We start from the raw sequence: 144,179 nt of genomic DNA, 5'->3' as shown, positions 1-144,179 counted from the left end.
CCAACGAAAAATCCTAAGCCACAACACTATAATTTGAGAACTCGGAGCAGCAACAAGAATCCCTGAATCTTGGGAATTAAAACTACACCCTAATACCCAGAACTGCACCTGTGATGTCGTCCCTGTAGATTTGATGGAGGAACAAGTGGTCGGAGTCCATTGAACTCCATGCTTAGTCGCAGGGTAACCTGCTAGGGCGGCCAGAGCATGCAAACTTAAATAGTTGGCAACCAAAATCAACAGAAAAATAAATAAATTGTAATTGCACAAGAATTTACCCACCGTGATGGATCCCTGTTGCACCGAGTCTGTAAGGAAGGTAATGAGGTTGGCCGATGGTCCACCACCTGCAAACAACCACAACAAAGGTAAATTCAGATACTCAGCCATAGAAACTGGAAAATAGAGTAGCAAGGGGAGAAAGGAATTCATGAGTGTTGGAAGAGTTACAGGGCCACCATCGCCGGAAAAATTTGCAGAGCAAAACCCTCTCCGAAGGAACAACGCAAATGAACGGGCCCCATTTGACCAACTTGGTTCATGCAGTTGATAACGTGTCTGTGGTAAGAAACACGTGTCAAACTTTTTCATCCATTCCCGGATTATTTATTGAAGTGCTAAGTTCGCTGGTATTGACGGCGACGGCGCATGGTTATTTTTGAAGGTGGAGAGCATGGCGTGGGATTCCGAAGCCATTGTTACACTCCCGATAAAACATTAAGTTGCCCGCGCCATGAGGTAATATGAACAAGCGACATCTGGTTACATCTGGTAAACCCCGGCAGGGACTACCGCCGCTTATTGAATCTTTAGTTAATTATTAACTCAAATTTTGTGAGCATGTAAAGCTGAGTTAGAGTCAGTTACAAGTAATAAATTAGTAGTTGGCTGATGTGGTTTTAGTATCAACCTAATTATTACTTCAAATGCTATGAGCACTTCGGTATATTTAATTTTAGGATCCATCTAATTATTAGTTCCAAAGGTATGAGCGCCTTTGTAGTACTTAATTCTCCTGACTCATTAATTGGTGGGACAAAAATCAGTGGAATCTGAGTCCAATGAGAGACACAGTTCGTTTGATTAATAAATTACAGGGAAGTCATGTCTGAGTCGACGATGTGAGGGATGGTTGTTCACTGGATTAGTAAATTATAGATAAGTTGAGTCTGAGTCTTAGATTCCACAAAAAGCTCCACTGACAAAGTTTTCAAACTTTTATTTACAATCATATTAAAAAATTATATCACTTGAATTAAAAAACAAAACAAAAACATAAAGCTATATAGTGCACCTTTAGCCATTACCTGAATACGTTTATTTAAAAAAAAATCGACCTAAAGATGACATAATAATAATAAGAAATTCTGCCTCGATTTCCTATAAACTTTCTTTCTGAAATTATTCTACACACCATCATTTTTCTCTCAGAATGATAATTTCTGAAAATCATTCCAATGTTACCCTCGCCTTCATTTTGTGACTCTAATCATTTTTGTTTTGCCAAGAACGAACCCTATCTCTGCCTGTCATTATGGAATTATATGTTCCTCGCTTTCTTCCTTCGCCGCCTCCACACGTCTTATTTCTTATCCTCGCTGCCTGCTGTGCCTCTTTAATTCGCTGCTCGTTATGCTTCGACGCGCAATATGAGTATTGCCTAAATGCTAGTAAATGTGGGACCATGAATCTAACGTATCCTTTTGGTGTAGGGAATCGTGGGTGCGGTCACCCTCGATTTCAGATCAACTGTGCGCAGAAGTCAATTCCAGTTATCCAAATTCATGGCCAGAATTACACAATACTAAGGATGGACTCTCCAAGCATCTTAAATATTGTCAGGGGCGAGAACTGCGATTTTTTCGATAATCTCCACATACCCTTATCACAACATGGAGACGCTTCCGTCTACATTGCGGGTAAAGAGAACCGGACTCTAGACGTGTACAAGTGCATGGATGGATTGGACTGCACAAAATAGCAGATTCTGAAATGTAATGCTACAATCTTTTACGATTTCTTTAGCTCAGGGCATTCCATTAGGGGATCCCTGTTGCACCGAGTCTGTAAGGAAGGTAATGAGGTTGGCCGACGGTCCACCACCTGCAAACAACCACAACAAAGGTAAATTCAGATACTCAGCCATAGAAACTGGAAAATAGAGTAGCAAGGGGAGAAAGGAATTCATGAGTGTTGGAAGAGTTACAGGGCCACCATCGCCGGAAAAATTTGCAGAGCAAAACCCTCTCTGAAGGAACAAAGCAAATGAATGGGCCCCATTTGACCAACTTGATTCATGCAGTTGATAACGTGTCTGTGGTAAGAAACACGTGTCAAACTTTTTCATCCATTCCCAAATTATTTATTGAAGTGCTAAGTTTGCTGGTATTGACGGCGATCGTACATGGTTATTTTTGAAGGTAGAGAGCATGGCGTGGGATTTCGAAGCCATTATTACACTCCCAATAAAACATTAAGTTGCCCGCGCCATGAGATAATATGAACAAACGACATCTAAACCCCGGCAGGGACTACCGCCGCTTGCAGATCTTGTTTTGTGTTGCGGTTATAACAAACCTTAAATGGAAACGAACTATAGTGTTTCGAATGGTATATAGTTGTTAACCCAAATATATATTACCCACCACCCATGTTAATTCGTTTCAACCATATTTCCTTTATGGTTTTTCTTTAATATTTTAATAGCTACGCACCATCGATTTGCGTGAATGCTTTTGGGTTTGACTTCACGTTGGTTGTATTGTTTGGATTTTTTTTAATATAACCATATAAATACAACCATATTTTATATATGGTTTAATTTTTTTAATATAACCAAATTTATATTAAAATATTTTTTTGACTTTTATTTAATATAAAAATGATTTTGTTATGATTTGTTTTGTATAATTTTGTATATAGTTATTTTAATAATAATATTAAAATAATTCTTGTCTCTTATGCAGGTGCAAGAGGTTAATGACGGGCTTTCATGTGGGTCCCACTCGCTTATTGGGATGCTATGTGGCATACTGTGGGCCCCACTTTTTCCCTTGTCATGTCAAACTTTGAAGAGCTTTATCTTTTGCATACAAGCTCGGTTTGACGAACCATTCGCACCTCCGCGATTAGGATGACAAGATCTATGATCTGGTCTTGGGTTGAAGTCATTCTGATGACTTTGATTTTTGAGCATTCATAAGCCCTCTTTGTCTTGTGTGTGTTCCCGAAGATCCACCTGGATCAAGGTGACTTCATCCTCTTGTTGCGAGAGGAATTGGAGCACATATGGGAATTTGTATAGTGTGAAGAAGAGCAGGCTTGAGCAATCCAGGGCAGAGATAATGGTGTATGTGCACACCAACATTCGTCTTATTTACAAGCAGAAGGAAGAGTGGTTGAGGGGAAAGACAAAGATGTGGGATGTCTTTCCTGATGATATGGGTCTGGACAACAGTGTTGAGTTGGCTTTGGCCAACATGGATCTCAATGATGTAGTGCTAGAGCCTGTTAGATTTGATGATGGTGATATTTTAGAGGGGTCATCCTCCACACCAGCAAATGCAGAGGCGACTATGGATACAAGGGAGGAGGAGGATGCAGAGGAGAGCAGTGGTAACCATGATGATGAAGACATTGATGCTGATTCTGATGATGACTCTGAGGATTGATGACTACCTATTGTCTTGAGGCTTGTATACCTGTAGTTGTTTTATATTTTCTATTTCTATTTGCCATTGGCATTGCACCAACACTACCTATGTAACACATTTTGATTTGATGACTTAATGAGAAAACTACAATTGTCATTGTCTTTATCTTACTATCTTGTAGTTGTAAGTTGTCTTTTGTTTATGAATTATGAATCATGATTTATGTGACCACTGACATGTATTTGAATTTTGTATGTACTATGCATGCTATAGATGAAGATCTATGTTTGAAATCAATGAATTTGTATCATTAATTAGAGTTTGTGTAAGAAATATCTAATTTTTAATATATATATATATATATAACGAATCCTACGTGTCCTGTTCCGGGGGGTCAACGTGTCTGAATCCAACACTCGAAGCCCCGAATCCTACGAATCCTGAATCCCCGTGTCAGGTGACTTAGCAAGTTGTACACCAGCATGTGACCTAGGGCTGCCCTTTCTCATTCTCTACTCCATTCATCTATCTGTCACATGCCACCATCTCTTAAAGGATGTCCTTTGACTATATTATCCCCTTTAGAAGTAGAAACCACCTAATAGGATTATTGGTTAACCCCATTTGGAGTTTAGGAGATATTGGCACATCCCAAAGCCCATTATGGAAAAGCAGGCCATTATGAAGTCCCACCTATGGTCCATGATTAGGTAAGCTCATTTACTCGATTTCTCTAATGACTTGTTGTACAAGAAGGCTATGGGACGCGTTGGATCTTATGCAAGATTGCAGATGGTTTCCATCTTGGGTTTGGTCTCCCTATACGGGGTCCTAATCCTCCAGAGGGCTACATTGACACATGTAGGGTGAGCGTTGAGATCCATCAACCTCCACAACAGTAGATTTCAATCCATGGATCCCCACAGCCATTCAGAGATTTCTCGTGGTTCACTTATTGGATGAGGAGAATACACCTAATCCATCATGCCCAGTTGGCCCTAAATCTACACCATTCACTTGGAAGATGATCCAGGACTTGCACGACGATGTGGCATCACCTACACCATCATCCTAGCCCTTGCGGCTGATGTACAAGATCTTCAATTTGTTTGGAGACCCATGAGGAAACTTGTGTGCCCCCACATGTCATTTGGAGCACCACAGGTTATTACAAGAGGCCACCCCCTTTCCCAATGCTTTTGAGGTCTTTCTCTTCATTGTGGCACCCATAGACCTCATTAGGCCTCTTAGAGGGCCCTATGACATACATTGATTATTATTTGACCTCTTGAGAGGCTTACCTTTTATTTATGAGCTAGTTTGCCAGCTTGTCACCAAAAGTTAGTTAATTTGCACATCAACTTATTTTAGGGGCTAATGTAGGTACAATTAGAAAATTCGAACTCCTAATGAGTGTATAAATAGGAGTTAGGCGAATTCACTTTGTATCATCACTTTGGTTTGGATCACTTATCTCTCTTGATATTTTTTCACTTTTTCTAAGGATGAATTGGAGATTTATGGATGAGTTTTGATGTATGGATATTAGTCTATCATCTCTTGGAGCTTCTTTATTTTTAATTGTGAATGGCTAGATATACTCTATTACATGTCAGTACGTGATTTTGATGTTACTCTTGTTTACTTTTGTCATATATGTTGGACAGGGATTTTCGTTGTTCTAGAGCATAATTGTTGCATGCATTTATTGCTTAATATTGTAGAATTTCTCTATTAGAGCATTTCCTTCAATGTATGGGCCATGTAATAGGAGAGAAATCTCCTAGGGGTAAAATTTTACCTTGACAAGCCATCTCTCTTGTACATCAAAGTATAAAAGCTTCAAGGTTGCTTCTTCTTGACCTAGAAGGCAAACAAAGTGATCTTGAGGCCTCCTTGAATGGAAACCAAGAAATCCTACTCTCACTCAACATGGACCACATTCTCCCAAAGATTAGGGCACTGATATACCAAGGGTGGTCACTAAAATCCACATTTTCTCACATCCTTCTTGGACTAACCACATTGGGGTACATATGGCATCAATTTCCTAACAAGCTAGGCATCAAAAGAATTTGATCTCATAGGGTCTCCTGCACTAGCCTTTCCTCTAAATATCCTCCAATTTCGAAGCCATTCCGACGGTGGAGTTGGGAGAAAAGTCAAGCCCTAGCTTCAGGATCAAAACTTGCACTGCCATCCCCAAGGCTAATGCGCCATAGGGTTAACACAACATCTTCAAGTGAAATTATTCTCTTGATCCTTTCCCCCACCTTGTCTAGGGTAAGAATATCATTGGTTGCTTCATACCTTCCTCATATCCTAGACCGGGTCCACTTGGCCCCTTGTAGTCCCGCTCCTTCAAAAGACGATTCTTCAAGAACCATCCAGGATACCAATTTTAACAAGGATTTTAGGGATTGGGGAACTCCTTTAAAATCTTATTCCCATAAACCTAACCCTCAAAATCCTCTTCCTTTCCTTAGAAATACATAGTACCTTGCCTAAAATGAAAGCAAGCTCCATCCTTCAAACTTTTCTAGGAAAGGGTTTGGGTCGCTCATATCCATTGACTTACCTTTCATTAGTGACTCCATATATATCGGGTCTCCTCCCATCAGTGAAATTCTGTAAATAGAAGGGAGCCTTAGCTGAGGTGATAGTGGGCTAAGTCTCCATTTGTTGCCCTTGACCTAACATGTGCCCTTTAGGCATCCCCCTTAGGTCCCCTGCTAGTTTAAGCAGTAACATTTTGGCGCCATTTATAGGGACACGAAAAATGTGTTTTTTTTCCCTATATGACATATTAACATATCATTATTGGCAACTCCATTGGAAGAACAAAGCCCTAGTTCTTCATTGAACTTCAAAGTCAATGCTTGTAGGGTGAAGCAAGCATTTTTTAATGCAATTTCATTCACCCTGGTGACTCCCATGTCATTAGGGATCTAGCAACATGTTGACCACATATTTCCCCGCCATAGATATGACAAGGACCCCAAGATTCCCTTCATTGAAATCCACGAAGAATATGCCAATATTCGATGGGGATCCACATTCCGCAGCCAACCACATGGTAAGGTTCATAAGATACCTTTCAAAGAAAAATATAACTCAACCTTGTGACCAAATGGAATTGTTTGTCCTATCCATTGCCCCAAGTACTGATTGACATGAATCATGTAAACCTAAAATAATTCCTTCTCTTCCGATGCTAACTACGCAGTTCTTGCTGCATGAAGGGATGAGTTTCCAATCTCATGAAGACATATCCAAAATGTTAGATATGGCCCTTCAAGAGGAAGATGTTATTGAATATGGCTTTATGTTTGAAGTAGAGCCTCTTATTAATGTGTACTTTAATAATAATGCAAAGGGAGAGACTCATGAATTTGAAAGCATATCCCCTAAGGACAATGAGGAAGATCTCAACCCTCAGAACCCTCAAATATTGCAAGAATGGGTGATGGAATGTGAAAAGTTTTCTAGGAAACTGACGGCCACATATGGTTCCCAAGAGATTTTCTCCCACTATTGTGAGCAATCGGAAAGGCTCCACAACACGAAAAGTATATATAAAGAGTGTCCTATCGATGACCTTCCTCTTGAAGCATTTTATCGAAATCATGTAGTAAATACCTTGGAGATCATTCTTTGGGAACGAACGAAGGAGGAAAAATCCTCCCTATCTAAAGAAGGAAATGAATGGAATTCTAACCAACACCAAATATATAATGAAGAATTTGAGGATTTTGAGGAAGATCATGATAGTCAAATATACGGAGAATCTATGAGTGATTTTGGGGCTGTTGATTGGGGAATTAGGTATGATTATAGAAATGAAGACCCCATGGTTCCTCAAGTCCATAAGAATGAGCTTGAGGAAGAAGAAAATGCTCTACCCCTTCCGAATAACAATGTTGGTCCTTATGAAGCCCTTTCTAGTGATTGGAAAGGTCTTTTCTTTATGTTCCAAGATGATTCAATAAAAGAAGAGCCTTCCAAGATTGTGGGAAATTATGATGACTCTAATATAGAAGAAATTGAGGAGGATGCTTGTCTGGGCCATGCCACCGATAAAGGGTAATGAATGGAATTCTAACAAACACCAAATATATAGTGAAGAATTTGAGGATTTTGAGGAAGATCGTGATAGTCAAATATATGGAGAATCTATGAGTGACTTTGGGGCTGTTGATTGTGGAATTAGGTATGATTATAGAAATGAAGACCCCATGGTTCCTCAAGTCCATAAGAATGAGCTTGAAGAAGAAGAAAATGCGTTTCCCCTTTCGAATAAAAATGCCGGTCCTTATGAAGCCCTTCCTAGTGATTGGAAAGGTATTTTCTTTATGTTCCAAGATGATTCAATAAAAGAAGAGCCTTCCAAGATTGTGGGAAATTATGATGACTCTAATATAGAAGAAATTGAGGAGGATGCTTGCCTGGGCCATGCCACTGATAAAGGGTTTTTCTCCATGTTTGAGCGTTCTTCCCCTACCTTGGAGATAGATGTTTGTGATGATGTTCATCCCCCTAGTTTTGATGAAGAACTGGTTTCCCCTATAAAGAAACATGGATCACTACTTTTCCCCAAATATGATGATTAGCCCACTTCTTGTTTTCCCGATGATCAAAACAGTATCATCCTAAATATGTCTGAGTCTTTCAACCCTTCTTATCCCAAGGATGATAACCCCGAGATAGTTCTCCATCAAAGATTCATACAATAGGTTACTAACATTTCCATCTCTTGGTTGAAGGGTCTAACCCAATCCTCTTTGCTGGTGTCTTTTCCTTCTTCCATGATCCCTTTCTATGGCATATGAGTCTCTTGTGTGAAAATTCCTAAATCTAACACATCAGAAACCCATACTGCATTTTCTGGTTTACTATCTCCTACCTATTCTTTGCATTAACAAGTTATTTAAATGCTTATATCGAAGTAAACACAAATGCAGCGTTCACAAATATACAGATCAACAACTGAAATAAATTGGGACAACACAAGGGACACCATTATTTTTGGACAATCGTCCCCAGAAAAACCCAATGTGGGAAAACCAGTGTAGCATATATGAGGGTTTTATTATTAAGTAGATTTCTGAATACAACTAGGGTGCCAGAAATGGCTCACCCTTCAGAGAATATCCTCGGCAGTAGTACCTCTATCCGAAGACAGATATTTTGAAAAATCAGCAACCGGATCAACCCCATAGTGACTCTGACTATTCCTTGTGCTGGACAGAAAAAACTGCTCCAAGTACTCCTCTGGAACTGTGTCACTCTCTCCTAGCTGATCTGCTCCTAGTATGCCCCATAGAACCTCCTCACCGTAGCCTCTTTAGCCCAATGTTAGCTTCTACAGCCCTCTGCGCTGTATGCGTCAACCTCTGCAGCTTTCTGCGTCAGCCTCTGTGTCCTTTGTGTCTACCTCTATGGCTTCTATGTCCTCTGCGTCTACCTTTGTAGCTTCTGCGTCCTCTGTGCTGGCCTCCTTAGCCTCTGCGTCAACCCTTCTAGGCTCTGCATTGCCTCTACGGGCACTTTGCTGCCTCTATGATATGTATTCTTCAGCCTTGGATCGAAATCCCTTATTGAACTACCTCTCACTGCAATTGATCTCTAACTTGATTTCTTCAACAAACCCAGCCCCAGAAAATCAAATTCTTGATCTCTCTTGGTGTGTCTCCAACTGACCCTCAGGCCTCCTCTTATACTCTTCCTGTTGACGATTCAACGACCGAGATTAAGTCCCTAATAAACGACTAAGACTAGATCTGGCTTGATCCTTGTTATTCATAATTTTCTCACCCATTTTATATTAATACACATTAATATTTTAATTTTCCTAAGTTTAGACTTATGAACCCCATTAAAAATATTAATTATTTTAATATCTCTTCATCCGGGTGGAATTTCCCCAAATGATTTTTGGGTCTTGGACATCTCATGTGTCTTAGCATCTCCACCAATTTTCATGGCTAGATCACATTCGATGCTACCAAAAATCAACACTCCCTCTTAGCGAGGAATGTGCTCTAGTAATGCTTCACCATAGAAACATCACATTGATCCTCCCCATTAGTACCTGTGTTGATGCTTGGCCTGCTGCCTCACATACCCTACACTGTTGCTTCCTGTACTGCTGCCCATGACACTGCCATTGCCACTGCTACATCTGTACTGCAGCTCCCTCTCAAAATGTTGCCTCATGTTGCCCATAGCACTGCCACTGCTAACTGTTGCACTGCAACTCAATTAGCGAGAAGTAAGTAACTGGCTTCTCCCAAATACTGACATCTCGGTCAGTTTGGAAGTCTCATAATGTTGAAGTTATCTCAACTGCTATCCTGTGCTCCCTCTGTTGCCACTGCGTTGCTGAAAACACCTATGTGCCTCTCGCACTGCTGCAACCTCCACTGTGCTGCTACAGACTTCTGCACTCTAGTCCTACCTTACCACTCAACCACACTTTCCGCCACCCGACACCTATCATCATGCTACTGTTGTTAAGGGATCCCATGGCCAGATGTGATCCAAGAGTTTGGGTACCTCAAGGATCCTTCCCCATCATGTAGTCCTCTTGACTACAACTTTGTGTCTCCCCAAATCTTCTCTAGAGGCACATGAGCGCTCATGGCACAATCGTCATCAATCTCGACATCCTTCTCTGCCTTTGCTGGAGCTGCCTTTGAGTCGGAAGCTTCTCCCTTACCTTTCTTCCTGGGGCACTGAGGTGCATAATGTCCCAACTCCCCAAAATTGAAGCACTTGGCCTTGGAGATGTCCTTCTTCTTCCTCTTTTGAACCCCTTGTTGTCCATCAGATGCTAGATCCGCATCCTCCTCCTCTTTCTTGACTCGAACTCCCTTGTCGCTACTCCTTGCCTTGGTCAACCTCTTGATCTTCTCCTCTCGTAGAGATGCCCACATCTCCTCCCAACTGGGGAGAGTTTCTCTGCCCAAAATGCTTTGGACAAATGTCTCCCAGTCCTCAGAGACTGCATTCAGAGTAGTCCTGACCATAAACACTGGATCCGATATAGACCACATGGAAGTAAGCTGGTCGCGAATTCCTTGCAACCTGAGGAGGAAGTGATCTATCTCCTCTCCTTTCTGCATCTAATATGACCTCAATTGATTCTCCAATAACATCTTCCGCTGCTCGGAAGAGCCCTCGTATAAGGTGGTCAGGGTCTCCCACATCTCCCTTGCTGTTGAATTCTCAGCAATATGTGGTATTACATGATCCTTGACCCCGTCTAGGATCATGCATTTCACCTTCTTTGTGGCCTCCTCATACTTCTCATTTGCATCAGGGTCAACTCGGACAACTACTATTTTCAAGGCATAGTCCTTGATGCGATGCTTATCCAGGATTGCCAGGATCCTGGCCTTCTAGATGAAAAAATTGGAAGCCTCGTCCAATCTATCCTGATCCCTCAATCTGTTTACTTCCATCTTTGCTCTTCTTCTAGACTCCCTCTGAGTCTCGACTTCCCTCCTAGAAATCCTCTGGCCAACTGTCGAATCACTCCTCTCCAATCCTCCTTTGCTGCTGCAACTTAGATCTAGATTTCTTGGCTAGAAATCTATCGAGGTAGTGCTTCCCTCTACCTTTGTTCAGTCCCCTTAGACACTGTTCAGCAGCAACAAGAATAAAGTCCCACCAGCTCCTCAAATCACAATCTGCACAGCTCCCTTAGCCCCGGCAATTGAAGAATCTGATACCTTTTGACTTTGCACAATCACAGTGAGAGTTGGATCAGCTCCTCCTGGCCACTGCGTCAATCCTTCTTGGCTGAGAAAGATGATCAGGCACTGCGTAGGCATGATTTCCCCCCCTCTTCCTCTACGTTGGCCTGGATAGCTGATGCAGCTACTACGTGGGCTCCTCCCAGCTACTACGTCTTCCTTTCCTGGCTCAGAATGTTGATGTAGGCACGACATGAGCCTCTGTGTCACCTTCTCTGCACTACGTCACCCTTCCTTCTACGTCTCTGGCTATGGAAAAACGCCCTCTCGGGGCAGTTGCTTCTCTGCTGCAAACTCTCAAATTTCCTAGCTGGCACCTTCAGTATCCTATGATCTGCAATCGCTCTGATACCATGTGAAAATTCTTGAATCTAACACATCAAAAACCCCTACTGCATTTTCTGGTTTACTATCTCCTACTTGTTCTTTGCATTAACAAGTTATTTAAATGCATAAATATCGAAGTATACACAAATGAAACCTTCACAAATATACAAATCAACAACTAAAATAAACTGAGACAACACAAGGGACACTGTTATTTTTGGACAATCGTCCTCGGAAAAACCCAATGTGGGAAAACCAGTGCAACATATATGAGGGTTTTATTATTAAACAGATTTATAAATACAACTAGGGTGCCAGAAATGGCTCACCCTTCAGAGAATATCCTCAACAGTAGTACCTCTATCCAGAGATAGATATTCTGGCAAATCAACAACCAGATGATCAACCTCATAGTGAATTTGATTATTCCTTGTGCTGGACAACGAAAGCTGCTCCAAGTACTCCTCTGGAACTACGTCACCCTCTCCTGGCTGATCTGCTCTCAGTCTTCCCCACAGAACCTCCTCAGCGCAACCTCTTCAGCCCAGTGTCAACCTCTACAACCCTTTGCGCTGTCTGCATCAGTCTCTGCGGCTTTCTATGTCAGCTTCTGCATCTACCTCTGCAACTTCTGCATCCTCTGCGCTGGCCTCCTTAGCCTCTGCATTAGCCCTCCTAGGCTCTGCGCTACCTCTTCCAGCACTTTGCTGCCTCTTTGATATGTATTATTCAGCCTTGGATTGAAACCCCTTGTTGAACTACCCCTCACTGCAACTGATCTCTAACTCGATTTCCTCAACAAACCTAGCCCCAGAAAATCAAATTCTTGATCTCTCTTGGTGTGTCTCCAACTGACCCTCAAGCCTCCTCTTATACCGAGATTAAGTACCTAATCAACGGCTAAGATTAGATCTGGCTTGATCCTCATTATTTAGAAATTTCTCACCCATTTTATATTAATACATATTAATATTTTAATTTTCCTAAGTTTAGACATATAAACCCCATTAAAAATATTAATTATTTTAATATCTCTTCATCCGGGTGGAATTTCCCCAAACGATTTCTAGGTCTTGGAGATCTCATGTGCCTTAGCCTCTCCACCAATTTTCATGGCTAGAGCACATACGATGCTACCAAAAATCAAATCTTGTTTTCCCACCTACCAATTAGAAAATTCGAACTCCTAATGAGTGTATAAATAGGAGTTAGGTGAATTCACTTTCTATCATCACTTTGGCTTGGATCACTTATCTCTCTTGAGATTTTCGCACTTTTTCTAAGGATGAATTAGAGATTTATGGATGAGTTTTCATGTATAGATATTGGTTTATCTTCTCTTGGAGCTTCTTTATTATCAATTGTGAATAGATGGATATACTCTATTACATGTAAGTACGTTCTTTTGATGTTTTTCTTGTTTAATTTTGTCATGTATGTTGAACTGGGATTTTCGTTGTTCTAGGGCATAATTATTGCATTCATTTACTACTTAAAATTGTAGAATTTGTCTCTATTATAGCATTTCCTTCAATGTATGGGCCATGTAATAGGAGAAAAATCTCTTAGGGGTGAAATTTTACCTTGACAAGTCATTTCTCTTTCACGTCGAAGTATAAAAGCTCCAAGGTTGCTTCTTCTTGACCTAGAAGGAAACAAAAGTAATCGTGAGGCCTCCTTGACTGGAAACCAAGAAATGCTACTCTCACTTAAGATAGATTCCATTCTCCCAAAGATTAAGGAACTGATCTACCAAGGGTGGTCAGTAAAATCCACATTTTCTCACATCCTTCTAGGACTAGCCACATTGGGGTACCTAGGGCATCAATTTCCTGACAAGCTAGCCATCAAAAGAATTCAATTTCCTAGGATCTCCTGCGTTGGCCTTTCCTCTAGCTCTTCTCTAAATTTTAAGCCATTTCAACAATGGAGTTGGGAGAAAATTCAAGCCCTAGCTTCGGGATCAAAACTTGCCCTGCCATCCCCAAGGCTAGTACCCCATAGGGTCAAGACAACATCTTCAAGTGAAATTATTCTCTTGATCCTTTCCCCCACCTTGTCTAGGGTAAGAATATCATTTCTTGCTTCATACCTTCCTAATATCCTAGACCGGGTCCACTTGGCCCCATGTGGTCCTACTCCTTTAAAAGACCATTCTTCAAGAACCATTCGTGATACCAATTTTAACAAGGATTTTAGGGATTGGGGAAATCCTTTACAAGATTATTCCCATACCCTCAAAATCAGCTTCCTTTCCTATAAATACATAGTACCTTTCTTAGAAAGCAAGCAAGCTCCATCCTTCAAAATTTTCTAGGAAGGGGTTTGGGTCACTCATATCCATTGACCTATCTTTCATTAGTGACTCCATATATATATCAGGTCTCCTACCATCGGTGAAAGTCCGTAAATAGAAGGGAGCCTTAGCTAAGGTGACAGTGGGCTAATTCTCCATTTGTTTCTCTTGACCCAACATTTTCCCTTTAGGGATCCCCCTTAGGTCTCCTGCTAGTTTGAGCCATAACAAAACCCTAGTTTATATGAGGGCTTTGTAAATGTTTCTTATGCCATTGTCTTGCTAATATTCATTATTTGGAAACCTTTTCTTGGCGTAGTGGCATTAGGATATTCCATTTCACTAGATATTTCCCAAACCCTAAGTCTAGTGTGCCCTAATTTGGCCTTTCTATAGGATGTGAGTTGTCTTTCTTTCCTTGATTGAGCCTTGTACTTAGGAAGAGCCATCCTCTATAATCCTCTTGTGTCACCTTGAACCTTGAACCTAGAATATCTCTCATAGGTAACCTATCTAACGGGAAGCCTCCCATTAGTGAAAGTCCATAAAGAGCAGGGGGTAGTGGCTATGGTGATAGTGGGCCACACCTCATTGTTGTCACTTGGTCTAGTACTTGTCTTGTAGGTGCCCCTCTACAAGACCTGCTATATTTTGGGGCAACATTTTTGGCATGCTTGCTGGGCAGGAATTCAATCAACCTCCCTATAATCTAAAGATTTAGTCTGCATGTCTTTGAAGAGAATACCTCTAATGAGAATATAGATCCTCTTCTGGCGACTCCTCAATTGAACCTTATTTAATCCCTTAGGATTTATTTCAATAGAACCATATCTCCAATAAAGAGAAGGACTACAAAAAAGGCTCTTGAGTCTAACAATCCTTCCATTAACCCTGATTATCCTATGGTTAGGAATATTTTTGGTGATAATACTACCCCTAGCATAACTATGGATAGACCATGGATTATTGTTGCCTTCAAGCCTTTGGGTTTGAGTAGCCACCCTAATGCTTCTCATCCTTTACCTGATAAATATCATGAGTGGATACCTAGATTCAATGGCATTGATGCTATCACTATTGAAAAACGTATACGTGATTTCCATTGGGCAATGAGTGTTAAGCTTAGAATGGAAGAAGATATTGTGATGATGCTATTTTACCTCACATTTGATGGAAATGCTCGAGATCGCTATCTTAGTTTGCCTCAAGGTGGCATTCCTAATTGGGATACATTTCATGATGCATTCAAGAAGAGATAGGCTTCGGCATTAGATGTAGGTCTTATCCTTGAGGAATTCCTTACAACCACACAAACTGAGAAAGAAACTCTAAAGGAATTCACTCAAAGATTTGATAACATCCTTAGAGAGATCCCTAATAATTGATACCTTTTAATGATGGTATTCTTGATAGATATGTTAGATCTCTCCATGGACATTTTACCTATTCCCTTAGGGAAAAGAAATCCAAGGAATTAGTAGAGGCTAAGAAGATCATTATTGAAGTTGAGTAGAATTTGAATGCTTCAAAAATTGACCATTTAACTATCCTAGGGTTAGGATTGATCCTAAGACCAAATCGAGCTCTTAAGTTGATCCAATCATGAAATAATTTTCTCAAAAGTTTGAAAATCTCACTAGTGAGTTTATCCAAGGTCAAAAGACACTAATGAACAAAATCTTCATGATAGAGGGAAAATGGATCTTGGCCTACTTTTCCTCCTAAAGCTCAATTCATTAATGACAAGTCCATTAATAGAAAGACTACTGAGGGAGGCCATATCACTCAACAAAGTGTTCCAAACACCCTTGCCCCAATCAACTTGGTTGGAAAAGAAGAGTCCCATTGATGCCAACCTTCTCAAGAGCCTCAAGGATATAGTCCTTATAATCAAGAAAATGAGGATGAAAATCCTAAGCACTTGAATATAGTAAATTCTAGTGCTCCTTTCAATATCTTGCTTGGGGACACCTATTTTCTCCTAGAGCCCAACCAATTCCATACTTCTACCAATAGTGATCAAGCTAAACCTGTGCTAGTAACTAAAAATAGTGGAAGATTTAAGGGTCTCCAATATTCTAGAACAAACAACGATCAATCCCAAGCAAGTGCTAGCTCAAGTAATCCATCTCAAGGGAAGGAAAATTCCCAAGTGCAACCTCCAAATAAACTTAAGTAAAAACATAAAAATAATGATATTGTAGTAGATGTTGACATGACTAATATTTTGGACAAGGTGAATATGCAAGTCCCCCTTATAGATATGACTAAGCTTCCTCCCCAAAGGAAGCAAATAAGGAAGCCTTTGGGTTTTGAATATAAGCCCGATGACACTCCCGTCATTTTGCAGAATATGGCCTTTGATAAGAAAAATGAAGGCCATGAGCCCTTTTTATTGTCCCTAGTGATTAATAATATAATATGTCATAATTGCATGATTGTTTCATGTGCCTTTGCTAATGTCATGCCATTAAAGGTCATGCATAAATTAGAAATGAACATCACAAGGCTTTATGAGAATGTTTGTGGTTTTGACTCTAATTCTATTCTTGTGCATGGTCTCATTAAGTATTTGAAGACATCTTTGGAAATGAACAAGGACATTACTGTATTAATGGATATTGTGGTCATTGATGTGCCAGATGCCTAGGGAATTTTATTATAAAGAAAATGGTGTGCTTCAATAGGTGGACAATTGAAAATGGATCTTTCTTATGCCCATCATCTTCTTCCGCTCCACCATCCACTGTTGAGCATGCTTCTTCTTCTATTTTTGACAAGGATTATGATGATAAGGATGAAGATTGATGACTATTAGTTGTTATTGTTTACTTTGTACTAGATTGAGCTCATGTTTTATTTCTATATGTGTTCATTGTCCACAGTTTGATACTTGTTGATGTAACATTGTACTTGCAGCCTCATATATAAAGGTTGATTTTGGATATATATATTTATAATAAACCTCGTTTATCAAGGTTGTTTTTGGATATTACTACTTTAATTATGTGATCATTCATGAGTAAATGTGATGTTAGTATGTTTCATCATCATGTATAATTGATAGACTTATAGTTTATGCAATGACATTTGACAATATAATCACAATGTAATAATGTATCATGTATGATTTATGATTGCAGATAACATTTCTTAAATGTCCTAACACACACACACACACACACACACACACATATATATATATCGCATTTCTCCATTTCCAAAATTTGGGGGGTCACGTTTCACACCTGTACCCATTTCGGAAACTCGTACCTGTTTCCCCATATCGTGCAACTTAGTCCAAATGAAACAAGTTGTTTACAAATGTCAACAATGTGTATGGGAAGTGACTCAAGGTTGTTATTGAGGAACAAATCTTTCAAAGTTTCAATATTTGTTGCTTTGCAAAAATTAAACTAAATTAAGTTTAATTAACTATCTAACTATACCACATGGTAAATGAAAACAACATGTTGGAGTTATAAATGTGATTAAGATTGGGCATGGGGAAATGTTTAGGAACATTTAAACTAACAATTAGGATCAAAGAGGAGGGAGAGCTCTGCAGCTAGGGTTCTGACCATACTCTCAGATGGCGCAGACTGTTCAGACGAGGCAACCATCACGGGCCTGACCTCCAGTTTTCTTTCGACAGAGCAGTACGGGGTATAATCGCAGGGCACATGGATCCCCCCCAGGGGGGGCGTCAATGCCCTCCCCCAAAGCAAATACTACGCCGCCAGGGCCTGAGAGGACGATCGTGTTCGGTTCTGTTGATGAGGAGGCGATCAACAAGGAGATCCCGCAGCGCAACAGGCATAATGCGACAAGCAATCAGGCAGACAAGACAGGCGATACTCCAGGAAGAAAGGACAAGCCAGAGGAAGGACCTAAGATCACTTCGAAAACCTGCAAACCAATAGCAGCCGAACGGCCCAGAATAGAGCTGCCCGGCCAGAAGATTGACGAACGAATCCAATACATGAGGGATCATGCCCTCATTGGGAAATTTATAGGGTTCTGGCCGACAGAAAAAGCCCTATATGGATGGATCACAGCTAAATGGAAACCCAAAGGCGACGTAACACTGCAGCTAGGACCGAAAGGGTTCTTTACTGCGATTTTCTTTTGCCTAGAAGATAAATACAGAATCCTGGACGAAGGGCCATATTTTTTCAACTCAGCTGGACTGTATCTAAGGGAATGGGTAGCAAGATTTAACCCGGACAAGGAAGACCTCACCTGGGCTCCAGTTTGGATCAGAATGTATTCACTTCCAGATGAATATTGGGATGAAGGCATACTCAAAGACATAGGCAATGGATTAGGGGAATACATTAAAGCAGCGGAAGAAACGAAGCTGCGCAGATACACATCCTATGCCCGCATCTGCGTTTTCATGCGCCTGGACAAAGCCCTGCCAGACTCGGTAAGTCTTTCTCATCGTGATAATGAATGGATCCAACCCTTGGATTACGAACATGTTCCTTTTCGCTGCCGAAAATGCCATGCTCACGGGCATTTATTTAGGGATTGTCCGCTAAATTCCAAAGCCAATGCTCCTGACCCCTCCGACTCTTTGACCCATGATGGCTTCACCAAAGCACCCAGCCGCAAACGAGCGCACAAAAAGCCTTCTACCGGAAAAAAGCCCCAGCAAGATACCGCCTCTGGCCCTGCTACAAGTAACAGCTTTGAAATTCTAGCTCAAACCTCTGAAGAGCAAATCCTGTTCTCCAAGCCCAGCTCCGCGCCCACCTCCTCCTCATCCCAGCCTCCTCTTTCGGGCTCCCCTTCTGAATCACAAACCCCCAAAGGTGTTAAGGCTAACCCCAAGGATAGACAAAAGGAGCCTGCTGAGAAAGATAATGATATGGACGTAGATGGAACTCCAGATCCCCCCCAAAGCTTAGATATATCCACAGAAGGAAAAAGTCAGGTGCAACAGATGGATGAAGAACCAGAAAGTATAGATCTGGAAGGACTAGACATTTTAGAGCTAGAGCTAGCATGCAAAAAGAAGGATTACGACAATATCCCAGAGCTTCAACTCAACAAACTGGAAGTGGTCATCTCAAGGGCTTATCAGCAGAAACAGCTAGGCATCCAGCCGGGAAGCCATTGGGATGGCGGCCTTCCCCCAAAAGACTCCAAAAAGAGGGGAAGAAGAACGGATCTCCAGCGAACAATAGCAGTAGGGAAAATCCTGGTGGACTCAGGCAGGTATGCAAAATTGACAAAGTACTACAAACCCTCTATCAATAGTGAATCATGAAGCTCATTTCATGGAACTTAAGGGGGCTCAATAGCCCAGGGAAACTTAGAATGTTAAAAAATATGATAAAGATGGAAAAGCCGCAACTATGCTTTCTTCAGGAAACCAAGTGTAACAACACTACACTAGGAAGCATCCTTTCTAAAGCATGGCCAGGTTGTCAATCGGTGGCAGTGGATGCCTCAGGAGCATCAGGGGGGCTTGCCATTGCATGGAACACGCAAGCGCTAACCCTCTCCGACTTCCATGCTTCTCACCACCTCATTCAGGCCACCTTCCACATTTTAGGCACCAATATACATGGAAACCTCTCCAATGTTTATTTCCCGCAGGAAGCAGGAAACAAAATAGCTCTTCTCAATACTATAGAAGCTCTGAATAACAACAGATTGCATCCTCTTTGGATCATTGGAGGGGATTTTAACATGATCACCAAGTTGGAGGAAAAGCTTGGGGGAAGAAACAGGTTGGAACAGGAAAATACCCACTTTAAAGACTTCATCCAAAATACCTCTCTAATAGACCTGCAATATTGTAATGGCACGTACACTTGGAGTAATCGAAGAGCAGGGAAGCACCAAATCGCTTCCAAACTGGACAGATTTCTCATATCAGATAACTCGGTTCACTTAGGAGGAGACATAACTGCTGCAATTCTCCCCCACTCAGGCTCAGATCATTGGCCAATCTCCCTCCAGTGGCAAAGACCGGGCAACACCACCAGGAGGCCCTTCCGCTTCGAAGAGTTCTGGCTCACCCACCCTGCATTCAAAGACTTCGTCAAAACCACTTGGACAACCTTCATTCCGCCAGAAGGCTCCAAAATGTTTCAGTTCCAACATAAACTTAAATATTTAAAATCCCATTTAAAGCGCTGGAACAATGAGACCTTTGGAAACATCTTTAAGGCGCAACATGACTTAAACAAGGAAATGGCAGATCTCCAGCAACAAGTAATCACAGGGGGTCACATGGAGGGGACCCTGGAGCAGGAGCAGCGCATCCACAATCAGCTGGAGGAGAGGAGAAAGCAGGAGGAGATTTTATGGAAGCAGAAGTCCAGGATCAGATGGCTGAAAGAGGGCGAATGGAACACCAAATTCTTTCACCGAACCACTGTTCAACGAAGAATGCACAACAACATCCCCTTCATTCAGAAGCAAGGTGGGGCAAGGGTAGAACAGCATGAAGAAATCGAGGAGGAATTCCTAAATCACTTCAAGCAAGTTCATCTAGAGCCCAATGCAGACAGGCGACCTGCGATAGAAAGAATAACACATAATGTGCCAAAACTAATCACTGAGGAACACAACGAACTTCTCCTTCGTCCTATACTGACTCAGGAGGTGGATACAGCCATGTCCCAGCTCAAGGAGGGCAAAGCCCCTGGCCCGGATGGCTTCACCACAACTTTCTTTCACACCTTCTGGGAGCTGATAAAAACTGAGGTCTGGCAAGTGGTGGAGGAATCGAGAGCTCTTCATTGGCTGCTTCCTTCTCTCAACTCAAATTTCATTGCACTTATACCAAAAGAGGAGGAATCCATCACCCCGGACAAATTCCGTCCGATTGCTCTCTGCAACGTCATATACAAAGTAATCTCTAAAGTTATCGCCAACAGGTTAAAGCCCCTCTTGCCACTGCTCATCTCTCCGGAACAATCTGGTTATGTGGAAGGGAGACAGATCATGGATGGCATTATCCTCTCGCATGAGATTATACACTCCCTCAAGCATTCCAATCAGGCAGGTATGATTCTAAAGCTTGATCTTTCTAAGGCCTTTGATAAGCTCAGTTGGACTTACATTCAGAAAATGTTAATTGCCTTTGGATTCTCTCCCATGTGGATCCGTTGGATCATGAGTCTTATCTCCTCTTCCTTCTTTTCCATTCTTGTGAACGGGATCCCATCTCGACCCTTCAGTCCCTCTCGAGGAATCAGGCAGGGTGACCCTCTCTCCCCCTTCCTCTTTGTTTTAATGGCTGAAGGCCTGGGTCGTCACATCAAACAAGCCCTCCTCTCCCAACAGCTTAAAGGTCTCTCCATTCACCACTCCCCAGCTATAACTCATCAACAGTTTGTCGATGACAACATGCTCTTTGGCTACCCATCTGTCCAGGAAGCCTCCCGCTTCAAAGCCCTGCTCAATGACTTCTCTGAGGCCTCAGGAACCAGCATCAATAACACCAAGTCGCAGATCTTTTTCTTTCACACCCCACCTGTTGTTAAGAATGTTGTTGCCCGAATATTGGGGTTCCCCATTGCCACTCTCCCTTCCAAATACCTTGGAGCCCCCCTTATTGCTTCAGCCATCAAGCACTCCTCCTGGCGCATTCTCATTGAGAAGCTCGAATCCCGCCTCAACCTTTGGACGCACAGAACACTGAACATGGCCAGTCGTGTAGTGCTCATAAAATCAGTTCTACAGGCAATGCCGCTCTACTTATTCTCAATCCTAGCGGTGCCTAAATGGGTTCTAAAAAGAATTCGGGATCTACAGTGAGGCTTCCTCTGGGGAAATTCAGCTACAAACCGCAAATGGGCCCTGGTAAAATGGACCACTGTCTGCACGCCCAAGGAAAAAGGGGGCATTGGCCTGAGAGATCCCACTCACAGTAATGCTATCATGAGCGCAAAAATTTGGTGGCAATGGCTCTCTAGCCCAGAAAAACCTTGGGCAGCCATTTGGACTGCCAAATACGCCAATCACAGACCCCAGGAGGAGCTCATCAGGTTCACTCCCAATGTCAAAGGTTCGCTAATTTGGAATGCGGCCAAACAACACTTCCAGTTGATACAGCAGCATAGTTTTTGGGAAGTAAGAAATGGAAGAACAACACGATTCTGGACGGATGCCTGGAACCAAATGCCACAGCTTAGCCGCATTCTTAATCCGCTTCCAAACTACATTGGAGAGGAACAACAACAAGAAAATATTTGGCAGTATTGGACTCAGGAGACAGAGCAAGGCTTCAGGAAATGGAAACAAGGTGACCAGCTCATCAGAAATGAGGATTACCTATTCATTGAGGATCTGGAAAGGGAGCTACGCAAAAGGAGCATTAGACATGCCGAAGGCAGAGACATTCTACGATGGGGATACCAGCCTAAAGGCGCTTTTACTACTTCTGAGGCTTACAAAATTATGTGCACTGACCCTACGCCCCCTGACCCAATTTGGAGCAAAATCTGGGGGTTAGGTTCTTGGCCTAAAGTCTCCTTCTTCCTTTGGCTGGTCGGACATCAGAGAATCCTCACCTGGGATAAACTTAGACGAAGAAACTATCACGGCCCCTCTATTTGTGTTAATTGCAAATCCCAAGAGGAAACACTCCAACACCTCTTGGACTCTTGCCCCTTAGCCAATCAGTTGTGGGAGAAGGCAAGCTTCAGATGTCAAAGAAGATGCAGACTTGAGGAAGACATCACCAACTCATTGCGTCATTGGCAACAGAATCCATATAAAAGTGAAATTCTCAACCATTTATGGAAAATAATCCCCGGGCTCCTCTTATGGAGCGTATGGAAGGAAAGGAACAAACGCATATTCAAAGATCAATGCTCTCCGCTAGATAGTATCTGGAGCACGCTCTGTGTGAATCTCAAAGAGACGTTGATGCTCCGCTCATGGACAAAGGAGGACCTTCCGACTCTAGACAATGAGAAAGCCATTTGGGAGAACTGGCAAATGCAACTCCCTCAGGAATCTCACAACAAAGTCCCTCCTAAAAGCAACAACATAAAAAAGGTCTCCTGGACTGCCCCTCCAAAGCATACCTTCAAGCTTAACTTTGATGGAGCCTCAAAGGGCAATCCTGGAAATGCAGGCTTTGGCGGAATTTTTAGAAATCATGAAGGCACGCCCCTGCTGATCTACTATGGAAACATTGGGTGGGACACCAATAACTCGGCTGAGTTAGAGGGTCTATGGCAAGGTCTCCTTCTTTCATGGAAACACAACTTCCACCCCCTGGAGGTGGAAGGAGACTCCCAAATCCTAATTAATATGGCCAAGCATCTCCTAAATGGATCTCATGCAAGGAAAATAGCCACCAGTTGGAGGCTCGAAGCAAGACTGGAAGCCATCGAACAAGCGCTCCACAGTAACAGGGCCATCACCTTCAATCACATAAAGAGGGAAGGCAACAAGGTCGCAGACCTTATGGCCAATTTAGGGGTGGAAAATGAGAATACTCTACTCACAGGAACTCTAGACATTATATCGAATCATGATCAGGCACAGGAATGCACTCGTCTGGTCCAAAACGATGTTGCCCCCCCGGATGCGGGTGATTGAAGAGATGGGACGGGCGATCACCCGTGGCCACCTGCCAGCCATGCGCAGAGGAGCTGTTCACACATGGGGGAAGGGACACTCTCAGCTGCACGGGATCAGAATTAAAGGCATTCAGCAGAGGAGCATAAATGCTCCGTTCACCTCCGCACGCAAAGCAGGGTCCGGCTCCTCGGCTCCCATGAATGCCACAGTAATGGCGGGAGGGCCTCGAGGCATAGGCAGATGTGTTATATATGGCTGCGGTATGGGATTCACAATGCAAATTCAGGGTCTGTTCCGTTTGTTTTTGCAGCCTCTGGCGCTGCTGGTCGCTCCAAGCGTTTGCCTTTCTGTTTGGGCTACTCCCCCGCCTGCATATGGTCTTCCCTTGGCTGTTCTGGGATTCAATTTAGCTTTGAGCTCTATCCCGGCCTCAGGCATAGAGACTCTGTTTGGCCCTGCAGTCATGGTTCGGCCTCGACAGCGAATGCTCAGCCGTCGAGGCACCTCCCGAGGTGGGTCCTCGCGCCCCCCAGTCGACGAAGACTCTCCCCATTACTGCCATTTCCATTGCCATCACACTCATGGTGCAAGCCTCCTTCGGTCCAGTCAATTCCTGGATGCCAGCGCTCCTGAGTCCTCTTCCTCGCCCGCCTTTGGCTCTGCAATTTTCAATTTCAACAGTTCTTTGAACCGTCCCCGGATCAACGCCCATGTTTCGGTGCTCTTCATTGAGGAGACCCATGATGAGAGCGATTCCAGAGCCAATCGGGGGACGATGCCAACTGATGGCTCCGCGAGAGCCACAAAGACTCCCTCTGCAGATCCTGTGAATGTTTCGGAAAGCCCGCTTGCTGGTCCCATGGGAGCAAAGGAGGCAATGATCAGCCAAAATGAGGATGTCAAGATGGAGCCTGTTCCGACAGCTAAGGAGGAGGCTCATGACATGGCAGAATTCGGGTGGTGCAGGGTAGTGGAGGAGGATCCTGAAGACTAGACGTGACTTCTTATCAGGTCTCTGCGGCCCGTTAGTGAGGGCATTCGGTCACTCTTGTTGTTTTCGGATATGCTCTTGTGTAAAAGTTGTGGTGTTACTGTTTGCGTCAATGCTAATGAGAAATTGTCTATGTTTGAGTTCTGGAATTTTTTCTCTGTGGCTGGGAAAGTTTTCGGCTCCCCTGCGCGGGATTAGTTTGCTGTTTCACTGGCGCCCCTGCGTGGGTTGGTTTTTTGGTCTGGTTGGTCCTCTGAGACTGCGGTCTCTGCTGTTTCATGCTGCCATCACCCCTCGGCAGCTGGTTCTTTTTGTTATGTTAATTGTTATCTGATAATGTAAATAATAGAATAGTTTTAACGAGAAAAAAAAAACTATTAGGATCAAAGATAATACAAGGGAAATTTTTAGCAAGGAAGATTCATCAAAAGAACTTACTTAGTTTTCAATCTAAGAATATGTTGGGTGTGGAGCGTGATTATCTTCTGTATTCAAATGTTTCAGCCAGATGTATACCCCAGGAACACTGTACACCCCTCCATGCGGGGCGGTGCGAGGGGGGTCTTTTCCCCCTCGCAGGAGTCCGGGGGCCAACGGTCCCCCGGCGGGGGTTCAGGGGCAGTGCCCTCGAAGCTAAAAATAGATGTAAAATTGCCTTGTAAATGTATAGTAATTTCTATTCAATCTGGTCCGTTCATTAGGCGGATGATCTGACGGTAGAAGTTATGTTTAATTTAGGGTTTTTTGCCCTAGAAGGCAACCCCTCACTATATATGAGGGAATTGTATTGCATCTATATATATCTGGATTCTGAGTGAGGAAGAGAGAGGAGATTGAGAGCGAAGAGGGCGTTACAATGGATCTGCTGTAGATTGTATCTCTTCAGTTTGCTGGATAATATAAAAGGAAGGACTGATTATTTCTCCGTTGACGTAGCCCAAACTGAGTGAACCACGTATATCTGTGTCTCTCTTGTTTTATGCGTTTTCTGTGTTTATATTTTTGCAATATTTTATGTGTTCCATTGCTCTGTAATATATAATTTTCTAACAGAATATTCGCTAATTCTTCTTTTCTTCAATATCTATGTGTGAAGCAAACTCCTCCCTTACAAGATATCTCTTTGACATGTAATCGTTTACCTCTAGGTATGTTGACATGGAAAACTCCTAGGCTATAACATTCTTTGGGACTGATCTTGTAAACAACCTGGAAAAAATAATAACAAGAAAGTTTGAAACTATAACTTTTCCTTTCTTTCCCTGAATTCTTGTGTGCTAATAAATTAGACACATTTCTAAAAAATGAGTACTCCCTTGTCAAGTTTTTGTGTTCCAAATAAATCTAAATTTGGACCATTATAGGAATTTGAGTTATAAAACGAGTTTATTAAGAAAAATAATAAAATAATAGTTAAAATAATGGAATACGAGTTATGAATTTTTAAAGGAAATTTTTTTTTTTTATTGTATTTTTACTTATCTTTTTATAGGTTTAGTCATATGTCAAGTGTAAGAACTATTGGATGTGGAATTTCGTTAGATGCGAAATTAAATTTCGGATTCAAGAAGTATCTACTCTTCATAATTTAGTAGGACATGTTGTTGGCCTTCTATGATGCATACCAACTACAGTATCACTTACAATATTTAATCTGGAACCAGTATCCATAAGAACTTTCCAAAACTCATACTGGTTTCCAATCTTTACCTTCATTGGAAAGTCCGGTAAATGCAATGACAATCGATCTCTGTAAAGAAAACATCTTTATGTAAAATCTGCATCCATATAATAAAATTCCACCAGTTCATATTTCCGCAAGCTTGCTGTGTCATTTATCTCTGTGAGAGGTCCTGTACCAATAGAGGTCCTGTAGAAATGGTATCAGAGCCAAGTATTGTTTGAGTGGATTTTGCTGTGAGATATTGTTTGAGTGGATCGCGAATTCGCTTGAGTCCTGAATAGCGTTTGAGCCCATTGTTGCCGGTGTTGGCGTTGGAGGGTGTTGAAGACGTTGGACGAGAATTCGTACTTCGGTACGCGAAGAAGCCGCAATTTCTCCTTCAGAAGAAAGCCACAATTCTGCTTTCATCATTTTCTGCAAGTCTTTGAACGGGTATTTATCTTTCTTAAATCTACAATGGATGCATCTAGAAATTCATTGGCTGAATCTTCTGAGTCTATGGAAATATTTGGAACAAAACATTATAAATCTATAAAGACTGAAGAGGAACTAAGATCTGGTTTAGAAGGTTTATGTCGATCTGAATCTACTTCTGGTAATTCTGCAATAATTGAACAAGAAGAAACAGACCCTACTGTAAACTGGAAACTTCCACCAGTCTCTCCTCAGGATTTTTATTGAGGACTTTCCTCTTTTAATTTCCGTGCCCTCAGCCAGATAAAAAAAAAAAAAAAAAATCCATTAAAGATGATTTAACATTGAATGCTATGTTGACCATCTCTCTTTTAGAGGTCAAACATATCAAAGCAGCCCTCAAAGCTGGTTATCAGTATGCCCATCTGGGGATGGTGAGGATAGGACTAAATGCGTTGCATAGAAAAGGCCAAAAAGCCTATGTATTCTCAGCCCTATCTGATAATCGATGGACTACATTTACACAAGCCATGATAGGTGGCATTGATACAAGCCTTGCTAAAGGCCCTGTACAGTATGATTTTTTTCCAGAATTTTCTATTGCATTAGATGACCCAAATGTCCTGCAATGCCTAACATTAGGTATTCAGACTGCAGGATATTTGGGTCATATAATGCAACATAAAAGTCTGGAAAAACATCATACTGTACAGGGCCTTTAGCAAGGCTTGTCTCAATGCCACCTATCATGGCTTGTGTAAGTGTAGTCCATCGATTATCAAATAGGGCTGAGAATACATAGGCTTTTTGGCCTTTTCTATGCAACGAATTCAGTCCTATCATGGCTCTGATACCATTTCTACAAGACCTCTATTGGTACAGGACCTCTCACAGAGATAAATGACACAGCAAGCTTGCGGAAATATGAACTGGTGGAATTTTATTATATGGATGCAGATTTTACATAAAGATGTTTTCTTTACAGAGATCGACTGTCATTGCATTTACCGGACTTTCTACCGTCCGCAAGGAACAAGTATTACCGGAGGCTACCTGGCAATAAACAGACTCTGCCTCAGAAATTTCACAGACTCACAAATTTACAGACTTTTCCTATTGGTTCAGCCACTTTAGGTTCTCACCAGTGCCGAGCACACTGATGCGCAGGCTTCCAAACCAAACCTATAAGACCTGAGTGAATATTTCGTGATGCAAGCAGATCAGACACTATGGTCCGCAGATGCAGAGCAGGAAAAATCACTCGACACAAAACTCAAGACTCAAGACTCTTTCCAAACACGAATGAATCTTACTTCGCAGCTATCTCTTATTTATAAGGCTGGAAGGGAACAAGCATCCGTGAATGGACTGTGTCCAGACTGATGACTCAGAAATAAAGTACCGGACAGACCTGGGCAGATCGCCGAAAGCAAGATTCGGGCATAGGACAATATTGTCCTATGTTATCTCGTCCCTACTCTTTTTCAGAGAGCCTGAGGCATGTGGGGACCGAATCTTGGTACATACAGTAATTTACACAGAGGATATTCATAAAAGAGAACCCTCGAAAGACTGAAATGACTAAAAGACGAGATATGCAAATCTCAAGACGTACAAAGTGGAGATTCTAGGACGAGGGAATCCACGAAAGCTCGTCCAGCACCATAGTCGACTGGAAAGACATCAACCAAAGGTGTAATAATCAATTTGTGGGTAAGTGCAGTACTGGTAATTCCATCTTTCAATCAAGTAATTGGAATAATAATGTACCCACACTTCTTTTTCAGTTTCCCAAGTTGAATTATCATGAGGATTTGGTAAATCTAATTCATTAAGGTTCATGAATGGGTTTAATTCTGGATCAGCTTGTTGATGGTGATGAGCCCCAAATTTGGTAACATTTTGGGCTCATTTGGCCTAACTACCTTTTCTCAATCCTTCATTTTTCATAGCTTATGCATCATTTTTTAGTATGTTTATGTCATTTGTACGAATAAGGGCAGTCACTATTCCTAGGTGGCTAACACATGCTCATTTCAGTTTTTTTGACACATGATTGGAACAAAACCGAGTAGATAAGGACCAGGAGACAGCCAAGATGGGGTTGAGGATTCGTAGGAGGGTTGTCCAGCATTAAAAGGCCTTCCTCGGGATCTTCACCCCCAACTCCGAGCTCTAACAGCCACCACAACCGGATTAGAAGGCAGCCAAACGGATTTTGAGGAAGGAGCAGTTCACTCCTAGTTTGGTCAGCCAAGTCCCACTAATTTAGGAGGCCAGCTTGGGGCCTCGTGATGTATAAATGCTAAGGCTTTAGCCTTCGAAAAGGATTTTTGAAACATTGTTGCACATTCTGCACTACGAGCTGCTAGTTTGGTTTTGCTCTTTTGTAGCCAATTATTGGCATGCTATTTGACTTATGATTATTATTTTTTAATGGAAAGCAGTCCTATTTGATCTCAGTCCTGAGGTTTTAAAAGGATCCATAGCTCTCGGGGTTGGGCCCAACCTGAGAGCCTAAGGCCTCCTTCCTCTGTATTGTTATCTTTTCCTTCAGCACTATGGTTTTCTTTACATGCATTTGAAACGCAGTTTGCTGAGTTAGATTTCTTGGTGTGGTTAAGTAGGTCATTATCATAAGATAGAATTGCTCCAGCTGTTTAGAATAGAGTGAAGAGATTGGAGTTGATAAAAGTTCTAAAAAAGGGTTGCCTGCACAGTCATTTTCACCTCTTTCCAGGGGCTGGAATGGCAGACAGTGCTACCCACCAAAAACATTGGTTTACAAATTCATGCAATCTGTGGTGAAATATTTCTGTTTGTAGAAGTTGTCCATGCATTCAGACCTTTTGGAATGTTTCTTTGCTTCAGTACCATACATGGTTTTCCTTAAGAATAACGTTGTTGTTCATTGGTTCCATTAAACAGTTAGGACAGATTAGGAATGTTTCGATTATATGCAGGACGTGGATGATTCGATTCGGTTTGCACTGTGCAGTGCTACTCCCTCACCTTCTCATCCTTCTAAGCCTTGCCCAGGCCAACTACTCATCTCCCAATTAGACCCCTTGTCTCTCAGCTACACTACTGCCCCCGCTATCCTACCTTTTTGGCCTTCCATTCCCTCTACTCTCCCCCAGACAAACTAGCTTAGCACACCCCCTCATCATCTCATCTCTCGGTCACTAAGGCATTACAAACCCCTCTCCTACCTCCCTATCCACCCATGCAGCCTCTTCCACTCACCCATCACCCAAAGTCCGATTGTAGAACATCCTGTAGGAATTACTGAACATCCTGTAGAAATTCTGAAACATCCTGTAGAACCCCTGCAGACTTCCTGTAGAAGCTCATAAACACGGTCTCTTGGTAGCCAAACTTTGTGAAACTCTCTAGAAGGGTGTTAGGGACCCCTTCGACCCTCTCTGAACTTTCCCAACCTTTTTCAAGCCTTTCTCCTCCTTGATCCACCTCTGCACAGTAAAACAAATAGTTAAAAGCACATGCATGATAATTCTAATCATTGAAACAAAAATACAAAAAGTGTTTTCTTCAGATAAAGGTAGTATAAACAAATGCATTTCACCTTCATAGAAGTAATGGCATCGCTTTCAGTAGTTTGCATTCCCATCTCTGCATCAGTAAGACTAGCTGGTAGAATTAGGGTTTGCTAGGGTTTGAGTTTCTTGTTGGCTTTCAGTTCCTTTTTGGAAATAGATTAGCTTCTTTTGAGATTAGCTTTCGTCCATCAGTTAAAAAGCTTCTTCTAAGAGCTCATAGAAGTTGGCTTGAGCCCCTAGCGGACTTGTGCCAGTTGACCAAGTGACGACTGCGACAAGAGCTAGTACTTGTGCATACAACACCGTCGCTTCCAAGTTTGTTACGAACTACCGGGTTGATAAAACTAAAGAAGGAAGCTCCAGGAGTTGTAGCATTATTGCTACAATACTGGAGCCCACCAGATGGAATTCTTCGTAGCTGGTACTCGGAATTATTTTCCTGCACTTGTAGTGATTCATTACGAACCATCTCACATGGCCACATCTTCTGACACCATTCAGAAAATCTGTACTGTTAATATTTACCAAATCTCCTATTGTTTTATCCAAAACCAAAGTCATCATCGTGCTGTTAGGACTGAAATTTGGTATTCTCAACATGCCCATGGAGTATGGTTTCATGATAAGTGGGGATAAGCCATATTTCTCCCACCAATCCATGAACCATCCTGGAACAGGGTCATCTTCTTCCATGTCTTCTACTGGAGTATCTTCAAACAAAAAAGAAAACTGCAAGGAATAAAACATATTAGTGGAAAAATTCTGCAGATTCATTGCTGTGTAGAAAGCCTCTTGCTGCCGATCCAAATCATAATTTTCCCTGTGAAGATGATTATCAAACCTTCTGAATGTTATGTGACAACTGGTGATCCTGTTATCATCTTCATGATCTCTCTCAATTACATAGGCAATGCTCCCAATTTTCCTTAGATAATCCAGGGCTTCAAGAGCTTCATTATTTGCTTCATCTTGATGAGGATCTGTCCAAAGGAAATCAATGCCTGTCCTATACCTGACTTCTTTTATTGGTCGCCAATCTTCATCATGGTCTAGAAGACTTGTTTCCAAATCATATGAAATCCATCCAGATGAAGTCTCAATTTCTACAGTATCTTCATGTCTTCTGATGAAATTGCATTGCAGACTCATTATTGAATGTTCAGATAAAAACTCTCTGCTCAACATATCTGCAAAACTGTTCTTATCTCCTTTGACAAATTCAATATCAAAGTTATATTGACTGAGTTGCATAATCCATCTTACCATAGCAGCGTCTTCAAAATCACATTTGTGAATGGCATATTTTAATGCTTGGCAGTCTGTTTTGATGGTGAATTTGGTGTAGATGACAAAATCTCTGAATTTTTCTATTCCCAAACAAACTGCTCTAAGCTCTTTCTTCAGACTTGACCAATTCAATTGATTTTTGGCCCATAATCCAGATGCATATTGACATATCTCAATCTCATTTTTGCTGCTGGGGTTCTTTTGGCACAAGACTGCTCCCCAACCTTCATAACTAGCATCTGTCATAATGATTTTCTCCCATTCTTCTCTGATAGGGGAGAGAGGCTGAATATTTCTGACTTTCTCTTTTATTGCTCTGACTGCCTGTGTGCAGTCACCATTCCATGGAATTGGATCCTTCTGAAGCCTTTTATTCAACAATTTTCTTTCTTGTGCACAATGCTTCAGAAACTTAGAAATGTAATTCAGACTTCCCAAAAATCTTTGCAACTGTGTTTTATCCTTAATTTCATCAAGGAAGTGATCAACAAAATTCAAACTCCTTTGGATTACAGTATAGGATCCATACTGTATATTGTAACCCAAGAAGTCTATCATTGGTCGAAATAACTTCATCTTGGATTTTGATAATACTATACCCATTTCTTTGACCCTGCGGAGAAAGATTTTCAAATGTTTAACATGGTCAGCAATATTATCAGAATGAATCAGTAAATCATCAATATACTTTTTCAGGAATTCCTCCATTCCTTCAAAAGTTTCATCCATTATTCTCTGGAAGGCTGAAGGAGCGTTAATTAGGCTGAATGGCATGATATTCCATTCATAATGCCCTTCAGGTACAGAGAATGTTGTCTTCCATTTGTCTTCCTCTTTGATTCCTACTTGCCAAAAACCAGATTTGAGATCAAATTTGGAGAATATTTTTGACTTTGATATCTGGGCAAGTATGGAGGATGGCTTTGGCAAAGGGTATGCATCATAATCCAAAATACTATTCAGAGGTTTGTAATTCACAACTAACCTTGGCTTTCCTCTGGCAATTTCAGCATGCTTATTAACATAAAATGCAAAACATGTTATGGGGCTCTTACTTTTCCTGATAAGCCCTTTCTTTAAGAGATCCTTTATTTCTTCTCTGCAAAGCTTCATCTGTTCTTCATTCATTGCCACTGCTTTGGATCTCCTTAATTTTCCGCTGAAGTCTTTTTTGAGAGGAAGCTCTACTTCCTGTTTCTTAATATGCCAGAAAGCATTTGGATCATCTGAACAACACTCTTTGAATTTAGCAGTGAGATTTGCTATTTCAGAGGCATATTTTCCATTATCCAAATGTTCTTCTGTTTTTAATACTTCTCTTTTTACTTCCATTTTTGCCAGAAGATTTTCCATTCTCTCCAGTCTTTTAATCCTAATTGGAGAATTAGAATTAATAAATGGAAAAAAGACTTCCTTATTCTCAAGGCTGATAAAATATCCATACCTCTGGGTTTTTGTATCAAATTTTGCTCCATGCATGCTAAAATTCTGAAAAAATGGGGTCCCAAGGTACATTGCACAATCTAGTCCTGGGACAATGGGACAAACCAAATGAACTCCGATCTTTTCTGTAAGCAGAACATCTATTTCTGCTTCATACTTAGTGGGGATATCACCACTTGCAGTAATCACTCTCGGACATGTTGTTGGCCTTCGATGATGCATACCAACTACAGTATCACTTACAATATTTAATCTGGAACCAGTATCCATAAGAACTTTCCAGAACTCATACTGGTTTCCAATCTTTACCTTCATTTTGACACAATACATGACATCTCTATTCATGCTATTGCATCCAAAATCTGTTCTTGCCTTTTCCTCTTCTTCTCCTTCTTCCCGGCTGTACTGCTGCTGAACTTGTCCTGGATGATAAGTCCAGTTTTCTATTTTTCCTGAAACAGGGCCTTGTGATGAAGAGGCAGGAGATGCCTGTGCATTCAATATCCTTAGACTTAGTTCATTGTGTTTTTCAACACACAGTCTCCTGTTCTCCTTGATTGTTTTTCTCAATTCCTTAATTGCCTGATGAACTGCAGGCAAAGTCTGTGGCAGATCTTCTCCAAAATCTTCATTTCTAAACTGTTTGGTTAAGGCCTCTACTGAGAAAAGAGTAGCAGGAGGTACATACCCTTTATTTGGAGAATTCTTCATATTAGAAGGTGTTTTCTTCAAATGTTCTGTTAGCAAAGATCTGTACATATCTTTCATCTGTGGATCAGTAGTAGCCATCATCTATGAAAAAATATTTTTGCTGGTCTCATCATAATCAGTCTTCATCATTCTGACTGCATTACATGTACAAACATCAGGATCATCACAGTCACAATATTTACATTCTGTACAGTGTGGGTCATTACAAAATTCTTCATCAGATGACTCTTCTGAGTCAACAAAGTTAAAATCATTTTCAGACCCAGAATCAGAAGATACAAGCTCATCACAGCTGCTAGGAAGATCGAAAGAATTTATCTTTCCTTTCTTATTTCTATACTGAACTTTCTTCTTAGATGAATCGTTCTTTTTGTTTGGACAGTTTGGAGCTGTGTGGCCTTTTTTGTTACAATTGTAACAAATTATTTCTCTGTCTTTGGAAAACATTTTTTTATGCTTATAAGGTTTTGCTTTGTGATGTTTTCCTTTTGGTTTTTCTTGGGAAATCTGGTAATTCTTTTTGAAATGTCTTTTCTTTCTTCTCTTATGCCCCTCATAATTGCCAGCTTTACTAAGGTGCCATTGCTTACAGAGCTTCTGGTAACCATGAGGCTTTTTAGGATTAGTAGCTGCTCTAGCAATCTTCATTTGTGAACATAATTCAATAATGATAGCCTTTACAGCCTGTTTGATTATACCAAATTTATAATCACCAACCTTCCCTGGTAATTTATTGACAATAGCAGAAGAAACCCATTGGGGAAGGGATGCAACAAAAATTTCCTTCCATTTTGGCTCAAGAATGAGATCTGGAGTCAATGTGTGCAATCTGTGAAGGAATTCATTAAAGTATTCATCAAAGTGCTGCATATTATGCAATTTCATGGCCAACAGAGTAATGGTCGTAATATCATTGGTTATCTGGGGGAAACCAATGAAATTGACAGTAATGGCATAGAGGAGTTTTCCTATCATATTGCTGACAGGCATATGAGTAACAGGGTCTATGTGAGTAGTGCCATTCTCATTTAAGACAACAGCTTGTTCCCAATCTGCAAGGAGGCTTGGCTCTTTCAATGTCTCAGCTTTTAGCCAAGAATCTAATGTTCCCTCAAATCCTCCAATTATTCTTCTTGTAGCATTAGTAGGACCTATGTCATCTGCAAGATAAGTCCTATAACAAACAAGCATGAAATGTAAAACAGACATGATTTCAACCTCAATGCAATTGTCAATATTCCACGAGTAAGTAGAATTTGCAGACCAATCCTTATGATATTCAGATTTCATAAGGTCTCTGCGATCAGGAGTAGGGTTCCAAGTAGTCTCCCATATCGATCTGGAAGATGTAGCATTGACCTGATCTTTATCATCATCAGATTGTTCTTGGTCTGTCACAGAGAAGTTATTGATACAGATTTCAAGATCTTCAATTTGTGGTTCTGCTTCTATCTTGTGAAGACTCATGTCAAATAATGATGCTTCTATCTTATGAATACTTGTATCAAAACTTTCTTCTTCATCTTTAGTGGATGAATCTTCAAACATGAAATTAGAGGATTCAGGCTTGCTTGATTCTTCAGTTTCTTTGGATTGTTTTATGGCAGGATGTGGGCTAAAGAAACTGGGATTTGCAAACAAAGAATATGGATGAGAGGAAGTAGGAGGTGGAAAGGTTATAGAACTGGGTGTCCTGATGAGGCTTTCCACAGAAGGAGTAATAGAATATGGAACAGAAGTCTTGGGTTCTGAAAATATAGTTGCAGATTTATAAGCTTCGACCCTAGGCTTCTTTTTCAGGGATTCTATCCCTTGAGATACTTCCCAAACTTGTTTTTTGACAATATCTAGGGAATTACTGATCTTCACTATTTCTTTTCCATGAGCAGAGGTAGCTTCATGGGTCTTTTTTTCTATCTGTCCTGTCTGTAAAGATAATCTGTCAAGACTCTTAGCAAGAGCCTTATCATTTTCTGCTAGAGTAGTTACACTGCTATTCAGACAAACTGTGTTATAATCCTGTTTTCTCATAATACTTTCAAGCATGGTCTTCATTTCAGAATTAGCAGTTTCAATACTCTCAAATTTAGAACTGACAAATTTCTCAAGACTAGACAGAGCTAAATTAGTCCAATTAGTAGCAGCAACAACATCTCTTGCTACTAGGTTAGGATCATCAGCATGAGATGGAAGCAATTTGTACAATTTTCCATCTTGACTTCTTATCACAAAATTTTTCCAAGGGGGAAACTCTGTGTCTGTTTCCAAAAGGCTTCCGTCAAGGAGTTCCCACTTGTGTTTATTTGGAGTTCCAGTCCGTATCATGTTTACTTGGAGCTGGGAACAAATCTTTCTTAGTAATTTTTCTCCTTCAATTTGAACAGTAATCAGAGATCTAGGAATATTTGGCTTGTTTAACATGCTCTGAATCTTTGGCTGAAAAACATGGGCTTTCAAAGGAGGAGGAATTACTACAGGATTTTCTTTCAGCTTTTCTTCTACAAATTTCTCTGGATCCTTGATTCTCTTTTGCTTTGCTTGGTTTCTGAATTGTTTCATCAAGGATTGTTCTATTATATTTGCAGAAGGGTAATACCATTCATAGAATGATATCCACTGATTTTCTGCCTTCATCCATTCTTTCCATTTCTCAACATTTTGTCTGTTGAAGGCAGGGCGATCATCTCTTAGAAGAAGCATTACTTCTTCGAAGTACAAATGTTATTTTTCATGTGTAAACATATCCCAATTGAACATTTTCTTTTTCCATTGATCTTCTAGATCATATGGACTGATACCTTTAAAAATCTTTAAAAAGGCAACTATCTCTGAATCAGAAGGGATTTCTACATGCTTTGGAATCCTATCAATAGGATTTCTTCTGTATTCAGGAATAGGTGAAGAATCAACATAACCCAAACCATAAGTGGAAGAACTAGAAACTGTATGTACAAGTAGTTCTTCTTGTGGGTTAAAGAATACCACTTTTTTGTAGCTTTCCTCGGAGGAATCAGACGGAGGAGTGAATCTGATCATATTGATCCTGTGACGGTCTGATGACTCACCATGTGGTGTAGGCGGCTCTGAGGAGAATTGGAAAAATGTTTTTGAGCAGTGTGGATGATCACAGACTGAGCTGAATGGCTGAGATGGGTTTGGCTGTGAAAATAATCTTCTGATGGAATCATATACTGCTTGGTCAATTACAAATTGCGGAGGTGCAGAGGTTTGAGCAGGATGTAATTGGCTAATTGTGGTTGGAACTGCAGAGACAGAAACAGAGGGTCCACCATGCTGAACTGTGTTAACTCTGGGAAATCTTGTGGTAACTTTACCGTCAATCTCAGTAATGATTGACTGTGCTGCAGCAACAGGTTTTTTATGGGTTTTCCCTAATTGGTTACCCAGTCGTCAGGAGGACACAAATCGTTGCGGGAAACATAGACTGGTGCTACAGGATTACAGGATGAGTCATACTGGATGAGAGTGACTCGGCCTTCATCTTTGTCAGGGGTGTGTAACACAGCAGGAATTGTGGTATTATAAAATCGGACACAAGTAATATAAAAGATGGCCAAATTTTTTGATTTTGTTTTGAAGTTTTCATATCCTGCAGTCTGAATACCTAATGTTAGGCATTGCAGGACATTTGGGTCATCTAATGCAACAGAAAAGTCTAGAAAAACATCATACTGTACAGGGCCTTCAACAAGGCTTTTCTTAATGCCACCTATCATGGCTTGTGTAAATGTAGTCCATCGATTATCAAATAGGGCTGAGAATACATAGGCTTTTTGGCCTTTTCTATGCAACGCATTCAGTCCTATCCTCACCATCCCCAGATGGGCGTACTGATAACCAGCTTTGAGGGCTGCTTTGATATGTTTGGCCTCTAAGAGAGAGATGGTCAACATAGCATTCAATGTTAAATCAGCTTTAATGGATTTTTCTTTGATTTTTATCTGGCTGAGGGCACGGAAATTAAAAGAGGAAAGTCCTCGATAAACATCCTGAGGAGAGACTGGTGGAAGTTTCCAGTTTACAGTAGGGTCTGTTTCTTCTTGTTCAATTATTGTAGAATTACCAGAAGTAGATTCAGATCGACATAAACCTTCTAAACCAGATCTTAGTTCCTCTTCCGTCTTTATAGATTTAAAATGCTTTGTTCCAAATATTCCCATAGACTCAGAAGATTCAGCAGATGAATTTCTAGATGCATCCATTGTAACTCTAAGAAAGATAAATACCTGTTCAAAGACTTGCAGAAAATGATGAAAGCAGAATTGCAACTTTCTTCTGAAGGAGAAATTGCGGCTTCTTCGCGTACCGAAGTACGAATTCTCGTCCAACGTCTTCAACACCCTCTAACGCCAACACCGGAAACAATGGGCTCAAACGCTATTCAGGACTCAAGCGAATTCGTGATCCACTCAAACAATATCTCACAGCAAAATCCACTCAAACAATACTTGGCTCCGATACCATTTCTACAGGACCTCTATTGGTACAGGACCTCTCACAGAGATAAATGACACAGCAAGCTTGCGGAAATATGAATTGGTGGAATTTTATTATATGGATGCAGATTTTACATAAAGATGTTTTCTTTACAGAGATCGACTGTCATTGCATTTACCAGACTTTCTACCGTATTCACATTAAAAAATTGAAATTTTTTGAAAAACCATGTTTTTTAATTTTGCATTCAAAGGATGCCTACAGTTGACATTTGAGCAAACCTATAAGGAGATAAATAAAAAATACAATTGAAAAAAGTAGTATTAGGAGAATTTTGAGGTCTAAAATAGGCCTCGTTTTTAAAGAAAAAGAGAAAAAACTATTTTTTCTTATTGTGTTTTCGGTTTATCCTTATACGTTTATTCAAATGTCGAGTGTAGGGACCCGTTGGATACGGAATTGAATTTCACATCCAACGAGTACCCAATTTGCATACTTTTGAGTAGATCCACACCTAAGAAAATGAAAATACATAGATAAATGTGTTTTTTCATTGTATTTTCAATTTTTTTGGTGTGCGTTTACTCAAAAGTATTCTTAATGGGTAATCGTTGGATATGGAACTCAATTCTGTATCCGACGAGCCCTACATTCAACATTTGAGTAAACCTATAAAGAGATAATCCAAAAATACAATAAAGAAAAAAAGTTTTCAACTTTTCCTTCCTAAATATTTACCCCTAAGGATGACATCATCATCCTTAATATTATTTGTTCTCTTAAATTTAATTTTGTTAATATATTTTTTGTTCTGAGACCCATTTTTTAAATCAAAATTCTCTTAATATTTTTTTCCTTCCAAAATATTTATACATGGAGATGCCATCATCTTCTTGAATCTTATTGGTTATTTTAAATCTGATTTTGTTAATACAAGTTTTGTTTTGAGACTCATTTTTTACCTCAAAATTCCTAAAATAAATGATCCTTGAAACATCCAATCAGGTAGTGTTAGTATGCCCAATTCTCTCCTGTTTCTCCAAAAATTTCTATTATCCTAACAATAACAACAAATCTGTCAACTGTTTTCTATACGAAAATTTATTAATACCCAAAGCATCCTAGAATAGGAATTATCTCCTGCAAACCTCTTTCCTATGTCTGCTTATGTTGCAGCAATTTACAAGGCTAACTACATTTCTAGTAATATGAGCATTAAGTTGAATGAAACCCAGAAACAATTAAATTTGTATCGAGCATATGTATATCCATATACATTATGAATTTTCAAATACCATAGATCAACTCAATTACACAGTGAAAACACATACAGATCAATAAGGTTCTTCCAACTTCCAATGAAGTCTGGTATTCCTCCAGTGAATTGATTATCAGAAGCCCATCTGGATCACAAAACCAAAAAAGTGTTATCCAAATACAATCGTCTTAATATATATTTCATAGCAATTTTCCAATGCATGAAACTCATTTGTGGTCTGTACCAAAAAAAGAAAAACAGACTACTACTATCGAGAATAGTAGCAATGAAAACTCACAAAATTTTCAAGCTTTTAAGATTTCGAAAGGAGGATGGTATCTCTCCACTTACTCCTGCACTATCAATGTACCTGTTTGGTAAAAATAGAGAACACAATTTCAACTTAGGAATATTTGGAATGATTTCTAGCCATCTGTCTAATGACAAGTGTGTGACAAGCACAAGGCATAATTTGGATAAATTTTGATTCCCTCCACCCCTGAGCATCTAACAGTAATCACAATAGAAAAATAGGAATCTGTTGGCAAGTCACTAATCATTGATGCACCAAATATAGGCATTCAAGTAACTTATATTGACAATAACCCAATCAAGTGACTCACTTTCCAAGTAATAGGAAATATATCTTCAGAATGACAATGACCTGATCCAGTGATCTTCATTAAAACATTTCTTATTCTTGTGAAATATATCTTAAATGGATGCCTCATTACATGTAATAGAGTTGCATTGCTTATGCCTTTGAGAGTGGACAAGGAACATTTCATTTTCCATTCATTGGATTAAGTCGATTATATCACATATAAATACAGAAATTTATAGTAAATATACCAGCAACAAATATAGAGCTTTACATAATAAACATCCTTATATAGAATGTTGGACTACTTCCATAAAATCTAAATTTGCTACCGCCCAAAGCTTGTACATGGTAATTTACGATTGGATTCTATGGATTGGTGTTTTATTACATCCATAAAGCTCTAAATTTCTTCGTATTATGCTTATCGTCATGGTTATCATCTAAGGTACCTACCATAAGAAAAATCCAAAACAATGTAAAGAAGGTGGACTAGAGGAAAGTCAAATGTATATGATCATACCAGATCGGAAAGACATATAATAGAAAGGTGATAACATATGATCAAGAAAACAAGTCCATCCATTCATGGAATTTCTTATAAAAGAAAAAGTAGAGACCATAAAGCAACAAATATAAGGAATGAAGTTGTCAAAAGATAAGAACCAATTATATAATGTGAACTAAAACGATAGAAAGAAAAATATAATTATACTCTCCCGTGACCAAATATTATTAATAGAACTCGGCTTTCGATATGTTTGATATAATAATGGAATTCAAAAAGCATTGTCAATTTATGTTAGTAGAAATAATAGTTTAGCTAAGGTACTAACAATATAAATGAACTTATTATGCCTAAGCTAAAGTCAAGGAACCATTCATTCTTGCATGCTTTCAGTACTAGGTTTTAGGAAATATTATATTAAGGCAATTAACACATTTTTTTCTTCGTTCTTGGCATGCTTTTAGTATTAGGCTTTAGGAATTATTTTATCAAGGAAATCAACATCCTTTTTTCTTGCACACTAACTTCCATCTTCTAATGCAACCTATTGCCTCAAAATTTAGCAGATCTTCTAAAGGGGCACCCTATAAGACAAAACACTAGACTAAGTGACACCAATGAGGTGTGACCCACTAACACCACAGCCACTAACCCCTGCTCTTTATGGACTTTCACCAATGAGAGGCTTCACATTAGAAAGGTCCTCTATGAAAGATATGCTAGGTTCAAGGTGACAAGTGGCTTATAGAGGATGACTCTTCTTAAGAACAAAGCTCATTAAGCAAGAAAAGGGGAACACATATCCTCTATCAAGACCAAATTAGGACTCAATTCACCTAGGGATTGAGATATAGCAAGACAAATGGATTATGCTAGAGTCAATAGGCTAAGAAAAGGTTTCCCCACAAATAAATACTAGCAAGAAAATGGAAAAAGGAACCTTCAATAACCCCTCTAGTTGAAGCTTTGCAAACTAGGGTTTTCCTAGGCAAGAGAATTAAGCCTTGAAATGTAAAAATTGTCCATTAAAGGAAGATGATTTTGAGGCAATCAACTCTTCCCTCAATGTTGAATCTCTCCACAAGCCAAAATTATCCTTCTAAACCATATCACACCAATCCCTAGATGACGACTTATCCTTAAGAGTGCCAAAATCAGAAATAAGAGAGCAAAATTTAGTTTAGGGATGCAATTATGTGTGATCACCAATTTGACAAGGTCGATTCCCAGTCGGGATGATGGAGTGTATGGAGTTGAAGTATTGGCTAGATTTTGTGAAGGAGTAAGGGAATTTTGATGCTCTAGATCAAAACCCTAGCTATTATCTTTGTGATGGATCAAGGTCACTTGGAGAGCTAGTTTAAAGTTTCACTTAGAGGATCACCATTCACATTTCATACATGAGTAATGTATACAATGATGATATCTATATTCTATACAATTGATCTTCAAGAATAAATGGCACAATAGAAAACCATATATAATCAATACATTCCATACATTAGACATAAGATCAAAAATTTATCAAGTACAGGGTTCATTTACAAGAGAAAAGGCATGAACAATTCTTTATTGCTCCAAGACAACATCTCCAATGCCAAGAAATAGCTCCAATAGACAAAAATGATCTATAGAATCACATCTCCACAAGATACAAGCTAGGCCAAAATCCTCAAGGAGGTCGAAATCAAGTCACAAGTGATCATGATGAAATAGAATGACCCTCTCCTCTATTTATATGAGGATAACATTAATTAGCCCACAAATCCCCTAAAAACAAGTTTGATGACAAAATAATTTGGGTTACAAGCCAACCCACTAGATTTTCACAAATATGCCTTAATTAACCCATAGGTGTGAGTTGCTATCTCTCTAGGGCTGATGTCATGCAATAAATGTGCTCTAAATGGCATGTCCAAGTGTGATGAGGTGTCCAAGATGACGTAGAAGTATGTCATATCCGTGATTTGAGGGTTGGCCCTCAAATCCACCTCAATACCTCCTGTGGGGTCCCAAGATCTAGATGGGGCACCACAAAGTGGTCTCCATGGATCTAGAACTGCTCAAAGTGGCCTCCTCTACTCCAACATTGAGGGCTTCTCACGTGAAACTAGCCATCCCTAGTCTCTGAAGGTGAAACCATCCTCATATGGGCTCTGGAACAACTGCCATCCATCCAATAGTGTCAAGGACATCCTGGGGGAATGTTAGGTCCAAGTGTGTCATCCTGAAGGATCATCAAATCCAATACAATATGATCTAATGTCCCGAGTGCAGGAGGTGATTAGGGACATGTGTCATATGATGTTATTGCTATGAGGCCCAAGAGTCTCAACGCTTCATTTATTTGTGACAATATACTTCTCTGGAGGGATTGGGTACCTGTGGAGTAGGTGCCCAAGAACTAGGTTGTTGAACCACCTGACAATCACAACAAAGATTTTAGTAAAATCAACTAGTTCATAACATCTACTTAATGGATTTTACATTAATCTTGAACCATTTTTTATGTTACAATGGCTCTCGTACATATTGATTGGTCCCATTTGATTCTTGTATCCTCTACTTTTTTCTGATGGTAAAGACATTGTGCTTTACGAGGCATGGATGATCTACTTCCACACCCCATTCAAGACATTGCATACTCTTTAGAACATGTTTTGGCCTTGAGATGATATGATAAATTGTTGAGATGCCCAACTTTGGTGATGTAGATAAATCCTTTCTCATGATGACGTTGCACTTGATGATGTTGAGACACATATTTAGAGAGGTCATGGATCCACTTTCCTTGATGATGTTTTGTATTTGCTTGAGGAAATTTCATTTATGATGCAATGTTGCACCTTTATGATGAAATGTCACTATACTTCAGCCGATCTAGCATGAAGGATGATGAGTTGAAACTTTCTTCTGATGACATATGGAATTTTGGTGATATTTTGCACCTTGTTGTGAAAAGACATGACATTTAAAGAATTATTACACTATTTTGGAGGAGATGCCACCCTCATTGGCTCACTTTTCCCACATGTGTGATGTTTATGGAGCATTTATGGAAGAGGAATTTTATATAACATTCTTCATCATGATTGATGAGCCATGGTATTGCATCAAGGATGTTGAAACTTCCAAGGCTATCAACTTAAATTATCAACACAGGGTTCGTACAAACTTAGAGGTGATAATGTTATATGCATAGTAGGTTAAGTTCTACTCATGTCACCCTTAGTATTTAGATCAGATCAAGGTATTCAGAGACCACTCCTTTAGCTAACTACAAATAGAATTTCTTATGAAAGCATATCTTGATTGCAAGGAAATGAACATGATTCTAACTACAAAAATGAAAATTCCATTCATTAAATGTAAAGGCTAATTGTAATTGCATGAAAGGAATAGACTAGTCTAGTTGCAGAAGTAAACCATGCTACTCTACTTGCACACTAATAAAATCAATAGTATATTTGCATAAATCATTTATCTAATTGAAACTTGCTTGAAAATGAGGAATTCAATCTTCAACACAAATATGGAATTTAAAATTACTAAGTCTAATTTTACTGGCTGTCTTCTGATTGCAGTGAGGAAAGGATGGGGTTGGAGTGGTCTTGGAGCCTTCCTCAATAATGAAATCAAAGCATGGGGGCCATTAAATGCAAGGGTCAAAGTCTGGAGCAAATATGGTTGGATTTAAGCAATGCTACATCACTTCTATAAGAATTGCTACATGAGGCCCTGTTTTGCTACAAGAGGGGGTTTGAGAGCTTTCTGAGGGAAAGGATGGTATATTGAAGGTTAAGTAAGGTGGATGAAGGTGAATGAAGGGTGTGGGAGCCATTTTTCCAAGCTTAGTACCCCTTGGGGACCGATCTTGCACAAACATTTATGCCCACGATGTCCTTCATTGGCCCTAGAAAGGTGATCTCGGTGGCAGAGTTTGAGAGCAATATGAGGTGTCTAGGAGAAATATGGAATGATATAAGTGGATGTGGAAGAGTGTGCCCACCCCTGCAAGTCAACAGAAATCCCTGCAGATTAATCAAGTACATGCAATTAAATGATCAATATTACAACAAACTAAATAAAAGTGGAAAAGATGAGTTGAATTTTGTTAAGATCTACTCTAATCCTACAACACATACCTGCTCTAATTTCCAAATCAACCTTACTAACTTCTAAAATGCATAAACCAAGAATGTAGAAGAATTACACTCCAACACTTAGCAATTTCCATGAAATCATAAACACATGTTTTTGGTTTGTTGTTGTAGATCTTCCAACCACTTCCCACAAGAGAGGTGGTGGTCAAACCTACAACTACAATTTTTGTAATGTAATTCCTACTTAAACAAGGAAATAAATTCAACGGCTTAAACAAGAACAATGAAAGAATACAGCAGAGGGACTAAAGCCTCTGGGTTGGGCCCAAACCCAAGGGTTTCAACCCTCTAAATTTAACTCAGATTCAGGTCAACAATGAACTTTTCATTGACATAAAATAAGAGTCGCATATATCATATGAAACATGAAAATAACAGTATCAAGCACTAGCCTCTCAATAGATACTCCTATCTCTAACAAAAACTTGAATCCTAATGAGCCTTTAGGCTTGTTTATTTATACAAAAAGTAGTTGAGCGACAACTCCCTTGAAAGGAGGAGTGATTCCCTCCAAAATCTCGAAATTGGTGGATTTTGTTCCTTTGGATTTTAACACGCACTTGAGTTCCTTAGCTTCTAGTAAATTTGAGTTGTTGGTGAGGAATATTTGATCTCAAGTTGAGTTGGAGAGTTAATGTAGTGGATAAGCCCCCTATTTTCTCTCTAGATGTCTCCAACAAGCTCCTACATAGTAAATATCTCCAAAAATGCTTCTTTTTCCTACATATTAATCACATTAGGCCATGAAATATGACAAGCACCCTTTAGTCTTCCTACTAAACATATTATGGCTAAAAATGTGAATTAATGTGAAGAAATGAGAGTTTTAAGGGTTGGAGGATAGCACAATGGGCCTCAAAATATAGCTATTGATGGGACACATCATCACCCCTTGCTAAAGGTGTTTCTCACCCTCTAAGAAACTCAGCTACTGATGTGAAGTTCATTCATGGCCCTGGTGGCCTCTTTTACATCCCAAGGCATCTCAGATGGTGTGCCTTCCTGTGGGTAGAAACTTGCATTTGCTACTATGTATGTCCACTCCTTTTGTTCTTCAACCTGGTCTCTTCTCTCCTGTAGGCCCAACAGTAAGGGAGGACTGAGTTTGAGTCATATCCACTTGATTTTCAACCTTTGCATGATTATTTTGTAGAGTGGGGTTCTCTCTAAGGAATTCCTTAGTCTTTCTAGAGAGTGATACTCTCTAATTTGCAAACTGTGAGGCAGAGCATGCCATCTTCTTTGGCCAACATGCAAAAATTTCTATCCCCAACATCCTAAGGGTTTCCATATACCGAGGTGCCAATTTAGGATCAGTGGAGATGAGGTTGTGGTTACTGATGACAACCTTGGGGTTCACTAATTCTGCTCTGATGTATAAAGGCTCCCTGTCTTCTTTTGTCATCACCCTCCTTACTTCTTTAGCTCTTGTTTCTTCTTGGGTCTGTTGTAACATGCTTTATTTTTGATAAGTTAGTTTTTATTTATAAAATAGGGTATGAAAATAAAAAATAAAAAATTGGAAATATGAAAAAATAGAAAATAAATAAAGAGATGAAATAAGACCCCATCAAAAGAAAATCAAATTTTGTATAAATGTTCTTATTTAAATGCCACTTCATAGAAATAAATTGCATTGTAATAAATCATGGTTTTGTGTGCATCTTGTTTACATGCCACAACCTTTTCTTCTGATTTGAATCATACAATTTAATCTTAATCAAATCATTTAAATTTATGTTTTAGATTAGAGAATAAGTCCATCAAACTGTTTAATCTTGGTCGAACACTAGAAGATAGGATAGAATAGAATAAATTAATGGCCTAATATGCTCAAAGTTTGGCCAAAGTTGTATTACAATAGGATTACAAGTGAATTAGGCAAATAATGGCTGCTAGTCGAAATTCGCCGAAGTTAGATTAAGTTTTAATTAGGATTTAATTACCTTGTAAAACACTGATTAAGTTTGTGCAAATAAACATTAATATACTTTAGTCAAAGTCAATAAACGAAAAAAGTGATTTGTCGTGAAGCGATAAAGTTCAAATACAAATGAATGGTGATCCGCTTCCCTCCCAGATCAACGGCGAGGAAGCCATTTCGCACCCCCTCGCTATGATATGTGATAACAAAAGGGGGTGGGGGGTGTGAAAAGAAGTTTTACCCATGCAACCCCCCCACTACGTGTCACCACCTCTATGCTTCACACCCCCTCACTCATTACCACTTACCGCCACCCCCCCCTCCGTAATCCGCCTATCTGGTTTCCCGCGCCTTCCGATACCGCGTCAACGGTAATATTTTCCCGCACCTTCCACTTCCATCCATTGCATGCCGCGTGTCCCTATCCATTGCCACCGATCTGTTGCCACTATCGTTTTCCTCTTGTTACTATTCTCCCTCTACATTAAATGCCCATTTTCTTGATCAGTAACAACTTTCCCATAACGGTAAACTAATCTCGATTATAAATAATCCCCTTGCCCCGTTACGCCTGCTTTCCTAAACTGCTATTTTCACTGTTTGATTTCACTGTTCCTGTTTTACATTCTACGCCACTGTCGAGTTTGCAACTAGTACGCGTCACCTTAAGGTATTCGTTGATGTGTGATTGTGATTTATCGCATCACAATCCCTTTCCTGCTTGGGGGGCGATTCTTTAACATGATCCCCCTTCGACCTGCAATTTGCGATATGCGGGGTCCAATGGAGGCCTACCACTTGGCACCTCCCAATTCGCTAATGGAACCTACCACGTCATCCAATCGTGCCATGTAAGCAAGTCAAATATGAACTTTGACTTGCTCTAACTTCTGCATACGAGCTTGGATTTGAGTTTCGTTCACACCATTGGAATCAGAATGACGAGCTCTTCAATCTGAAGCTAAGTTTAACAAAATTCTAACACTTTGATTTTTTAGCATAATTTTGAGCACCTGATCACTCCTCCCCACTAGAAGTCTTTTGGACCCCACATCAGGGGAATTTTGAGGTCTAAAATGGGCCTCCTAAGAAAAATGTACAACCAAAATAAACTTTATAAGAACCAATAGGATTCAAGATGATGATGTCAACCATGGAGGATGATTCACCATTTTTGGAGTAAAAAAATACAAAGATTAAAAAATAATAAAATAATAAAACTACTTTTTCAACTCGTATTTTTAACTTATCTCCCTAAGTTTTTACTCAAATTTTGAGTGGGAGTACATGTTGTATGAAAAAATTAATTCCTCATCCAAGGAGTACCCATATTGCATACTTTTGATGCACCCTACTACATGAAAAATGAGAAATACATTAAAAAACATGATTGCAATCATGTTTTTCATGTATTTCTCCATTTTCATGTAGAAAGGTCCATCGAAAGTATGCAACATGGGTACTCCTTGAATGAGCAATCAAATTCTACATCCAACGAGTGTTTCCGCTCGAAATTTGAGTAAACCCATAGGGAGATAGGTTGAAAATACGAGTTGAAAAAATAGTTTTGTATTTTTCCCTCTAAAATTTGATGATGTAATCTAATTTTATTTTATTATTTCCACTATTATTTTATAATTTCCTTAGGAGGCCCATTTTAGACCTCAAAAATTCCCTAATGAAAGGATCACTTTCAATTGTTCAGCAGGTGAGGGTACAGTTCCCTCACCTTTCCAACCTCTATCCATTTGGCTTTTGAAGGAATTGTACCTTTGAGACCCACTCGAAGATAATCAATACTTCCCCTTTTTGATGTCCTTGTTTTTCTGTCAAGTATATTGTCTTGTTGAAGCACATCAAAGAATTATGGAGAAAAGTGCTCAATAGATGGAATTTGATTATTCTATCCTTGATCTTCAATCAAGGGAGGCTCATACAACCTTAAATTTTCAACATTAACAACAACATAAATTTACAAATATGAAGGCAAATCCAACCTGAAGGCATTATTACCAATCTTTTCCAAAATTCTGAATGGACCATATCTAATTAGTTTGAGCTTTTCAGCTTCTCCTTGGAGCCTCTCTTTGTTAATGTGAAGCCAAACTTCATCTCCAACTTGGAACTTGTGATCTTGATGATGCTTGTCATGCCTTTCTTTGTACTTGCATTGGATTTTCTCAAGCTGTTCTTGAACCTTTTGGTATATTAATTATATCTAGTCAATGAACCTTCTTGCTTTATCTATGTCGTTATGACCTTCAATAGCAACATATTTACCAAAAATAAAATCCAAAGGAGATTTAGTCAAGTATCCCGTTCATGCCTCAAATGGAGAAGTTTGAGTGGAAGAGTGTTTGACTCAGTTGTTAGCATGCTGAATATAGTGCAACTATTCATCCCACAACTTAGGATGCTTGCTGCAGTACCCACACAGAAGATGTATCACTTTTTTGTTCCCCAATTTTGTCTGACCATCTGTTTGTGGATGAAAGGTTGTACTCTTTTTCAGTTTGGTGTCCATGAATCCCCACAAGTTTGACCAAAAATTCCCCACAAAGTGAGAATCTCGATCACTGACAATGGATGTGGGCAGTCGAAAATGCACCCAAACATTATGAAAGAATAATTGAGCAGTTTATTCAGTTGTAACTTGTTTTTTACATGGCACCAAAATACACATTTTTTTGAACCTATCCACAACTACATACAAATAATCATTAACTCCTTTGGATAATGTAAGACCTCTTACAAAATCCATAGAAACACTCTCCCATGGTCGTGAAGGAACCAGAATTGGTGGTGTGTACGATCCTAACTTCCTATTACTAGGCTCACTGATTGCACATAATGAACATCCCTTAATAAAATGAGACACACTTTCAAGCATATGAGGCTAATAGCAATACCTCTGTAGATGTGCCACTGTCATACTTACACCAAAATGACCAGCAATAAGAGAAGTATGTGCCTCTCTTATGATGTTAACTCTTTCTCCTTGTGGAATACAAAGCTTTCCAAAATGGTACAAGAAGTTATCATGCAAATGATAATCCAATTCCTCTACTTGGTTACCTTGACTCAAGTTGGCATAAACATCTTGAAAGTCATTATCTAATGCATATTTCTCAATATAACTTTCATGTAAAACATAATTATGCTCGAGTAAAGAAGCTGCACTAACAATCGACCTAGAAAGCATATCAACAACTTTATTGTAGATATTTTTCTTATACCTGATTACCAAGTGGAATTGTTGAAGAAAAACCATTGATCGGAAGTGCCTTGATTGCTGCAACTTTGATTGAGATTGCAAGTATTGCAATGGCTGATGATCAGTGTGAATGACTGTTTCCTTACCCATTAGGTAGTGTTTCCATTTTTTCACACTTTGGACCAATGCATACAATTCCTTGTCATATGTAGGATAGTTAATCGCTGCACCATTAAAAGTTTTCGAATGAAAACATATAGGCTTACCATGTTGCATGAGGATTGAAACCATAGCGTAGCCACTGGCATCTGTTTGAATCTCAAATGATTGTCTCAAGTCTAGAAGTGAGAGTACAGTGGTTGTATTGATCTTTTCCTTCAATGCATCGAAGTCCTTTTGTTGTTTGTCTCCTCATTGAAAAACCATTTCACGCATGTCAACGCATGCAAAGGGGCTACTATAAGAGAAAAATTAGCAATGAATTTCCTCCAATATTGGGCTGCTCCCAGAAAACTTCTTACCTCTGTAACTGTCTTGGGCCTTGGCCAATTCACAATGACATCAAACTTGGAGGGATCTATTTTCAACTCACCTCCTCCAACAATATGACCCAAGTAAACTAAAGAAGTCTTTCCAAACTCGCACTTTGACATCTTTAGATACAATTGTTCTTTTTTCAAGACATCAAGTACTTTTCTTACATGCATGACATGTTCAACACAGGATTTACTGAAAATTAAGATTTCATCTAAGTAGACTATGGAAAATTCATCAAGAAATGGCCTCAACACATCATTCATCACACGCATGAATGTAGCAGGAGCATTACATAAACCAAACAACATAACTAGCCATTCAAACAAACCCTGTTTTGTTTTGAACGTTGTCTTCCAAATGTCTCCTTCGGCTATTCTAATTTGATGGTAGACACTTCTTAAGTACAACTTAGTAAAATACTTTTCATCTTTCAATTGATCTAGTAAATCATCTATTCGAGGCAGTGGGTAACAGTTCTTTACCGTAATTTTTTTTAATGTGTGAAAATCCACACACATGCACCATGTTCCATCCTTCTTTAGCACCAAGACAATAGGTGAACCACAAGGTGAGGAAGATGGTCTGATGATCCCTTTATTCAACAACTCTTGGATTTGCATCTTAATTTCTGCGCTTTCCATCACTGACATCCTGTACATGCCTATGTTAGGAAGAGGACAATCCTGCTGCAGCTGTATCTCATGTTGGATTCCTCTCTTGGGAGGTAATCCTTTTGGTTCCTGAAATATTTCATGATATTGGTTAACTACATCAACCAATTTAGATTTCAAATTCGAATCACAACCTTTAAAATCTTCATTATCAACATCATTTTTGGGTTTGATCATGAGAAGCATGAAATTCTTGCTCGAATTCACCAGTGTTTTCATCTGCCCTGTATTAACAAGTGAAAGATTTGATTTCTTGCTGTGAGCTCTCACAATATATTCTACTCCATTTTTGAATAAATGATATTTATTTTCATGTCGATGGAAGATAGTTTTTTGTCATAAATGGATGGGTTGCCCAAAACCATGCCACAAATATCTAACGGCACAACGTCAAGCTCCACTTTATCTATGAAATTTGTGGTAATAGCGAATCTTAGTTTACACTTTCTAGTAACATGCAATTGCGCATTGTCATGCACCCATACAAGTGAATACAATTTATGATGTGGGACAGTTCCTAGATTTAAACTCTTGACAATGTTTTCAGAGATAGGATTGGCTTGAGAGCCGCTATCAAACAACGTATCGATCTTGTTATTTTTTGATATCACCCTTATGTGAAACAATTCTATTCTCCTCTTTTCATTTGGAGTTTCATTTTGCGAGTCTGAAGAACTAGTGCTGGCAATTGGATTCTTTTCATTTTAACCCCATGGATGTGATTTTAGTTTCATCTCCTGAATTGAATCCCAAATCATGTTGAGTGGTTGCATTTGTCTTCTATTTTGCTTATTTTTGTTTCTTTTTGGTTTCATTTCAGGATGAAGCTTCCAATAGTGCGCTTCATCGTGACCCTCTCTGGAACAATGCTTGCATGTAATTTTATCTCCTTCTTTTTTGATAGATGCATTTTTCTTTGCCTTCCCTTTGAAATCCTTTTCTTTTCCCTTACCCTTAAATGGATTTTTACTACTTTCTTCTAGGGTGTTTTCCCCTCTTCCCTCAAGATGAGTGGCTTGCACACACACATCATCTAGATTATTGGGATTAAACATTAAGATAGTATGCCTAAGGTAACTATGTAAACTCCCTATGTACTTCAACAAAGTGTCCTGTGATTGAAAATCTACACCTAACATCAGAGACCTTTTTTTTGAATTCTTGGGTGTAATCTTGCACATTTTGACCTTTAATATATCTAAAGTTCTGCCAATTCATGATGGATTTCTGCATATACGATGGGGGGTGTTAGCCCTGAGGTGCAGCGCTGCTATTTTGAAGGCTAAAGGAAGGAAATGGTCTGTTTTGTTGTCGTGGAGAGGTTCCCACACAGCCCATCACCACATTTTTCTCACTCATCCACTCCCATTCTCGTTCACTCATGTCCTAACCCAACTCTCACATCATAACAAAACCCACTTTTTCCTTGGCCCTACGTGAATTAACCCATTTTTGACCCAAAAACCTTATATCTTCGCCCATATGAGCCCTTTGCACATTTCTCGAGGACATCTCGTACCTCCGTGTCCCCCCGCTGTTGATCTTCCCACCAATCTAATGGTCCGCACTTCACCCGACTGACGCGATATGCCCGATCAATCATTATTGTTAGATCATTCCCGTCAGATCTAACGGTTATCGCGCATATCACACGGGCAACAAGCGAGAGGGTTACCCGCCCGATAAAAGCGGTTTCCTCTCTCTCCTCTGTTGTTATGTGACGCTCGATGAATGGAATCGGGCGGGCTCCGACCTTTACCGCTTATCGCCCGATGACCGCCCAATAGAAACCATTTTTGCTTGGGTAAAACCACTCTCGGACGTTATCTTTTGATCGCCTCCTTCGCTCGATAGCCATTTGATATACCCATGCAAGATCTGACGGTCCAGATTTATTCCAATCCCGCCACGAATTCAGGCCTCCGGCGATCAATCTCCTCTGTCCATTTCAACTGATCCAACAACCCTCATTCAAAATCACCACAGTTCGTCCTCCGCCACCCGACCAACATCCTGACCATCGATCCATCCCATCCAACGGCCCATATGCCTCCGTACCCCGCTTCCCATCAGTCACCCTGTGAGGAAAGTTGTTGGTTTTGTTAGTGTTTGTGACAATCAGACAGTTGAACTGAAATAACAAAATACTTGGCCAAAAGGGGAAACAAAAACAGCACGATGAAGCCAAACCAACAGAAATGGTCATGGAACGTCGCTGGTGCGAGCGAGCCACCTGACAGCTTGGAAAAATTACCAGAATTGGGTCACTGTGTTTTTTAGGAAAAGAGACCTCTGGGTCATGTCTGTCTAGTTATGGCATCAAGTAGTTAGAAGCCAGAGGGGATAGATTAAGACATCTCGAGCCCTAGAGAGCCCGAGAGCATTGTAAAAAGCCTATAAATGGCCGAAAGTTAGAAGGAATAAGGGTTCAAATTTTGGAGACTATGGATACTCTGTTCCTCCTAGCGTCTCATCTTCATTCCAATAATACAATCTTCTTTTGCTGTTACATGTTCAATTACCATTTTCTCCTCTGTTCTAAGCTTGCACTTGAATAGGTTATTCAGGTTTTATTCTGTGTCTAATGCCAGATAACTGTCATCTTATCTCTGCATTGATAAATTAGATTTGCAAGCTTCATTTACTTTTTGTAGCTAGCCATTCATATGTTTTTATGTATGCATCTGCTGGTACAGTCAGTATTCTCCATCTATTAATTGAATCTATAAACTATTGAGCATTAATGGTCTAAAGCCTTGTCAAGCTAAGGGTGTTCATGCATGTCTGGATTGAAAACAGAGTTGAAACAGTCATCTAACTTGATCCAAACCCCAATCCATTCCAATGGTTCAGAGAACGATATTGAAGATTTATATGTTACCAGGCATCTCCTAGCTACAACCTAGGAGAGTTTCCTGGAGTGATAACATAATTGGCGTCGTTGCCGGGGATCGAAGACTAAAGCTTAGCTTCCGTGGGGGACGACACAGATCCAACTTTGATGATAGACAAAGTCTGGACACTATTTGGGTTGTAATCATCTATTTGGAGACTCTACTAGAGGATGAACCTCTTGGCGACTTTACTCCATAGTTCTGGCTCAGTTTGGGAGGCATACTCAGAGAAATCCTTAGAAGCCACAAGCTGACCCAGTACCTAACCCTAAAAAGATCATCAAAGAAAGAAATTCGTTACTAAAAGGAGCATCAAGTTCAGGTAGCTCTAAACAATATTCTATATCTCTTCAAGAAAATCCTGTAATAGAACAAATACATGTTGAGATTATAGCATCTAATACTAGCAGTGAAGAAAAAATCTCAGAGATTCATAGAGCTCCTTATTCTTTAGGTTCTTCTTTGGTTGTAAGCCCAAAGGAAACCTCTCCTCCTATCCATCATGCTCCTTTAGTCCTATTAGTCACTCCTCAACCCTCTGTTGTTCAAACCTCCAATACCCTTATAGCCATCACAGCTATGGCAGCACCTACCAAAATGGAAAGAATCATAGTTGCGAGGTATGGACCTCTAGTACTGCCCACTCCTTTGAATGCCATGCCTACTGTAGAATATAAGAAGTATATGCCTAAGTTCACCGGGACTGAATTTGTTACAACTGAGGAGCATCTTGAATCATTCTATAGCTATGCTGATAACCTGGCCATTAGTGAAGATGATGTATGGATGAGAGTCTTTGTCCAAAGTCTAGATGGAGAGGCTAGAAAATGGTTCAGAGAACTGACCCCAAGGTCTATAGCAGATATTGAGGCTTTAGATGATGTATTCCTAAAGCATTGGGGGGATAAGAAGGACCTACTCTACTACCACACTGAGTTTGGGAACTTAAAGAGGGAAAATGGTGAGTTGTTGTCTGATTTTAATAAGAGGTTTAATCGCATGTATAGAAAAATACCAGCTAAAGTAAAACCCACAACTACCTCTGCTAAACTCACCTATGACAGTGCCTTTGATTTTGACTTCTGTCTACTGTTGAGGGAGAGACGATGTGCTACCTTGGCTGATATGCAGGATGCAGCCTTGGAAGTAGAATCAAACATCATGGCTGCAGAGAAGCTCAAGGGGAATGTTGATAGAAGGAGACAGAGGGGCGAATGTTCATCATCTTCAAATCCCAAGATAGATAAAATGACCAAGATGATAGAGTCATTAGCCTCTGAAATCTCCAAATTAAAGGTTGAGCCGCACCCTTGGAAAGGAAGAATTCCTAATACCTTTGCTCCTAGAAATCTATATCCATATAGAAGAGCTAATGAGCAGTTGCAGCTTCTGCAAAGAAGCAAAGATGCCAATGAAGATCAAAGGGTGAAGACCCCTTTTCATAATGTAGTCATGGAAGAGGAGCAGCTTGATGAAGATGATGAGATCCATTGTATGGAAGACAAAGGAAGTGCCTCCTTTTTGACCTTAGCTGCCTATGAAAAGTCATTGTTCAATGACCAGATCAGACAAGAGTGGGATGGTGGAGCTGTTCTACAAACTGGTGATCAACACAGATATGATCTAAGGTCGAAGTTGAATAATATCAAGGAAACTCTTGTTAAGAAAGCTACTTCCCCTGCAATACAGCTAGCTAATAAGCAGAAATGACCGGCAGTTGATCCCATCATCCTCAAAGCTCCAGCTCATGAGGTAAGAGGCCTTGACAAGTCTCCTTCTCCTTTCAGTTTTGAATCAGAAATTCAGAAGCTAAGAATACCTATACCTCTGATTGAACTAGTGAAGAATGAGTCCTTCAAAAGATCTATCCTCGAGGCCCTTGAGCCTAAAGCCATCCAAGCCTCCACTGACTATGTAAATCTGCAAGATGACAAACCAGTTGTTGTTCTCAGCCCAATGATTGAAAATTATGATGACAGCTCCCCATCATTCTATGTCTCTTTGACTATTCATGACAAAATCCTTCACAACTGCCTTCTGGACACAGGAGCCAGCCATAATCTAATGCCCAAGGCTGTCATGGATGAGTTGGGTCTTGACATTACCAAGCCTTATCATGACCTGTTTTCTTTTGACTCTAGAAAAGTGAAATGTTTGGGATTAATCAAAGACCTAGCCATCACCTTGTCTCAGCTGCCCATGAAGAGCATGATGATGGATATTGTGGTAGCAAATGTACCCCCCAAGTTTGGCATGTTGCTTTCCAGAGGTTGGATCAAGAGATTAGGTGGAACATTACAAAATGATATGTCCTATGCTACTGTCCCAGTTTTTGGAGGTGAGAGTAGGAGATTATATAGAGAAGACCAATTGGCTTATATCATCAGTGATGAAAATAATCCCACTAATCATCCCATCTATGTTATCGACACTGATTTTGGAGCCTCTATTCTTTAGATTGAAGAATCCCAGTTGGCCTCCATGCAGCTTAGAAAACCAGTTTGCCAGATCATAGAGGAAGAAGGCCCACAAATTTGGGACATGTTCTTTGATGGAGCTTGCTCTAAGGAAGCTGCAGGGGCAGGTGTAGTTCTTGTGTCCCCCACATGAGAATGCATTCATTTATATTTCAAGTTAACTTTTCAGGTCACAAATAACATAGCAGAGTACGAAGCTTTGATATTGGGCTTAAACGCTGCTAAAGAAATGGGCATCAAAGGACTGAAGGTGTTTGGAGATGCAGACCTTATCATTCAACAGGTGAACAAAACTTTCCAAGCAAAGCATCCAAGGCTGAAAGCATACAAAGATGAGGTATGGAATCTCAAGGGTTCTTTTAATAGTTTCAACATTTCTTACATCCCTAGAATGAAGAACCAGCTCGCTGATTCCCTTGTTGTGTCTGCTAGCACGTTTATCCCTCCTTTGCCTCCTAAATTGACTTATGAAGTTCAGGTGAAATATAGACCATCTCTGCCTGACAATGTCAAATACTGGAAAGTTTTTGAAGATGATGATGAAATTAATAGGTTTTTACAAGTCGTTGATGAATTTTCTAAAATGCACATCGACCAAGAAAACGAAACCATTGAAGAATGCAACCAGTCCAAGCTAAAGGACGAGATTGGTCAGGACAACATTGTTCAGCTACCTAGTAACCATATACCCAAAGGATTGGTGCCCCTAGAGAAGTTGTTTGATCATAATGATGTACCTTATAAGCCTGCCAAAAAAGAAAATGAGTATGTTGTTCATAAACATAATGTAGGGAGTCCAACCCATCCAAAGTACATAAATCTATCCACTCACTTGTCTTCTGCCCAAAGTTCTAAGTATTGCACCCTGATGAAACAATTTGCTGATATTTTTGCCTAGGAGTACAGTGATCTTAAGACCTATGACACAAACATCATTCAACATAAGATTCCACTGGAGAAGAACACCATCCCTTTTAAGCAGAAGTTAAGACCTATCAGCCCTGTCTTACTGCCTTTGATTGAAAAGGAAATTAAGAAACTGTTGGATGCCAAGATCATGGTTCCCCTAAGGTATTCGAAGTGGATAGCTAACCTTGTGGTAGTAAGAAAGAAGAATGGAGAAATCAAGGTTTGTGTTGACTACGGGAATCTGAGCAAATGCTCTGTAAAAGACAACTACCCCCTACCTAAAATGGAACACTTGCTGCAAAAAGTTTCAGGGGCTAGAGTCAAGTCTTTCTTAGATGGATTTTCAGGTTACAATCAGATTGTTGTACATCCAGAAGATCAGGAAAAGACCGCCTTCACTACTCCTTAGGGCACTTTCATGTACTCCAAGATGCCTTTTGGACTGATGAATGTTGGGGCTACTTTCCAGAGGGCCATGGACATAGATTTTGTGGGAGAGAAGGACAAGTTTGTCCTTATTTACCTTGATGACATAACAATGTTTTCCAGCAGTCACAAGGACCATTGGCAGCATTTGAAGAAGGTGTTCCTAAAGTGCAGACGGTTTGGGAATTTTGTGAACCCGAAGAAGTCACAATTTGCTCTAGAAGAAGGCGAACTTCTAGGACATATTGTTTCTGTTGAAGGTGTGAATATCGATCTAGCAAGAGTTCAAGCAATTCAAACATTGTCTATCCCAAGGTCAAAAAGGGACATTCAATATTTCCTGGGTAAGATTAACTTTGTAAGGAGGTTCATTGCAAACTTTTCAGAGCTATTGAAGCACATCACTTCCATGCTGAAGAAGGGATCAGAAATAAAATGGACAGATGCTGCAAGAAGCTCTTTTGAAGCTATCAAACAAGCCATCTGATGAGCCCCAAAAATGGATAATTATATGGGCTCATTTAGCCTCCTAATTCGACTTAATCCACCATTCTCATTAGTTTATTGCGTGTTTTTTATTATATTTATGCTAATAGAGTGAATGGGGTTAGTCATTATGCCAACAAGTCTAATGTGTGCTTTATGCAGTGTTTTTGGTCAATTTGGAGACAAAATCAAAGGTTTAAATGAGCACTTGGCAGCCAAATTCGTGGAGAGGATTTTTAGGAAGGTGTCCCCTTCATTTATGGGCCCTTACCTCGAATTATCCACCATCAGCTCGGAGTTCAAGGGCCACCAAATCGATTATCACAAGGGCAGCCGAGCAAGTGCTAGTAAAAGTGTTGTTAACTACAAGTTTTGGCAGCCGAGTTCCTAAAGTTTAGGAGGGCTGTTGGGGTCCTCAATTTGTATAAATAAGAAGGCTTAGGTCCTCATTTCAGTTAGTCACTTTGTAGGCAGAAGTTAGTTAGTTTGTAGTTCGATTTTAGTCATTTTTTAGGTAGTAAGTTAGCTATGCATTTCAGCACATTTTCAAGTTTTCCTTGTGGACAGTTTTTGGAATGTAACTATTCTTTTGATCAATAAAGTTGAATCCAGCTTTGCACCAGCTCTAAATCTCTCTTAGGAGGCTGTAGCTCTTGGGGTTGGGCCCATCTCAAGTTCCCAGTACCTCCTTTGTTTACTTTTATGTGTTTTTGCTGCATTCTTAGAATAAAATCTGCTATTTAGATTTAAATCTTGTTTTGTTGTTTAGGTTGATTTTGATGATTAAAAAGGTTTTTTATGTTCAGATTGAGTTGATAGGTTATTAACAGGGAAGATATCTAGAAAAAGGCCATCAAGGACCTCTGATCTCACCTTCCCCTCAGTGGGATCATGAGCTAGGACAAAGGTGACCTTGCTGCCAACAAAAACATTGTCTTTGCCTCACCATGCAATCATTAGTGTTCGATTCTTATTTGCAGAAGTTGGTTACATGTTCAGATTCTTGATTGCTTCGTTGCATAAGTTATTTCACATGGTTTCATTGCAAATAAACTTTTGTTCATTCTCTTTACTGTTATCTAGGTCAGAATAGGCTAACGTAACTAGGTCTTTGATGTTCCAAGTCCTCGTTTGTTCCGTTTGAAAAACAACTTGCAGAGCACCTGTAATACTTCTCCATCTGCCCATACTCCATCAATCCCATCTGCTCCATCCCCTAACTTAGATTCTTGCCTCTCATTTGGTACGTTTTCACACTCTGCCCTAGTTCCTATACTCTCACACAACATTGCTTCTCTTATCTTTGAACCAACCCAATCGCCTTAGCCACTCTTCAGCCTCATTCACCAAGTCCTGGACATCCTCACACCCCTATCTCACCTCCATACCCACTCCTTCATCTTTTTTCCTCCATCCATCCTCCAAATCCCATTTCTGAACATCCTGTAGAAAAATTACAAACATCCTGTAGAAATTCCATAACATCCTGCAGAACCCCTGCAGACTTCCTGTAGAAGCTCACGAATGAGGTTTCTTGATAGCCAAACTCTGTGAAACTCTCTGGAAGGGTGTTAGGGACCCCTTAGGCCCTCTCTGAACCTTCCCGACCTCCTCCAAGCACTTCCTCTCGCCAATCCACCTCTGCACAATCAAAAACAGTTAAATCGCATGCATGATAATTCTGACAACTTATTCAAAAAGACAAAAAGATGTTTTCTTCAGATAGTGATAACTTAGACAAATGCATTTTACCTTCCTAGAAGTCAATGGAATCTCTTTTAGTAGCTTGCATCCTCTTTTTCGCATCAATAGGGTTAGCTGATAAAATTAGAGTTTGCTAGGGCTTATGTTTCCTTTCAGCTTTCTAGTTTCTTTCTGCAAGTAGATCAGCCTTCTTTGAGTTAGCTTTCATCCATCAGTTAAAAAGCTTCTTCTCAGAGCTCATAGAAGTTGGCTTAAGCTCCTAGCAGACTTGTGCCAGCTGACCAAATGACAGCTGCGGCAAGAGCTAGTACTTGTGCATACAGCATCGTCGCTTCCGAGTTTGTTACAAACTACCGGGTTGATAAAAGTAAAGAAGGGATTCCCAGGAGTTGTAGCATTATTGCTGCAATACTGGGGCCACCACCATCATGGAAGCTCCCACTCTAATTAGTTCAGATTACACCAAGGAGTTTTATATCTTCTCTTTTGCCTCTTATGATACACTTGTAGCAGTTCTATTGCAAAAAAATGATGAAGGTGTAGAGCACTCTGTGGCCTTTTTCAGCATAACTCTGAGGGACGTTGAACTAAGGTATGACCTTATTGAAAAACAAGCTTATGCTCTCATAAAATCTTTAAAGGCATTCAGAATTTATATTCTGCGTTCCAAAGTGGTTGCATATGTACCTTCAACCTCAGTAAAAGATGTCCTAACGCAGCCAGATATTGATGGAAAGAGAGCTAAATGGATTGCAAAACTCATAGAGTTCAGCATAAAGGTGAAGCCCACCAAGCTTGTCAAAGGCCAGGGCTTGACTAAGCTTATGGCTGAGGAAAATTGCAGTTTGCTAGACATAAATTGCATGGATTCAAATTCAGGTGGTGAGCAGACAGAGGAAGCAGCAGAAGAGCAAGAGCAGAATCAGTCTTTGGCTGAAAATCTAGCCACCTGTGAATGGTATTCCAGTATAGTTCATTTTTACAGAAGCTAGAAGTCCCTCCAGGGCATAGCTCAAGTCAAGCCCAGGCCATTAAGCACAGATCAGCGAAATTCTGCATTAATAAAAGCCTGCTTTATTGGATAGACCCATCAGGAATCCTCTTGAGATGTTTAGACAATGGACAATTTGTGGAAGTCACGCACCAATTCCATTCTAGCATCTTTAGAGGGCATCATTATTGGAAAACCACAGCCCACAAGATCCTGAGAACTGGGTATTATTAGCCTACTATGTTCTTTGATGTGTTTTCTTTTGTGAGGTCTTGTGACAAATGTTAGAGGTTTGCAGGAAGACAACAACTAAAATCTCTGCCCTTGAAGCCAGTACACGCCAATGGTCCCTTCTAGCAGTGGGGCTTGGATTTTATAGGTGAGATCAATCCACATTCCAGTGGCCAGCACAAATGGATCTTGGTAGCCACCGATTATTTCACCAAATGGATTGAGGCTATACCCACTAAGAATGCTAATCATCAGGTTGTCATGAAATTCTTGAATGAGAATATTTTCACTAGATTTGGTTGCCCAACCAAACTAATCACTGATAATGCAGCAGCTTTCAGGGCACAAGAATTGGTGGACATGTGTGAATCCATGGGCATTCAATTAGTGCATTCTACCTCATATTATCCTCAAGGCAATGGCCTGGAAGAATCATCTAACAAGAGTCTTGTAAGGATAATAAAAAAACTGTTGGAGGACAACAAAAAGAGATGGGATTCCAAGTTGAAGTTTGCACCGTGGGTTGATAGGGTTACCAACAAGAAGTCCATAGGAAATTCTCCATTTAAGCTGGTTTATGGGACTGATGCTGCTTTTCCTATCCAGCTGATTCTCCCTGTGGCCAAGTTCTTGCAAGAAGAACAGGATGAAGAGAATGACATGGCGAGGAGAATGAGTAACTTGGTTGAATTATAGCAAATCAGAGAAAAACTAGTTGAGAAGTCAAGAATTCATCAAAAGAAGATCAAAGAAGCCTTTGATAGGAAAGAGAAAATGGACGGTTTTCAGGTTGGTGACTGGGTTTTCAAATGGGATGCATTAAAGGAAAAGAAGGGCAACCATGGAAAATTTGATGCCTTATGGACATGACCGATTGTCATTGCTCAAGTTCAGATGAACAACACTTTCATTCTACACAATTTAAAGGGGGAAGGTGTTTTTGATGGCTCAGTCAATGGGCGTTTTCTGAAACTTTACTTCATATGAAGCTTTAAGGCCTTAATATTGTAATAGGTTTTTCAGTTTTTGTTTTTATGCAAATAAACTCCATGCCCATTGGAACACTAGGAGATACGTTTGTTTTGGTTGTTACTGGAAAGGTAGTAGTTTGCAGTTCTTGAAACGTCACAAAGAGGCTTTCATCCCCAGAAGGATCCAGTGTTAGCCCTAAGGTGCAACGCTGCTATTTTGAAGGCTAAAAGAAAGAAATGGTATGTTTTGCTGTTGTGGAGAGGTTCCCACACGGCCCATCACCCCATTTTTCTTACTCATCCACTCCCATTCTCGTTCACTCATGTCCTAACCCAACCCTCACATCATAACAAAACCCACTTTCGCCTTGGCCCTACGTGAATTAACCCATTTTTGCCCTTAAAACCTTACATATCCACCCATATGCGCCCTTTGCACATTTCTCGAGGAAATCTCGTACCTCCGTGTCCCCCCGCTGTCAATATTCCCACCAATCTAATGGTCTGCACTTCATCCGAACGACACGATATGCCTGATCAATCATCGCCGTTAGATCATTCCCACCAGATCTAACGGCTATCGCGCATATCGCACGGGCAACAAGCGAGAGGGTTACCCGCCCGATAAAAGCGGTTTCCTCTCTCTCCTCCACTGCTACGTGGCGCCCGATGAATGGAATTGGGCGAGCTCCGACCTTTACTGCTTACCGCCTGATAGAAACCATTTCCACTTGGGTAAAACCGCTCCCGGGTGTTATCTTTCGAGCGCCTCCTTCGCTCGATAGCCGTTCGGTCTACCCATCCAAGATCTGACGGTTCAGATTTATTCCACTCCCGCCACGATTTCAGGCCTCCGACGATCAATCTCCTCCGTCCATTCCTCCCGATCCAACGACCCTCGTTCACGATCACCATAGTTCATCCTTCGCTGCCCGACCAACGTCCTGACCGTCGATCCATCCCATTCAATGGCCCATATGCCTCCATACCCCGCTTCCCATTAGTCACCCTACGAGGAAAGTTGTTGGCTCTGTCAATGTTTGTGACAGTCGGACAGTTGAACTGAAATAACAAAATACTTGGCCGAAAGGGGAAAACAATAGCACAATGTAGCCGAACCCACAGTAATGGTCATGGAACGCCGCTGGTGCAAGCGAGGCACCTGACAACGTGGCGAAATTACCAGAATTGGGTCACTGTGTTTGTTAGGAAAAGAGACCTCTGGCTCATGTCTCTCTAGTTATGGCATCAAGTAGTTAAAAGCCAGAGGGGATAGATTAAGACATCTCGAGCCCTAGAGAGCCCGAGAGCATTGTAAAAAGCCTATAAATGGCTGAAAGTTAGAAGGAATAAGGGTTCAACTTTTGGAGACTATGGATACTCTGTTCCTCCCAGCTTCTCATCTTCATTCCAGTAATACAAGCTTCTTTTGCTGTTACATGTTCAATTACCATTTTCTCTTCTGTTCTAAGCTTGCACTTGAATATTATTCAGATTTTCTTCTGTGTCTAATGCCAGATAACTGTCATCTTATCTCTGCGTTGATAAATTAGATTTGCAAGCTTCATTTAATTTCTGCAGCTAGACATTCATATGTGTTTATGTATGCATCTGCTGGTACAGTTAGTATTCTCCATCTATCCATTGAATCTATAAACTATTGAGCATTAATGGTCTAAAGCCTTGTCAAGCTGAGGGTGTTCATGCATGTCTGGAGTGAAAACAAAGTTGAAAAAGTCATTTGACTTGATCCAAACCCCAATCCATTCCAATAGTTCAAAGAACGATATTGAAGATTTATATGTTACCAGGCATCTCCGAGCTACAACCTAGGAGAGTTTCCTAGAGTGATAACAAGGGGTATAATTGTCTTTTAATTGTAGCAATGAAATCATTCCAATAAATTGAGATCTTACCGTGTTTATTAATCTCCTCTTGGGTCTTTGATTCCCACCAGACAAGTGTTGCACCCTCCATTGTCAAGGAAGCTAACTGAATCTTTATGTCATCCACTTGAAGGTTTTTAATCCTGCAATAGACCTCCAACTGACGAATCTAATTATCAAGCTTATCTGCATTCACTACACCATTATACGCAGGCAACTCGAGTTTCACATCAATTTTTAGAAAAGGTGATTTAAAAGTTCCTTTTGAAGAATGCTGATGAGTATGAGTAAGGGTTGTATTAGTAGAAGAGTGTGAAGATGCTTGTGAAGAAGAAGATGAAGAAGATGGTGGAGAGGGTGGAGGTTTGTCTCCATTCCCATTACCTCCTTTTCCATTGAGAGCCTTCTCTATTGGGAGGTTTGGAACTTTCTCCTTGCAATCTGCTATTCCTTTCTTCATAGAGGACCTTCACCATCTTTGTCATATCAAAGAAAGTCTTTCTGAAGGTCTTCTCATCTTCTGTCATGTTTGTAGGTTCTCCTTCATGAAACATGATCTCTGGAGTCTCAACTGCAACTTGAGGTTGAACTAGTGTTGGAGATTGTGGCAACCTTTCTCTTATTCTCCTTGACCCAACTTTAGGGCTTCCAACTAGATTTCCTTCACCTCTTTTGAGTTTTAACCTTGTAAGCATGACATAAAATATTAATTTGCAATGTTAAGATCTTCCTCAGATTATAAACCAAATGCTTTCATTGTGCTTAAGGATTCATCAATTTGTTTTTGCAAGTGCAATGAAGAGTTTTTATGTTAATTTTATGAGTAATTTAACATAAATCAAAAACTGAACAACACCATAAACATATATATAATATCATAAAAAACACATTACAATGAGCACATGATAAAGGAGTTCACCCCTTCCGGGCTACGTCTCCTTGGTCCAACTTCCAATGAATTAAGTCTCTTTATTATGCTCAAAAGTTTGAAAATCTATGTTTACAATGCTCAAATGTTTCTGAAACCTGCTCCAGTGAGTCAAAAATACTCAAAAATGGCTATCTAGCCTCTTTTTGCATCCAATTTGGTGGAAAACTGAATAAGTTATGACTTCTCCTAGTTTTCCCACTATTCACTCCACAAATTGCCCCATTTCCAGCATGATCCTACAAATTAGCCCCAAAATCCGCTAACTGGGTGAAAATTTCGCAGAGCGGCGGGTCATATTCTATCGACCGAATCTTATTGCAAATCGCAATCGGCGAGGATCGACTGGCTTAAGTTTTGTGTACGTGGCGGGCGATATTACAATAGTGATGTGGCGAACCTGACGGAAGTATTAACTGGAGCCTATAACCTTATCGCATCCGCGATATCGCAATTGACGAAAAACCAATGGTTTCGGATATGCGAGACTTTGCAGTATTGCGATTTGCGATTGTGATATCACATCGCAAACCTGATCTCGCTAGGGGCCGATTTTGTAGTACTTCCTTCGTTGATGTGCGATTGTGATTTATCGCATCACAATTCCTTCCCTGCTTGGGGGCCGATTGTATAACACGATCTGTCTTCGACCTGTGATTTGCGATATTTGGGGCTAATGGTGGCCTGCCACTTGGCACCTCTCGATTCGTTGATGGAACCTGTCGCGTCATCTAATCCTACCATATAAACAAGTCAAATATGAACTTTGACTTGCTCTGACTTTTGCATACGAGCTCGGATTTGAGTGTCGTTCGCACCGTTAGAATCAGAATGACGAGCTCTTCAATCCGAAGTTAAGTTTAACAAAAATTATAACACTTCGATTTTTTAGCAAAATTTTGAGCACCTAACCAGTCAGTGTGAGTTAGTTCGAGTTCAATCTATATTTGGAAAAGTCTAATTTAATGTGAGTTTGCTTGAACAAGTTACCAAAAATTCAGTCAAGTCTAATTGGAGTTTGTCATGATTCCATATTTAGTAAGTTAAGACTTTATATACCTGTGGTTGGTTCATTGTGAAAAGTATGAGGCCAAAAGAGCCAAAACCCATAGCTTGGTGATTGTGTATGTGATAAAGTTTAATGAATAGAAAATTGTTTTGTGCGTCAAATTCCTTTATTCCTCCTCTTCCTTTCCATCAAATTAATATTAGAGCTAAAGTCGAGTTTAAGGATCTACGGTAGAGCAAAGGTCACTAACTACAGTTTGGGTGAGAAGAGAACTGATTTTATTTTATTTGAGTGGCGTTGCAGTGACACACTCAAGAAATATTAAATTCGCGTTACAACGCTGGTGAGGAGTGGGAGAAGTCGTGTTACAACTCCCAAACTGTTAGCTCATTAACACGGGAACCCCTTATCGCAAGATGTGTTAGGAACATGGACACAACAAATTAACAGTCGCGTTAGCTTGGTAAGATTTGAAATTTTTTATTTGATTTTTTTTTAAAGGTCCAAAGACCACATGGGAAAGTATTAAATTAAAAAAATGGCACAAGGAGAGGCGCGCCAAGAAAGGTTCTTTCGATAAGTCAAGTGGGTTCTTTTATGCATGGGTTAATGTTTTTTAATTGGATGAATGAAGTGGGTTGGTCTTAAAATGTTATATATATTAAAGTGTTACTTTAAAAGGGCTTGAATGGTGCCGTTTACAAAGGGCTCATGTAATTTTTGAAAAATGGATGATATAATTTTTAAAGGGTTTGTTAAAAGGTTGAAAAGTTAAAGGTTTATTAAAGGATTATGAAAGTTTTTTAAATGTCAAAGTGTGCTCATGAGTTATTTGAAAGTTTTGGAAAAGAGTGGTGTTTTAAAAAAAATTATATATAAAAAAGGTGTTTTATTGGAAAGAGATTTTAAGACTTTGCAAAGGTTTGTTTGTCTGCAAAAAAAATTGGGTTTGTCAAGCATGATAGTGTTTTAGGTTTGGAAAAATATCTCTATGAACGTGAATTTGGTGAATATTGTGCCTTACGAGGGCGCATATTAAAAATCATATTTTTTTGGGGGGCGATATGGAGAGAGGCATCATGCAATAAGAAAAGAAACTATCAAACAAAAGAAAGATAGTAGTCATGGGTTGCAAAGCACGATTGAAGTAAATTAAGAAAAAGAATTGAAAATAAGAGGCAAAGATCATTCGATGCTTAGAGAGGTTCAGGTCGTAGCCGAGGAACCAAGAAATCTAGTAGAAGATAGAAGAGAAATCGAAGTTGATTGGTGTAACGCGGATCTACTACCACCTCCTATGTTTACTGGTAAAATTGATTTTTGGGTTATCAAAATGTAACAACCATGGTGAAAATTCCATGTAATAAAAGTTAACAAAGGAAAAATGATAACCACGGTTGATGGGACACTTATTCCAAGTTGAATGTTGGAAAAGATATCCTAGTGTGGGTGTTCATTGGTTTATTACTGGCTAAGAAAATTGGCATTTTGACACATTTATCTATGAAAATAATGAAAATTACGAGAAAAGGGAGGTGAAAGGTCACATATTACATGTGAGGAGGAAATTGAAGGAAAATAATGGAAAATGAAGAAAATAGAGGCCTAATTGATAAAAAGGCTTCTGAGGATCAGTTTGTAACCTTTTGTCACTCCAATTTTGGATCTCTCTCATTATTCTCTCTCTCACACTCTTGGACACTTAGAGTTTTCTTCGAGCACTTTTGGAGGGTGTGGCATACTTGGAGTTTTGGAGCAAGAAGGAAAAGGAAGAGCAAGAAAGCGCAAGATGACATCGGGATCAACATCTACAACAGGTTTTGCTTGTAGGTACCAAGTTGCATGTATGTTTTCCTCACTAGTTTTGGCATGCATGGCATATGCATGTGGTTTATTGGTCATGATCTGTCACTAACATGGAGGATTTCTTGGATTGATAGTGGATTTGCCTAGCCTCTCCATTTCCTGGATAGCCATGGTGTTGTGGGTTTATTTATTTGTTTTTCTGGTTGGTTCTCATGTTTCCTTAGCTTGGGTTGAGTTACTAGTTTCTGGAATGCATGGTTGGACAAACGCTCTGGAAGCCCTGTAATAGATTGGGTTGAGTTACTAGTCCTGGAAGCCTTGGTTGGAAAAATGCTCTGCAAGCCCTGGGTGGGTTGAGTTACTAGTCCTGGAAGCCCTGGTTGGACAAATGCTCTGGAAGCTAGAAATAAGTTGTGGGTTGAGTTACTAGTCTTAGAAGCCTTGGTTGGAACAAACGCTCTGGAGCCCTGGAAGGCTTGGGTAGAGACCAATTTGATGATGGTTTTGGTGATGTCCGACCATGAGGTGGAATCATTGTTTGATGGGTTGAGGTGGTTGGCCTCTAGAAGCCTTGGATGGTTTTGGATTGATGTGTTTTATGAGATCCCACATTCATGCTTGGAATATGGCACGGGGGTGATTGGTTGAAGAGAGTTTTGGCTCAGCCATATCTACGGTCGGGTGGTTTGTGGAAGTCCCACAACTGGTTGGCCTTTGCATCATTAATAAGAGGTTATTTATCCTTGTTATTTTATGAGTATTGTATTGGTTATATGTGGATTATATGGTTGTTGTTTCCTTGGTATTTCTGTCCCTATTATGTTGGTTATGAATATGTATTATGACAGTGGATATGTATGGCTCTCATCGTGTTTTCACTTGTAAATGAATGAACAATGTATCTATGACCAATTGGATGAAATGGAAGCTAATGTGTTGAGGCATCAATTCTTCTTAGCGATTCTCAGATGAGTATGAGACCCATATGCTTATATATGTTATTTATACCTGTAGATTACATATTTGTGATATGTTTGATGAAATTTCTGTCATGGATAGTAGGGGTCTAGACAAAGGCTTGTTCAAGTATTTGCAATTGCAACATTGTTTCATTGTTATCTTTCTGTTTTGAAGGTGTCATTCAATTTTGGGCAGTGACTTGGGCTCTGGGCCTGAAAAAGTGGCTCAAATCTCGGGGACGCTTGCACAACACTGAGCAAAATAGTCCCTGGACGTTGGCATGCCTTGTCATGAGAGCGTCCAGAGCCTCCTAGATGCTGTCATGCCCATATCATGGGAGCATCCAGGGGTTAAGTGGTCTAAAATCTCAGTGGGACCCAGGGGTTGGTTAGCAGAAAGGTTGCGATGGTTCCTAGGGGTCTTATCACTGATGTTGAAGGTTTGTATGGTGTGTATCTGTTGGTTCCACTTCTTTAACATGACTTAGGAGGTCGAATCATATCATAGTAACTTCTGGTCACATGATTACCCCGGTTGGCCAGTTACTTGGGTAGATGTGGGAGGAGGGTGTTACACAAAATGCAAACGTTTCTTTGAGACAAAGAGTTAATTGAGTTTCGTTCTAATAGCCCATATGATGAAGTATGTGATGCTTTAATATTGGATTTTATAAAATAGGTTTTGGATGAGAAGTTTCTGTGCAAGGTTACAAAAGCTACATCTTCCAAGGAAACATGGAAGATACTGGAAGCAGAGTTTGGTAAAAAGGAAAGTGGCATGTAGCAACAAGATGTGTCACAATCAGTTAAAGAATTAATAGAGAGAGTAGATGAGCAAGACTTTGGGAAGACAACAAAGCTTAGAGAATCTGAGCATTTGGATGAAGAAGTCACAACAAAGATTGCAGAGAGATAAGTTGAAGCCTCTATGTGTGAAGTAGAGCAAGAGCATATACATGCTCATGAACTCCACTGTAACGTGGATGGTGAAGATGACGGTGAATCCCATTGTGATGTGACACATGTGGATGATGACAACAAAGTGAGATGTGAATTGGTGAATTCCGTAGCAATTGATGAATTTGGTGAAGTTGAAATAGTTAATGAGCACATGCATGCTCGAATATTCCATGGTAGGATGGATGAACAATATGTTAATGAAACTTGTGGTATTTTTTTGAAATAGGGACTGATCATGGAAATATCCAAAGTGCCATGTTTGATGAAGAACTGAAGGTTGAAGATGCCATTGTAGCAGCAAGATATGAAACAGTTGGAATTGCTCATGAAACAGTGCGTGATCTAGCAGTAGTTGTTGATCAAGAAGAGGATAAAGTAATTCAAGATATTTTGACAAGAATATCCACTGATGACAGAATAGTGGAAGATAGTCTTGATGCAGATAAAGAGACAGAGAAGGAATCTCTCACTATAGAGCACAATGAAGATGTTTTTACCATTATTTTTTAATATGCAGGTGTTCAAAATAACATTATTTTTTAATAATCTTAAAGCTACAACTAGAATAAAATAATTGAATGAAATGGTGAAAGAGAAAAAGGACAGTGATTATGATTTTACATGTAAGCCTAATGATGATCTTGAGTGTACATATTACAAGAAAAAAGCAGCAATATTTGATAATGAGAGTGAAAATAAAGATATGGATGTTTTTGAAGACGAAGAAAAGAACATTAAAACAAATTTTCAACAATGGAGTCAATAAAAGATCAAATTTTTCTATCAAGAAATATGGCAGAAAGAAGATCATGAATATGAAGCATAAGAAGTAGAGCTAAGAAGACAATTTGAAGATGAAGAGCTGTGGTGGCAGTCCATGAGTGAAATAATTGTTGAAGAGGACGTTGTAGAAGACAAGCTCAAAACAAATACAAGATCATTCAAATAAAAATTGTTGCAACAACAAGTGAAGAGATATGGAGATTACAACGAGAAAGTGCAGTTGAAAATGAAGCAGTTTCGAGGGTATATAATTTGGAAGAATTGAAAAAGAAAATCCAACATTATAAAAGTTTTTAGTTATTGTAAGCCTAGTTGAGACTTAGACCAGCAAGCATGTTTAAGTAAAGATTGAGTCAATTTCTATTGTAAGCCTAGCAGGCATAGTTGAGTCATGTTTGAGTTATGTTGAGTCATATGGTTGTAATTAAGGGGGAGTGTTTGAAATAGCAAATTACACATGCATGTAGTGTAGTCTATATTAAGAGTGTGAGTTAATTTGAGTCAGTGTGAGCTCGTTTGAGTTTAGTCTATATCTGGAAAGTCTAATTTAGTGTGAGTTTGTATGAACAAGTTAGCCAAAGTTTATTCAAGTCTAGTTAGAGTTTGTTATGATTCTATATTTAGTAAGTTAGGGCTTTATATACCCGTGGTTGGGTCATTGTAAAAAGTACAAGGCCAAAAGAGCCAAGAGTCGTATCTCAGTGATTGTGTATGTAAGAAAGTTTAATGAATAGAATATTATTTTGTGTGTGAGATTCATTTTTACCTCCTCTCCCTTTCCATCATACAATCAACCTGGATTCGAACGTAATGAGGGATAAAAAATTTGGTGAACTTAATATTTTGCATGCGAAACTTTGAAAATAGAATATGAATTATGACAACCTTCTAATATGTACCTTCAAAAATTTAGTATTGAAAAATAAAATGATAGCATAGTTTATCTGCATACTAATCTTGCTCATGGAGAAAAGACACATAATGGTGGTCATCTGAATGATGCGCAAGGGAAGTTCAAATTAAGATGCTTTATTTTATTTTTATTAGTCTCTCATTCAACTTATTAAATGGAAAGAATCTAAAAGAGAACTAAGGAAGTTTTGTTCAGATCTAATGGAAAGCATGAAAGAAAGAAAGAAATTTATTTTAATGTCCACGAGGCTAAAGATAGCCTATGGGACAGATTGCTTCTTCATCTAGTTGATGTATTCGACCCTTTTCATATGAAGCCTCACAATAAATGCTCCTAGCTTCTCGACAACCTCCTCGCTAAATAGATTATCCCAGGAGCTAACTGTCAGAATATCTGCATAACTTTCCCTGTTGCCTTTGTAGGTCTCGCATTCTAAAATGAAATGCTTTTCTGTTTCCACTTTTCCAGAAGAACAAAAAATACATACTCTTTCCTCCCACACTTCTTTTGGTACTTTCCAACACCTTGTTTCACAACGAAGTCGATGAGAATTAGTCCTTAACTGAGCAATAATAATTTTGGCTTTCCAAGAAATATTGGCCTCTATGTACACCTTTTATTGATGATTATGAGTGGGATTAAACACTTCAATATGGTAGTTTTTCTTTCTACCTAGCTCCTTATCCCAAATACGCTTGTGGAACTTATCCATAACAAAAGCTTTTATCTCTTTACTATTTATGGGACACATGTTCAAGAAAATACCGCATTTACTAAACCATTTGTTATTTTGTTGTATCCAAGTGTTCTTTCTTTTGCACAATATGTCATTAAAGAAAACCTTAGGTCATCTGCCCTCTTTCATTTTCTCATTTTTTTTAATACCTTATGACTGGCACCATAGCAATTGCTTCAATAGGGGCAACCCCTATTTCACTTAACAAGATAGCATAAGAATTTGTTTGTAATCAAACGTTTCTGAATTTTCTCAATCATATCGGATGTACTGTTGATTGCTAAGTCTACGAATACATACATACTCTACCCCCTCTGGTTTTGAACCCGTGATCTCTTAGGAGGAAACACATGTTCTTAGCCGTTAAACCCACCAAAGCTATATATATATATATATATATATATATATATATATCCAAGTGCTAACCTTTTTTCAAGTTTTGCACTCAAAAAAGAGGTATGATATTACTACCTGATATGAAGGAGATGTGGTAAAACTGTTTTACTTTCACTCTCTGTCATAAATAAAATATTTCTATGCCCATGTGAAGTAACATAATTTACAAGAGATTACAAAAAGATATTATATTTTAGGTTGCCAAAAATATGTTGTTCTATATTTCTTAAAAACATTTCAATGTAAAACTTGTATAAACTATTTGAATACCCATATTAACTAATTTATTTTAATATCAACTTTATATATATGTATAAAAATTATTCAATATTAAAACATTTCAATGTAAAACTTGTATAAACTATTTGAATACCCATATTAACTAATTTATTTTAATATCAAGTTCATATATATGTATAAAAATTATTCAATATTAATGATTATAAAATATTTTCATGATGGACAAGAAGAAATAATGGAAAGTAAAAAAAACCAATTACTTTGTAATAAGAGTAATTAGATAAAGATGTGTAATTCATCCAATTCCTAATATACCAACCTAGATCCATCTTAGCTTCCAAATCTACCAATCGCCTAGATGGATCTAGGCTGGTTTAATTCCCTTTTTTAAATAAGCTATATTCCACATGAATACATAAGGACGACATTTCTTACATAATAATAATAATAATAATAATAATGATGATGATAACCACAACACAAATTTAATGTGGGTTATAAACAAAATAGTTCAATTATGTAGAGTTAAGTAATAGTAAGGTGTACTTAACAATACATTGATAACAAAAAAAATAATTAATGTGGATAAGGTCCACAAATAAAATATATTTCAATTATATTTATATGGCCCAAAATGACATTTTTCACCAGAATCCAACCATACAATTTCAAGTACAATTGTGATTTTTTGTTGTTTACAAAACATTGTTGAATGCATAAATAGATTTATTGCCCTGAAAAACTAGGGGCACTTGAAATCTACAATTAAATAACTTCAACTCAATTTTTAATTTTTTTTATATTAAATTTTGGTTAAAATAAATCAGAAAATAAACCCTAAAAGGCATTTCATTTCAGAATATATATATATGAAATTTGAAAAAAAAATTATTATTGTTAAAACATTTTAGTAGTCATATTATTCTATTTTGGTCATTTTCAATATATATTGGAATTATAAGTTTAAGCTTTATAATCTACACAATCTAATTGATCAAGTTCCAAATAATTGAATCTATTTATAAATTCAAAAATACAATTTAAATAATAAAAAAATATGCATATATTATTTCATATACATAAATATTACTTTACTCATAAATGAAATACTAAACAAAATCAAAATTTTCAAACTACAATATTTTTTTTTTAATTCTTTACTTTTTTACCTTAGAAAAATTGATCTCCCTGTACTTAACACCTGTCCTTATTAAGTACTTGTTACTTAACACCTATATATATATAATTTTAAATATATAACATAGTTATATGTATATCTAAGTTGAAGAAGCTCCATTTCATTTTTATAAGCTCCTAAATTCAAATGCTCACGTAGTTTGCTGGAAAGAAGTACCATTACATTTTGACAAAATGCTAAATTCAAACGCTCACGTATTTTGCTGGAAAGAAGTACCAATACATTTTGACAAATTGGTAAATTCAAATGGGAAAGAAATACTGTTAGACGTCGAACAAATTACTAAAATCATAAGCTCAAGAAGCGGGTAAAATTTCGTCATCTATATATATATAGAATTCTATATTTAACAGTAATTGCACTTACAATTGTTTCAATGCTGTTAGGCTCCCAAGCTCCGGCGGAAGTGACCCATTAAGATTGTTTGAAGAAAAGCCCCTGAAGATAAAACCCCATAATAAAGAAATAAGTTCCTAGATAAAGAAATCCTAAGAAAGAAATAATACCTGTTTTCTGTGTTTGCTGTTGTTTTCATGGAAACCAGCTATTTCTGTATGATATAAAGTGATGTAAGCATTCACAGATTAAATGTAGTTGTTCAACTTCAAGGAACTGAACTGATAGCCTGCTCTATCTTCCTAGTTCTTACTTTCACAGAGATATAGCAAATATGTATTCCATATAATAGGGAAATCTGTAAGATTTTTGAGATACACAGATCTAGATCTGCAAAACAATAAACAAGCTTGCAAGAGAAGGAAGGAAGCGAGCAAGAATTGAGAAAAGAATGAAAATTGATTCTACAATATTAGTTTTAGAATAAATACATAAAATCAACTAAGTTAAGCTTAGTTGTACATGCAATAACTAAAGCTAAGTGTGCTTTATCTTATGTTAATGTGTACATGTGCCACATGCAAGCAATAAGTTAACTGGAGCTAATCTAGGTGCATGTACACCAACAAAGCTAGTCTAAGTGCATGTACACCAACAACTGGAGCTAATCTAGGTGCATGTACACCAACACCCCCCCTTAAGCATAACTTAGTTGAGTGTAATGCAAAATGAATGAGTCCCGGCAACACGGCCGTTTTAGGTACCCATATACAATGCATAAAAAGGAGGAAGGAGGGAAAACCCAGTGGGAAGAAAACCCCCCCTAAAAATATAATGCAAAAGTAGAGAAAAGACAACTGCTAGGCAGTCGTGTCCTTCACCCCGAGACGATCTCGCAGGAATCGAAACTTCTGCTCAGTGAAAATCTTGGTGAAGATGTCAGCAATCTGCTTGGAACTAAGACAGTACTGAAGATCGATGATCCCATCATGAATGAGTTCTCTAATGAAGTGCATGTGGATCTCGATGTGTTTGGTACGTTGCCGCTGCACTGGATCTCCGCAGAACTTTAGTGTACTTTGATTATCGCACCAGATGACAGTTGGATGATGGACACTAATCCCAAGCTCAGATAGGAAATGTTGTAGCCAAATTGCCTGAATAGTGGCATTGTCTGCTCCTCTATACTCGGCCTTTGCTGATGATAAAGCAATGGCAGCCTGCGTCTTACTTGACCAACAAATTGGGTAGGATCCCAAACTAAGTACATAACCGGAAGTAGACTTGCGATCAATGGTGTCGCCAGCCCAGTCTGAATCTATGAACCCGATGAAATTCAAAGAACAATTGGCTGCATAATGAATCCCATAGGTGATTGTCCCCTGCACATATTGAAGGATGCGCTTTGCAGCATTCCAGTGTAACTCATGTGGCTCCTGCATGTATCTGGAAACTGCTCCGACAGCATAGGAGAGATCAGGACGGGAGTGAGTGAAATAAAGAAGACTTCCCACAAGCTGGCGATACAATGTGCAATCAACCAATGGTGTGCCTTTGCCATTCTCAAGCTTTATCCCTGATAAGAAAGGTGTGGCTGCTGGCTTGCAGTCACTCATGTGAAATCGTGCCAAAGATCTCTGGTATATTTTGGTTGAGAAATGGTAATGCCAGAATCACGCTGATGGATCTCTAGTCCAAGGAAGAAATTTAGCAAGCCCATGTCTGTCATAGAAAACCGCTTATGCAATGCAGTTTTGATGTTAGTAATGACAGAAGTTGAACTACCCGTTATCAAAAGATCATCTACGTAGAGTACTATGATCAACAAGGAGTCAATTTTCTTCAGAAAATAAACATTGGAATCAGATTTGCAGCGTACAAAATTTTGAGATAACAAATAAGAATCCATCTTTGCATACCACGCTCTAGGTGCGTGCTTGAGGCCATAGAGAGACTTCTTTAGTTTGCATACCAGAGATGAATTCTGCATGTATCCCAGTGGCTGCTCCATGTAGATTTCCTCCTCGAGATCACCATGAAGAAAGGCATTCTTCACATCCATATGATGCACCTCCCATCCTCTTGCTGCTGCAATGGAGAGAGCTAGCCGAATGGAATCCATTTTTGCCACTGGAGCAAAAGTCTCATCATAGTCAACACCATGTACTTGCTGAAAACCTTTTGCTACCAATCGTGCCTTATATCGACTAACTTGGCCATTTGATGCTTTCTTGGTCCGGTAAACCCACTTGCATCTCACAAGTTTGCGATTTGAAGGTAGCGGAACCAAATCCCAAGTCTGGTTCTCAATGAGAGAGTTATATTCCTCATCCATGGCGGCTTCCCATTCAGGATGCCCATTTGCTTCTGCATAAGTTTGTGGATCAGATCCATGCATCATATAAGCATGCATGGGCATGGATGGCTCCATAGCTAAGAGTGCTTGCGGATCTTCCTCAAACAGAGGGATAGAGGCAGGATCATCAAGGATATCACTCATGCTGCACCATTTTTGTGTTGAAGGTGGTCGAGAATCTTCTGAACTACATGCAGAAGTATGATCTTGATGTTCAACAACTGGTGGTCTAACAGGGGTCACAGGAAAAGACTCATCTTCATCAGAATGCTGGTCTGAAGTTTCATCTGCATACTCATCAATGAGTGGTGATGAAAATTTGGTAACAAGTTCATCTACTGGTGCATGCGAAATATCTTCGTCAAACTTTACACTCCTTTCAATAAAGAGCTCTTCAGTGTGGATATCAAGCAATCTGTACCCTTTGACTTCATCAGAATATCCAACAAACATGCATGCTTTGCTTTGAGGCTCCAAAGCCTTTCTCTTCTCTGGAGGAATGCGGGCCCATGCTCGAGATCCAAAAATGCGAAAATGACTAACTTCAAGTTGCATGCCAGTCCAAGCCTCAAAAGGTGTTTTTCCAGTAACAGATTTATGAGGAGATCTGTTCTGGATGTATGAGGCACAATTAATAGCTTCGGCCCACAATTTCGACGGAAGAGATCTTGCATGCAACATGCAATTAGCCATCTCTTTCAAAGATCGATTTTTCCTTTCAGCCACGCCATTTTGCTGTGGAGTGTAAGGAACTGTATGCTGCAACTGTATGCCTGCTTCATCACAAAGATTCTTGAGATCTTTGTTGACATATTCCGTCCCATTATCTATGCGGAGTATTTTGATGCGTTTTCCAGACTGATTTTCCGCATGCGCTTTGAAAATCTTTAGATGTTGAAAAACTTCAGACTTGAGTTTCAAGAAGTAAACCCAAGTGAATCTCGTGTAATCATCTATAAATGACAACATATATCTTGCTTTGCTCATTGAAAGCACCGGAAATGGACCCATGAGATCACTGTGTACAAGTTCCAAAGGTGAAGAGGCTCTCCATGCATGCCCCTTCTCGAATTTTTCTTGTGGATGCTTTCCAAGAGCACATCCATTACAAACACCATCTGAAAATTCAATGGTTGGCAATCCTTTGACCATCCCTTGCTTACTAAGTTGTTGCATATATCTGAAATTCAATTGCCCAAATCTCTCGTGCCAAACCCTACTTTCTTCATTTGCATGCGTAAGGAGCAAAATAGAATCTGATTGAGGAACAAAATCAGAAAATGTATACGGACGAGATTGATCATTTACCTTGCCAGATGCAATCTTCAAATTGGTTTGCATGTCATAAATGCTCACGGAATCTGGGGTAAATTCCACTTTCCTTCCGCTGCCTGTGTGTGTCATCTGATACACTGAGAAAAGATTCACAGAAAGCCTTGGAATATGCAAGACATTTTCAAAACTTCCATCTTCGAATTGCACTCTTCCTTGTCCAGTCGCTGCAACTGCAAAATTATCCCCCATGAGAATGGGAGGACCTGAGTATGCATGTAGAGAAGAAAAAGATTCCTTTGAAGAAGCCATATGATGTGAAGCTCCTGAATCGATGATCCATTCTTGTGGTGCAAAATGAAGAGCAATCAAAGCATGCCCGTTACCTCTTGGATCTGGTGCTTTTTCTCCAGACTTCTTCTTAGCATTCTCAGGAATGTGGTCTCCAAGATTGTGTTGCTGGAGTGTCTGCACCATAAGATCTATAGTCTTCTTCATGCATGCAGATTCAGGATGAAAACCACGGTGGCAATAATTGCACATTGATTTCCCTTTCATTCCTTTCCTTTCCTTTGAGCCAGATGATCCATCAGGTGGTTTGGGATTTGCCTTTCCTTTTGCATGCACAATAAGTGCATGCGCTTTGGAATTTTTAAGAGTGCCCATTTTGATGAGCTTATCTTGCTCATGCATCAAAGATTGAATAAAAGAATCCAGTGAGGGCATCTTCCAATCTGCACCAGTTGCAGATCTGACTATGTGGAATGTAGAGACGAATACTGCATACTCTGGACCAAGTTTTGATAAAATGGAAAGAATCAACTGCTTTTCTTGCTTGGATTTGTCGATCCCGCATCCTTTCAGCTGCACCAACAAGGCTTTATACCTTGTGAAAAAATCTTGAATGTTTTCAAAGTTTCTCAGATCTAATGAGTTTAACTCATTTTCGAGAATGTGACCTTGCATTTCATCCTGTTTTCCAAACAATTCTTCCAAAATTTTCCATACTTCATTTGAAGTTGAACATGGTTCAACATGAAATAGTAGTTCCGGAGAAATAGATAAACATAGGATGCCGAAGGCCTCGTCCATGCGATTGAAATATCTTGTTTTCTCCATTGCCGATGTTGGTTCAACTTCCGTTCCCATGGTTATTCGAAATAAGCCTCTACTTCTGAGATGAAGTTGAATCTTTGGCTTCCATTCGAAGTAATTATATGGAGTGAGAGTTGCCGATTGTGGAAACTCCAATTTAGACTCTATTCTTTGTTGTTGCTTCAATCTTCTGAACTTGCAAATAAAATTGCTTGTGCACTGATTACAAATCCCTGTGCTCTGATACCATGTAAGATTTTTGAGATACACAGATCTAGATCTGCAAAACAATAAACAAGCTTGCAAGAGAAGGAATGAAGCGAGCAAGAATTGAGAAAAGAATGAAAATTGATTGTACAATATTAGTTTTAGAATAAATACATAAAAGCAACTAAGTTAAACTTAGTTGTCCATGCAATAATTAAAGCTAACTAAAGCTAAGTGTGTTTTATCTTATGTTAATGTGTACATGTGCCACATGCAAGCAATAAGTTAACTGGAGCTAATCTAGGTGCATGTACACCAACACAACTAGTCTAAGTGCATGTACACCAACAACTGGAGCTAATCTAGGTGCATGTACACCAACAACTGGAGCTAATCTAAGTGCATGTACACCAACAAAATCACTACCTAATATTTAGGCAGAAAAATGTGAAGCAACAAATCAGTCTGGCGATTTTTTCCAGCTCCTATTTAGTGCTCCACTTGAGTAATAAGTATGCGTGTTTACAGAGAGAGGGGGACAGATCTTACAATGAAATCAAACTTCGAAGATTTCCAAGCTCCTTTGGAACAGGGCCCGATAAGTTATTTGTTCCAAGGGACCTGAATCCATGAATGTTATTGAAAATCAGTAATTTAAATTGCCTGCAGATGAAATCTCTTTTCCTAAGAGTAGTTAATATTTTCAAGTAGTATGACCTATATGAAAGATGCCGATCAATAAATTCTACCTAGCTAACGCAAAAAGAAAGAAAATTTCTGCAGAATTTCATTATCTTGATTAATTTTAAAGAACAAAAAGGGCAGGATCTCACAGGTACTGCATCCGTGTGAGGTTACCGATGAAGGCAGGTATTGGTCCTGTTAAATAGTTTTGTGCCAAGTTCCTGCCATGAAAATTCCACCGATCGCTCTGTCAAGGCCTCACTTTATATAAACAGAATAAGTAAACATGCATGGACTGAACGAAATGCACATCGTAATATGTTCCGTCCAACTTGTAAAAACAACATAATGTGTTTCAGAAATTATGTTGTTGTTTTCTTTTCTTTTTTTCAATTTGGGGATGGGAACTAGTAAGCTCCTCAGATATATGTAACAGCGGGCAAATTATATATATCAGAAACTCATAATTTAATCTAAGAAAAAAGAAAACACCTACCAACCATTTATATTAGAAAATCCTAATATAATTTAAAAATTAGGAAAACTATTTATATATATCAAAAACTCTACTATAACACATCATGTTACTAAAAACTCGAACCCAAATAGCTGGGATGACAAACCACCATCTCAACCATTCTAACTAAGAAGGGAATGATACAGCCATATCAATTTTTTTTTTTTTTGTTTTTCGCTAATTTTACGTGACCGTTTTAGAGTATAAGTTACGTGACCTTTTTAGAGTATAAGTTTTGAAAGATATAGTAGAGTTTTGAAAGATATAGTAGGTGTTGACATATCATTGAATTGTGAGGTTGTAGAGTAGACCACCTCAAATTTAAAGCGCAAGCAAGATAAAATCTAGACGGACAGAATGCACAAAACAACAAGGTAGCGGGGCCAGGGATATAATTTGACAAGCAAATTGAAGTGATTTGTCCATAGCCAAAAAAAATTCCTTACCGGTCAATATTAAAGCATTAGTTTTCAGATTTGAAATTCCTAGCCAACTAACAAGGCAAAAGAATAAACTAGCGGGGCCAGGGATTTAATTTGAAAACCAAATTGAAGTGATTTGTCTATTAAATATAGCCCCAAAAAAAAAAAAATTCCTTACTGGTCAATATTAAAGCATCATTGGTTTCAGATTTGAAATGCCTAGCCAACTGAGGACTAAGTTGAATTGAATTTTCAAAACAAAAACGTGAACGGGAAGACGGAGAAAATGTTTTCAGGGAACACAAAATGATAAAATTGTTTGGATGATATGGTGGATTTATATTAATTTCATAAGTTAATTAATAACATACTAGAAGTGGTTGGATGTTAATATATTGTATTATATTAATTTTTAAATTAAAGAGTTAATTAAATATATTGTTATTTTAGTTAATTTTACGTGGTTTTTTATATTCAAAAGTAAAAGTATAACTTAATATTATTATTAATACTTGATCACTTTCATTACTCAAGTGTATAATAGTTCTTAAAAACATTATTACATTTTAAAGTTGATTTAATCATTTTAATAGTTATTTATTAAAAATTAACATTATCACTATTATTTTATTTTATTTTATTAGATATATATATGTTCATTTATTTATTTATTTTAATATTTATTATTAATTTTTAAAATATGTAATGTATTAATATAAATAAACATGAAAAATATAATAAATCTTAAGGGTTAGTTTAATTGGTCTAGTCTCGATTGTTAAGTCCCCGTTTGTTAAGTACTTGGTTGATGGGGAGGTCACAGGGTCAATTTTCCTCGATGCCCTTGGGGTTAGGCTCTGCTAGTCTGCCCGTGCTTTAAAAGATTCTCTAAGATTCCCTTCGGGGTTGATCTGCCCAGATTTTCCGTTTGTGGATGTAATGACCACTTTAAAAGATTCCCTAAGATTCTCTTCGGGGTTGATCTCCCCCTAAGATTCCCTTCGGGGTTGATTTTCCGTCTGTGGATGTAATGACCACTTTAAAAGATTCCCTAAGATTCTCTTCGGGGTTGATCCGCCCCTAAGATTCCCTTCGGGGTTGATCTGCTCAGATTCGGCCACCCAGTGACTGTGAACCACCCGTAAAAAAAATGAAAAATAGATTAAGTTTTGAAATAAAAATAAAATTTATAGTGTGTTTAATTATTGAATGTATAACTTATGATGGTAGTTTAAATGGTAATGGAAGTGTTATGAGGTACCATGTAAACTATGTGATTTTATCTTCAACCCTTATGATTGAAGCCAATAAAGGAAAAAAAATACAAATTCTATTTTCATATTTAACTTAGATAAGCACTTATTTTAGAATGCAATATTTATGATGAACATAATGAAAGAAATGACTTATTGTTCAAATTTTTTTAATTTTTTTTATATACTAAAAGTAATATTTGTATTAGAACAAGTTAACCATATTAATCAAAGTTATAATACAAAAGCATAGTAACATAGTTCATCACATTCTTTCGGTAAAAATTAAGTGTCCTTCCACAAAAAAAACTAAAAAAATATTGTTACCATGCAAATAATTTGAGATAGAAGTAACATGGCATGAAAAAACATGCAATAAGTAAGAAAATCTCTTAAAGACTTGACCTGGAAGGGTACCTTCTATAAGTGCTCTAAAGTATAGATAACAACTTCCAGGTGCACATTTTCAATCAAGGTATTCCAAGGAGTGAGCTTTAACTACAACAACCTCTAGTTTCAATAATAATAATATATATGTGATGTCCATACCCTCTTCCATAATCATATAAATGTTGTTGAAGGAAGAGTCCCTGATAGAGACAAAGATCAAGGGAGGGGGGTACAAATGAAACTCCTGTGGATATGCAAATGATATCAAAACCCTATTAAGCATGGAAGATAAAGGATCCAATTTGGATTCCAATTCAAGATATTTCCTTTAGTGATTTTGTATGAAGGTATTGACCTTCTCTTCAAATTGTCCAAGTACCAATAATTGGGTGGCAATTTCCACTATACATTAATCCCTCGTGCTATTCTTAATTTGAGCCTTCTTATCCCAATAATATTGCCAATGTGTCCATTTCATGGAGGAATTCATAACAAAGAATTGAACCTTTACCATCTCTTTCTCACAATGTTAACCCCTCATCTCATATCTCCAATTCACACAATACACAACACTCACTTTTACAATGGAAAAGGAACAATGCTTCTACTAAAGAATGAATTCTTAGGACAACGATAGCCAAGATACTAATGGGTTCTAGAGAAAACCAAACCCCCACCTTTTCCTTTCAAATTCAAGTTGCTTGGCTTGATGCTAATGTGACACATTGATTGAGATGGGATTTGAAACTAGATAAGACAAACCCAACAAGAAATAGTCATTCCCTTAACCCAGACATAGGAGGTGACCTCCTTGCCATTCTCCTCGTTAGCACAAATGTTATGAAAAAGAACCATAGAGCAATGTTGGCTAGGTGAGTCTCAACTCCACGTTTATTCCCATTTGCATGAGGGTACAACTATTAGCACATGAGCCTTATGATTTACTAAAAATTATACTCATGGGATGGCTTTGAATATTTCTCTCCTGTCATTTATGACTATTGATCCTTCACTACTACACACATCAAGGTTTGCTTTGTGGTTGAATCTTTTATTCCAAGTTTCTACAACCTTAAAAAACCCAACTCCTTAAAATCTTAAGCTAAGTTAAGGATTTTTTGAATGAGATCAATGAGAGAAAGATTTTTTCTTTTTCAGTCGTGGGGGTGAGTGGGGTGGGGTGAGGAATGCAAAACTAAGGATCAAATAATAATCAAAGAGTCCCCTACCACAATCGCAATGTTAATCCTAACATCTTTTATCATTATTAAACCTTGATAAACTACAATCATTTTTGCTTTGTTATTGGATGTTGTGCCAAGAGCTCATGTAAACTTTTATTTCTTTTGTCCCTCAAGACCATATATGGCCCCCCAAATCATGTCATCCTTGGGTTTTCTTTTGATGCTCTCTCAAATAAAAGTGTGTTGTTTACTGTATGATATCTAATGTTGAAATTCTTCATCCCCCAATTTTATTTTTTACATATAGGACTTGTTTGGTTTTCTTAATTGGAAATTAAGAAGTGTCGATAACTACATGATGAGAGTTTCTAGCTAGGAATTTTCCTCCACTTCGTAGAAATTTGGATTGAGTTTCTCCATTCCATCAAAGAAAATTGTCTCAATAATAATCCCCTCATTTGGTTTTCCACTCCCTAGGGTGTTTCCTATAAAAATTGAAATGATTCCCAGCTAGCGATATTTTCCAAGAGAGAAGTTTGAGAATAGTAGTCCAAACTCTTATTGTTAGGAATAAAATAAACTCATTGAGAGCAGTCCCATTACTCCAAGGATCTATGGGCTTCCTAAGATTCACAAAGATGGGGCTCCCCTTAGACCCATTGTCAATACCATTGGTGGTCCTACCTACCTTTTAGCTAAATTCCTTGCCTTAAAGCTTAAACCCTTAGTTGGCCGTACAGAGTCCTTCGTCAAAGACTCTGCTTCCTTTGTTGAAGAGCTCAAGAACATAAAGCTTGACCCTGGGGATATTCTTGTTAGTTTTGATGTAGTCTCCCTTTACACTTGCATCCCTATAAATGAGGCCGTAGAAGTGATTAACCACCTAACAGATCCCGATACAGCTCGGTTAGTTGAGATCTGTCTCACTTCCACCTTTTTCAGTTTTGAGGGCGAGTTCTTTGAGCAAACCTGTGGTGTTGCCATGGGCTCACCCCTTTCCCCTGTCGTTGCTAATATTTTTATGGAGGATTTTGAATCCAAGGCTCTATCCTTGGCCCGTCTCCTACCTAAACTCTGGAAAAGATTTGTTGATGACACTAATATCATCTGGTCGCATGGCCAAGAGGAATTGGATCTCTTCTTCCATCATCTCAATAGTCAATCCGAAGCCATTAAGTTCACCATGGAATAGGAAGTTGATGGTTGCCTCCCTTTCCTTGATGTTCTTATTTCTAAGAATATTGACGGTTCCCTCTCCCACCAGGTGTTTCAGAAGAAAACACATACAAAGCAATATCTTCATGCTAGTTCCCATCATTTCCCAGCTCAAAAGTTGGGCGTTCTCAACACTCTCGCTACTCGTGCCCTAAGGATTTCTAATGTTTGAGAAAGAGAAATCCCATCTTCTTAATGTCTTTGTTGAGAATGGTTATAGCAGATACCTGGGTCAGAAGGCTTTTCTCAAAGCTTCTAATAAGTCGGTTGCTAAAAAAGATCATAAAGATCGAATCCCAGGGGTCCATCTGCCTTATGTTCAAGGGACCACTGATAAGATTTCCAGGATTCTTAGGAAGCATAATGTTCCCTCGACCTTTAGACCCCTTAACACCATTCGTAGATCCCTTAGATCTGTAAAGGACCCTATCGACCCTAAGGACATGAAGGGGGTCTATATTATTCCTTGTTCCTGTGGGACCCCCTATATTGGTGAGATTGGGCACTCCATTAATCAAAGAATTAGTGAGAATGTAGCTGATATTAAGCATAGGAGAACCAAGTCTCCTACCCTAGCAGAACATGCGGAGAAGACCAAACATCATGTCTGTATTGAGGAGGCCAATGTTATTGCTAGAGTTTCGCAATTTCATCACCGAAAATTTAGGGAAGCCATTGAGATTGAAAGGAGACCAAGCAATCTCAATAGAGAGGAAGGTTGGAAGATCAGTAGTTGCTGGGTCTCGGCCCTCGCCTCATAGTTGTTTCCTCCCTTTCTGCCCCTCCCTCTTTTTATAGCTTGTTCTTAGGATTTTCCCCTTCTTATCCTTTAATTCCTTTTGGATTTCTTCCGTGATTTCTTATAATCCTTTTCAATCCTTTCCTATAGGGTTAGGTTATATAGTATAAGATATTTAATGAGCTTATTTATGTTCTAAATTCTCGACTTTTCTAATATGTTTATTTTAGTTATTATTATAACAATTCAATAAATCCTTACTAGTACTAATTTTCCCAGGCAATAGTAAGACTCGTTCCCATAAAGTCTACTATATATTGATACCCTATTCATATCGTATACTACTTTTAATATAGGTTAGATATTAGTAGAGAATTTCCCCCTTTCATGACTAATTTAAAGAGATCTAGTATACATAATATAACGATAATTATAATTATTTTAATCCTTTCATTTTATAATATTATCCATAGATCTACTAATTTTACATTAATTCAACATAATTTAATAGATGTTAAATATTAAAATTCCCCCCTTTTTTCATGAATAATTATGAAGGGATCTAGTATATATCATATAACGATAACTATGATCATTTTAATCCTTAATTAAGACTAATACTATAACATTATTATAATAATATTATAATATTAATTATTAGTTATTATTATACCCTTTTTATTACTAACTATTATTTCTAGCTATTTTAATATATTATAGCAATTTTAATTTAAATATTAATCTCTTAAATAACATATGTTAAATATCAAAATAATATTTTAGCATTATAATATTATATAATTAAAATTGATTAGTCATATTGAGCCGTTCTTGGTCAATCTTAACCGTTTATCTAGTCTAACCTTATATAGTCGTTTTTTAGCCAAACCTAGCCGTTGGATGATCTGTTATCCCTATTTAATACGTAGCCTTGATCTGGTTCTTCAACTTGTCCTAATGATGAGCCACACTCGTTGGTTCGAAACGCGTCGACAAATGTTCTATCATGTGATTTCCGCCAAAGAATTTCTCATAAATTAATTTTTAAATTAAAAAGTTAATTAAATATGTTGTTATTTTAGCTAATTTTACCTGGGCTTTTTTATATTTAAAAGTAAAAGTATAATTTAATACTATTATTAATAGTTATCACTTTTATTAGTGAAGTATAATAGTTTTTTAAAAAATATTATTATATTATGTATTCATTTTTACTTTTGACTATATATTAGTTTGTCTTTCACTAAAAGTTTATGTTGCTTATCTATAGTTTAATATTAGGAATTCAATTTTTGTTATTTTTTATTATTATTTAAATTTATTTATTTGTAAGGTGATTGGTTGAGGTCTCAAGATTTGATCCCAAAATTTGATGGTGAGACTTGATTTACATGGCCACTGTCAATTGAGCTACCCCAAGTGGACAAATCTTATTTTTATTATTTGTTTCTTTTTTCTATTATTTCCATTTTCATGACTTATAATTTTTTCTCCATATTTTCAATTTAAGATGACTTATTATTATATTAAAAACATATTTTAATAAATTTAATTATTAAAAAATTATATATATTAATAAAAAATAAAACACACACATTAGTTGTTTTATTTTTGTGATGAAATCTCTCTCTTTATTGTTTTTTAGTTTAATTAAGCTATATTTAGCCATTGTTACATTTTAAAGTTGATATAGTCATTTTAATAATTATTTAATAGAAGTTATCATATTATTATTATTATTATTAGTTTTTAAAACATGGCATATATTAATATAAATAAAAAATAGATTTTGTTTTGAAATAAAAATAAAATTTATAATGTGTTTAATTAATTAATGTATAATTTATGATGGCAGAGTAAATGGTAATGGAAACGTGTATGATGTAAACCATTTGATTCTATCTTCAATCCCTATGATTGAAGCCAACATAGGAAAAAAATACAAATTTGATTTTCATATTTAACTTAAATAAGCACTTATTTTTAGAATACAATATTTATGACGGACATAATGAAAGAAATGACTTATTGTTCAATTTTTTTTAAAGTAATATTTGTATTAGAACAAGTTAACCATCATTAGGGAAATTTTGAGGTCTAAAATGGGTCTTTTAAGGAAATTATAAAATAGTAGTGGAAATAATAAAATAAGATTAGATTACATCATCAAATTTTAGAGGGAAAAAAGAAAAAACTATTTTTTCAACTTATCTCCTTATGAGTTTACTCAAATTTTGAGTAGCAACACTCGTTGGATGTTGAATTTGATTCCTCATCCAAGGAGTACTCATGTTGCATACTTTTGATAGACCTTGCTACACGAAAAATGAGAAATACATGAAAAATGTGATTGTAATCACGTTTTTTCATGTATTTCTCATTTTCCATGTAGTAAGGTTCATGGCAAGTATGCAACATGAGTACTCATTGGATGAGGAATTGAATTTTTGATCCAACGAGTACTTTCACTCGAAATTTGAGTAAACCCTAAGGAGATAAGTTTAAAATACAAGTTGAAAAAATATTTTTATTATTTTATTATTTTTTAGTACTTTCACTTTTTTACTACAAAAATGGTGAATCATCCCCCATGGTTGACATCATCATCTTGAATCATGTTGGTTCTTATAAAGTTTATTTTGGTTGTACATTTTTCTTAGGAGGCTCATTTTAGACCTCAAAATCCCCCTAATGATTAATCAAAGTTATGATACAAAAGCATAGTAACATAGTTCATCGCATTCTTTTGGTAAAAATTAAGTGTCCTTCCACAAAAAAGTGTCATTCCACAAAAAAAATAAAAGTTATTGTTACCATACAAATAATTTGAGATAGAAGTAACATGGCATGACAAAACATGGAATAAGTAAGAAAATCATTTAAAGAGTTGACCCTAGAAGGGTGTCTTCTATCAAGTCCTATGAAGTATATATAACAACTTCCACGTGCACATTTTCAATTAGTGTATTCCAAAGAGTGAACTTCAGCTAAAACAACCTCAATTTCAATAATAATATATATGTGATGTTCATGCCCTCTTCCATAATCATATAAATGTTGTTGAAGGAAGAGTCCCTAATAGATACAAAGATCAAGGGAGGGGGGTACAAAAGAAACTCCTGTGGGATATGAAAATGATATAAAAACCCTATTAATCATGGAAGATAAAGGGTCCAATTTGGATTCCAATTTAGGATATTTCCTTTGGAGATTTTGTATGAATGTATTGACCTTCTCTTCAAATTGTCCAAGTACCAATAATTGGGTGGTAATTTCCACTATACATTAATCCTTCATGTCATTCTTAATTTGAGCCTTCTTATCCCAATAATATTGCCAATGTGTCTATTTCATGGAGGAATTCACAACAAAGAATTAAACCTTTACATCTCTTTCTCACAATGTTAACCCCACATCTCATGTCTCCAATTCACACAACACTCACTTTTACAATGGCAATGGAACATTGCTTCTACTAAGTAATGAATTCTTAGGACAACGATAGCCAAGATACTAATGGATTCTAGAGCAAACCAAACCCCCACCTTTTCTTTTCAAATTCAAGTTGTTGGGCTTGATGCTAATGTGACACATTGATTGAGATGGGAATTGAAACTAGATAAGACAAACCCAACAAGAAATAGTCATTCCTTTAACCCAGACATAGGAGGTGACCTCCTTGTCATCACCTCATTAGCACAAATGTTAATGAAAAATAACCATAGAGAAATGTTGGCTAAGTGAGTCTCAACTCCACATTCGTTCCCATTTGCATGAGAGTACACCTATTAGCACATGAGCCTTATGATTTACTAAAAATTATGCTCATGGGATGGCTTTGAATGTTTCTCTCCTGTCATTTATGACTATTGATCCTTCGCTCCTGCACACATCAAGGTTTGCTTCGCGGTTGAATCTTTTATTCCAAGTTTATACAACCTTAAAAACCCAACTCCTTAAAATCTTAAGCTAATTCAAGGAGTTTTTGAATGAGATCAATGAGAAAAAGATTTTTTCTTTTTCAGTGGTGGGGGTGAGTGGGGTGGGGTGAGGAATGCAAAACTAGGGATCAAATAATAATCAAAGAGTCCCCCACCACAATAGAAATGTTAATCCTATCATCTTTTAGCATTATTAAACCTTGATAGACTACAATCATTTTTTCTTTGTTATTGGATGTTGTGCCTGTTGAAGAATCTAGGGCATCTAGGTTATAGTGAGATTCTTCTGATAATGATAACTATTTGTGAAGCACTTTTACTTTTCTTATTAGCACAATATTCTCTTATTGTTATTAGTGTGTGCTTTCTTACTTCATCAAATAGTTACTAAAATAAAAGAGACAAGAAAATAAGATGTTGGCTCTCAGTGAGGGTAAAACTTCTCTCACCTAGAGAGGAAAACCCTTCTACAAAATTCTCTTATTGAAGCTTCAATCGATAAATTCCAAACCTTAGACCCTTGATAAGTAGATCCTTCAAGCACAAGACACAGTCTCTGTTTCTTTTCCCTTCAATTGATGTCTTCTTCTAGGTTGCACCTTGATCTCTTCCTTTACACTTCTTCTGGCAATTGCAGAAACCCTAGGTCTCCTTAGAGACCTCTCCTTTGGTGTCCTTCTTTCCTTCTCTACCTCGCTTGGCAATTTTCCTTCTCCTTGATACTTAGGCTAGAGAATGAGGCCTTTCTTGAGATATGTCCTTGAGGTTATAGGATGATCCTCTTAACCCTTAATAGTGCTCTGATTTCTTTGCACGTGTGGCTGATCTAGGGCCTAAAATAAACCCTTTCACTTGCTCCTTTCCTTCGCTAGGTGTGGGATCTCCTTCACTTGAGATGGAGGCCTATTTGGAGCCTCGTTTCCACCCAAATAGAAACTTCTTGTAGAGCTGCAATTCCTGACTTGTTGCAACAGTATAATGTCCTCTCTTACCTTTGTATGTGTGACAGAAAAGAGCCCTAAAACAGTCCCAAAAACTCAGATTTATTTCTTCTCTTTTTCGCTGCCTTAGAAGCACTTTAATGCTCCTTTTCATACCTATTTTTCGTCCTCTCTTCTTTGCTAATTTCAGAGATGAGTAGAGATCCTTTTGTGAGGCCGAACTGCCCTATATATAGGATTATATCCTTCCTTTTAGGCCGACTTGATCAATTGGTGAGGCCGACTGGACACTTATGCATAAAAACTCATTTCTTGAGCCGACTTTGAAGAGGAGAATTGTCTTTTCTTTGGAGGATCATTCTAAACATATTTATTTGACTCTAATACATATTTTTACATGGTGTTACATGCCCACATGGGTCTTCAATAACTACATTGACTCTTTGACTTTCCTAGAAGCACTTAAACATGTGCTTGACCTAACAAATGGACAAGAAATCCATTCTTGATCATGACAAAAATAATAATTCTTTTCTTTTACAAGTAAAAAGATTAAAAGTACATTTATGAAGACCGAACCTAGTTACACTTTCTTCAACACTCCCTCTTAACTAGGGGGGTCTTCATAAATCATTACCAGGTATTTGGACATTTTCAATCTGAAGAAATTCACATAAGAGAAATCATGTTGGCACTCCATCTATTATAGCATCATAGTACCCAACATTGTTTCCACAACAAGGCCTTGACTGACAACTCTATCTCTCAATAGATCAGAGCACAACGTTGGTGAGACCAATGATTATAGACACCTTCATCATTGTCTCTCAAGGTACATACCCACCCTGGTGTTCACTGAGTGTGACCTTCTAGGAATATTCTTATCTTGGGTTCTCAGCCCTCAAAGAATATCCATCCTCTTTCCTACTCTTATCTTGGATGCCCTACACATCCTCAAAGAGCATCGGATGCCAGATGATTACCCAATCCTCCATTCCTTCTTCCCAAGTGAAGACAAGAATGTTGTGTCTATCTCCCCCTCTCAACTAGGGAAGATATTCCCATTCCTGTGAAGGAATGGACCAAAGCTCCCTCTAAACAGGGACTTGCCTAAGCTCCCTCTTAGTTAGGGACTTGTCAGAGCTCCCTCTCAAATAGGGACTCTCATTTTCATCAGAAACTGCTTCTTTGTGGGTCCTTCAACTGCTTTATCACTTTCTTTCCAATCATCAATCTCTTTCCTTCTTGGTTTTTCATGTTATTTCTTTCTTCATAGAAAGTGGCCTTCTTGATACATATCTGGAACCTTCGTCATATAGCTACTTCTTTCTCATCATGCTTTTTTCTAGAATTTCCATCCACCACATGAATGTTGGTTGTACTTGCATTTACAACCCTTGTTCCAGTAGCCCTGCATGAACCTATCTAAATATTATTCAAGAAATCAAAGCATAACATTAAATCAAATAGTACCTTACGAGATGGTTTTCCATCATGACATATTATTGTTGGCTTGAACCATTAGCATCCTGCGTGTTTCACATCTCCAAGGCCTTTCCAAGTGTCAAGGGTCCTTTGATCTTTTCTTTCCTATGTCAGAATTCTTGTGCCTTCTTCCAAGAGATGCCTTCAACAAATTTGTTGGATGTTGATTCCTAGTGTCCATCGTGTCCTTTTATCTCTAATCTCTTTATCTCATATTCTTCTCTATAAGTTACCTAGTCAACCACCTCATACTCTATATGAGGTCATTTCTCATGTTGACTCTTATCGGTGTGTGGACCATGCCTTCGTGCATATATTCAATGAAAAAGATCTTCCCTGTCCTTGACCATGCTACCAGAGCAATTCCCCATGCTCATTGATACAAATGATGACATGACTTGGAAAACATAGATGCATACATACCTTATCTTAGTTCTTTCTTTGATCATCTCATCTTCCTTTGACAACTTATTAGATTGATATTAACTCAATCTCCTTTGCTTTTCTACATCTTTCCTTGCCTTCATATCATCCTTTCTTGAATCCCCATAAGTGGAATTCTTTATTGAGACATATGCTTTTCCTTAAAGTCATGAATCCTCTATTGAATATTTCACCAGAGGATCCTTGTAGTCCTCATCCTACAAATTCTCCTTTCTGTTGATGATAGTGGCCTTCTAAGATGATTCTTCTTGATCATGATCATTCCTTTATACATTGATGAGGTCATTCAATGGCTACATCCTTCCTACATGAATATATTTATCTGAGTTATCTCTGCATAATGATCCTATATTCCTGAAGATATCATTTTCATAAATCATGCATTCTATCCTACATCTACATGTTCCTATGATACCCAAAACTTTAAAGAAGACTTATGTGAAGAAGTTGATATTAGTCATAGTAGAGATCCAGAGGGTCCTCTCTCTTCTTCTTTCACTTCTTGGGTAATGTGGGCTTCTTCTTGTTTCCTTTTATTGGTGTCCTTCTTGAACTTAGGAAAATCCATCTCATAGTGTCCATACTCTTGGCAGCTGAAGCATTTGACTTTGGACATATCTCTTTTACCCTTTATCTGTGGACCAAACTTGCCAAATTTTCCTTTTCTCTTGGCCATTGCAGCAAATGCTTGCTCCTTTGATCCCACATCATCTTTGGCTTTGAATCTAGTCTCCTCAATTTTGCATAGAGACCAAAGTTCATTCAATGGGGTAGCTTCCTTCTTGGCATATATACTTGATGCAAAGTTTCCCCATTCCTCAGGTAATGCATTGAGCACCATAGTTGTCATCTCTCTGTTTGACATAACTTCTCCCAGTTCTTGCAGGTGGTCTCTCATCTCACAGACCTTCATGAAGTAGGGAGTTATTCCTTCTTCCTTGTATATCTTCATTTTATATAACTCATTACACAATGATATCACTTCTCCAGCTGTGCTAACTGAGAATAGTTCCACCATCTTATCATAGATTTCTTTAGATGTCTCAAGTTTGGAAACATAAGGAATGAGAGGGTCCTTGATGGATTTTATTAGAATCCTTTAAGATTTTGTTTCATCCTTATTAAAATTTTCTAGGGCTTGAGTTTGTTCCTTAGTAGGAACACTGGCACACCATTTGATGTAGTCCAGAAGTTCATTTTCTTTGAGAATTTGTTGCTTTCCTTGCAAAAAGAAATTTTGATATTTTCAGGAGAGGACATAAAAATACTTACTTGAAAGTGTTAGTGATGAGGAGATTTTGTTGCTTCCTTGATGAATGAAGTCTCAACTTCTTGGATCTTTGATTTCTTCAAGATGCTTCATTCAAGGTGCCTTGTGATAGATTTGCTTGCTGATGAGAACTTCTCAATGTGTAGATATAGAGATCTTCAATGATGGGCCTGGGTCTAAGAACCTTCCTTTGAAGATGACGAGTCTTTGATGTAAGCTCTTCTTAGATGAACCTTCTTGTAGATGCCTTTAGATGGAAGGCTTTCTTCTTTCTTTGTTCCCAGGATGGTAGTTCTTCTTGATGGATCTAAGAGAGAAGATAGTAATTCTTCTTGTCTTTGATGGATTTGGAACTCTTGCTTGTAGATCTTATACTTCAACCTTTGTGTTCCCTTGATTCTTGATCTTAATGATTCAACCTTATATGTGATCTTGAGATTCCCTTCCTTGATGTGTCACCTTAGCTCTGATAACATGTTGAAGAATCTAGGGCATCTGGGTTATAGTGAGATTCTTCTGACAATGATAACTATTTGTGAAACACTTTTACTTTTCTTACTAGCACAATCTTCTCATATTGTTATTAGTGTGTGTTTTATTAATTCATCAAATAGTTACCAAAATAAAAGAGACAAGAACACAATATGTTTCCTCTCAGCAAGGGAAAAACCTCTCTCACCTAGAGGAAAACCCTTCTACAAATTTCTCTTATTGAAGCTTCAATTGACAAATGCCAAACCTTAGACCCTTGACAAGTAGATCCTACAAGCACAAGACACAATCTATCTTTATTTGTCCTTCAATTGATGTCTTATTCTAGGTTTCACCTTGATCTCTTCCTTCACACTTCTTCTGGCAACTCGCAACTCTTTTTCCGGCAACTGCAGAAACCCTAGGTCTCCTTAGAGACCTCTTCTTTGGTGTCCTTCTTTCCTTCTATACCTTGCTTGGAAATTTTCCTTCTCCTTGATACTTAGGCTAGAGAATGAGGCCTTTCTTGAGGTATGTCCTTGAGGTTATAGGATGATCCTCTTAACCCTTAATATTGCTTTGATTTCTTTGCACATGTGGCTGATTTAGGGCCTAAAATAAACCCTTTCACTTGCTCCTTTCCTTCACTAGGTGTGGGATCTCCTTCACTTGATATGGAGGCCTATTTGGAGCCTCTTTTCCACCCAATCAAAACTTCTTGTAGAGCTGCAATTCCTGACTTGTTGCAACAACAGAATGTCTTCTCTTACCTTCGCAGGTGTGATAGAAAAGAGCCCTAAAATAGTCCCAAAAACTCAGATTTCTTTCTTCTCTTTTTCGCTGCCCTAGAAGCACTTTAATGCTCCTTTTCATACCTCTTTTTCGTCATCTCTGCTTCGCTGATTTCATAGATGAGTAGTGATCCTTTTGTGAGGTCGAACTGCCCTATATATAGGAGTCTGTCCTTCCTTTTAGGCCGACTTGATCAACTGGTGAGTCTGACTTGACATTTGTGCATAAAAACGTATTTCTTGAGCTGACTTGAAGAGGAGACTTATATTTTCTTTGGAGGATCATTCTAAACATATTTCTTTGACTGTAATACATATGTTTACATAGTGTAACATGCCCACATGGGTCTTCAATAATTACATTGACTCTTTGACTTTCCTAGAAGCACTTAAACATGTGCTTGACCTATCGAATGGACAAGAAATCCATTCTTGATAATGAAAAAAATAATAATTCTTTTCTTTTACAAGTACAAAGATCAAAATTACATTTATGAAGACCAAACCTAGTTACACTTTCTTCAACAGTGCCAAGAGCTCATGTAAACTTTGATTTCTTTTGTCCCTCAAGACCATATATGGCCCCCCAAATCATGTCATCCTTGGGTTTTCTTTTGATGCTCTGTCAAATAAAAGTGTGGTGTTTACTATATGATCTCTAATGTTGAAATTCTTGATCCCCCAATTTTATTTTTTTCCTATAGGACTTGTTTGGTTTTCTTAATTGGAAATTAAGAAGTGTTGGTAACTACATGATGAGAGTTTCTAGCTAGGAATTTTCCTCCACTTCATAGATATTTGGATTGAGTTTCTCCATGGCATCAAAGAAAATTGTCTCAATAATAATCCCCTCATTTGATTTTCCACTCCCTAGGGCATTTCCTATAAAAATTGAAATGATTCCCAGCTAGCGATATTTTCCAAGAGAGAAGTTTGAGCATAGTAGTCCAAACTCTTATTGTTAGGAATAAAATTACAGAGTAATAAAATCAAAATGAATGTGGAAATAAAACATATAATGAAAAAATATAAAGGAGACACCAATATATGTGGTTCACCCAATTTGGGTGACATCCACAGAGAAATAGTCAATCCTTTTATTCCATCCAACAAAATGAAGTGATTACAACCTATCAGACATCCAATACATCCTCTTCTTCTCTCGTTTATAATCTCCTATCTCCCAATTATAATTTTATATCAATAATACATAATTAAAATACAATTTACTCATAAAGAAAGGGTTGCTTTCTAGGGGAAAAAACACAACATAACATCTACCATCAAATGAATGACAAAATGATGAATGGTCTAGATTGAATATAAAATTACAATATTTATGTAATGTCCCATTTTCCAAGCATTAAGAAAGGAAAACATCTTAGTAGCCTAGGCTACAAATTAAAATTAATTACGGGATATGAAGGAAATAATTAATTAAAAGTGACTAAGAAAAGAGAATATTAAAAAGTCACTTTATTTAATAAAAGTACAATGACCCATGGTATTCAGACGATTCATGGTATTGACCATTGTATTATAAGCCATCATAATTAAAAATAGAAGCATGAGCTCATAAGGGATATGATTGAATGATTTGGTGAATTGATTTTGTGGTTGTTTGAGAATTATGTGAGGGTTTGTAACCCTTAGTGTGGATCATCTTCAAGGGTGAGACCATCCTCCCTAGGGATCTAACTCTTCACTTGTTTCGGTGGTGAAACACCCACCATAGCTAGTTAATAGGAAGAACCACTTTATGTTCTTGATTGTTGTTTAGTAAGGAAAGACGTGATTTTGGAGTAACTATTAGAATCTTGTTGAAGCAGTGTACATTGTAGACAAGGGAATCCATATATAAAAGTATTATGAAGAATACTGAGTTATTCCAACTTATCTATTTGTCAGGTTTCCAAATAAATTTGATGTAATTTCCTTCTCAATATTAAATAAATAAAATAGATGGGGTTTACATCTATATTGTCCACAAGCTATGTGAATTTATTGTTAAATTTTCTTGGCAAAATATGGAGTATATCTTCTAAAGAAATATCATCAAAAAAATTATGGAAATTATAATTAAATAAATAGAGGGATATTGCATTAGTATCAAAGCATTAAACTGAGCAGTGTATTTCCTTGTAAATGTTTCTCTATGAGTATGTCTTGTTGTAGCTAGTTGTTGTGATGCAACCATATTCATAACTAATATCTAGAAGGACTTGTTGATTTATTTCTCATATGGATGTCAATGTATCTACTATAATAAATAACATACAAGGGTTTTTTTCTATTACCAAGTGGGCATTACTGCTTTGTCTTTGCATTGCATTCAAAAAAATTAGCATGTTAATTTTATCTTTGAGAAGAATAATATGCTTGCCATATGTTTGAAAAAATTTCCCTAAGGACACTTTAAGGCCCATTTAGCATACTTATCATTAATTGGATGATCTAGGTGGATGATGATTATTGCAGCTAATAATTATTTTTCTACCAATGTTTGTTTACAACACATGGGTTTGGTAAAACCATGGATGATATTTGTAATATGCAAGATAATAAACAAAATAAAATAATTTCACAATGATTTAGTTTTTACCATCGTAATTTATGATATTCACCCATGGATTTTGTAAATCATGGTATTTACCCATGGTATCGTAATTTTTTATATTCACCCATAGATTTTTTAAACCATGGTATACGTAATAGGAGGCATGACTCTCAGTGAAAAGAAACCTATAGCAAGTATAAATATGGGACTTCACCAAGGAACAAACTATGTTTTTTTTTCTCATAACGTAGTCTCATGGTATATTATCAATTCAATAAAGATATTTATGTTCTTTTTATTATTTTTCTACAATATATCGCTTATGCGTTGTGATATATTCCTTTGTCATTCGTGAAGTTTCATTATTATATAACTTGGATCACACCAACATTAATGCATCAGATATAATGAGAACTTTAGTTAAGTGTGCTTAGGAAAGAGTAATATCAGGATGAGTGACCTGCTGGAAAATTTTAGTTTTTTATTCTTTTGTCACTCTGTAAGTCTGATTCCTTTGACAATCTAGATTAGTGGTATTCGAATGGTTTTCTCTTGTTTATTTTTATGCGCATTTTCCCAATGAGGTCAGGGTACAAAGAGTTGGGACTTGAACTACTGCAACCTTTGCAAGACCATTCTCGCCTACCCCACAACCTCACATGGCAAATGAAAATAAAAATGAAAAAGTAGGAGATCTTGTCAAATTGTTGCTCGAGGAAGCACTTACACAAAAGAGGAGTGAGATGATGGATTTTTCATCGAGATCCTCCAACGACTCCCAACAGTGGTTGAAAACCCTTTGATAAGTGGAAATTTTGGAAGCTCGACACCCTTAAAGGTAGAAGTTAACTTTGATATCCCCCTATTCGAAGGAAAAATAGATGAAAAATATTTAGAGAAATGGTTTAATCTACTAGAGGGCTATAACACAGTCGAGAAATTTTCCAACCATTAGAAAATCACCTTATCACTCCTAAAAGCTCTTCCCCATGTCAAATATTGGTGGGAAGGTTACTGGGAGAGAATCAATGAAGACAAATTTGAGGTATACAAGTAGTTCCCAAGGAGGAATTATACCCTATAGGATACTACGAAGACCAATACATGAGATGGACCACACTACAACAATAAAGGGACCAAGCAATGCTAGAGTTCACAAATATCTTTCATACCTTGTGTACCAAGCTGGGTATCAAATACTCTTAAGTGATATTTAGTGCTAAAGTATCTGATCCAAAATGGATTCAGCATTGCCTCTAGATCAAAAGTCTTCAAATACAGGTGAAAGTGGAGTAAGGTTGAAGAGCTTGTTGAAACGAAGCCAATGGTGCAAACCACATGTAAATCCAAGTTCGGATAAGGAAATTAGAGCTAATCAAAGATTCAGGCCAAAAGTCAATGCCTACGTCAGCAGGACAGGTGGCAACCTGGGAAAGAGTCACAGGTTCTTGATGATGTAAGCACAGAAGATAATGTGGCAGTCATTGGTTGGTTCAAACCACAGGCGATGGGGATCAACAAACAAGTGCAGAGATCGTTTGATCAAAGGAGATCGACGCATATTGCGTCGAAACGTGCAAGCATGTTATCTTGGAAAACGAACGTGATAAAATTATGAAAAAGGAGCTAAACTCTTTGAGTTCCGACAGAGGGGTGGTAAATGGTTTATTGCGTGCCCTCAAGGCAGGAAGCAGTTTTAGACTGGGAGCACGCGATTCCACTCAGCGGGCGACACGTAGCATCCCTAAAACCACTTTATTGAGTGCCTTCGGAGAATTAGCATACGTGCTAGTTGAAGCGCGAGAGCGCGTGACAACCGTCGGATCCCTCTGGAAATATCAATGGTACAGATTGTCTGGATCAGTTCATGAGCGGGATGCAATAGCCGTCAGATTGTTTGTTCTCGAGATCAGCACCGGGAAAAGGCCGGCTAGTCGGGGTCCACCCCGCGCACGCCGATCCTTTCGTTTATAGTTTGTTTCTAGTATAAACATATTGTTCCACATTTATTACAGTTTGTAACTATACATGGTGTATAAATACCATAATACAGAAAAGTCGACAAAGGAAGTATTTAGGAGTGTGTGTTGTGAACCGTTCCAGGGGATCTGGAGGTTAGAGTGACAAAGTACGGTCGAGTTTATACTCGTTTCGACTCGAAGATTCGAGCTAAACACATCGGTGAGATCCATTTTCATGTTTGAGACTCTGGTTTTGAGCTCATACCTGTAACAATCATTTGAAGACATAATAAAGAGCTCAACACTGGAAGCTAGGACCAGGAGATGTAGCCAAGAAGTCTGGTGAACTCCTTTATCAATTTTGGTTGTGTTGATGTGTTTTTATTGTGTTTTATAATTGTTTAAGTGTCTGTGTTATTCACAATCTTTTCGATCCATTGCACTAAGTAACATAGGAAACTTCACACATAGTCTGTAATACCTTTATCAATTTCAGATCAGTATCATGGTTGTATACATAGATACATCTAGACAAAAATGGATTTCCTGGACATCTCTTCACTTGCACAACATACCAATATGTTGTAAAAAAAAATTAAACAGAAGAAGCAAGACTCTCGATCTATGAATCCTTCATAGCAGAAGCAGGGAAAAGGAAAAATCTAGGGTGGAATGCCCTAAGACAACACACCTCAACCACAAACAAAGAATGGTTATGGAAAGACAAAGGAAAAACTAGGAAATGTTCTAGGATATACAAAAGTCCCTCGCACAACACTGATGAATTTCACTTGAAACAATCATTGTTGTCAGAGCTTAAAGATAAATAAGCAAGCTATGGCTCAAATTTTGATTCAAAAAGGATAAAAGAAAGTTGATCGATGATGTAAAACAAAATGTTATCATTGTAACTAAAAATATCCAATCAAAACAATCATAGGAGCTTGAGGAGGGGGAGCGCCTTTTCCATTCATAGACGTGGGTGAAAAGGACCTCGCTACAGTTCATTGTTTATAGTGGGAGACATAAGAACTTGTTAGCAATCGAGGTCATCGAGAGATTGAAGCTTACAATAGTGTCACACCCCAAACCATACACCATTGGTTGGTAGATACATAAACAAGACATATGTGTCAGCTAGAAGTGTCGCTTGTCCTACAACATCAAGCCCTTCACAGACGAGATACTATGTGATGTTTGCCCCACTTGAAGTTTGTGATGTTATTTTAGGAAAACCTTATATGTGGAAACAAAATGTTGTTTATGAATCTTGACCCCATAGTATTGTTGTTACTCTAGGGGATCAACTCTATAAGATACCAAAGGTAGTTCTGATTACTGTTATTTCATTGATCTCAGCAAAACAGTGCAAGAATGTAGTCTCTCATACTTCCAAGTTTTTCCTCTCCATGGTTTGGTCAGAAGGTGAACAATAGGTCACTATAACCACCACAACTTTAGTACAAGCTCTCTCTACATAACACAAGTAGGTGGAGAAGCTTGTAGATGGATATAGAGATATATTCACCTCACCTACAAAGGCACCCCTACACTTCCAAGTCACACATCCACTTACACAGTATGAAAGTCTTCCATATGTTCAACATGGTTACGACAAATCTCTTTACAACTAGATTAGATATTTTCAAACATGTTTAGGGTTCCAGTTAGCAATCACCATGGATGTTAATTTTCAGAATGCATCTTCACCAACAAATTCCTTCCATGCTCATGTTGAAACATATTGACCAACCAAATTTTTTGAACAATTCTAACACTTCCAACAACAGGTTCATGATTCCCTATAAAAGGCTAATGCCAAGCACAAATAATGACATGACCAACATCATGTTTCGTGTAAGTTTCGGGCTACAACTAATAGGATTATGGACACCAAGGTGAAGGGTACTCACCAAGAGAAGATACAGGTCTATCAAGTGGTTAAACTAGAGTAGCTTCTTCACCAAGGCAAGTGGTTCACCAGGGACCATGTACAACAGAAATTTCCCCATTTGATGAGGGAACTTGGGGACCATTTCTTCCTAAGGGGGGAGGATTGATTTAGGTGGATGATGATTACCACAATTAATAATTAATTTTCTACCAATTTGTGTTTACAACACATGGATTTCGTAAAACCATGGATGGTATTTGTAATATTCATGATAATAAACAAAATAAATCATAATAGTGAAGTGAGAATCTAATCACATGATGATTTAGTTTTTACCATCATAATTTATGATATTCACCCATGGATTTTTTAAACGATTGTATTTAACCTTGGTATCATAATTTATTATATTCACCCATGGAGTTTGTAAACTATGGTGTTTACCCATTGATCTAGGTGGATCTTTAGAAAGTACTAGTGGCATGGTAAAAGGCTCAAAACTCAAAGTGGTAGATTCTGGATAAACTTAGCATCAGATCGAAGTGCTTGTCATCCCGATTCCAATGGTGTGAACGACACTCAAATCCGAGTTCATATGAAGAAGTTAGAGAAAGTCAAAGTTCAAAGTTTGACTTGTCCAGGTGGCAGGAGGAGATGACGTGGCAGACACTCTCAGCGAATGGGGAAGCACCAAGTGGCAGGCTACCATTGGTCCCGCATATTGCATATCACAGGAGGAAGAGGCTGCAACTTAAAGAAAATTGCCCCAAGAGAGTATGGTTGCGATGTGATCAAATCACAATCACCCATCGCAAAAAGGTAGTGTTTCTAAATCGGCCCACGACAGGATCTTGGTCGCGATTGCGATATCACATATCGTGGATCGGAAGGGATCCAATGTTTACAAATCGGCCTCGGCGGAGTCCAGTTGCGATGCGATATATATCAAAATCACAGTTCGCAGAAGGGGAGCAGTAGCATGGAGTGCCAACCTCGGTTCCACGCAGATTGCAATTTGAGATGGGGCCCGAACCTGATATTTTATACATCGTGTTTAATAATCCTGGAGGATCTGTGGTTCTCGTAGAATGCTTGATGTGTGGGTTGGTCTGTCTGCCGATTCGAAACGCCGATGGGTTATCAGCACCGATAAATCCGCCGAGTTAAGGTGATTGCACAATCAAATCAATTAAGGGAGTTATGCCATGTTTGTGAGGGTTGTTTCCCCGTACTATTCAGGGGCCTGAGAACCTCTGTTGGCAAACGTTACCTGCTTAACTTGGTCTATCGTTTGGAACTGCCCGGGTATTGAGGGATTTGCCACCATGCTTATATAAAGGACCATTTGTGTTGGAAGAAGGTAGAGGGAATCAGTGGAATAGTTCAAAATCATTGCACGCAGCAGACCCTGGCCCTGGCAGCAGGCCAGGACCTCTCCTTGAGCAGCAGGAAAGTTTCGAGAAGTTGCAGAAGGCCTGATTATACAAATTGGGTGTTTGGATAGGCGTTTTTGCATGATTTTTTGCCAGGAGTTCAGTGGTACTGGCTGTTTCTGAAGCTGGGCTCTCCATTCTTCGTCCATCTTCCAGCTTGGAGGTATAAGGATTGTAAAGAATGTTTCTTGTACTTTTATCTCTTTTATGCCACTTAATGAATGAAGGCCTCCCCACTATTGAGCAGGGCCCGAGGACGTAGTCCATATTGGACGAAATCTGTAATCAAATCATTGTGCCATGGTTTCATGTTCTTCTGGTTATTTCCACATTGTTTATGTGCTTTTAAGTTCCATGGTTAATTAGCTCTGTTATATGTAATTCTGATGCATCTGTAAGTAAAATATCTTGGATCAAGTTTGGTATCAGAGTAGGTCTTTGTTGATGTGAATTGCATGAGTATATGCTAACTCAGAACAAGCTGTGAAAAGGAAAAGGAATGCTTAAGTCCTTTGATCTTGAAGTAGGATGTGCACAACGAAGAAGAAACATGGAAAATGAAGAGGCTCGTTGGGAAGAGGAACAAAATTTCTGAAAGGTATTCTACAATATGGCAGAGAAAGTGGAAAAACTATTTTAAGAGTACGAGAAGGCCCTCTAGCACGAGAAGAAAGATGCAAATGATCGTGGATCGTCACATCATGGAGATGGTGGAGAAGATCCCCCTCCCTCGCTGTCTTCAAATGATAGTTCTTATCACTCCAATTGCGATTCTAGACATACCTCTAAGAAACCTTTCCTTAAATTAGATGTAAAGTTTGACTTGCCTATGTATGCTAGAGTGTGTAATTCAGAAAAGCTCAACAATTGGATTAGTCAGATTGAGGTCTACTGCTAGATCCAACAGATCGAAGAAGATGAGGCAAAGATCCAGTTGGAATCCCTTCGACTGAGTGGCACTGCTCTCGTTTGGTGGGATAGCAGATTGCAAGGTAGCAAAAAAATGGGTAACCTTCTTTCCTCATGGTCAAACTTTGTTTCTGCATTGAAGAATCAGTTTTACCCTCTGGGATATTAAAAAAAAAAATCATTAATGGAATGGCAACACCTAAGGCAAAGCAAGGGTAAAAATGTGAAAAACTTCACCAAAGAATTTAGGAAACAAGCATTGAATTTGAGCATTCCATTAGATTCACCAGAGATTATAACTAAGTATATCGGTTCCTTACATAGTTACATACGGCATTCATTATTATTGTTTGAGCTTGCTACTATTGATGAGGCCAGTGTGAAGGCCATGCATCTCGAGATAAGGGGTATGCATGAACAAAATTACCACCCAAAAAGAGCTGCAACAACCAAGAGAAGAGGAGAAAATCCCTCTTGTACACATTGTGATAAAGAGGGGCACGACGAAGAGAATTTCTAGAAACTACACCCTGAGCTCAGGCCTAGGAGGAATAAAAGAAGGGAGAGGCATAAGACAACTTCCACCCTACAACAGGATCACGAGTTTGAATCAGAGGAAGACGAGAAGGTCACAGTTGCAGGATTTACCCGAGGTAGAACAATTCACCTGGGGTCAGATTCCGGTGACGAAAGTAAGATCGCAACTCTTGGGATCGCAACGGATGGACCCGTCGATCTATGTTGGGTCCCTATAATACTAGTGATTACCCCATTACTATTGTAGTTATACCCCTTATTTATATTGTTGTGCCCCTATTACCCCCATATTGTTATTTATGTGCCCCATAGAATCCCTCTATTGTTATTTTTGTGGCTTTATATTATTATTGTTAGGTCGGCTGGATTATATTGTGACTCCTTAGACTCCTATATATAGAAAGGAGGTTTTGTCATTTGTATCATCCAAGAATTGTTCATTTATGTAATGTAAAGGAGGTTGCCCCCTCGAAGAGGCTGAATTCTAAGGCGTGGATCTCTCTTTTCTATCTTTTTGTGAGCTGGTTTCATAACATTTGGTATCAGAGCTTTGGATTCTAGGGTTTCGCTGCTCCAAACAGGTCATCGTGGCATTTTCGCTATAACTTTTTTTCTGTGACGTTTCAGAAGTCGCAAAAAAAACCCATTTGAGAAGAATGGGCGCTGAACCTTGGGTCCGAATTTCAGAGCTTTTTGTGATATTTTCGGAGATATGATCTGAGGAAGTTGGTCTTTTTGCAGACTCCTGAATTACATTCAAAACAGGTGACCTGGGGAAAATCGTCATAACTCTCTCTCTGAGGATCGGATTGAAATTTCGTAAAAAGGTACAGAAAGAGGACGGACTGTAGTTTCTTTTGTGTGTGTTTCAGATTCAAAGGTTGAAACAGTGACTCGTGGCACGTCGTACAAGTTCGCTCTACTGAACCAGTCTAAAAGCAAGTCACTGTGGGAGATTTCACATAACTCTTCCTTGGAGAATCCAATTTGGCTCAGACTTGTGGCATTGGAAAGAGGACGCAGAAGGCTACTACAGGTAGCAATTTCAGAATTGGATGATCCGAAATTACAGAGATACATCAGATTCAATATCAGGCTTCTATAAAGTGAAAAAAGGTGTGTAGTTTTTTTTTTTAATTTTTGTGTAAGCTTGGTTTAACGGAATTCAAAGGGCATAGTAAAACATTATTATCGGTAACTGATGCCCCGAGGAAAGAAAATGCAAACACCTAGTAAGGAACCTGAAAGCTCTAGCATGACTCATGAAGAAGAGGAAGAAATGCTACATGATATATCAAAATTACAAGAACAAGTGCAACAAATGTCACGCTCACAAAAGCTAACAGAAGCTAAGATAAGTGGCGTGGAATCTAAGGTAAATGGCGTGGAATCTAAGATAAAGGGAATGAAAGCTAAGATGGATGGCATGGAAGCTAAGATTGACGCTAAAATTGATGGCATGGACGCTAAAATTGATGGCATGGATGATAAGATGGATGAATTGAAGAACTTGCTACAAGAAAGGGTCACTAATGGTGAAAAGGTAGTAAAGGAAACTCATGATGAGAACAAAAGAAATGTTAATCATGATTCCATAGACTCTAATGTTGGATCGAAGACTCACCATGTTCCAAAAATCGATATGAGGAAGTTTGATGGCAAGGATCCCGCCACATGGATATTACAGATGGAGCAATTCTTCGATCTCAATAATGTGCAAAACACACAAAAGGTACGTATGGCAACTTTATATTTGGAACCAAATCAGTTTGTATGGTATCAATGGCTTTGTTCTCGTAAACAATTTATCACTTGGGCAATTTTTACGGAAGAATTGATAGCACATTATGAGGATACAAAAAGCAACACTTTTTTTAGCCAATTGATAAGTCTCAAACAAAAGGGTTCAATAATGGAGCACATTGAGGAGTTCCAAAAATTGAACATAAGGGTAAAAGATATTCCAGAGGAGCATAGGATTGATGTGTTCATAGGGTCTTTAAAGGATAATATCCAACATGATGTGCGCCTTTGGGAACCTGATTCATTAGAGAAGGCATTCAGGTTAGCAAGAAAAATGGAAAGCAAAATTATGGCAACTAGGAAGCATACCATTCACAACTATAAAGACGGAAGTGTTGTTGCCCATAGTCTTCCACAACCTACAAGGTTGACACCACAACAATTGGAAGAAAAAAGAGCAAAAGGGCTTTGTTACAATTGTGATAGCAAATACACAAAAGGTCATAAGTGTGCTGAGAAGAAATTATTCTACATAGATTGTGAAGAGGAAGAAGAAAAGGAGCAAGAAAGGTCAAAAGAAGAGGATATATTCCAGGAACAAAGCCTAGATGAAGAACAAATAAATCCGACCATATCTTGTAATGCATTGGCGGGAATTACCACTCCTCAAACCATCAAGATAGAAGGACAAATCAAGAAGAAAAAGGTAATAGTGTTGATTGATTCAGGAAGCACCCACAATTTTATTCATTGTAGGGTAGCAAAAGAATTGAATTGCTTCCTATATCCAGCACCAGAGTGTCAAGTGATGATTGCAAATGGAGGAACAATAAATTGTTCTGGAAAGTGCCATAATATCAAGCTATCCATGGGAGAATATGTATTGACTAGCCCAATGCTTTCCATTCCAATGGGAGGTGCTGATGTTGTACTAGGAGTCCAATGGCTACAATCCTTGGGTACAATAGCTTTTAATTTTCAAGAACTTTTCATGAAATTTTCTATGGAAGGAAAGGAAGTTGAATTAAGGGGTATTGCAGGGAAACCAGGAAAGATAATCAGCTCTAATGGCATGACAAAGCTTCTAAAAAAGGAGCAAAGAGGTGTAATTGCACAATTATGTTCGCTAGATGTTTCCACATTGGAATCATCTATTTCTCCAGATCTCCAAAAAGTCCTGGACAATCATTCCAAGGTATTTGAGACTCCCAAAGGTCTCCCACCTATGCGTGATCATGATCATGCTATTCATCTGATTCCAGGAAGTGTTCCTCCAAACATCAGGCCGTACAGATATCCCTATGTCCAAAAAAGTGAAATTGAACGTATGGTTGCAGAAATGCTAGAGGCTGGTATAATTCAACCGAGTCAAAGTTCTTTCTCAGCTCCAGTAGTATTGGTGCACAAGAAGGATGGATCATGGCGCATGTGTCCGGATTATAGGGAGCTCAACAAGCTCACTATTAAAGATAAGTTCCCCATTCCTGTTATTGATGAATTACTGGATGAATTGCATGGATCAATTTACTTCACCAAGTTGGATCTTCGTTCGGGATATCATCAAATCAGAATGAAGATTGAAGACATTCCGAAAACGGCATTTAGAACTCATGAGGGTCATTATGAATTTTTGGTCATGCCTTTTGGCCTTACCAATGCACCTTCAACATTTCAAGGTTTGATGAATTCAATTTTCAAACCATTCCTTAGAAAATTTGTGTTAGTATTTTTTGATGATATACTAATCTACAGCAAGTCTTGGAAGGATCATGTTGAACATGTTGACAGGGTGCTACAACTATTGGAGGAGAAACAATTATATGCAAAAAGATCCAAATGTTTCTTTGGAGTCCAGGAGGTGGAATATTTGGGTCATATTGTATCTCATGAAGGAGTTAAGGTAGACCCTAGCAAAATTAAAGCCATTAAGGAATGGAAAATCCCCACATCCATAAAGCATCTGCGAGGATTTCTTGGGTTGACAGGGTATTATCGCAAGTTTGTTAAGAATTATGGGAGAATAGCAGCACCTCTAACAACATTATTGAAGAAAGATTCATTTTCATGGACTCCGGAAGCAACAAAGGCCTTTGAACATCTTAAAGAGGCAATGTGCCAAGCACCGGTCTTAGCTACACCGGACTTCACAAAAACCTTTATTGTGGAATGTGATGCTTCAGGAAATGGAATTGGTGCTGTTCTAATGCAAGATGAAAGACCCATTGCTTTTGAAAGTCGTCCAATCAAGGGAAAGTTTTTAAGCAAAGCTATTTATGAGAAGGAAATGTTGGCAATACTCCATGCACTTAAGAAATGGCGACCCTACCTAATGGGAAGACACTTCAAGGTAAAAACGGATCATGATAGCCTTAAATACTTTTTAGAACAAAGATTATCCTCTGAAGAGCAACAAAAGTGGGTCACAAAGATGTTGGGTTATGACTTTGAAATCATCTACAAAAAAGGGAAGCAAAATGTGGTGGCAGATGCACTCTCAAGAAAGGATGAGGATGTGGAAGCATTGTTGTGTGCCATTTCTATTATCCAACCAGATTGGATAAACGAAGCAAGGGAGGAATGGAAGAATGACGAAGAAGTGTGGGCACTTATTCGAAAGCTACAACAAGATTCCAGTACTTCTGATACATTTAGCTGGAAAAATGATTCGTTATGGTACAAAGATCGCTTATACCTCTGTAAGAATTCCCAGCTAAAACAAAAGATTCTTATGGAATTGCACACTTCTCCCTTAGGAGGGCACTCAGGATTTTTAAAAACTTACCACAGGGTTAAGAAGGAATTTTTTTGGGATGGCCTTAAATCAGATATTCAAAAGTTTGTGGCGGAATGTTTGGTTTGCCAGCAAAATAAAGTTGAAACAATTAAGACACCGGGTCTATTACAACCTTTATCCATTCCAAGCCAACGTTGGGAGGAGGTTTCAATGGATTTTATCACAGGTTTACCCAAGTCTGAGGGAAAGAGTGTCATCATGGTGGTAGTTGACAGACTTACCAAGTATGCACACTTTTGTGCATTATCACATCCATTTAAAGCCAGTACAGTTTCTACTGCATTTATGGAAACAGTTCAAAAGCTACATGGAAACCCAAAGATTATTGTAAGTGACAGAGATCCCATTTTCACTGGAAATTTTTGGACAGAATTATTTTCTTGTCTTGGTACTCAGTTAGCTCATAGCTCATCTTATCATCCTCAATCTGATGGGCAAACTGAGATAGTAAACAAATGTTTGGAAGGATATCTTCGTTGCTTTGTATCTGATAAACAGACACAATGGGTCAAATGGTTGCCTCTGGCTGAATGGTGGTATAACACTTCCTTCCATACAGCAACAAAAATGACCCCATTTATGGCACTTTATGGGTATCAACCACCATCCATCACATCATATTTAAGAGAAAATTCTAAGGTTCAGGCAGTGGAACATCACATCGAACATCAACAACAAGTCCTCCAACTCTTAAAGGATAACCTCGTGTTGGCACAAAATAGAATGAAACAACAGGCAGATCAACATCGCAGTGAAAGAAGTTTTGATGTAGGTGATTGGGTATTCCTACGGCTACAACCATATAAGCAAATGTCCCTAAAGCAAGCTAAGAAGGATAATAAATTATCACCAAAGTATTATGGTCCGTACAAGGTGTTGCAAAAGATTGGTACTATGGCATACAAATTGGAGCTTCCTGCAGCTTCTCGATTGCACCCAGTTTTCCATGTTTCATGTTTAAAGAAGGTTATAGGTGACAAGCTCCCAATTCAAACAATATTGCCAGAACTTGACGAGGAAGGAAAAATTATATTGGAACCGGAAGCAGTCACAGAAACAAGAACTCGACAGCTACGAAATCGATCAATTTCAGAGTATCTTATCAAGTGGAAGAACTTATCCGCTGAAGATTCCACATGGGAGGATGAGAATTTTATGCAGAAGTATCCAGAACTACTCAAGCGTTGAGGACAACACTTTTTTGAAGGAGAGGGGCATGTTGGGTCCCTATAATACTAGTGATTACCCCATTACTATTGTAGTTATACCCCTTATTTATATTGTTGTGCCCCTATTACCCCCATATTGTTATTTATGTGCCCCATAGAATCCCTCTATTGTTATTTTTGTGGCTTTATATTATTATTGTTAGGTCGGCTGGATTATATTGTGACTCCTTAGACTCCTATATATAGAAAGGAGGTTTTGTCATTTGTATCATCCAAGAATTGTTCATTTATGTAATGTAAAGGAGGTTGCCCCCTCGAAGAGGCTGAATTCTAAGGCGTGGATCTCTCTTTTCTATCTTTTTGTGAGCTGGTTTCATAACAATATGGGTTCCAATTCAGGTGATGAAAGAAAGGTCTCAATAGATATTGTACCAAAGGTGAAAAGGACACCTAATGCAGCATGGATCCAGGAACTTGAGGAGATCAACCAAAGCATTCAAGTAGAGAATACTAAGCTAAGGAGACTCCTACAGGAAGCTGAAAGGGAGAAACAAAGGTTGCTACGCCAGTTGCAAGCCAAGGACGAAGCCTTGGAAAAGTTGTAGCATAACTGCCTTGAGGTAAAAAGTGACTCTTCAACTTCATGTACCTTTCCTGATGATGATTTCACTGTTTTTGAAAAACATACTACAGGTATCAGATCCAAACTGTTGAAGAAAATGGGGTATCAAGGGAAGGGCCTCGAAATTAATGACCAGGGCATCGTAAACCCCATCAAAGTGGAGGAATTGCCTCGTCATGCAGGACTTGGGTATGTCAGGAAGGAAGTTGGGGAATGCTCCAAAACAGCCAGCAACCTACCGATGACAGATGACGAGGGCACCTCACCACATTCTAGTGACAGTGAGGGATCCATAAACCCTTATCAAAGGCACATAAGGGGAAAGCGCTCTAAGACGATTTAGAAAGTTTGGAGGAGAAAGAACCGTGGTAGTCATGGAAACGAGGTGGAACATCAAGGAGCCACGTACAATATGCTCCGTGCTGAGAAAGTATCGATAAAGGAGACAACGGGTGAAATTGATCAACGAACGAATCCACCACAGTCATGGCGGTCCTCTTTATTAAGTAAAATATGGTTTTTTTAGATATAGTAGCTTGTTAGGGCCACGATTTGTAAATCATGCATTGAAAGTAAATGTAAAAGTGATGATGTGTTTTCCATCACTTCAAAATGCAACGATGATGTTTGTGGCCTTTTCGTATGAGTAGTTGAGGTATTGGTTTTTTATTATGTAATCCTTGACCAAAGAGAGTGTGCTATAAAATCTTGGCAAGTGAGGGTTTGTTTGATTCATGTATGGTTTATATATGATTGCAAAGGATGTACCAACTTTGCATGCAGGTGGTTGAAAGTGTGGATTGGCGAGGACACAACCAGTGTGATGGATGTGTTAATGTTTTTACATTCGTGTGGGCTTCAAAAGGAATGCATCCGAGTAAAGCTCGATGGATGAAGAAAAAGGTGAGGGAGCCATTTCCTCACTTTTCAATTGACCGAAAAGGATTTTGGCGGTCCAAAAGCTCTCAGTGGGGAGGATTGATCTAGGTGGATCTTCAAAAAGTACCAGTGGCATGGTAAAAGGCTCAAAACTCAAAGTGAAGATTATGGATAAAATTAGCATCGGATCGAAGTGATCATCATCTTGATTCCAACAGTGTGAACGACACTCAAATATGAGTTCATATGAAGAAGTTAGAGCAAGTCAAAGTTCAAATTTTGACTTGTCCAGGTGGTAGGAGGAGATGACATGGAAAACACTCTTAGCGAATGGGGAAGCGCCAAGTGGCAGGCTTCCATTGGTCCTGCATATCACAGATCACAGGAGGAAGAGGCCACGACTTAAATAAAATCGGCCCAAGAGATTTATGGTTGCGATGTGATCAAATCGCAATCGCCCATTGCAAAAAGGCAGTTTTTCTGAATCGGCCCCGGTGGAGTCCAGTTGTAATGCGATATATATCGCAATCGCAGTTCGCAGTAGCATGGAGTGCCAACCCGGTTCCACGCTGATTGTGATTTGTGATGGGGCCCCAAACCCAATATTTTATACATTGTGTTTAATAATCTTGGTGGGTCCGTGGTTCTTGCATAACACTTGATGTGTGGGTTGGTTTGTCTGCCGATTGGAAACGTCGATGGGTTATCAACGCCAATAAAGCCGCCCGGTTAAGGTGATTGCACGGTCAAAGTAGTTAAGGGAGTTCCACCATGTTTGTAAAGGTTGTTGCCACGTACTATTTAGGGGCCCAAGAACCTCTATTAGCAAATGTCGTCTGCTTAACTTGGTTTATCGTTTGGAACTTCCCGGGTATTGAGGGATTTGTCGCCATGTTGATATAAAGGACCATTTGTGTCGGAATAAGGCAGAGGGAATCAACAGAATAGTTCAGAAGCATTGCACGCAACAAACCATGACCCTGGCAGTAGGGCGGGACCTCGCCTTGAGCATCAAGGAAGTTCTGAGAAGTTCTAGAAATCCCGATTATCCAAATTGGGTGTTTGGATAGGCGTTTTTGCACGATTTTTCGCCAGGAGTTCAGTGGTACTGGTTGTTTCTTAAGCTGGGCTCTCCGTTCTTCATCCATCTTCTAGCTTGGAGGTATAAGGATTGTAAATAATGTTGCTTGTACTTTTATCTCTTTTTATGCCACTTAATGAATCAAGGCCTCCCCACTATTGAGCAGGGACTGGAGACATAGTCCAAATTGGATGAACTCCGAATCAAATCATTGTGCCATGGTTTCATGTTCTTCCGGTTATTTCCGCATTATTTATGTGCTTTTAAGTTCCATGGTTAATTAGCTCTTTTATATGTAATTCTAATGCATCTGTAATTAAAAGATCTTGGATCACCCATGGTATCTGAAATGTTACAAGAGGCATGACTCTTGGTGAAAATATACCCATAAAAGTATAAATACAAGACTTCACCGTGGATTAAACTATGTTTTTTTCTCACAATGTAGTCTCATGGTATATTATCAATTCAATTAAGATATTTGCATTCTTTTTATTGTTTTTTTACAATATTTCTCTTATGCATTGTGATATATTCCTTTGTCATTCATGAAGTTTCATTTCTTAGAAAACTTGGATCACATCAACATTAATGCATTAGATCCCAGGAGAAATTTGTAGTTAAGCATGCTTGGGCAAGAGTAATACTAGGATGGGTGACCTGCTGGGAAATTTTAGTTTTTATTCTTTTGTCACTCTTTAAGTCTCATTCCTCCGATGATCCAGGTCATTGGAAATGAACAACTATGGTATTCCAACAATAAGGAACAACTATGGTAGTCTAACAATTAGTGAAATTTACCTAAGGAAATCATTACAGTGGGATCTACAAGCAATTGGGGGATTATAGTGGATTATGGAATGTTATCAAGTAACTAACACTCTTCCTGCATCAGTACAACCGTTACAGGTTGGTTTCTTGAAAAAAATGTTGTCATGGAGAAGGAACAAAGGAGATCAATGAAACTTTCTTAAAGGGATTCCATGTTACTCTTCAACACAAGTAGTCAAAGGATTTACAGAAAGAAAAGGAAGTGGTAAAATGGTTGTTCATACTGGGGTCAAATCTAAAGTTCATGAAGATAGGGGATGTCCTTTTTAAATTGGAGACGTTAGACACATGTTTGTCCAAAGTAGCTTGATCTTATTGGAGGATATTGAGATGGGCATTGAAGCCATCAATGTTGGCCTTGATCCAACACAAGTTTATGGAACACCCTTGTAAGGAGGTAGGACTTGCATTTGCTTCTTTCCTTAGTGAGTCATAAGGATAACTACTCATGTCCCCCCCTTACAACTATGACATTCTAAGAAGGGTGTTACATGTGATTTTGGAAAGCATCCAAGGATTGCATGATACCGAAGACCTTACCTTTGGTAAGAAACTCAAGCTCTTAGATGTGGTGGTTAGAACCATATTGTGTGCCATTATGCTTGATTTATAATGCAATGACTTGATTTTTCAAATATTTCATTGTTTTCTTCACCAACATCAGACAATATCATCTGGGCATTGTAAAAAACAACATGCAAAATATTTTTTCGTTGATTTTAGGTGCAAATGATGCCATTTCCAAGCAGTTGCGATCAAAGGTGTTGGCTATTTGGAGGAAGGAGAAATTTGTTTTATCTGTTTCTCATGAAATCTCATAAAAATTGTTTAAGCATAACATAAATAGGTTCAAAAAGAAATTGACTAAAAATTAAATAAATTCAATGGGGTTGCAGGTCACATGATAGTCTGACAAGGGTAAGAACCCAATAAGAAGGAATATTTCCATCAAGTTAGGGGATGTGGAAAATTGGTAACTTTGGCAGGTTTAGTAAGAGAAAGAATATATTGTAGCCAAACAAAGTTCAAGATAATGAAGAAATTGTGGCTATGGAGTGTCAAAAAATTACCCAACCTCAAGAAGACAACATGTCGGCTGATGAGGAATTGGTAGAAGAAGAAAGAGCTAGTGAAGCACATTCCTCGTCGTCTACAGATACCATAAAAAATGCGGATGATAGAAACATTGACACTCAAGATCAGATGGATGAGCAGAATATGTAGAGTTGCGGGGGATTGAGAAGAGATATAGTTTGGAACAGAAGGATCATGAATCACCTCTTCCAGAGAAGTCATCAGAGGATCAAATGATAGTATTGGGTGAGATGGTAGAGCATTCACATTAAGGATGATCCATCAATGAAATGGAAGTATATATGAAGACATTTGTAGTGGTTACAAGGCTTCTAAATGATAGTCACCATAAGCACATTCAAGGAAATATTAATAGTCTTATAAAGGCCTCTTATCAATGAAGCAGAAACTCAGGTGGCTAAAGGGAACAATATTAAAGAAGGATAATGAGCTTGACTAGTGGAGGGTCATAGTGTTAGGACAATTATCAAGCTTGTTAGTATTGAGGAGTGGTTAAAACTCATGATAGGGCAACAACATAAACATGCTCTTAATTTGATTTTAGAAAGATTAGGAGGTGAGATGTACAACATCCCTCTTCAGAAATACATAAGCAAGGCTTGCAGCACATTGATTTCACCATTGCAGGGGAGTATATTTCTGAGTAATAGGTAACCTTACACATTATTTCTTAGGCCACATAAAGAAAAGGTGATGACACATAAGCATGGGATGGATGGATGGTAAGAGGAAGCAGGAATCCAAGCTTGCAGGTTGTTTGAGCAAGATGGAAAGTATATTGGGATGAAGAATTAGGAGATATAACTTTTGCATATCGACATCCTAGTTATAATCAGAGTAGTGTGTCATAAGCATGGTGGTATGTTTTAGGTATTGTTGATGATCAATGGGATATAAACTCTTTGGAGTGTCATAAATTCCAGAGTTGTTATAGTGGCAGTTGAAAACTACTATGATAGAGGTCCCCAACAGTTAGACTAGAGGGAGATTATGAGTTGGTATCCTATCGAATGGGAAATTTATGGGAGATTACGTTTGGCCAAATGTACAACATAGTTGGAATGTTCAGGAATTGGGGATGATAGATTCTCTATTTGGAAGTGGGATCCAAGTGGATTATCCCCTCGTATGGAAATGATCTACCAAGCAAGGGAACACAACTAGATGGTTGGAGGTACCAAGATTAATAGTATCTTATTGATGCAACATGATTTTAGCATAGACTTATTCATATTCATTTGGGATCCAAAAATTGGTTTTGGTATACACATTTTGGATCCATCTCATTGATGCAATAAGGATTCTTTAGATTCATTTTGGGTCCTAGTATTGAGGTTAGAATTTCTTTGGGTCAAGAAATTTTGGGAAGGGAGGATGGTAATGTCCCTTTTTTCGAGCATTGGGAAATGAGAGCATCTCAATAGCCTAGGATGAAAATTAAAATTAATTGTTGGTTATGAGAGAAATAATTAATTAAAAGTGACTAAGAAAAGAGAATATTAAAAAGACACTTTATTTAATAAAGGGAAAGTGACCCATGGTATTGACCATGGTATTCCAATAAGCCATTATAATAAAAAAGAGAAGCATGAACTCATGGGGGATATGATTGAATGATATGGTGAATTGATTTTGTGACTCTCTAAGCATTGTGTGAGGGTTTCTAACCCTAAGTGTGGATCATATTTGGGGGTAAGAATATCCTCCCTAGGGATCTAACTATTCACTAGTTTCGGTCGTGAAACACCCACCCTAGCTAGTCAAGAGGAAGAACCACTTCAGGTTCTCCAGTGGTGTTTAGTGAGGAAAGGTGAGATTTTAGAGTAACTTTTAGAAGGCTAAAGAATCATACATTGCAAACAAGGAAGTACAGCCAGAAAAGGATTCTAAAGAAGACCGAGTTATTCCAGCTTATCTATTGTTATGTTTCCTAATAAATTTGATGTAGTTTCCTTCTCAATATTAAACAAACAAAGTAGTTGAGGTTTGTAGTTATATTGTCCACAAGCTCTGTGAATTTCTTGTTAAATTTTGAGGTTTGGAGATATATTGTCCACAAGCTCTGTGAATTGCTTGTTAATTTTTCTTAGCACAATCTGGAGTGTATCTTCTGAAGAAATATCATCGAAAAATTCTATAAATTTTAATTAAATAAATAAACAGATATTACAATTTTACAAGGTAATTTTTCCAAAAAAATCTATTTGGGAGCATTGCTCTTGAACCCCTACGAGAGGGTGGGGACCTCCAAAGGGTTTTTATTGTCCTCCTGGATCCCTTGGTGACAAAAGTATGGGGGGAGCCCCCCTATACCCCTCATCAAGAACTAGATCCAAATATGGCTAAAATAAAGACCTCTAAATCATGAAGATAATCAGGCTCCATAACCAAAAATATCCCACTTGGAGACTAATTACAATAACTCTATTGCTACTACACTTTCTAGACTATGCTTAAATTTTGGACCTGGCTAGTTTCTCATATTCATCATCATGCTTGAATACCAACTCAAACTAAGCATAAACATAGTTTTTCCTTGGTTACTTCCTTCATTAACATGTTTAAATGATTTTGGCTAGTATGTATATTTTCCAACTTCAACTATCCCTCTTCCAAAATTCATTATATGAAATGGTGCCTATGTCGTAAATGTTGAGTCTTAGAATGAAAGTCTAAATTCTTTGCAAGATGAATGGTGCTCTTGCTATCACTATACAACTTACTATTCTCCTACTTCTTTCCCAATTCCTTCATGAACCAATGTAACCAAATCATCTCTTTACTAGCCTCTATAGTGGCAACATACTTTGATTTCGTTGTTGAAAGTGCAAAAACCTTTTGCAATTTTGAAATCCAACTTACTATTGTTCCACTTATAGTAAAATATACTTCATGGTGCTCCTCCTAGTTTCTATATCACCTACCATATCTAAGTCAACATATCCTTGTAGAACAATGTTTGAACCTCCAAAGCATAATTCTTGAGTTGTAGTACCTCTCAAATACTCGAGAATCCACTTTACTACCTTCCAATGCTCTTTACCTTGATTGTCCATATACTTTCTCACAAATCCCACTGCAAGTGCAATATTTTGCTTTTTCCACACCATTACATACATTAAGATTCCATCTGCTGATGAATATGGAACCTTGGACATGTAATGTATCTCTTCCAGTGTCTTATGACACATCTCCTTAGTCAATTTGAAATGACTAGCCAAATATGTACTAACTAGTTTTGAATTTTTCATTTTAAATCTTTCAAACACCTTTTCTATGTACTCACTCTTATAGAATGTTAATTTATGATTTTTCCTATCTCTTGTTTATCTCATACCAAGGATTTTATTTACAACACCCAAATCCTTCATAGAAAATGAATTAGCTAATTTTCTTCTCAGCATATTTATATCGTGTATGTTAGACCATTCAACAAGCATGTCATCTACATAAAAGAATAAGGTATAATAACTTCCATTATCCAGTCTCTTACAATAAACAAAGTGGTCATATTGACATCTATAATAACCTTGTTTTGTCATAAACCTACCAAACATCAAATATCACTTCCTTGGAGCTTTCTTTAAACCATATAAGCTCCTCTTTAGTCTACATACTACTTTTTCCTTCCCTTTTACCTCATATCCCTATGGTTGTTGTGTAAAAGTCTCTTCCTCCAATTCCCCATGAAGAAACATTGCATTTACATGTAATTCCTCAAGATGAAAATATTCTACTGCCGCTAAATTTAAAATGGTTCTAATTGAAGTCATTTTGACAATAGGAGAAAACATTTCATCAAAATATATACCCTTCTATGCAAACCCCTTTACAACAAGTTTTGTCTTGTACCTCCTTTTCAACTCCATCTTCTTCCTTCAACCTGTAAACAAATTTATTATACATGATCTTTTACTTGTAGGAAATTGGACCAAGTCCCAAGTTTGGTTACATACCAAAGAGTCCATCTCTTCTTTTATGCCTTGCTCCCATTTCTTTCTAATTTATGCTTGCATTGTTTCTTCATATCTTTCTGGTTCACCATGATCAATCAATAATACATACTACAATGAAGGAGAGTATTGTTCAAGGGGTCTACTTAAGCTGGTTGATCTTCTAATAACATTTGCAAGAGTTTGAATACTTTTTATTGTTTTTTGTTGTTGAACATTTTAATTTTTTAGCACTTTTGGAATTCCTTTTTCCATGATTTCATGAACCACTGTGTATTATATGTTTCCATTTTCTTGTTTCTTTCTCTATAATTGATCTTTATACATGACCTTCTTGTTGAATACCACATATTTACTTCTAATTATTTTGTGATTTGCATAATCACATAAGCGATAACCAAATTATTAACTTCGTATCCAATAAAAGTACACTTCTTGGAGTTTTCCTCGAGCTTTGTTCTATTGTCTCTATCAATATGGAGAAATGCTTCACCACCAAAAGTCTTCAGAAATGAGTATTTTACCTTTTTACCCGTCCATACCTCCTTTGGAATGCAACCATCCAAGGAACTTGAAGGCTATCTATTTAAAGAATGAATATGGGTTACACTTTTGGGCCAAATGTGGCGATGAAATTTCAAGTTTTTCCTCTTTTATCGAATTGAAGCCCTCAAAATTCATATAAGCACTGTGAATTTTGATTTAGACTAAAAAAACAAATTGTGGAGAATTATGTTGTTTTCCTAATGATATTTTTTACAAATATATTTAGTGTCGTATAATATGTCAATTTTCCATTACATGAAATGTTTGTCCTTGCATTTTCACACATTTTAAGAGGTATGCGTGTGTTTACGTAGCATAAATTAGTCTAAAATGTGAAATTATATATATATATATATATATATATATATATATATATATATATATATATATATATATATATATATATATATATGTAAAAATATATTTTTTATTATTTTTCGAAGTTGGCAAAGTAATATTTCAATTGCATTTTGCAGACACATGTGTTCACGTAAGTTTTTTTCAACTATTTAAATAAATTGAAAAACAAAAAATACCTTTTGAAGAGGACTCATAAACGAAGATAGTGGTATTTTTTGAAATTTTTTCATTGTGTATCTTTTATGATATTGATTTTTTATTCAACCTCTTTAAAATAGTTCAAAAAAATTAAGCATTATGTTTAAAAGAAATTAGATGAAAAATATCATATGAATCCAAAAATTTCAAAGTCATATTCCATTGAATAGAGGATTCCTTCATGAATCCATGAAATTTTGAATAGAGGATTCCTTTCATAAGTCCGCTAGGGTACAAAATGGTAATGCAGGAAATTTTGCAGAAGGGGTGCTGAAATTATGGATTTTAGGACTTAAGAGGCTTGATCGAGCACTTAAAACACTCAATTGAGCGCTTGATTTCAAAATTCAAATGTCTTGATCGAGGGTTTAAGAAACCCTTGATTGAACCCTTACCGTGGTTAAATAAAGACTCGATCTAACCTATAACTCGATCTAGCTTTAAGGTTGGGTATAACTTTAAGGTTGGATCTAGCTTTAAGGCTAGATCTAGCCTATCGTTAGATATAGCTTGAAGGCTAGATCTAGCTTTAAGGCTCGATCAAGCCACTTTTTTTAATTCCATGCCTAGGTTGTACTGGCGGAAAATTTATAAAACATGGCTCGATTGAGCCTATTCCTGGCTAACCTCGGGTTACATTATTTAAGCCCTCAAATAGCTCGATCAAGTGCTTAAAAAAGGCTCAATCGAGCCATTGTTTTTTCCACCCAAACATTCCCTCTCTCGCCAAAAAATGTAACCCAAATCCATGCTTTCACCCATTAGGTAAACAATAGTATTGATAGCATTTTCCCAAAAATGTAAGGGAAATCCTACATATAATCTCATATTTCTTGCATTCTCCATGATTGTATTTTTCATCCTTCCTTACACACAATTTTCTTGTGGTGTTCTTGGAACTATCTTCTCTCTATGAATACCATGATATGAACAATAACTTTCAAGCTCCTTGCTACAATATTCACCTCCATTATCTGATCTGAGACACTTCAACTTATTTCTTATCTAATTCTTTCCATTTCTTAAAAATATCAAAGAAATCAGATTTTGTTTCTAATCTAGTAAAACCAAGCTTTCCTAGTTGCATCATCAATAAAAGTAACATAATAATAAGAGCCACCAAGAGATGATACTTGAGCTTGTCCCTATACATCTGTATACATAAGCTCTAACTTTTCACTCTTCTTTTTCTCCCTAATTCTAAGAAATATAACTCTTTCCTAATTTCTATAAACATAATTCTTACATAGGTGCAAATCAACCTTCTTCAAATCTAGCAATAATTTTCTTGAGTGGAGAATCTGCATCCCCTTCTCACTCATATCTCCAATCCTATGATGCCACAATGATGTATCCACTCATGTAGAAGCTAATGAAATAGAAAGGTAAACATTACCATTACATAAATACAATGTAACTGCCTTCTCTCTTTTTTCTATTATCAAAGATTCTCTAGTGACATTCCATAATGTTCCTATCAATGTGACTGTACCACCACTTCCCAATTTCTCTGTTGAAATTATATTTCTTCTTAAATTATGAATGTGCATTACCTCTTTCAAAAACCATTAGTTTCCATTTTGTAGTTTTACCCATACCTTACCCTTTCCAATAATTTTACATGGTTCATTATCACCCAAATAAACCTGTCCAAAATCACCTTGAACATAATCTTGAAAATAATTCCTATTGGGTGTGGCATGAAATGAAGTCCACGAGTCTATCACCCAAGAATCATCAATGTTATCTATTGAAAGGATTAAAACATCTTGTAACACATCATCTGCTACATTTTCTTCCATGTTATTCACGTATTGTCCATCTCCTTTTATTTTATTTTATTTTAAATACCAACAATCTTTCTTCATGTGTCCTTTCTTCCCATAATGCCAAAATTCTAGCATCCCTTTGGATTTACATCTACCCTTAGACTTTCCATGAGTTTCTAGGTTCTTTCCTCTCTCCCTTTGTCTTCCCCTATTCTCTACAATAAAAGCATTACTGAATGTCTCATCTATGCTTTTTCATTGCATTTCTTCCTTAAGGATAACAACAACAACATCATCAAACTTTAAAGTGTTTGAAATAGAGACAAGATTGTTAACAATCATGACCAAGACATTCGAGCATTCTGCCAATGAGCACAAAATCAAAATATATTATCATTAAATTACATAAAAACAAAATTACACACCATGTATAACAATGTGAGCATGGAGAACAAATCCAATACAAATAATAATAGGATAAGATCCTATGAATACCCAAATATATTCATAAATCCAAATCACATCTCCTCCATAATGAATACATGATCTTTGTATATGCCTATCCACACATTGAACATGTGGTCCCTTCATTATTAGGATGAACCTATTACATATACATTTACATATTACATGTACATATAACCCAATATATGCCCCCCCTTGGGTCATAACCATATACATTTAAGCCAATTTAGGCACCCCCTTGGGGTCATAACATAGTATGCTCATTTAAAAAGCTTTGTCCTCAAAGCTTTGTTGTTAGCGAAGTTACATCTGATGAAACCAAATAATATGGTTTCCTTATATTCCAACATTATTCTTGCCACTGATGATAATCCATCTATCCAAACTTAATCCTTGATGGTTGGTTGTTGCATAGTTTTCTTTCCTTTGATTCCATGTCTTGTTGTTGTGACTTCTCCACTTTGTAGTAGTTGTTAGTATTTGATAACATCCTTTTGAATAGTGATTTAGTGATGCCCTGTTCCATGAATATTGATGAGTACTCCATCTTCTTCCTCGATAAGATTGATATGGATCTTCTTGTTGTCCTTGATAATTTTGATATTGATATTCTTGTCTTCCTTGAAATATTTCAGGGTAATGAGGATGTTGATATGGTTTCACATTTGATGAATTTCCTTCACTATACATAATTTTTTTTTGTCTATCTTGTTTTCAAAGATAATAGTATTCCTTATCCTCTTTGGTTGGTCTTCGATTTCTCTAGCCTTGGAGATAATACCATCGTAGTTCGCATGCACATCCTCTAGATGGAGTTCAACTTCTTCAAGCATCTTCTAGATATCTTCTTGAATCTTGGCTTCTATCTCTTTTTGAAGTTGCAATGTGACCTCATCTATCAAATTCTGACATCCTTCTTCAATTATAGTTTGCATTTATGATTTTACCACACCCATGTATAGGGATTCTTCAATATTCTTACAAATTTCCTCTTCAAGTATTTTGGTAGTCTCTTCATCTATTATCCTTGTCTCCTCTTGACTTTGATCATGATTCTTTTCTTCCTTAAATCTATTAACATCATCTAGTATTTTTATTTTATGGTTTCATAATCTATATATTTTTTCATCTTTTTTTCCTAATTCTTCCCTTGAGTCATCCTTTTTCTAATTCCCCTTGCTACTCATTCCCTGTTTTAATTGTTCAATCTCCATAATGAGTGCTTCATTAAGGTTTTTGTATCTTAGACAGCTCATCACCTTTCATCTTGATATCTTCTTTAGATTCTTTTAATTCATCTGAAATTTTATACAATACTTGCAGTTTTGTATCCTTTATCCATTTGTTGGAAATTAGTTTTTCAAATGCTTCCCATGTAATGTTCCATGTATATCCATGTCAAAAATCCACCATCACTCATGAGATTCACCAATAAAATAATGACTTTCCAATAAATGATAATTAATAGATTCATTTACTGTCCTCAACCATTCTATGGGATTGATTTCATCTTTATCTTCATCTCCACTAAATTTAGGTATTTCAATTGCTTCTTAATTGACATCTAACCCAGACTCTTATATTAAAACTTCAATATATTAACAATAATGATCTAAAGTAGTTATCATCCTTCTCAAATATATTCTTCTATGTTTTTTCATTCCAATGGATTTTGAATCACCTCAATCAGACATCCCAATCAAAAGTGATGGTGGTTTTAAGTTAGCATACCCTTTAAAACACTATTATGGAGTTTGTCCTTCTAGTTGACCTTAATTTTGACGTATCTCTGTGATTTCAACCGTTATAAGTATGAAATTTTTGTTTCTAGTACTCTGATATTTATTCTCTACAATTCTGCAAATCTAATCAAAATTTGATATGCCAAGAGAAATTTATAGTAACTTTCCCAAATTTGTTTATTTTTTGCCTCTTCCTACAATCACATGTTGGGTGTGGAGCCTGATTATCTTCTGATTTCAAAGGTATCACCGCATTGGACCCCAATTCGTAATGGGGTGGCAACGCCGCCCGTAAAATATTCGTTGCAGGGGGGGTCTAGGGGGGGCGGCTGCGACCTTTGGGAGCCCCCACTAGAGGGGGGATTGGGGGCAGCATCCCTGAAGTTAAGAATAGATGTAAAATTGCCTTGTAAAATGTTGTAATTTCATAGTCAATATGGGTCGTTCATTAGGCGGAGATCTGATGGTGGAAGTTATCTTTGATTTATGGTTTTTTGCCCTAGAAGGTAACCCCCTCGCTATATATGATGGAATTGTATTGTGTCTATGCATATCTGTATTATGAGTGAGGAAGAGAGAGGAGATTGAGAGCGAAGAGGGAATTACAGTGGATCTGTTGTAGGTTGTATCTCTTTAGTTTGTTGGATAATATAAAGAGAAGGATTGGTTGTTTCTCCGTGGACGTAGCCCAAACTAGGTGAACCACGTATATCTGTGTCTCTCTTGTTTTATGCATTTTCTGTGTTTATATTTCTGCAATATTTTATGTGTTCCATTGCTCTGTAATATATAATTTTCTAACATCACACTTGTATAGTGTGTCATGTGTCCAATTCTTCAAATATAATTATGAATATAAGATACTTGTGTAGGTCTCCTAATATCCTTGAATATTTCATAGTATGAAAGTATTAAAAAAGAAGCTATAGCAAAAATACCAAGCTAACATTTTTGAAACTAATTTCATGGTCCTTCATAGATCCTAGCTTCTATAGAGTATATTTCCAAAATTATGGTGAACCAAACTATGAAATTTGAAACATATGTTCCCCAAGATATCACCAACCAATATTATCTAAGTTTCACCATCTAAAACATCCCCCACAAAAAAAAAAGTTGTATCAAAAATTCCAAACTGACATGTTTAAAACTGAATTTAGGAGCATCCAATGAACCCTGAATTTCTTAGAGTATATCTCCAAAAGTATATTGAAACAATATATGAAATTTGAATCAAATGTTCCCCGAGAATTCTCTTTAATATTCTCCATTTTCACCATCTGAAACTACCCGGAAAACGAGTTATAGTGAAAATTACGATCTGACTTGTTTGAATATAATTTGAGAAACATTCAAGAACCCTAACTTCCTTAGAGCATATCCCTAAAAGTATATTCCTTGAGATTTCTATTCAATATTATCCAAGTTTCACCATTTTGAAACCTCTCAGGTAAAAATTATAACAAAAATTCCAAACTGACCAGGTTGAAGGAGTAAAACCCTAGGTTCATATGCTTTGATACCGAATGTTATGATATGAATACATAGAAATAATAGGTATGCACCATGTGCAACAATGTGAGAATGGAAAACAACTCCAATATAGATAATAGTAGGATAGGATCCTCCAAATACCCAAATACATTCATATATTCAAATCACATGTCCTCCATAATGAATACATGAATTTTATATGTATCTATCCACACATTGCACATGTGGCCCCTTTATTATTAAGATGACTCTATTATATATACATTTACATATTACATGTACATTTACCCCTATATATTCCCTCTCTTGGTTCATACCATATACTTTTAACCCAGTATAGGCTCCCCTTGGGGTCATAACAAATGAGCCCTAACCTCATCATCATAACTTCCTAGAGAAAGATGACAGATTATATTATTGGAACCATCTATTAGAATAAGAGATATGATTGTTACATATTTTGTCAAAGTAATACCTTGAAGAAGAGCATATATTTCAACATGATTATTAGAGCATGTGCCTAGACTTCATGATTATTCTAATTCAATTTGTCCTTCAAAAACTAAAAAACCCCACACCTTCCATCCTATAATTATTTAAATTTGTTAAACATTAACATAATTCAATATTCATTTCAACCAAAAAAAAAATATCAATATTTAAAAATAGAAATAATTTCTTTTATAATTATTATCATTTTATATTTTTATTAAAAAGGTTTGTTGTATTCAAAATATCTTTCTCGAAATAGACTCCAAATCTCTATTTGACGTTGATTGTATTGAAATGGTTATCCACATTTCTTTTACCCTTTGTGCTGCTTTCATTCCCTTTGACCCTCTACTCTTCAATTTTTGTTCTAATTTTATTTAAATTTGTTAAACATTAACATAATACAGTATTCATTTCAATAAACAAAAAATATCAATATTTAAAAATGGAAATATTTTCTATTTTATATTTTTATTAAAAAGACATGTTGAATTCAAAATATCTTTCTCCATTTAAATTTGTTAAACATTAACATAATACAATATTCATTTCAATTAACAAAAAATATCAATATTTAGGAACGAAAATCTTTTCTCATTTTATATTGAATTCAAAATATCTTTTTTCAAAAAAAACCAAATCTTAATTCGACATTAATTATATTGAAATGGTTATCTTTTTTTTTTTACCTTTTATACTTCTTTCAAAACACTTAAATTATTTTTTATAATAAGCCTTCCCTTGACCCTCTACTCTTCAAAAAAAAAAAAAAGAGACAAACAAAAGAAAACAAAACAAAAACAAAACTTGCATAGTAGGAAGGTCATCATTCAATTCTTAAAATTTGGTGAACATTGTGCCCGTACACATCTACATCTAAGAAGAGGCATTATTTTAAGTAATCTCTTTACTTTGTTAATGAATTAATGAATGGATGATGATATCTACTATTTTAAGGAATATGTTTTAGAAAAATCAAGTTGCAAAGTGGGAAGGTTATCATTCAATTCTAAAAATTGGTGAGCATTCTATGCATACACATCTACATCTGAGAGGCATTCTTTTGAGTAATCTCTTTATCCCTTTGTTAATGAATTAATGGAGACATTCGTTATTTTGAGAAATTTGTTTTGTGGAATTCATGAATGGATTGATCTAAATAATGATAAATTAATTTATTTATTTTTTTGTTTTCAAAATTATTAATCATTTTTGTTGTATTATATTTCTAAGTAGATAAAATTTATTTAAAGTTGATGTTGGCATATTATGTTATTATGCATATAAAAATTACATAACATGATAATTTTTGTGTTTTTTACATTATTGTGAATTTGTAATTCATTGAAATAATTTAGGTGAGGCTTAGGATAAAATCTACTAGATGGCATGAATAGTGTAAAGGGGTTGGATCTAATGGTGGTAAATGAGGAGAAAACATGTGGTTGCACCCACCAAGTCTATATTAAAAATGGTTTGATGACCCATACACTCATAAGTGGATTAAATCCCACCTCCATGTCCTTATTTAAGAAGCCAACATGGTGTAGGTTAGTTAGTGACAAGGTATTCTATTAAGACACTCCATGGTGAAAAGGTCACTAGTTCGAAACTTTGCGGATACAAATCAACCATGAGCATGGGTTAGTTTGGCTCAAGTTGGGTGCGACTTCAACTTTAATGTATGAATTATATTTGACGTTGACTCTCCAAAATTGCCATCATTGTCAAAAAATTGTAAAATAAAAATCTATCATTGTAAATTTGCAATATCCATGAAGTGGCTTCTCTTATATTGTTTGTTCATTCATTTTGCTAATTCATGTTAACATTGATGATTAAGCAAAATATAATATTTTGACTTTTCAGTGAAGTGAACTATTATACCATGTTAATTGAGTTGGACTTCCTATTTATAAAAAAATATAACGAGAGTATTTAATGATCTAGTAATAAGAAATAATATTTGCGAAGATTTTGTAAATAAGGTAGTATATTAAGAAATAATATTTGATAAGGTAACTCTAATGAGTAGCCTAGTTGGTTGAAGTTCTCCCTACCAAGTCATTGACCCTATGAGGCGAGGGTTCAATTCTCCTTGGGTCCATCAAAGCTAGGCCCCGATAATTGGGTCGACTGGGCATGTGGCCCCTTCAGGTTGGCCCGACTGGGGACCCCTTCGGGTTGGGTTGGCCCAACTGGGGGCCCCTTCGGATTGGCCCATCTAGAGGCATTGCGAGGAAAAAAAAATATTTAATATTTTTTAAAATAAAATAGTAAGTTAAATGTACTTTACTCTAGAGGAAACCGTCATGTTCAAATACATTTAAGTTAAAGTAGTACTAAAATAAGTTATTCTATGTCTTAGAGATGATGACTATGTTTTATAATTGATTTTTTAGTTTTAATTCTAAGTTTCACTTATATAAATATTCCTTAATAGTAAATTAAAAAATGAATAAAAATATATTAAAATAATTATTAATTTATATTAATAAAAAAATTAAAAATATACCTTTAATATTAATTATATTTATTTTTAACACAAACAATTATAATTATATTATCATTAAAAAGGAATTTGAAAAATATAATTTAAAACTCTCATCTTAATTAACATAATATTCAAAAATAAAATAAAAATATATAATTAATATTAATTATATTCAAATATAATTATAATTAAAATATCACAACATATATTATAAGTACATATATAATAATCACAAACTAAAAAAAGGTGGTTAGAATTTTCGAATACAAACCAATAAAGTACAATTTTCTTTTCAACTGACTTTTATTTATTCTGTTACTCAGTTTTATTTATTTTCTTAGTCTCAGGTCTGACAACAATATCAATGGTTGAAAATATAATTAACTGTTCTTATTTTTGAGGTTTTGTTTTTTATTAATAAGATAAATTTAAAATATTTTTTTGTAAAGCTTGGTAGGATTTTTTGTTTTTTATTTATAAAAGACAAGTTTACATCACATAGATGAGATAGGTGGCCTCAACTTGCCCAGTGGGAAACCAAGTCTGTTGGCCACTTATCCTCGTTATAAGCCATCCAAAAATAATATAGTTTAAGGCGATCTACCCAAGCTATATATACATCTATATCATGATAAGAGTCTAGGTTTCTGTCTATCATAAGCATACATTAGTAAAAGTAAATGTTATCCGCTAAAAACCAAAAAACATTCAGGAACCTAACTATTCCTTTTGATCCTCTGAGGCTGAGTCAACTGGGGTCGGGTCTTCAACTGAGTCTCCTGGTGCATCTGCCAGCTCGATAATACAAGGGATATGCCTTTGAATATGATCTAAGCGAATGTCCTGCTTGCACAACTGGAATTGGATGGTCTGCAGGTCTTTCTTGTAGTTTGGCATGTCCTGGAGGGTCATTGCCATCCCCATTGATAATTGCTCCATTGCCTTCCCCATAAGGCTCTTCATGAGCGAATACAAGTATAGAGTCTGCTTAAATTGTGTGAGTCTTCCCCTAGTATTCCTTGGGTCCGGGATTACCTCATGTCAGACCTCCATTTCCTCTTCTGAATCTGCCTCCTCTTTTATCTGTTCCTCCCAATCTTCTAAGATCTTTCAGATGCCTACATCCATCCCTACCCTATACGCTATTGCCGCTTCATTGATAAGCCTTTCTACTGGCTTTCTTCCACGTCTAGGATCTGAGGTGCCCGGGTCAGCTGCACGAGGCAGCTCCCTTCCCCTTTTGCCTCGTCCTCTTCCACAGGCTAGTCTAGCCATTTCTCCTGCTGTGCGAACCTGTTCACATACATTTTGGATTAGATCATAGACTGTAAGTTCTGGCCTTTCCACAATGCTCTCGATTCCCCTCTCCTCGCATTTCCTGCCACACTCGTCTCTGCCCCGATGCCCCTCTGCCCAAGGCTGCAGTGCCTCTCCTCTGCCAGGATTATCAGCGCCTCTCCGCTGCCAAGCAATAGCCTCTCCACCTTTTTGGTGTTTGCCTCTCTCTGCTCTACTCCCGGGGGTAATGTCCTGGTGCCCAATTCGAATGAAACTTATGGCACTAACCGCCCACCCCTCGAACCAGATAACCACTACACTCATTTTCCTCCCCTTCCCTCGCCCCTCTGGCCCATGCGTCTTCCACTCCCAATTACCCTCCTTCGCACTTGCTTATCTACCTGCTCTCCTCCCTCACTGGTAATCTGGATGGCCAACTTAATTGCGGGTGTTTCCTCATGGTCCCGTCCCTGATGGTCTCTCTCTTTGCCATTTACAGGTTCAACCCCAGTCCCCTTCCCTCCCAGCATGCCCAGGTCTCTCTCACCTATTTCGCTACACCTCTCTCTGATCTGATCCCTCATTCCCCCTCCATGGAAACACACAGACAACATTGCAATAGATGAGTAGAGCCAAATAACATACCCAGTGCCGCTTCGAAGGTGTCGTTGCAAGTCTCTGGGCTAATATTCCTCGTCATTTCTCCGTCTCTCCTTCGCAACTATGCTCTCCCCATCACTCTTCATTCGTTCATAATCCCCTTCCTTCCTTCTCTGTCCCATCTATCCTCCTGTACCGTCCTTCCTATAAGGTCCTCGGGCGCACATGTGGTTGGGCGTTGGGCGAACCGGGTATGGGCGCGGTCATGCGACGGGCGCGCGGGCGAGAGGCGAGTCGGGGCGCACATCGGGCGCGATGCGGCAAGAGGCGAGTCAGGGCGCACGCCAGGCGCGGGCGTGGGTGACCAACGAGTTGGCGCACACGTTGGGCGTGGGCGCGGGCGAACCGGCGAGTTGGCGCACACGGCGCGGGCGCGCGGGCAGACCGGCGAGTCAAGGCACACAGAGATGCGACGAACAAACGAGTTTAGTGCGACGAAACATTTGCGATGGAAGCTTATACTCTTTGGAAGCGTGGAACGATGAACTTCAAGAGCCGACCTACACGATGGGCAGGCCGACTTGAAGTTGGGCGTGCAAAACGATTGAAGAAGGGCGTGTAAGTAAGGATTGGGTGGTCGGCTGGGCAGCCCACCCACATGTTACAACACATATATATTGTAATGCGTTGGGAGGCATTTTCACCAACGAACTCGACCAAGCAACTTCGCATAAGGAAGTGCGCAGTTCAAGTGCGCAGAAAGGGACAAGAGGAGAGCGCATAGCTCATGCGCTGATCTTGGTTAGCCGCACGGTTGGAGGTGACACTTGGAAAGACGAAGCTGTTGGGCAAGGTGTGCCCGTGGGTTGTTTGAAGTGCCGGTTTGTGTCAAGACTTGACGAGGGTGTCTTGGTAGCTCGGGTGAGCACCCGCCCATCGTGCAAGGTGTGCACAAAGGTGAATAAAAGGCAGTTTTGCCGTGATTGTAAATTGGCTAAGTATAGACTTGGATTTTGCCAAGAATACTTGTAAAAGCTTGTATTGTTGAAAGATTGATTAATACATATATTTCGGGCAGACTCATTGTTCAGGGAGTTGCCCCTCCCTTTATACTGTGCAATTGTGTTCTTGTTATAATTGTTGTTGATAATGAATGAGTATGGGTGTTCATTGGTATAAAGGCTAAACATAATAATACTTGGTTGAGAAACACAAACTAAGTAAGAGGAAGTGAATTAGGCGTAGTCCATGAACATAAGTATTGTTGAAAAGAAAGTGTTCGGTGGTGCCGCACCTCGCTAAGAGCAGTTGAAAGACTACCGCCGGCTTGGGGGGTGTGACACTTCCCACCTCCGTCACTACCCTGTCATTGGCTGCCACTTCTCCCTTCCCCTCTGTACATTGTTATGCGGGAGGCCATCGCACCCATCGCCATGAGCGTGTAGGCTGCGGTGGGTTGTACCCGACCCTTAGTTGTCCTATCTACCTAGTTGTCCTGCGTCCTTAGGCACCCACCCCATTCGGGGGTTAAATTTAAAATATTATGTTAATTAATTTTTTAATTTATTAATAAATTAGAACTATTTTAAAATAATTAAATAATTTTTCTCAGTTTAGATATACAAAAACTTAGATGCAATTTAATTTTAATCTTTTTAAATATTAAGAAATGAAATTTTTGGTAATGTATATTTTTTATTATAAAATTTTAATAAAATATTTACAGTTTTAGAAATTTAATTTATTTTAAAAATATTATCAATATAAAATTAAAATATATTATTATTATTATTATTATTATTTTATTAGAATGAATATACTTTTATAAAATATTTGAATTGAAAAAAATTTAATCACAATAAATATTAATAATTTTAATAAATTTAAATCTATAATTCAATAACTTTCTATTAACTATATATTTTAGATAAATAAGTCGACGTATTAGAAATCTGTTAAAACTATCTATTCATCTATATATACATATAGATAGATACATAAAAATAATTTAATTATTTTATTTTTATTATATTATATTTGATGAAATTAATAGTTTTATTAGTAAAATAAAATTTTATATTTAAAAATATATATAAAATTAAAAATCGTGTTCTAAAACATATTTGAAAATAATACCCAAATATAATTACACTTGCTTTCTAACAAATAAATCCAAGGGGAAGTCCTTTGATTGTAATTAAGACTCAAAATGTAGTGTGAAAGTAAGGTTTGAAAGGAACTTCGCAACTTGGAAGCATGAGAATGATGACTAAGGACTTTTTATGCATATGATTTTCTCTTTATTGAAAACATGTCATGTCACATGGAATAAGGCTTTGATCATTTTCTGAGTAACTTAAAAGCACATTGGTCACAATACATTATCTTGTTACTGTAATTAACATTAATAATATGAACTTATTAATTGTTACTTCAGTTAACATTAATAATATGAAGTTATCAAACAACTTACTTTTGAATGTGTTATGATAAAGGTCATATTAATTATTTGAATTTTGTGTGTTTTATTTTAACATGAAATATTCAAGAATTTGATGTTTGAACTTGCAATAATTTGAATTTTTGACATGTTATTGAGCCAAGAGGTTCATTCTACAACCCAGTATGAAGGGGATGTTAAGTTTGTCTGTTTGTCTATCTTTTTCAATTGACACATATTCTAAATAGAATGTTATTGAGCCGAGAGGTTCATTCTACAACCCAGTATGAAGGGGATGTGTAAATTTGTCTGTCTATCTCTTCAATTGACACATATTCTAAATAGAAAAATAATTTCTTCTATAATAAAAATAAATGAATATGTTGTAAAGTAATTAGAAGTAAAAATATGTTTAAACCTTATACTTTTCAAAAATATTTCAATAGGAGTTTTAAATAAACTATTTAAGCTCTATGTTAACTAATTTATAATGATAAAATGTCTCTTCGTACATGTTATGTAAAATATTTTAATGTCAATTGTGTATATATTATATATCATTTAAAAATACATTATGTATATATCCTTGGAAAAATAATTTTTTATGGTTAAAATGTTTATTTGGTCCTCTATATACTCTATATAGCATTCAGAAATACAATTTAAACAATGAACAATTAGACATTGTATTTAACACTTTAAAGAAGCTTGCATGTGAAGAAATTTGATCCCTCTTGGCTCATGTTAAATATGTACTTAAGATGGATCTATGGTAGTGATGATATTAATATCAATTCAAATTTATATGATAATGTAATGTTAATATAAGAATGTGAACTTATTAAATAATTTGATTTTTTAATGTGTTATGAGAAGGCACCACTGTTTTTTTTTTCACATAAAAAAACAACTGACTAATATAATGTAACTAAAAAATTTATTTAATTTTTTTTATTACTTTTTTATTTAATTTTAAAAATTTTAAGGGTTTTATAAAATTTAACCAAAATTCTTTGAGATTTTATTTTATATGTTTGAATGTATATTCTTTGAGGTTTTGTAGAAAGTCTCGCATCCCAAATAAGTTAATCATTTAAAGACAAGGTCAAGAAAAATCCACAACCACCAATAAACCTCATACCCTTATATCTATTCCTTAAATGGTGCATATTGGTTATAGCTTAGTGGTGAATATTGTGAGTTTGAGTATTTCTTGGAAAGTATTGGACATGGACATCCTAAGTTTTGATTCCTAAATGAAACATCTCAAATTCATAACTCTATGCAATATTTTTACATCATTAGTGGTTTACTAGTGCCAATTACATGATGGCATATCTGTCAGGGCCTCGAGTTGACGAGCGCCTGCATTCGGTTAAATGCGACTTGGAGGTCCCGAGTTGGGCGTTTGGGTGGGTGCATGCCCGGGCAAGGCAAGCATGGGCGAGCAATGGAGTGTGCGGAACCGAAGTATGGAGATCGGGCGAGATGGTGACTAGGCCGACCCGAGTGGCAGCGATACACATGCGACGGGGCAATGATATATAATTATACAAGTTGGGCCGACATACATATATGGGCAGGTCGACGCGTACATGGAGGATGGGTCGACCATGAAAGGTCGCGACCCTTGGTGTTGCCAAATGGTAGCATGCATATATATTGGAGTGAATGATGGTCATTCCAACCATCAACGAGAAAAGAGGGTGAGCAAGTCAAAGCTACATGAAGAAGTGCGAGGGTGCAGGACCAAATTTAGTGAGGCAGAAGTTTGGGGTTTCTTAGGACCGGGCTAAGACACATTACAGGCAGCCGCACTGCACAACCGTGTTGCAGGCGAGTAGACTGCTGCAACGTATTACAACAGTCAGGTCGAACACCGAGTTGGTGTCGGAGTTGTTTGGGAGCGGACAGGCTGTGACCCGACGCCATTAAGGAGGACCTGTGGGAAAACAATGCCCACACTATCAAGTAGCAGCGTTCGGGTGAACGACAGGCGCAAGGCACCGAAAGTTATAATAGGCAGGCCGAGAACCATTCAAGCCTGAACGAAGGTGCAACAGAATGTCGAGAGGTGTGTGGTGTGGGCAAGTTGCGGCAAGGCATGCTGAAGGTGCGGGTGAACCAAAAACGGTGAACGATGGGTACGATAGTGTCGAGGGAGTTCTGCGATTTGGGTAAGCGTGGACGGTGACCGACTTAGAGAATTTGTAGGCACGGTTTTGTAAAATAAAGGTGTGCAGGCGAAGGCTTGTTGGCAGCACCAAATTGTATAATTTTATGTACAATTGAATTACATAATTTATATATATATTAATATCGGGCAGACTCTAACTTCTAGGAATTACCCCTCCCACTTATGATGATGTGTTGATGATTTCCGTTATGCATTTATATTGATGAATGGTTAATTGAACAATGTATTTCTGTTGTGATAATAACACTTGAAGTAATAATTGGTTAAGTGTTTGGTTAGGCATAGCCCGTACACTTAAGTATGGTGAAAAGAAAACGTATGGCGGTGCCGCACCCGCCTATGTGTGGTTGAAAGACTACCACTGGGATAGAGGCGTGACAGTTGGTATTAGAGGCTGATTTAGGGCGAGTCAAGCTTGATTGAAGATTTGAAGCAGAGATACATCTGCCACTTCGTGATAGTTGGTATCAGAGCCCACTTTCCGCAGGGCTTTGATTGAAGTTGAATAAGTTTGATAGGGACAAGTTGCAGGGTCGAAGTTGAATGAATTAATGGATGGCCTTGACAAGATCACAAGAAAAATTGATGGAAGACAACGTAGAAGAACCTCAGGTAACAAGTGAATCTAGCAGGGATGACGTAACAATTTTTATGGACAGGTTATTGGACCGAATGGAGGAATTTTCTTCGAAGATGACTTCGTTGGAAGCCGAGAATGCCAAACTTCGAGATAAGTTCACGACATTGGAAGAGGCATATGATAACCTCAAGGGCTGATACGATTATACCGAATGACAATTTATACAAGTAGAGAAAGAAGTCAAGGACATTGGGGCTACAATAGATCAAGGTTTGGGTGAAATCTTGAAGTTGTAGAAAGCTCTTGACGATGCTCAGAATGAAATAACTGTTTTGAAGAAAGCAGTTGGGCAGGGACCGATTAGAGGGACTGCTCATGTGAAAGTCAATGAACCTGATTCTTATGATGGGATGAGGAGTGACAAAGCACTTGGAAATTTCTTATGGGATATGGAGCAATACTTGGAGTGCTTGGGGATTCCTGATGATGAGGCCAAGGCCAAAGTAGCTACTCAATTCCTTACTAAGGATGCTAAGATGTGGTGGAGACGAAATTTGGATCATATTGCCAACGGTGATGCTGATGACATCTCTACTTGGGATGATATGAAGAAGTCTTTGTAGACTCATTTTAGCCCACAAGATGAGACTTGGGATGCCAGGAAGAAGATTAAATACATTAAGAAAACAGGGAGTCTACAAGCATATCAACGAGAATTCTCGAGTGCGATCGTGGAACTACCTGAAATGGAGGAGAAAGACAAGGTATTCAACTTCATTATAGGATTGAAACCTTGGGCACGCAATGAGGTGAAGAGGCAAAAGATCAAAACTCTAGAAGAAGCATTTGCTGCAGTTGATCGACTGGTAGAACATTATGATAAAGGGACCGAAGAGAGAAAGCCGAAGTCCGATAAACCAAAGGAGAAATATACAAAGGAGGAGCATTCGAGATCAAGTGACAAGTCAAAGACGAAGAAGCCTCTGAAATGTTGGTTGTGCGGAGAGAACCACATGGTGAAGAATTTTCCTTCTAGACCGATGGTGGCTGCAGCAGTACAAACCGATGGGAAGAAGAAGAAAGAGGAACCAACAGTTGGGGTGATGTATATTTTGGGAGCTGCAGTGGCCACGAAGGCTTTCCTAAGGCAAGATCATGGGAGGAACAAATTGGAGTATGTTAGCATGAAGGTTGGGAAAGGAACTTTACTCACTATGGTGGACATTGGTGCAACTCATAACTTCATCACGGAGGAGGTTGCGAGGAAAGTTGGATTGAAGTTCTCACCAATCCAAGCTCATCTTAAGGCAATGAACTCTCCACCAGATAAAAGTCATCAGTATGGCATACAATGTGGATGTGAACATTGGTAAGTGGTATGGAAATATCAAATTCACGATTGTGCGAATGGATGACTATGAGGCCATATTGGGTATGTAATTTTTTAAACAACATGAGGCTATGATGGTGCCACATATGAAGAAGTTGTACATTTACGATGGATGAGATGATGAACCTTTGGGGGTACCAACCGTGGCAACTATGACAGCTGGATGTAAATTAACAACGATGAATGTGGAGGACATTAAGCGGGACAAAGAACTCTATGGGAGGTTGTTTACTGCAGAGGAAAAACTCATGGAGCAGCCATAGGTTATTAGAGCATTGTCTGATAGTATCTTGGATTTGACAGGCAAGCTAGAGGCAGTGGAAGGAAATGGGAATGCTAGACCAGAGACTTAGGAGGAGAGTCGGGAAGCATACATGCAGAGATAGGAGGAGGAAGATCTGGATAGATGGATTGAGTTTTTAGAGAAGGAGGATGGAGAGCCATCATATTTCCCATCCCCTACCTCTTCTTAGACTGACATGGGGATGAGGCTCATTGTCTTTTGCTCATGGCAGTGAGTCCTCTATATTTTATGAGCAGGCACATGGGGCGAGATGGACACGATTGACAACAGGATGTGAAGATAGTCATGATGATGTCAGGAGCATGCGTTCTTGTGGAGGCGATGTTACAGTTGGATTATCTACCCAACTAATCATTATCACAGGGAGATCCAACACATGATTTTCTTGCAGAGTTTGACAAGATTGGAGCATGGAGCAGGTCATGGGTGGAGCTATCTGGGTGCCCACATATATGGATATTTCTTAGCGATGGAGGTTGTTGAGATGGTGTTGTAAAGGACGACAACATTTTCAGAGTGGTGGAGGATGTCAGGGCCTCGAGTTGATGAGAAACCACATTCAGTTAAAGGCATCTCAGAGGTGGACTTTTGGATGTGCGATGGGAGCGTAAGATGGGCAGGTGCATCGGGTGACCCGAGTTGGGTGTTCGGGTGGGTGCACTCGCGGGCAAGACACCCATGGGCGAGCAATGGAGTGTGCGGAACCAAAGTATGGAGATCGGGTGAGTGGGTGGCTAAGCCGACCTGAATGGCAGCGATACACATGTGACGGGGTAGCGATATATAATTATACAAGATGTGACGACATACATATATGAGCAGGTCGACGTGTACATGGAGCATTGGTCGACCATGAAAGGTCACGACCCTTAGTGTTGCCACATGCTAGCACGCATATATATTGGAATGAATGATGGTCATTCCAACCATCAGCGAGAAAAGAGGGCGAGAAAGCCAAAGCTACAGGCGGAAGTGAGAGGGTGCAGGACTGAAGTTAGCGAGGAAAAAGTTCAGGGTTTCTTTGGACTGGGCCGAGACACGTTACAGGAAGCAACACTACCCAACCGTGTTGCAGGTGGGTAGACTGCCACAACGTATTACATCGGTCGGGTCGAACATCGAGTGGGTGTCAGATTTTTTTGGGCACGGGAAGGCTATGACCCGAGGCCACTAAAGCGAACTTGTGGGCAGAAAATGCCAATGCTGCTGAGTAGCAGCATTCGAGTGAACAACAGGCGCAGGGCGCCGAAAGTTATAAAAGGCGGGCCGAGAACAGTTCAGGCCTGAACAAATGTGCGACAGAACGCCGAGAGGTGTGTGGGGTGAGCAGGTTGCGGCAAGGCGTGCCGAAGGTGCGGGTGAACCAAAAATGGTGAACGATGGGTATGATAGTGCCGAGGGAGTTCTATGATTTGGGTAAGCGTGCACAGTGGCATGACTTAGATAATTTGCAGGCACAATTTTGTAAAATAAAGGTGTGCAGGCCAAGGCTTGTTGGAAACACTGAATTGTATAATTTTATGTACAATTGAATTACTATATATATATATATATATATATATATATATATATATCAGGTAGACCCTAACTTCTGGGAGTTGGCCCTCCCACTTATGATGATGTGTTGATGATTTCCGATGCAATAATAACACTTGAAGTAATAATTGGTTAAGTGTTTGGTTAGGCGTAGCTCGTACACTTAAATATTGGTGAAAAGAAAAAGTGTGGCGGTGTCGCACCCGCCTATGTGTGGTTGAAAGACTACCACCGGGATAGGGGCGTGACAATATGAGATTTAGAGTTTCACTAGGAATTTGGGATAAAAAATTTAAAAGGAGTAGAAAGTATAATAAAAGGATTTACTTGCCCAAACTCTTAACCAAAATTCTCCTAAAATAACAATTTTGAAGAATGAACGACAAGGACCCATGCTTAGTTCAAGAGGACTTAAGTTGGACTAACCTATTGTGTACTAGTTTACATGCCTAGCAACACTAAGAAGAGCCTTTTGTTAGGCCCCTATAATACTAGTGATTCCCCCATTACTATTATCATTGTATCCCTTATTGTTATTATTGTGCCCCTATTGTCCCCATATTGTTATTAGTATGCCCCATAGAAACCCACTATTGTTATTTTTGTGCCCTTATGTTATTACTATTATGTCGGCTTGATTACATTGTGACCCCTTAGACTCCTATATATAGAAGGGAGGTTTAGTCATTTGTATCATCCAAGAATTGTTCATTTGTGTAATGTAAAGGAGGTTGCCCCCTCGAAGAGGCTGAATTCTAAGGTGTTGATCTATCTTTTCTATCTTTTTGTGAGCTGGTTTCCTAACATTTTGTATCAGAGCTTTGGATTGTAGGGTTTCGCTGCTCCAAACAAGTCATCGTGGCATTTTCGCTATAACTTTTTCTGCGATGTTTTCAGAAGCTAAAAAAAAAAGGTCATTTGGGATGAAATCGTTCTGAACTTTGGGTCCGAATTTCAGAGCTTGTCGCACTATATTTGCGGAGATATGATCTGAGGAAGTTGGTGTTTTTGCAGACTCTCGAATTACATTCCAAACAGGTGACCTGGGGAAAATCGTCATAACCTTTTTTTGAGCATTAGATTGAAATTTCATAAGAAGTTTCAGAAATAGGATGGTCTGTAGTTTTCTGTGTATCAGTTTTAGGTACTAAGGTTGAAACAATGACACGTGGCACGTCGTACACGTTCGCTCTACTGAACTAGTCTATAATCATGTCATTGTGGGAGATTTGACATAATTCTTCCTTGGAGAATCCAATCTTGAGCAGACTTTTGGGGTTAGAAAGAGGACTCAAAGGGATACCGTAGGATGAGATTTCAGGTATTCGAGATCCACAGTTACAGAGATACAACAAATTCAATATCGATCTCTTACAAAGTGAAAAAAAAGTGTGTAGTTTTTTTTTTTTTTAATTTTGCATAAGATTGGTTTGAAAAATTAGTTTGAAGGAATTCAAAGGGAATAGTGAAGAATTATTAGCATTAACTAATGCCCTCAAGAAATAAAATGGAAACACCTAGTAAGCAACCTAAAAGCTCTAGCATGACTCATGAAGAAGAGGAAGAAATGCAACATGATATATCAAAATTACAAGACCAAGTACAACAAATTTCACTCTCACTAAAAGTAAATGAAGCCAAGATGAATGGCATGGAAGCTAATATGAATGGCATGCAAGCTAAGATGGATGGTTTAAAGAAAGGCGTAGAAGATAAGATGAATGGAATGGACGCTAAGATGAATGGCATGGACGATAAGATGGAAGAATTGAAGATAAATTTGAATAAGTTGCTACAAGAAATGGTCACTAATGGTGAAAGGGTAGTAAAGGAAACTCATGATGAGAACAAAATAAATGTTAATAATGATTTCATAGACTCTAATGTTGGATTGAAGACCCACCATGTTCCAAAAATCGATATGAGGAAGTTTGATGGCAAGGATCCCGGAACATGGATACTACAAATGGATCAATTTTTCAATCTCCATAATGTGAAAAACACATAAAAGGTACGTATTACAACTCTATATTTGGAACCAAATCAGTTTGTATGGTATCGATGGCTTTGCTCTCGTAAACAAATTGTCACTTGGGCAATTTTTATGGAAGAAATGATAGCGCATTATGAGGATACAAAAAGCAAAACTTTTTTTGGCCAATTGATAAATCTCAAACAAAAGGGTTCAATGATGGAGCACATTGAGGACTTCCAAAAATTGAACATAAGGGTAAAATATATTCCGGAGGAGCATAGGATTGATGTGTTCATAGGGACTTTAAAGGATAATAACCAACATGAGGTTTGCTTTTGGGAACCTGATTCATTGGAGAAGGCATTCAAGTTAGCAAGAAAAATGGAAAGCAAAATTATGGCAACGAGGAAGCCTACCACTCACAACTATAAAGATGGAAGTGTTGTAGCCCCTAGCCTTCCACAACCTACAAGGTTGACACCACAATAATTGGAAGAAAAAAGGGCAAAAGGGCTTTGTTACAGTTACGATAGCAAATATAGTAAAGGTCATAAGTATGCTGAGAAGCAATTATTCTACATAGATTGTGAAGAGGAGGAAGAAAAGGAACAAGAAATGTCAAAAGAAGAGTATATACTCCAGGAACAAACCCTAGATACAAAAAAAATGAATCCGACCATATCTTGTAATGCATTGACTGGAATTACCACTCCTCAAACTATCAAGATAGAAGGACATATCAAGAAGAAAAATGTAATAGTGTTGATTGATTTAGGAAGTAACCATACTTTTATTCATTGTAAGATATCAAAGGAATTGAATTGCTTCCTATATCCAGCACCAGAGTGTCAAGTGATGGTTGCAAGTGGAGGAACGATAAATTTCTTTGGAAAGTGCCATAATATCAAGCTATCCATGGGAGAATATGTATTGAATAGCCCAATGCTTTCCATTCCAATGGGTGGAGCTGATGTTGTACTAGGAGTCCAATGGCTACAATCCTTGGGTACAATAGTTTTTAATTTTCAAGAACTTTTCATGAAATTTTGTGCAGAAGGAAAGGAAGTTGAATTAAGGGGTATTGCAGGGAAACCGGGAAAGATAATCGGCTCTAACGGTATGACAAAGATTCTAAAGAAGGAACAACAAGGTGTAATTGCACAATTATGTTCGCTAGAGGTTCCCACATCGAAATCATCTATTTATCCAGATATCCAAGATGTCTTGGACAATCATTCCAAGGTATTTGAGACTCCCAAAGGTCTCTCACCTATTCGTGAGCATGATAATGCTATTCATTTGATTCTAGGAAGTGTTCCTCCAAACATTAGGCCGTATAGATATCCCTATGCCCAAAAGAGTGAAATTGAACGTATGGTTGCAGAAATGCTATAGGTTGGTATAATTCAACCTAGTCAAAGTTCTTTCTCTGCTTTAGTAGTATTGGTGCACAAGAAGGATGGATCATGGCGCATGTGTCCGGATTATAGGGAGCTCAACAAGCTCACTATTAAAGATAAATTTCCAATTCCTGTCATTGATGAATTATTGGATGAATTGCATGGATCAATTTACTTCACCAAGTTGAATCTTCGTTCAGGATATCATCAAATTATAATGAAGACTGAAGACATTCCGAAAACAACATTTAGAACTCATGAGGGTCATTATGAATTTTTGGTCATGCCTTTTGGCCTTACCAATGCACCTTCTACATTTCAAGGTTTGATGAATTCCATTTTCAAACCCTTCCTTAGAAAATTTTTGTTAATATTTTTGATGATATACTAATCTACAACAAGTCTTGGAAGGATCATGTTGAACATGTTGACAAGGTGCTCAAACTATTGAAGGAGAAACAATTATATGCAAAAAGTTCCAAATGTTTCTTTGGAGTACAAGAGGTGGAATATCTGGGTCATATTGTATCTCATGAAGGTGTTAAGGTAGACCCTAGCAAAATTAAAGCCATTAAGGAATGGAAAATCCCCACATCCATAAAGCATCTGCGAGGATTTCTCGGGTTGATAGGTTATTATCGTAAGTTTGTTAAAAATTATGGGAGAATAATAGCACCTCTAACAACATTATTGTAGAAAGATACATTTTCATGGACTCCAGAAGCAACAAAGGCCTTCGAACATCTTAAAGAGGCAATGTGCCAAGCACTGGTCTTAGCTATGCCGGACTTCAAAAAAACCTTCATTGTGGAATGTGATGCTTCAAGAAATGGAATTGGTGCTGTTTTAATGCAAAATGAAAGACCCATTTCTTTCGAAAGTCGTCCAATCAAGGGAAAGTATTTACACAAAGCTATTTATGAGAAGGAAATGTTGGCAATACTACATGCACTTAATAAATAGCGACCCTACCTAATGGGAAGACACTTCAAGGTAAAAACGGATCATGATAGTCTTAAATACTTTTTAGAACAAATATTATCCTCTGAAGAGCAAAAAAAAACGGGTCACAAAGATGTTAGGTTATGACTTTGAAATCATCTACAAAAAAGGGAAGCAAAATGTTGTAGTGGATGCAATCTCAAGAAACGATGAGGATGTGGAAGCATTGTTGTGTGCCATTTTTATTATCCAACCAGATTGGATAAACAAAGCAGGGGAGGAATGGAAGAATGATGAAGAAGTGTGGGCACTAATTCGAAAGTTACAACAAGATCCCAATACATCTTATACATTTAGCTGGAAAAATGATTCGTTATGGTACAAATATCGCTTATACGTATGTAAGAATTCCCAACTCAAACAAAAGATTCTTATGGAATTGCACACTTCTCCCTTAGGAGGGCACTCAATATTTTTTAAAACTTACCACAGGGTTAAGAAGGAATTTTTTTGGGATGGCCTTAAATCGGATATTCAAAAGTTTGTGGCGGAATGTTTGGTTTGCCAACAAAATAAAGTTGAAACAATTAAGACCCGTGGTTTATTACAACCTTTATCCATTCCAAGCCAACGTTGGGAGGAGGTTTCAATGGATTTTATCACAGGTTTACCCAAGTCCGAAGGAAAGAGTTTCATCATGGTGGTAGTTGATAGACTTACCAAGCATGCACACTTTTGTGCATTATCACATCCATTTAAAGCCAATACAGTTTCTACTGCATTTATGGAAACAATTCAAAAGCTACATGGAAACCCAAAGATTATTGTAAGCGACAAAGATCCCATTTTTACTGGAAATTTTTGGACATAATTATTTTCCTGTCTCGGTACTCAGTTAGCTCATAGCTCATCTTATCATCCTCAATCTGATGGGAAAACTGAGATAGTAAACAAATGTTTGGAAGGATATCTTCGTTGCTTTGTATGTGATAAACAGACACAATGGGTCAAATGGTTGCCTCTGGCTGAATGGTGGTATAACACTTCCTTCCATACTGCAGCAAAAATGACCCCATTTATGGCACTCTATGGATATCATCCACTATCCATCACATCATATTTAAGAGAAAATTCTAAGGTTCAAGTAGTGGAACATCACATCGAGCATCAACAACAAGTTCTGCAACTCTTAAAGGATAACCTCACGTTGGCGCATAATAGAATGAAACAACAGGCATATCAACATTGCAACGAAAGAAGTTTTGATGTAGGTGACTGGGTATTCCTATGGCTACAACCATATAAACAAATGTCCCTCAAGTAAGCTAAGAAGGATAATAAATTATCACCAAAGTATTATGGTCCGTACAAGGTGTTGCAAAAGATTGGTACTATGGCATACAAATTGGAGCTTTATGCAACTTCCCGACTGCACCCAGTTTTCCATGTTTCATGTTTAAAGAAGGTTATAGGTGACAAGCTCCCAGTTCAAACAATATTGCCAGAACTTGACAAGGAAGGAAAAATCATATTGGAACCTGTTGTGGTCACCAACAACCCCCCTCTTTGTTTGATATTAGTAATAACATCA

The 144,179-nt window shown here is 38.1% G+C and overlaps 1 protein-coding gene across 1 annotated transcript; it reads right to left on the bottom strand.

The window, feature by feature from the left end:
• Nucleotides 1-39,173: 39,173 nt before the first annotated feature.
• Nucleotides 39,174-80,190, bottom strand: LOC149227584 (uncharacterized). Its single transcript, XM_089375531.1, has 5 exons — nt 80,015-80,190; nt 79,731-79,802; nt 74,282-74,353; nt 39,693-39,764; nt 39,174-39,539 (listed from the first exon to the last, which is right to left on the bottom strand). Exons 1-5 carry the CDS (start codon nt 80,023-80,025, stop codon nt 39,443-39,445), a joined length of 324 nt encoding a protein of 107 aa, XP_089231657.1. The 5' UTR covers nt 80,026-80,190; the 3' UTR covers nt 39,174-39,442.
• Between the last annotated feature and the right edge of the window lie 63,989 nt (nt 80,191-144,179).

The sequence above is a fragment of the Pinus tabuliformis genome, chromosome J (genome assembly GCF_031772625.1).
Source record: "Pinus tabuliformis cultivar Carrire ecotype Pingquan chromosome J, CPIR1, whole genome shotgun sequence".
Taxonomy (NCBI): Eukaryota; Viridiplantae; Streptophyta; class Pinopsida; order Pinales; family Pinaceae; genus Pinus; species Pinus tabuliformis.
Note: the sequence above shows the minus strand (reverse complement) of the source record. Positions and strands in the feature narration are given on the sequence as shown.

What these genes read in the sequence shown, in the direction of transcription:
- LOC149227584 (XM_089375531.1), bottom strand. An exon ending in CTTCGAAGTTTGATTTCATT is followed by an intron (nt 74,354 to 79,730) that starts GTAAGATCTGTC and finishes TTTTATCTTCAG; the next exon opens with GGGCTTTTCTTCAAACAATC. An exon ending in CTTAAAAGCTTGAAAATTTT is followed by an intron (nt 39,540 to 39,692) that starts GTGAGTTTTCAT and finishes TTTGTGATCCAG; the next exon opens with ATGGGCTTCTGATAATCAAT.